This window comes from Temnothorax nylanderi, unplaced genomic scaffold, assembly GCF_030848795.1.
Source record: "Temnothorax nylanderi isolate EJ_2023f unplaced genomic scaffold, tnyl_v1.0 TNYL_tig0097_pilon, whole genome shotgun sequence".
NCBI lineage: Eukaryota > Metazoa > Arthropoda > Insecta > Hymenoptera > Formicidae > Temnothorax > Temnothorax nylanderi.
The window spans coordinates 2,456-146,634 of NW_027249159.1; the positions used below are offsets into that span (position 1 = coordinate 2,456).

Here is a 144,179-nt window from a genome sequence, read left to right on the forward strand (position 1 = left end):
CGGTTTCCGGTCACCGCAGAGGAGGTCAAGAGAGCCATCGTTGCCAAGCGGAACTCAGGTACGGCCCCTGGTCCTGATGGCTTTAAGGCCACCGCTCTGAAGTTGATGCCGCCATCGGCGATTGCGCGTCTCGCCCAATGTTACAATGTACTTTTGAAATGTGGCGTTTTCCCGGCCAGGTGGAAGGTGGCAGATTTGATCCTGATCCCAAAGGGTGACTTTGTACCGGGTGAGGCTCCCAAGGCACGCCCAATCTGCCTCTTGAACGAAGTGGGAAAAACTTTTGAGAGAATCATAGCGGACAGGCTGATTGACCATATGGAAGAGAACCCGAACTTTAATCTCTCGGAGAATCAGTTTGGTTTTCGGAGGGCTCGCTCCACCACCGATGCATTGTATCTGGTTAAAAGTATTGTCACTGAAGCGCGTAGAAACGGCAAGGTCGCGTTGGCGTTCTCGGTGGACATCGAGAATGCCTTCAACTCATTAAAATTACCAGGCATTAGAAGGGCCCTTAGAAATTTTCCGCGATATTTGCGGCGAATCGTCGAAAACTATCTGACAAATAGGAGAATTAGGTATCGAACGGCGGACGGGAAGCGTCACACAAGAAGAGTAAACAGGGGTGTCCCACAGGGCTCCGTATTGGGCCCACTGCTCTGGAATCTCGCGTTCGATTGTGTTCTTAGGACTTTGCTTCCGGAGAACTGTCATGTAGTTTGTTATGCGGACGATACGCTCCTGGTGGTCGTTGGTGACGACTATGTTTCTGTGTGCGACCTAGTGAAGCAATGTCTTGAACGCTTATTCATAAATATCCGAGGTCTGGGTCTACGGGTCTCCTGGTCGAAATCCGAGGTGGTGTTTTTCGGTCCATGTCCCAGGAACTCTTATATTGAAATCGAGGGACATAGAATCTACTTTGCAAAAGTTATGAAGTACCTGGGCATTTACATAGATCGTAGATGGTCTTTTGTCCACCACTTTTCGCAGGTGGCATCCAAGGTCACCAGAGTTAGCAGAGCTCTCTACGGGATACTGCCGAATTTGAGAGGTCCGATGGAGAGCAAGAGACGCCTCTACTTCACCGTCGTGACATCCGTGGTCTTGTATGCGGCTCCCATTTGGAGCGAGGAGCTTTACGTTTCAGGAAATCAGCAGCGCGTCTTGCGTAGGGCACTTCGCGTGATTGCGTCGCGCACGATCATGGCGTACCGGACGGTGTCCTATGAGGCGGCTACCCTTTTGGCTAGGATACCGCCCATACACCTATACGCGGACTATTGTTCTCGAGTCTATATGATCCTGCGAGGAATGAAGGAGCGGGGCACGTACACCCCCAACTCTTCAGCCGAGGTTCGAGGGGAGGAGTGGCTTGCTCTGAGAGGGCGTTGGGCCGCTCACATCGAGGCCGAAAACCTTCCAGGGAGGAGGACTCGGGATGCCATTGCGCCAAATTTCGACGCGTGGATGGACAGATCCGCCGGCTTTCTTTCTTTTCGGACGACGCAGTTGCTTACGGGGCACGGGTGTTTCAGCTCCTTCCTGTTTAGAATCGGGAAGAGGGAAGCGCCCGTGTGCAGATATTGCGGCCTCGCTGGCGACACGGCGGAGCACACTTTGGCGATCTGCCCTCATTGGGGGCTCGAGAGAGGCGAACTGACGGCAGCGATAGGCCAGGACCTTTCCCTGGCTGCCGTCGTCGAAGCCATTTGTGACTCTGGGCCTAATTGGACTGCCTTCTCTATGTTTGCGGAGAGGGTGCTCTTAAGGAAGGAAAACGACGAGAGGCGTAGACAGCAGGGCCTCGAGAACCAGGAGATCGTCGAGGGCATTGTCCCGGAGGAGGGTTAAGACGAGCTTAACATCGTAAACTGGATCCTGCGCCCGGTGCTTGCGGAATGATGTCTTAATTATTCCGGAGTCTGCCGCGGGTTTCCCTTGGGGGGTCGGTCGGTCGGGGCCGGCCGCTCGTTGCACGGCGGCGGTAGTTTGGGGCCTTTCTGCGGCTGTCGGCCGTGACGGGCCGTCCTTCCCTGGGGGATCCTCGCGGGGATTGATGACTCCGTTAAAAGTACTTTCGCGATTTCCCCCCCCCCTTTTTCTACCTATCTATTTTCTTGTATATATATGTATGCGCTTCGGTCGGGGACTCCGACCGATGTGGGTGCGATTAAGGTATACTGTTGCGTGCGTACGGCGTGGTTAAACCGTGGATCGGCGAATCGGGGGAGGGGTGGGGGGGCTTGAGGGGGGGTTTATTGCGAGACCTGGGTAAGCGTTGACCTGGTCAACTTTTTTGCGCGTGGCGATGGTATGGACTACACCTTTCCTATTATATCCTACGCGAGCGCGATATTCGTGCTCGTGTGTCTGTGTGTATATGTGGAACCCCCCTCCGGATAGGGGGAAAATCCTGTTTGTTCTGTTCGTAAACGTCCGTGATGGTCGTGTACGTATTGTCTGGGAGGGATGTCGCCTTCCCCGGGTGGGCCGCCCGCGGCCAGTGAAGAGTCTGACTCATTTGGACTGGGCGCGGGATTCTCCCGGGGATCTAGACATCCCTCTGAATTTGACCGCGTGTCTAGTGCATTGTTTTATACGTGTCTGGGCGTTTCCGGCGCACGGACTTGTCTCGTCACGTGACGTCATACCTCTGGTCTTCCGCGTGTCGTGACTGTGGTCCTTAGTGCTATGTTTAGGGGAGAGGTTTTTTAGTGGGTGCAAGCCCCACATACCCCGGGTGGCCGGCCCCCGGTTGAATGCGCGAGGCATTTTTCCTCTCCCCACGAGAAACAAAAAAAAAAAAAAAAAAAAATTCTCAATTCTCAATTCTCAATTCTCAATTCTCAATTCTCAATTCTCAATTCTCAATTCTCAATTCTCAATTCTCAATTCTCAATTCTCAATTCTCAATTCTCAATTCTCAATTCTCAATTCTCAATTCTCAATTCTCAATTCTCAATTCTCAATTCTCAATTCTCAATTCTCAATTCTCAATTCTCAATTCTCAATTCTCAATTCTCAATTCTCAATTCTCAATTCTCAATTCTCAATTCTCAATTCTCAATTCTCAATTCTCAATTCTCAATTCTCAATTCTCAATTCTCAATTCTCAATTCTCAATTCTCAATTCCCAATTCTCAATTCTCAATTCTAATTATAAATATTCATTATTTAATTTAGAAATATCAGTATCCGTTATTCAAACCCGATTTTCTATTCCCTCTGTCCTTTATATAAAAGAAATCTAGTTACGACAAATAGATATCACCTCTTCTTTCTAGTAAGAATTAAATCATGACGAATTATTATTTCACCATGAATTTTAAGAATCTAAAAAATTTTAAATAATTTAAAAACAAAACCAGAGCTTGAGTTGCCAGTGAATAATTAAGAATTAATAGAGAATCTCTATTAATTAAATAATTTAATCTGTACAGTATCATGATTCTTTAAATTAAACTAAGTAATTCTAAACTCTTTATTCTCAATTCTCAATTCTCAATTCTCAATTCTCAATTCTCAATTCTCAATTCTCAATTCTCAATTCTCAATTCTCAATTCTCAATTCTCAATTCTCAATTCTCAATTCTCAATTCTCAATTCTCAATTCTCAATTCTCAATTCTCAATTCTCAATTCTCAATTCTCAATTCTCAATTCTCAATTCTCAATTCTCAATTCTCAATTCTCAATTCTCAATTCTCAATTCTCAATTCTCAATTCTCAATTCTCAATTCTCAATTCTCAATTCTCAATTCTCAATTCTCAATTCTCAATTCTCAATTCTCAATTCTCAATTCTCAATTCTCAATTCTCAATTCTCAATTCTCAATTCTCAATTCTCAATTCTCAATTCTCAATTCTCAATTCTCAATTCTCAATTCTCAATTCTCAATTCTCAATTCTCAATTCTCAATTCTAATTCTCAATTCTCAATTCTCAATTCCCAATTCTCAATTCTCAATTCTAATTATAAATATTCATTATTTAATTTAGAAATATCAGTATCCGTTATTCAAACCCGATTTTCTATTCCCTCTGTCCTTTATATAAAAGAAATCTAGTTACGACAAATAGATATCACCTCTTCTTTCTAGTAAGAATTAAATCATGACGAATTATTATTTCACCATGAATTTTAAGAATCTAAAAAATTTTAAATAATTTAAAAACAAAACCAGAGCTTGAGTTGCCAGTGAATAATTAAGAATTAATAGAGAATCTCTATTAATTAAATAATTTAATCTGTACAGTATCATGATTCTTTAAATTAAACTAAGTAATTCTAAACTCTTTATTCTCAATTCTCAATTCTCAATTCTCAATTCTCAATTCTCAATTCTCAATTCTCAATTCTCAATTCTCAATTCTCAATTCTCAATTCTCAATTCTCAATTCTCAATTCTCAATTCTCAATTCTCAATTCTCAATTCTCAATTCTCAATTCTCAATTCTCAATTCTCAATTCTCAATTCTCAATTCTCAATTCTCAATTCTCAATTCTCAATTCTCAATTCTCAATTCTCAATTCTCAATTCTCAATTCTCAATTCTCAATTCTCAATTCTCAATTCTCAATTCTCAATTCTCAATTCTCAATTCTCAATTCTCAATTCTCAATTCTCACCCCCCCTCTTTCTACCTATCTATTTTCTTGTATATATATGTATGCGCTTCGGTCGGGGACTCCGACCGATGTGGGTGCGATTAAGGTATACTGTTGCGTGCGTACGGCGTGGTTAAACCGTGGATCGGCGAATCGGGGGAGGGGGGGGGGGCTTGAGGGGGGGTTTATTGCGAGACCTGGGTAAGCGTTGACCTGGTCAACTTTTTTGCGCGTGGCGATGGTATGGACTACACCTTTCCTATTATATCCTACGCGAGCGCGATATTCGTGCTCGTGTGTCTGTGTGTATATGTGGAACCCCCCTCCGGATAGGGGGAAAATCCTGTTTGTTCTGTTCGTAAACGTCCGTGATGGTCGTGTACGTATTGTCTGGGAGGGATGTCGCCTTCCCCGGGTGGGCCGCCCGCGGCCAGTGAAGAGTCTGACTCATTTGGACTGGGCGCGGGATTCTCCCGGGGATCTAGACATCCCTCTGAATTTGACCGCGTGTCTAGTGCATTGTTTTATACGTGTCTGGGCGTCTCCGGCGCACGGACTTGTCTCGTCACGTGACGTCATACCTCTGGTCTTCCGCGTGTCGTGACTGTGGTCCTTAGTGCTATGTTTAGGGGAGAGGTTTTTTAGTGGGTGCAAGCCCCACATACCCCGGGTGGCCGGCCCCCGGTTGAATGCGCGAGGCATTTTTCCTCTCCCCACGAGTAACAAAAAAAAAAAAAAAAAAAAAAAAAAAAACCTCTCAATTCTCAATTTTCAATTTTCAATTCTCAATTCTCAATTCTCAATTCTCAATTCTCAATTCTCAATTCTCAATTCTTAATTCTCAATTCTCAATTCTCAATTCCCAATTCTCAATTCTCAATTCTAATTATAAATATTCATTATTTAATTTAGAAATATCAGTATCCGTTATTCAAACCCGATTTTCTATTCCCTCTGTCCTTTATATAAAAGAAATCTAGTTACGACAAATAGATATCACCTCTTCTTTCTAGTAAGAATTAAATCATGACGAATTATTATTTCACCATGAATTTTAAGAATCTAAAAAATTTTAAATAATTTAAAAACAAAACCAGAGCTTGAGTTGCCAGTGAATAATTAAGAATTAATAGAGAATCTCTATTAATTAAATAATTTAATCTGTACAGTATCATGATTCTTTAAATTAAACTAAGTAATTCTAAACTCTTTATTCTCAATTCTCAATTCTCAATTCTCAATTCTCAATTCTCAATTCTCAATTCTCAATTCTCAATTCTCAATTCTCAATTCTCAATTCTCAATTCTCAATTCTCAATTCTCAATTCTCAATTCTCAATTCTCAATTCTCAATTCTCAATTCTCAATTCTCAATTCTCAATTCTCAATTCTCAATTCTCAATTCTCAATTCTCAATTCTCAATTCTCAATTCTCAATTCTCAATTCTCAATTCTCAATTCTCAATTCTCAATTCTCAATTCTCAATTCTCAATTCTCAATTCTCAATTCTCAATTCTCAATTCTCAATTCTCAATTCTCAATTCTCAATTCTCAATTCTCAATTCTCAATTCTCAATTCTCAATTCTCAATTCTCAATTCTCAATTCTCAATTCTCAATTCTCAATTCTCAATTCTCAATTCTCAATTCCCAATTCTCAATTCTCAATTCTAATTATAAATATTCATTATTTAATTTAGAAATATCAGTATCCGTTATTCAAACCCGATTTTCTATTCCCTCTATCCTTTATATAAAGAAATCTATTTACGACAAATAGATATCACCTCTTCTTTCTAGTAATAATTAAATCATGACGAATTATTATTTTACCATGAATATTATGAATCTAAAGAATTTTAAATAATTTAAAAACAAAACAGAGAGCTTGAGTTGCCAGTGAATAATTAAGAATTAATAGAGAATCTCTATTAATTAAATAATTTAATCTGTACAGTATCATGATTCCCTAAATTAAACTAAGTAATTCTATAAAATATACATAATAATACATAATACACCGTAACCGTGTATTTGACTAACAAATACTCGTGAAAATGTGAAATAAGGCGCTCGTATCGGTACCAGTGGCAGATCGAGCGCATGTTTACCGACGGTGTTAGTAGATCTGTCGTTCGTCACAACAGAGTCACAGTTTTGTTACGTCTTGACGTATAGTATAATCAGTATGGACTGCGCTCAGGTATAATATAGAAAAATATGACCGGTGGAAGAAAAGAGGTAGCGACTGATAGAGGGATTTGGAAGGTATTTGGAAGTTTTATTTGAGTGTACTATTCTGTCTAATGGAAAATTTTTACTTAATTTTATTTGATTTTAATAGTTTCAATAACTTTCCGTCGGACACCCTGTACATGCAGAATAACTAGAAAAATCATACCAGATAAAAAAATCATACAATTCTATTTTTAAAAAACGACGACTTTCTACCTGTGTGAAGTTAGCACCCCATTTTTGAAATTTTGAAATTCTAAAAGTTGTTCCGGGTTGTTCTAGACCTGTTCTAAATTGTTCCAGAAGATCAAATTTTTAAAACAAAAATGTTCGCGGAAAATTAATAAAAACGATTTTCTGACCTGGCACCCCATTTTTCGAAAATCGAACTTTTCAAGGTTGTTCTAGTTGTTCTAAACATTGTTCCAAAGTATTAGTTCGATTGGTTAAAAACTTTAAGAGATATTGAAAAAAGAAAAATTTTTTAAATAACAGTTTTTGGTCATTTATTCGTAAACAAAATGACTTACAAAACTGTCGATCTAGAACATATTTCTAACCGCGTAGAACAACTCAGAACAAAATTTTTAAGACCAGAACAAGAATCTAAAGGGTACTTTACTCTTCATCGGAAATATTATTTTTTGATTTTCTTCGTTAAAAATCTTGTTCCAGGTTTCCCGCGTTACAACTATCGTGTTCTCTACTGGAACAACTCAGAACAAAATTTTTAAGACCAGAACAAGAACCTAAAAGATACTTTACTCTTCATTGGAAATATTATTTTTCGATTTTCTTGGTTAAAAATCTTGTTCCAGGCTTCCCGCTTTAAAACTATCGTTCTCTGGAACAAGATTTTTAACGAAGAAAATCGAAAAATAATATTTCCGATGAAGAGTAAAGTACCCTTTAGGTTCTTGTTCTGGTCTCTAAAATTTTGTTCTGAGTTGTTCCAGTAGAGAACACGATAGTTTTAACGCGGGAAGCCTGAAACAAGATTTTTAACGAAGAAAATCGAAAAATAATATTTCCGTTGAAGAGTAAAGTACCCTTTAGGTTCTTGTTCTGGTCTTAAAAATTTTGTTCTGAGTTGTTCCAGTGGCGAACACGATAGTTTTAAAGCGGGAAGCCTGGAACAAGATTTTTAACGAAGAAAATCGAAAAATAATATTTCCGATGAAGAGTAAAGTACCCTTTAGGTTCTTGTTCTGGTCTCTAAAATTTTGTTCTGAGTTGTTCCAGTAGAGAACACGATAGTTTTAACGCGGGAAGCCTGAAACAAGATTTTTAAGGAAGAAAATCGAAAAATAATATTTCCGATGAAGAGTAAAGTACCTTTTAGGTTCTTGTTCTAGTCTTGAAAATTTTGTTCTGAGTTGTTCCAGTAGAGAACACGATAGTTTTAACGCAGGAAGCCTGGAACAAGATTTTTAACGAAGAAAATCGAAAAATAATATTTCCGATGATGAGTAAAGTACTCTTTAGGTTCTTGTTCTGGTCTTAAAATTTTTGTTCTGAGTTGTTCCAGCGGAGAACATGATAGTTTTAAAGCGGGAAGCCTGGAACAAGATTTTTAACGAAGAAAATCGAAAAATAATATTTCCAATGAAGAGTAAAGTACCTTTTAGGTTCTTGTTCTAGTCTTGAAAATTTTGTTCTGAGTTGTTCCAGTAGAGAACACGATAGTTTTAACGCAGGAAGCCTGGAACAAGATTTTTAACGAAGAAAATCGAAAAATAATATTTCCGATGATGAGTAAAGTACTCTTTAGGTTCTTGTTCTGGTCTTAAAATTTTTGTTCTGAGTTGTTCCAGCGGAGAACATGATAGTTTTAAAGCGGGGAGCCTGGAACAAGATTTTTAACGAAGAAAGTTGAAAAATAATATTTCCGATGAAGAGTAAAGTACCCTTTAGGTTCTTGTTCTGGTCTTAAAAATTTTGTTCTGAGTTGTTCCAGTAGAGAACACGATAGTTTTAACGCGGAAAGCCTGGAACAAGATTTTTAACCGAGAAAATCGAAAAATAATATTTCCGAAGAAGAGTAAAGTACCCTTTAGATTCTTGTTCTGGTCTTAAAAATTTTGTTCTGAGTTGTTCTACGCGGTTAGAAATATGTTCTAGATCGACAGTTTTGTAAGTCATTTTGTTTACGAATAAATGACCAAAAACTGTTATTTAAAAAATTTTTCTTTTTTCAATATCTCTTAAAGTTTTTAACCAATCAAACTAATACTTTGGAACAATGTTTAGAACAACTAGAACAACCTAGAACAACCTTGAAAAGTTCGATTTTCGAAAAATGGGGTGCCAGGTCAGAAAATCGTTTTTATTAATTTTCCGCGAACATTTTTATTTTAAAAATTTGATCTTTTGGAACAACTTAGAACAAGTCTAGAACAACCCGAAACAACTTTTAGAATTTCAAAATTTCAAAAATGGGGTGCTAACTTCACACAGGTCGACCTTCTTCTTGGAAAGATCTAATTTAATTGACTTTCGCATCTCTTCCACATCTCTACCTACAAAAAAACTATTGACATCAGAAAACAAAAAATTAACTTATTATAGAATTTTATTTTAGAATGGAATTTCTTGAGTTCTTATAACTAAATTCATTTTCAAACAGCGCAAATTTTTTGCAGGAATATTCTTCGTCTCATATCAATGATTACACTTAAGGGTCGACAGATGTAAGAGTGGAGACCTCTGTCGGGCTTAGCTGCGACTCGCTGCGAGACCGTATTTTATTTATTATAAATTTTTAAGAGCCAAAATGGAAAATCCGGCTATGTACCGGGTTGCGGCTGATCTTACTGATTAAAACGAGCATAAGTTTAATGAGATTCGTTAATTAATTTGGCTAAAGTTTGGGAAAAACCATTTGTAGTTCACGGCTACAAATAGTTTTTCCCAAATTTTAGCCAAATTAATTAACGAATCTCATTAAACTTATGCTCGTTTTAATCAGTAAGATCAGCCGCAACCCGGTACATAGCCGGTTTTCCATTTTGGCTCTTAAAAATTTATAATAAATAAAATACGGAGTTAAAGTGCAGTTTAAAGTGCACTTACAATTAGTACATAAAGTGTACCTGATTGTACCTGAGTTCGGCCGTGACTCCTGTCGACCCTTAATTGCCTAAATAACAAACTGACATATGTCTTCTTACATTCAGAGATCGAATTCTAAAAAAAATATTTATATTCGCGTAAATGTTTGAATACAAATTTGGCTAAACAATAATGTGTTATTTTATTTACTGTCAGAAAAGAGCTTTTATACATCAAAAATATTTTATTAAACGTTTTTAATATTTACCATGATCTTCATTTATTTTACAATTCAGTATAACAAAATTTATTAATAATTACAATATCAATGCAATTAATACAACATTTTCGATATTTATGTTATATTCACTTCTTTACATTAACATTATATACAGCACGCAAAGCCTGTTAATACATTTTAATACGACTTACGCTTGTTTACTCTTGCGTAAATTAGATGCAGTGTACATATAATTATAATAAAAATTAATCAATAGCTTTATTACAAAGAATATACTTAACAATATTATGAAGAAACTAAGAAACAAAAATGCGTAGACATCAATCAGATTTCGTTCCACCCAGCTCTGAGATCTCAGCGGTGTTACTAAAGTTCCATTTGGATGGCGGACGGTGTATTCAACACTCCAAACAGCTAAATCTAATGGCGGTATCGGCCGATCCCGGAATTCGCTGGATAACCGTTTCATGTTTCTTGTATAACTGTACAAAAAGTTTCACTATTAATAACGAAATAAATAATTACATTTTAACAAACGCATCTTAATTAAAGGAAAAGCCAAATATATGACAAGACACATAAACAGGAAAGCCAAATTTCATAATCTATAATTTTATAAACAATTGTTTTTATAGGAATTTGCAAATCGATTATACTAAATTAAATATTAGAGTTTAGTAATTATCTGAAATGTAGCTATATTGTTAATATTTACTGCTTACATAATAATTATTAAAACATGATCAAAATATAATACCTTTCATTGTAAAGTACTTCTTCAACTGCGTGTAATATGGACTGTGTGGACAAAGTTTTAATGTCCAAGTATATGCCAACACGTTTAGCTACTAATATTCTTGTATTAGATTTTTGGTCCATAAAAAAAGGCATTACGATCATTGGTATACCTTTCCAAATAGCTTCCTGCGTACTCAGAAGACCACCATGTGTCCAGATTGCTCTTACATTTTTATGAGCTAAACATAAAAGTATATTATAATAAATATTTACTCTCAACTATGGAAATCTCACATTGATACAAACATTTTATTAGCTGTATATGTCCCGATTAAACTAATGTAATAAACTTTTAATCAACAATTTTGTTGCTTATACATCATTTTTAAACAAAAAACGAGATGTTCTTATTGTAATAAAAATTACTCTCTTATTATAAACAGATTATAATATACATATAACTGTAATAACTAAAAACTGAAATTGTCTTATAAGTGCGAAAAAATTATGAAATAAAATAAAATTGTTTAGACATTACTGCGAGGTAACTATATAAACTTAATACAACAAAAATTGATTTTCTTATACTATAGTTATTTAATTTTGAAATGTATACTCCGTCCAACGAGAGATTGAGAGTAAGTCGGACGAAAACTCGTCCGTCTGCTCGCGCAGGTCTCCGCCCACAGAACATCTATTTACATATTTATATACGGTACGCCACGCTCTAGGGACTTTATTCTCAATCTCTCGTTGGACATTGGAGTATAGTTGTGCTGTAATTAGTCAATAACCAATCTATCCACAAAATATTTGTACATACATCTATGCGATGTTTTCGTGTATGTCTGATATTTTATTAAAACACTAGTTATTAAAGTAACAATTTGAACCAGTATTACGTAAAAGTAAGTAATTCTCATAATCATAAATCTCATTTTTCTCAAAGCAGTTTTTAGAAGAATGGTACCTATTGCATTAATATCGGTAAGAGTTCCGTATGCGAGCTCCTCCGATTATAATCTACTTTTGCAGACACGTAAGTACGTACTAAAAGAAGTCGAAAGCCTCTGTGCCAACTTGCGGAAATAACTATTTTCTTAAATATTCAAATTTTTATTATTTTGCTAGATTTTGGATTTTTGACTGCAATATTGACCCTCTTTTCGCGTGAAAAGTTGAAAGTCCATGTAAAATTACACAATAAAAGATCTCGTTTTGCCCTGTTAGCAAAGGAAGCGAGGTCCATTCCCTAATTGTTGTGTTTAGAAAGTAGGGGAGACCGGGGCCTAACCGTCAGTTTTTTTTCGGTGCCGATTTTTAACAAGAATATAAATAATTTTAGTTAAATATGGTAGGGGAGACCGGGGCTAAACAGTCCGTTTTTTTTCGGTGCCGATTTTTAACAACAAAATAAATAATTGTAGTTAAATGTGGTATACCACTGTAAAGAGTGAACCTTTAGCTACAAAATTTATATAGGAAATTTTTGTCTACGTCGCTTTGTTTAACCGGTATAGAGCAAAAACGACAACGGTGGAAAAATTGAAATTTCAAAAATGCCGGGGTATAACAGTCACACTGCCTTTTCAATACATATACGTACATCTAATCCTGAAAAATGATAGGATACATCTTAATAATTGTTTTTTAAGAGAAAAATATAAAAATTTATTTAAAATTTTTATGCGAAACATTATTAAAAAATAGTTACGAGGGTTCACTCCTTGTTTCACTCCTCGACGTCCGATGACTCTATTCGGTGTCTGAACGGTTGTAATTCCCGTCTCATCCATATTCCATATGCAGTGAGCCTGGAAATGCCCGAGAATGCCTTGAAAATGCACCCGGACTGCTTACTGACGGATTAACCCCAAACACAAGTTTCAGGTTTGATCGCCCACGAAATATTAGACATCAACGATAATGAAAAAACTACACTGGATTCGTGTTCAGCATGCGTTACTCGTTAACTATAATCACGTACCTTGAGATTTGGAGAGCAAATATTATTGCAGATATTACAAAATTTCCAAGCGCAGAAAATGTAACTTTCACCTTCCGAAAACACGTTTGCCCTCGTAAAAATCATAACACGGCAGGTAACCTGCAGCCGAAACTCCGTTGGTCACATGGGTACCATAAGCAGCGTTTACAATGTTAATAGCGAGTTTGCACAATATACAGGTTCCGAGATATTTGATTTGACGGTTCAACCCCGGCGACGGTTAGGCCCCGGTCTCCCCTACAATGCTGTCTAAAAACTATCCACGCAAAGTGTGAGATCCACCCTACCTCACTCCACCCCACCTCTGCTACAAAAATTTGAATATTTAAGAAAATAATTATTTCCGCAAGTTGGCACTGGGGCTTTCGACTTCTTTTAGTATGTACTACGTGGCTGCAAAAGTAGATTCAAATCGGAGGGGGGGTCGCATACGGAACTCTAGCCGAAACTTGTTTAAAAGAATTGTTTACGTTGATAAACGAATATACGCAAAGCAATAGCTAATTAAACAAATGTTATGTAGAAATATGTATCTCATGTTTCTTGTGCATTCATAGAAACTGTGAAACGTACATAAAACTTCGCTTTGAGGCATCCATTTCATAACCATTACATTTTCCGGTATCTCAAATGGCACTTCAATATCTAACTTCCACAGCACTCGCTGCTTCAGTTTCGACAGAGCCAGTATAACAGTTTTAACCGTGTCTAAATTGAGATGTTTCCATTTCACATTCGTTCCTAACGATATTACGATAGCTCCATTCTTTGCTCCGTCAAGAAATATGCGCACATCCTGCAAAATAATGGTGAACTGAATATTTCGATAATATACAAAGATATGAATCTTAATGAAGAAATATAATCGTAAGTAACTGATACATTTTTAATGGATTATATCTAAGCAGAATTATATTATCAAGCTTGTTTAAATAAGATTTATGCGGCATTCTTTTTAGAAGTCGTTGTTATAAATAGACTATTATTATAAAAAATATTTCTACGTTTCTAAATTTAGCAATATTCCGTGAAATATTTATCTTTTGCTTACAATTTATTGATTATTATATAAATTAATTAATAATTAATAATAGAAATTATCTTACAAAATGGGATTGCAATTCATTTATCTATAGATATTGAAAATATAGCATATATGTGTTTTTTACATAGGTTTTAATTTCTACACAGCACACATGCTTGTCTAAAAATCATCTTTACAACGTCTTAGGGCCAATTTCTTCACCGTTGGATACCTCTATCTTTCGGTTAACCTCACTCTTTATCTCTTTCTAACTGCCCCCTTAGAAAGAGATGAAGAGTGAGGTTAACCGAAGGATAGAGTTATCCGACGGTGAAGAAATTGGCCATTATACGTACATAACCAACCTAAACAGCGTACATGTCTGGGTTGGTTATATGTATATGTATATGTACATTATATTACATAAGAAATAAACGCTTGCAAAAACTGTTATAAATTTTAGTAAATGTCTATAAAAGGTCAAACTTCACCGATTTTATCACCACTTTAATATGTTGTAGAGGAGGTCTTTCTGAGTAATTCTATGCAAAAAAAAAGTAGGAGACGGCATTGGTTTAGAAGAAATAGTAAATTAAAATTTCTCAATTTTAAAACATTTTTTTTTAGGTATTATAAAATACATTAATTCTAAGAGAAGTAATTTGCCGTATGTGTTTATAGACACATAAATTATTGATATGTGTGTATAGACAGTACACATATAGGCAGAGAGGTTACCGCCCTTCTTCCGTAGGCAGGGGTGAGTGGGGATAGATCTCGGTTTGCGTGGAAAGTTGAAAGTCCGAACCTTGTTTCGCCCTATAACCAGAGATAGGATGGGGTAGATTGAAGCGAGATTTATCCCTTCTCCCCGCCTTGCTTATAAGGTAAAACAAGGTCTATCATTGTACGGTGCGGGTTTTCAACTTTCTACGCGAACCGAGGTCCACCTCCACCCATTCTTGTCTGCGGGAGAGGGGCGGTAGTCCCTCCGGCGCCTACATGTGTACTGTATATATACACACATATCAATAAATTACTTCCCTTAGCACTGAAAAATAATATTTTGTTATTATTATTTTGTTATTGTTATATTTTGTAATTTTATTTTGTTATTATTCTAAAGTGTTCTTCAAACTATTCAACTTTTGTTTAAAATTTTTTTCTACCTTTTATCTATTTTATCTTTTTCTATCTTTCGGAGATATTCGGCCTAAAAGAGAAAAGCCGATTGTTTTCAAAGGAGTGTTTTACACCCCTAAATATGCGTATGAACACGTATAAATAAGTATTTTTTATTTTTGTATAGAAAACAACATATTAAAAGCTCATCAAAATCGGAGGCGGACACTTCCATATTTTTCCTTGTGAGATATTTTAAATTTTGTCATGACATTTTTAATGTACTAAACATCGCTACGCACGCGCTACTTAGCTTTAATATTATACTGTTGCTATTATACTATTAACCCTTTAATACACACAATTGTCAAAATATACGACGACAGCTGCTCACGAATAAGTAAGCGCAACAAGAGAACCAATCAGCATCGTGGAAAAGCGACGATAATAAAATTCGAAGTATAGGCTCCAATGGAAATCCGCACAAATATAGAAAACGGGGTAACTAAGAACCAAGCGCAGTAAATGATGCGCGAAAGTTTTATTTATACTTATATTTTACATATTTTCCAACCTTTGACTGCGCGCCGACTAGATTTGTCAGACTTGAAACACAGCTCCGGTTGGAGTAGTAAAATCCCCCCCTACACTTAATTAAATTGATTCGATTTAATTTTTGATGCTATACACATTTAAATAACTGTAAAGAAATCATTGCGAAAAATATAAATAAAACTTTCGCGCATCATTTACCGCGCTTGGTTCTTAGCCCGTTTTCTATATTTGTGCGGATTTTCATTAAACCCTATACTTCGAATTTTAAATCACGCTGGCTGAAAGTACGCGTAATATTACAACTAATAACAGGTTATTGCGATAAATATTACCACATGCCTCAGTGGTCGAATTGGTACGACACCTTCACGGAATGAAGGAAGTTCCAAGTTCGAACCCTGGCTGAGGTAATATTTTTCGCAATGATTTCTTTACAGTTATTTAGATGCATATAGCATCAAAAATTAAATCGAATCGATTTAATTAGATGTAGGGGGGGATTTTACTACTCCAACCGGAGCTGTGTTTCAAGTCTGACAAATCTAGTCGGCGCGCAGTCAAAGGTTGGAAAATATGTAAAATATAAATATAAACAAAACTTACGCGCATTATTTACCGCGCTTGGTTCTTAGTTAGCCCGTTTTCTATATTCGCGCGGACAATAATAAACTTCGATATACAAATATCAAGTATCGACTTTACATGCCTTATTTTTGAAGTGGAAAATGCGAAATATTTTGTAAAGTCATTTTTCGATAACTTTACCTTTATACTTTCATAGATAGAATAATAAAAGAATTCGATTGTTGTAAAAAATTAGAAATAATTATTTTAAAAAAATTGATTGCATTTTGTAGACGCATTCAATTTTGCAGAATTGCAAATTTAAAATTAATAACATTATTCGATTCATTTTATTATGCTACGTATAAAAATATGAAGGTAAATTAAGTCATCGAAAAGTGAATACTTTACGAGATATTTCATATTTTATATTAAAAATGTCATGACAAAATTTAAAATGTCTCAGGAAATTAACGAAATTAACGAAAGAGAGTTTCATTATAGTGTTTTGAAAACGTCTCGACAAGGCGGCCTGACATGAAAAATAAGAGGTTTTATTTAAGGAGATTCGGTTGCTTCATCGGGGGGAGTAGTGGGACGCGGGGGTTCTGGCAACAGTGCACTAGCGTTTGAAGTAGTGGGAGTGAAGGGGATTGCTCTGATTGGTCGCCGCGTGTATAGTGCGTGAAGCTGCTCACGATCGTGGCAGTCTAGCAGACGAAAAATCAAGCAATTTATGCTAATTAATTTTTCTACCAAATGTGCGGTAACCTTCCCCTTTCTTTCACTCATTTATTTGTAAATTATTAAGTTACATGTGCATATTTTTTCCCCGTATTATTTGCATTTTTTCTTGCACTTATTTCATTCTGAAGGTGTGCAATATGTCATTTCCCATAAGAACCTATGCTAAAAAGTACAATTTTTGGAGTAGATTTTTTTCAAAACGGGACGGTAAAAAATTCCCCAAAAATTCACATTATTCTATTTTGCATTCCAGAACAACATATTAAAATTTCATGAAACTGGCTGCATTTTTTTGTAGCGACGGAACCTCCTTAAAAAATTTGAGGTAATCTTAATCTAACTTAACTTGACCTTGAAAAGGTCACTCAAGGTTAAGTTCATATTTTCATCATGTGGCTCCCTCCAAACCATGCAACTTTTGTCTATGACGAGTTACAGAAGAGATATTAAAATGCATTACTTAAATAGGACCTCTTGCCGAGCCCCTTGCATAATACAAAATGCATAATATAAAATATATTACAAACCAGGGTTCGTATAATTTCTCTTACCTCAGGATACGTCACGATTACCTCGCCGGCAATTGGTTGCACGGCCTGAGCATTCAATCCTGCAATCTCTAGGGTATTCGGTGGCAGTGGTATCGCAGATTCGAGCGCAGAATGACTATTAATTAGTACAATATTTATACTTTCTCTTTCTATTTTATGTAATGGTCTAATTGCATGGCCTACATATTCCTCGGTAAGTCGTTGAATAATAGGGAAGAAATAGTAATGTCGTATGAGATCATCCACAATGTAATATAAAGCATTCCACGTTCTCAGCCACAAACCTTCAGGTTTTGCAATGGCTGCATGTGTGTAAGATCGAACAGTCGGATAACTTGGACCACCGATATAATCCTTGAGATAAGGTGCACCAAAAGGAACATAGCCTATTATGGGTGGCTTGCCTTTAGCAATCTGAAAGAACAATACCTACAGACAATGGAAAAAGCTAAAACTAAATAGATATTATTTTTGTAATAAACAAAATAGAATAAATTAAATACTATTTTGCAGAAAAGGTTGTCACTTTTATTAGCAGATAATGCAAAAATAATAATGTAGTTGAAGTTTGAGCAGATCTTAAAACAAAAATTAAAATTTTCCCTAATAAAGAAATTATTTAAAAAAAATAGATTTATGTATAAAACAATAAAATTATAACGAAAAATTGGAAAAACTGTTGTCTAGGGGACCCACCTCCAATGACCTTCACTTTGACAGACATATAGTGTCAAGGTCACCCTCCTACGAAGTCTTCAAAAGGTTTTAGCCGTCGTTCATTGTTTATTATAAAGTTATTAACAACATAAGTTTAATAAATAGAACGTACTTTTCCGACCCCGTGTTCTGATACATTTAAGAAGTCAGCATAATATGGTATCGAACCCGGAGCATAGTTTGGCTTCCTCATAGAGGAAGCTTTATGAGCGAAATAAAATAGGAGCAATGGTAGCGATCTGTAATGATGAGGAAGCAATGTGCAAGTTTCTAATTTGCACATTTTCTTTCATTTTAAATTTAACCTTTTTATGAATTGAAAAAGGTTCAGCTTAGTAGCACAAGTGAGGTTTTACAATTGACGCAATGTCAAATTGATATTGACTTTGGGAGTTCAGGCTACATGGTCCATATATGGACTTTCGCATATGGACCTTTGATTGCGTATAAAGCTGGATCTAATCAACCAAATCTTAAAGAATTATATATGAAATAGGAGTAGAAGAGACTGAAGAATATAATAAAATTAGAAACAGCCCGATATCTTAAAATTTGCGGAAGTTAGAGCTATTACAGGCATTTCTAAAAAAATTATGGACCTTTGATCGCGTATAAAGCTGGGTCTAATCAACCAAATCTTAAAGAATTATATATGAAATAGGGGTAGAAAAAAGACTGAAGAATATAATCAAATTAGTAATAGACCCGCGATATCTCAAAATTTGCGGAAGTTAGAGCAACCACAAAATTCTAAATTTTATTAAAAAAGAACCGCTTTACCGATCATCGCCAAATTCAATCCCAACCTTCCTTACATGATACTCTATCAATTAGAAAAAAATGCATCCCGATATCTAAAAAATTACGGAAGTTAGAGCATAAACGGATAACAAAAGCGTTACATACACACACACACACACACACACACACACACACACACACACACACACACACACACACACACACACACGCGCACACACACACATACACACACACATACATGCACACATACACACCGACATTTTGTACAGAAGTGATTTTTCGACGTTTTAGAACATTCTAAACACTTTGCCAAAGATACCTGAAAAAAAATTTTTTAACGAAAACAAAGTTTCCTCTATGAGGAAGCAAAAGACAGGCTACCTCATAAGAGAAAGCTTTATGAGCGAAATAAAATGTTGATTAAGCAACATGCAAATTTATAATTTGCATACTTGAAAATTGTGAGGAAGTAATGTTCAAATTTATAATTTGCACGCTTAAAAACTATGAGGAAGCAATGTGCAAGTTTTTACTTGCCCACTTAAAAGCTATGAGGAAGCAATGTGCAAGTTTCTACTTGCACACTTTTTTTATTCTCTTTTATTAATTTTAAATTAATATTTTTATTAGAATTTTATTGTTTCATATATTAATAGATTTCTTTTTATAATTTTTCAAGTTAAAGAACATTTTTAATTTTTGCTCCCAAAACGCTCCAAACTTCAACTACAAAAATAAAATTATAACAAAAAATTGGAAAAACTGTTGTCTAGGGGACCCACCTCCAATGACCTTCACTTTGACAGACATAAAATGTCAAAAATATAATATACTTATATAAAAATCAAGAGACACGGTAGTGTCTCGCGCCAAGTACGCGCGGAGCGAGACGCACCGTGACTCTTTTACGCGAACGCACGAGTTGCGAGTACCCGAGATCTCAATAACGTAAACTATCACTTTGTGCAGAGGTATGTATGATTATTATTTCCGTGTATTGTTTCCTGTTTGTTAAGTTAGTGTTACTGCAATAACCTAGGGTTCTCAATTATTTATAAAAATGCGCAACAAGAAACTGCCGAGTTTGTAAGAGAGAATCTCCGCGAGCACAACATTATATTATTAAAATATTACATCTAAAATACGACAACAATTTTCTTGTATCCTTTTAATAATATTTATTTTAATAAATTTATATATGTTAATCTTTTTCGTACTATGTGCTAATAAAAATGATTGATTTTTTCTACAGCATAATGTTTTAGTCATTTCGGTCTGTCTACTTATATAGTTTTAGTAACTTCCCAACTATTATCCTATTTATCTGTACAGAGAACGCCACGAAATATTTCACGTATTTTTTCACATTTTCCACATCAGAGATATTCTGATGAAATTATAGTTCACTACCGTTTTGAACAAATAATAAGAAGCGATTGTGAAGATTACCGCTGATATGAGCAATAACTAGACACTTTCAATTTGTTACGCAACTCGATTTAAAAGGCAACTTCGCTAAGTCGCATGCAATTTCAAAAAATAGCCTAAACAATTAAAATTTACTAAAGTTGATTGCTTTACCTCCCATAATCCGTAGAAACATTGAGTTATAGTAATGTCTTGCACTATTACGTCAAACTCGACTGTTTTAGCCACTTTCAAAAGATCTTTCGCTGTTTTAGTTTTTATCATTGTGTCACATGCGTGAATACCCCACTGATATAAAAAATATGCCGTATAAAATACGCTATACTTCTCCCATTCAACTGGGTCATAATTATTAGATTCATCATAATTATCCATTAGACCATCGAAAACCTGAAAATAATAAGTACCCTTCGCTATACAGGAGAGAACATACGAAAATGTGACAAATTAACATTTCCAAAAGCATATTGACCTTACGTAAAATAGAAAAAAACATTTTAAAATAGAAAAGTTATGTTTTTTCTCATTTGTTTTATGATTTGCAAATAATCGATTTATATCTCTCAGAATGTCTTCGAGTCTTCTATAATATCTACTTACGGCGTATGTTAAATTCTGCGCGAGTTTACCCTTGACCTTAGTCTCTAATATGCTGACTGCGTGTACATGATGACCTTTGCGAAGTAGTCCTTTAACCAAATGCTCCGTCCAGACGTGGTGGCTAGGCGACGGAACAGTCTCTACCACTAAAATCGACAATGGTTTCGACGCTATCACGATATCACCCATTAAAATACAACAAATCAGGAAAATGACGCGACTCAACATTGTTGCGCAAAACTTCTCGCGTGGTCTCTCAATCAGATCCTGAGACCGAATGTATCTGCATGCTTAGTATAGCATTCCCCCTCTCCTCATTTCGAGAAAATAGCGTTATCATAATATTACTTTATGTAACTTTAGACTGGTAATATTGAGATTTTCTCAACAACTTAGCTGTACCGTCATAAAAATAACAGAAGAAAAGATGCATAAATAAGTAATTAATAACATGTACCTGATATAGATATTGTAGATAGTACGCAGTATCTATTCACTTCCTACTACTATTATTGTTGAAACTGAATGACGACATTTGCGTGCAGAATAATCATTCAATCAATTGGTTACGTAAATACGTGATTGATCATTACATAATACAGTATGGTAATAATTATTAATAGACATCCATAAAAACTATATTAGAAATGTATGCAGACCAACAAAAAAGAGTAAATTACATGTAATTATATAAATAGAAATTTTAATTATTTACCGCAATATCAAATACAAAATCTTTATATTCCTGCAGACTATACGGAGAGAATTTTTCGTTATATTTTACCGTTAAATTCATTACAAATGTGAGACAACTTGGCAACCAATCAAATATTATTGGTAACAATAGGAATTTTTGAAATATACAAAAGACATTTTACAAATAACGTGATAAAAATTATCAAACAGATTGGTAATTTTTGAAAAATTACTGAATGTAAATTATCTGTATGCCTAGTGTAGCATTCCTCCTCTGCTCATTTCAAGATAATGGCGTTTATCATAATCGGGTCACGTAAAAGAGTCACAGTGCGATCTCACTTCGCGTGTACTTGGCGCGAGACACTACCGTGTCTCTTGATATTACATCGGCTGCATTCCGATATTCACTGTATACTATTAACGTTAATTAACGCTAGTCTTATTTTTTTATACCGTTATTATTTTCTATTATTATATTTTTATTTATTTTTAAATATGGTTCATTGTCGAATCTAATTGAGATTATTTAAAGACTGATATTTATAAATTTTTACTACTATACAATAAAAATTTTAAATTTTAAGACGGTGACAGATCTAACTTTTAAAATAGAGAGAAGATTTTATTTTAATTATATTCAAATATATATTCAAATATATATAAAATATAATTTAACTTAATATTTTATTATTTTTTATTGTTAAAATTTAATTTTGGTTTAATTTAAAAAAGATGTAAATTTTGTTCTAAATTATAGATAAAATTATAGATTAAAATGAAATAAATAATAGATATATGTATACTTATACTATAAGATTTAAAATATAATATCCTTTCTTGAATTAATATTAAATTAGATGCTCCTAATCTCATGTAAAAATATCGCTAAATTTTATTCAATACCACTCACTTCAAAGTGTGATTTAAATTAATAAATTAGTAAAATACATAAAATTGTTTTTATATTCTATTATTCTTGATAAAATTTGTAAATACAAATGTTTTATGATTGTTAGAGAAATGAAAAAGGCGTGACTGTGTGAAAGGCAAATGAGGAGTTTTAGAATCAATTTAGATAGCATAAAGCTGGCAATGATATATTTAACTTACATTAAGTTACATTAAGCAATCTGTAGCTTATGTGTTTATGCGCGACTATAGCCATTCGCGATTGGCGTAATCAATGAAGAGTCCAACATCAAGCGTTCCGGACCGTACGGAACTACAGATGAAAAGTAAGTATTGCAAATCGTGCGACAACGACGATTTTAAGTACTACTAAATGAGTAAGAAATGCGAAAACTACGAGCGTAAATTATACGTGCAAAACTTTTCGGCGAAGTGATTGTGACGGTTTTACGTCGTAATAACAATGTATCGATAATAATAATAACTGAACACTTTCTAAAAGACCGGCGGCTATTTAACAATGTTTTGCAACGATTAGCGCGTGAGATGTCTTTAATCGCGATATTCCCAAACAATAATGCTTACCTGTTTTATTTAATGTATATAAAAAATTAGTATATATTTATAACAGACAAGACAATTAATCAATATTTTATAGATAATGCAATTAAAACAATTTAACTTAAATAATAACTCATACGAGTAGGGGGGACCGGGGCAAACTCGACACAATTTTTTTAAAGGCAATTTTCAACAATTAATTAAAATTTTTAAGCAAATTTAATGGTACACATTTAAAGTGTTCCTTCAGGTACAAAGTTGCTTAAAAAAATTTTGCTGTACGTCGCTTAGTTTTGCCCCCAGGAAAGGAAAAGTGATGCAAAGACAAATTTTCAAATTAAACAATGCCGGGGCAAACTCGACACTTTGCCTGATCGACACAATTTAATCTGGAATTTATTTTTTATTGTCTGAAACTAAAAATACATTGTTTATTGTGTATTTAGAAAATACAAAAATTCGGAATTAAGTAAAACAATCATTGGAAATAAGAAATAAGAACAAAAATTGTTGAACTTTCAATTATTTTCATCTAAACTCATGTCTGAAAAACAATTTATATACTTATTTATGCATCTTTTCTCCTCTTATTTTTATGACGGTACAGCTAAGTTGTTGAGAAAATCCCAATATTATCAGTCTAAAGTTACATAAAGTAATATTATGATAACGCTATTATCTCGAAATGAGGAGAGGGGGAATGCTACACTAGGCATGCAGATACATTTGGTCTCAAGATCTGATTGAGAGACCACGCGAGAAGTTTTGCGCAACAATGTTGAGTCGCGTTATTTTTCTGATTTGTTGTATTTTAATGGGTGATATCGTGATAGCGTCGAAACCATTGTCGATTTTAGTGGTAGAGACTGTTCCGTCGCCTAGCCACCACGTCTGGACGGAGCATTTAGTTAAAGGACTACTTCGCAAAGGTCATCATGTACACGCAGTCAGCATATTAGAGACTAAAGTCAAGGGTAAACTCGCGCAGAATTTAACATACGCCGTAAGTAGATATTATAGGAGACTCGAAGACATTCTGAGAGATATAAATCGATTATTTGCAAATCATAAAACAAATGAGAAAAAACATAACTTTTCGATTTTAAAATGTTCTTTTCTATTTTACGTAAAGTCAATATGCTTTTGGAAATGTCAATTTGTTACATTTTCGTATTTTCTCTCCTGTATGGTAAAGGGTACTTATTATTTTCAGGTTTTCGATGGTCTAATGGATACTTATGATGAATCTAATAATTATGACCCAGTTGAATGGGAGAAGTATAGCGCATTTTATACGGCATATTTTTTTTATCAGTGGGGTATTCACGCATGTGACACAATGATAAAAACTAAAACAGCGAAAGATCTTTTGAAAGTGGCTAAAACAGTCGAGTTTGACGTAATAGTGCAAGACATTACTATAACTCAATGTTTCTACGGATTATGGGAGGTAAAGCAATCAACTTTAGTAAATTTTAATTGTTTAGGCTATTTTGAAACTGCATGCGTCTTACCGAAGTTGCCTTTTAAATCGAGTGCGTTGCGTAACAAATTGAAAGTGTCTAGTTATTGCTCATATCAGCGGTAATCTTCACAATCGCTTCTTATTATCTCCAATCTTAAAAATGGCATGTTAACTGAGTGAATTTCATTTGTATCGAAGAATTGAGGCCTCTTTTCCGCGATGCTGATTTGTCGTCTCGAATTTTGCATCGCGGCGTGTTTCACTCGTGTCGCTTCTGTTTGTAATGAAAAAGCTAAATGGCGCGCGCGTAGCGCGCGCTTGTAGTGTTCTAGTCTAACTAGTCCCTCTCTAAATCCGTCTCTAAAAATGGCATGTTAACTGAGTGAATTTCATTTGTATCGAAGAATTGAGGCCTTTTTTCCGCGATGCTGATTGGTTGTCTCGAATTTTGCATCGCGGCGTGTTTCACTCGCGTCGCTTCTGTTTGTAATAAAAAAGCTAAATGGCGCGCGCGTGGCGCGCGCTTTTAGTGTTCTAGTTTGTTCAAAACGATAGTGAAATACGATTTCATCAGAACATCTCTGATGTGGAAAATGTGAAAAAATACGTGAAGTATTTCGTGGCGTTCTCTGTACAGATAAATAGGATAATAGTCGGGAAGTTACTAAAACTATATAAGTAGACAGACCGAAATGACTAAAACATTATGCTGTAGAAAAAATCAATCATTTTTATTAGCACATAGTACGAAAAAGATTTACATATATAAATTTATTAAAATAAATATTATTAAAAAGATACAAGAAAATTGTTGTCGTATTTTGGATGTAGTATTTTAATAATATAATGTTGCGCTCGCGGAGATTCTCTCTTACAAACTCGGTAGTTTTTTGTTGCGCATTTTTATAAATAATTGAGAACCCTGTTATTGCAGTAACACTAATTTAACGAACAGAAAATAATACACGGAAATAATAATCATATATACCTCTGCACAAAGCGATAGTTTATTTTTATATAAGTATATTATATTTTTGTAGTTGAAGTTTGGAGCATTCTGGGAGCAAAAATTAAAAATTTTTTTTAACTTGAAAAATTATAAAAAGAAATCTATTAATATATAAAACAATAAAATTCTAATAAAAATATTAATTTAAAATTACAATAATAAAAGAGAATAAAAAAACAAAATTTGAGAATTATATCGCCAGTAAGTGAAAAAATTCGCTTGGGTATACTTAATTCGACCCAACTGGCCAACTTTATTCAAAAGAACGCTACGTTTCGACCTCGGGTTTAGGTCCTTTTCAAGCGTCACATATACAGATTTGTTAATTAGTTAGGCATAATGCCTGCTACACCACATCTAAAAACTAATAAATAAAACATTACGACATGTAACATGTATAGTCAACAATTAATTAATATAAATTGAGCGCTTACACAATTTTTTCGTTGAGAGTTACAATGTATAAATGGATGTTGACGAGTTATATTTGGTCGTTCAATCGTCAAATAAACTTGTCAGGTCGGAGATGTTACCGATAATGTGCGGACACGGAGAATAACAAAACAGTATTGCTTACCGCGATTAGGAGGGGAGAACAGATCAAGAAGTGGGAAAATTATGTCTCTTCTATAATTCGTTCGTAGAGAGCGTTGAGCTTCTCTGTGTCTCTTTGTAGATTTATGTTATCGTTGAATTTCTTTATAAAAAACGTTTCCGCTGTTTCCCTCTTCTTGGTCTGTTTCGCCTTATGTAAAATTAATGGTTTTTTCCATTCGAAGTCATGTCCATATGATGTTCTGTGACAACTAACCACGGAATAATTGCTGACGTCCTTTTTTATGTCATTTTGGTGTTCTCTGAGACGCGTGCCTAAGTGCCGTTTCGTCTGCCCAATATAAGCGACATTACAGTCTTTGCAATTTATTTTATATACTAATTCAGTTTGATTGAGATCATCTATCCTGTCTTTCCCTCTTTTTATTATGCAGTCAAGTTTTTTAGGGACCGTATATAGGGTATTAATATTGACCTTCTTTAAATCTCGACTTATGGACTCACTCAGGTCTTTCACATATGGTAATGGTATACAATTCCTTGGATCAAAAATTATTTTACTATCATCAGTGGACGTGTTATTTCGTGTTTTGAGGTGATTTAATCTTTTGGCAATATATTTATTAATAATTGACTTTGGAAAACAGCTCTCTACGAACGAATTATAGAAGAGACATAATTTTCCCACTTCTTGATCTGTTCTCCCCTCCTAATCGCGGTAAGCAATACTGTTTTGTTATTCTCCGTGTCCGCACATTATCGGTAACATCTCCGACCTGACAAGTTTATTTGACGATTGAACGACCGAATATGGCTCGTCAACGTCCATTTATACATTGTAACTCTCAACGAAAAAATTGTGTAAGCGCTCAATTTATATTAATTAATTGTTGACTATTCATGTTACATGTCGTAATGTTTTATTTATTAGTTTTTAGATGTGGTGTAGCAGGCATTATGCCTAACTAATTAACAATTCTGTATATGTGACGCTTGAAAAGGACCTAAACCCGAGGTCGAAACGTAGCGTTCTTTTGAATAAAGTTGGCCAGTTGGGTCGAATTAAGTATACCCAAGAGAATAAAAAAAGTGTGCAAGAAACTTGCACATTGCTTCTTCATAGTTTTTAAGTGTGCAAGTAGAAACTTGCACATTGCTTCCTCATAGCTTTTAAGTGGGCAAGTAGAAACTTGCACATTGCTTCCTCATAGTTTTTAAGTGTGCAAATTATAAATTTGAACATTACTTCCTCACAATTTTTAAGTATGCAAATTATAAATTTGCACGTTGCTTAATCAACATTTTATTTCGCTCATAAAGCTTTCTCTTATGAGAAATCCTGTTTTTTAAATGCATAATTATTAGTAGATATTTATTAATTTGGCTTCCTCATAGAGAAAGCTTTATGAGCGAAATAAAATGTAAATTAAGTCATGTTTGGAAATTGTGAGGAAGTAATGTTCAAATTTATAATTTGCACACTTAAAAACTATGAAGAAGCAATGTGCAAGTTTCTACTTGCCCACTTAAAAGCTATGAGAAAGCAATGTGCAAGTTTCTACTTGTACACTTAAAAACTATGAAGAAGCAATGTGCAAGTTTCTACTTGCACACTTTTTTTTATGTGATAATCTTTATTGCGACTAATATCTGTTCCGCAATTTGTGTCAAAATATATACTATTCTTTCGCATTAAAACTTGTGTTTTTTTTGTAGTGAATATTTCAAAAAATATTTTGGTGCAAGACCAAGTTCATTAATATATATGTATGAAAATAATTTTTAAGATCCACTACCAACACCATTAAAAACGCCATTAGAAAAAATAATAGTTTGTTAACAGTCGAGGCTTGGACTGCTTTGTTTATTTATGCGTAGTATTTGCGCCTATACCCGGCCTATACTAGTATATGTAAAAAAAATTCTAACGATTGTTTCCACAATTTGTGCTAAAATATATACTATTCTTTCGCATTAAAACTTGTGTTTTTTTTATAGTAAATATTTCAAAAAATATTTTGGTGCAAGACTAAGTTCATTAATTTATTTATATTTAATATGTTTTACACTTGTTCAAACCTTAGCGTTTTTATTATCCGGGTTCTCCTACCATATTATGCTGACTTCTTAAATGTACCGGAACACGGTATCGGAAAAGTACGTTTTATTTATTAACTTATGTTGTTAATAACTTTATAATAAACAATGAACAATGGCTAAAACCTTTTAAAGATTTCTTAGGAGGGTGACCTTGACACTATATATGTCTGTCAAAGTGAAGGTCATTGGAGATGGGTCCCCTAGACAACAGTTTTTCCAATTTTTCGTTATAATTTTATTGTTTTATAAATCTATTTTTTTTTAATAATTTCTTTATTAGGGAAAATTTCAATTTTTGCTTTAAGATCTGTTCAAACTTCAACTACATTATTATTTTTGCATTATCTGCTAATAAAAGTGACAACCTTTTCTGCAAAATAGTATTTAATTTATTCTATTTTGTTTATTACAAAAATAATATCTATTTAGTTTTAGCTTTCTTCATTGTCTGTATAGGTATTGTTCTTTCAGATTGCTAAAGGCAAGCCACCCATAGTAGGCTATGTTCCTTTTGGTGCTACACCTTATCTCAAGGATTATGTCGGTGGTCCAAGTTATCCGACTGTTCGATCTTACACATATGCAGCCATTTCAAAACCTGAAAGTTTGTGGCTGAGAACGTGGAATGCTTTATATTACATTGTGGATGATCTCATACGACATTACTATTTCTTTCCTATTATTCAACGACTTACTGAGGAATATGTAGGCCATGCAATTAGACCATTACATAAAATAGAAAGAGAAAGTATAAATATTGTACTAATTAATAGTCATTCTGCGCTCGAATCTGCGATACCACTGCCACCGAATACCCTAGAGATTGCAGGATTGAATGCTCAGGCCGTGCAACCAATTGCCGGCGAGGTAATCGTGACATATCCTGAGGTAAGAGAAATTATACGAACCCTGGTTCGTTATATATTTTATATTATGCAGTTTGTATTATGCAAGGGGTCCTATTTAAGTAATGCATTTTAATATCTCTTCTGTAACTTGTCATAGACAAAAGTCGCATGGTTTAGAGGGGGCCACATAATGAAAATATGAACTTAACCTTGAGTGACCTTTTCAAGTTAAGTTAGATTAAGATCACCTCAAATTTTTTAAATGAAACCTCTTATTTTTCATGTCAGGCCGCCTTGTTGAGACGTTTTTAAAACACTATAATAAAACTCTCTTTCGTTAAGAATTTCCTGAGACATTTTAAATTTTGTCATGATTTTTTAAATATAAAATATGAAATATCTCGTAAAGTATTCACTTTTCGATGACTTTACCTTGATACTTTTATACGTAGCATAATAACAAAAATCGAATAATGTTATTAATTTTAAATTTGCAATTCTGCAAAATTGAATGCGTCTACAAAATGCAATCAATTTTTTTAAAATAATTATTTCTAATTTTTTACAACAATCGAATCCTTTCATTATTCTATCTATGAAAGTATAAAGGTAAAGTTATCGAAAAATGACTTATGTAAAGTCGATACTCGATATTCGCATATCGAAGTTTATTATTGTCCGCGCGAATATAGAAAACGAGCTAACTAAGAACCAAGCGCGGTAAATAATGCGCGAAAGTTTTATTTATATCTTTATTTTACATATTTTCCAACCTTTGGCTGCGCGCCGACTAGATTTGTCAGACTTGAAACACAGCTCCGGTTGGAGTAGTAAAATCCCCCCCTACACCTAATTAAATCGATTCGATTTAATTTTTAATGCTATGTGCATCTAAATAACTGTAAAGAAATCATTGCGAAAAATATATACGCCTCGCGCGTTTTCACCTTTCGCTGACCCGCCATTATTGACTCTCTTTCATTTTCTTTCATTTTATTTTCTTTCTGTTCCTTCTTTTTTCTATTTTGTTTAAAAATTCTACCGGGTTTAGTTTTACATTTGCTGCCTTTCTGTTCTAATATCAATTCATTTATTCTTTTTTTTCGCCCGCGCTTCGCTCGCTTTCATCCTCTAAAAAATTATCCATTAGTGAAAAATTAAACTTATCCTCCAAAAATTAAAAAAATTTTGTTTTCAAGAAAATCGGTCCATTAATACTTATTATTTCTCAAAAAATTTGAAAAATTTTGAAACCGGTTTCCAAAAAATCGGCAACGAAAAATTATCCATAAAAATTATCCATAAAAAAATCAGCTTGATATCTCAAAATTTGCGAAAATTGGAGCAATTACGTACATTTTTTTAAACAAAAATTGGAAACCCCTTTATTATTAGCAATTTTTCTAATTTTATTACATTCTTTAGTTCTTTCTATCCTTATTTCATATATAATTCTTTGATTCGGTCCACTATTTTCCAAAAAATTGGAAAAATTTCTGAACCAGTTTTCAAAAAGATCGGTAACGAAAAATTATACACATCATGGCAATCTCCGGAAAATTCTACCCCTACTTCATATAAGGTAAACGTCCCAGTGGCCGGACACATTGGAGAAAAATATTTACTATTTATTTAAACAATTAAAAATGAAAATAATAATTATTGTAAAAAAAACTTTAATATTTAACAATTAATCGGGAAAAAGAAGTAAACCTAATTAAACATTTTTGTATTTAAAAAAATTGATTAAATGAGCATGTGTCTGTTGTTTGAGTGTCCGGATACTGCTACATTAAGAATATCAGTAGTCCCAATCGCCGGACGCATGTGTGAACGCAATTTGTTAAAAAATGAGAGGTTAGTGTCATGCAGTGTCGCTTGTTGGAATCGATGGATTTTTGCTGTAAGTGTAATAATTACATGTTTTTAAAGGCATTGAAACTACTCACCGACAATTTATCTTCATTTACAAATGTTAAAATAAGTATAATTTTTTAATTGGTCGGACACTGGGACAAGTTATGCCCGGATACTAAGCCATAACCTATTTCAGCTATCCGGCCACTGGGACAAGTATGTCCGGACACTAAGCCACAACCTATTTTAGCTGTCCGGCCACTGGTACATTGACACGCTCCATTACTTATGTAAATATTAAATTATTAATTGATATATGTAAGTTAAAATAATTTTTCCCTGCTTAAGGGAATCTTAAGTTTTCGAATAAATACAAATATTTATATTAAACATCTTTCTAAATATTATAAATTGTATTATTTATGACAAATCATGCTTAACCGTCCGGCCACTGGGACGTTTACCTTACAATTCTTTGAAATTCGGCCAATTAACGAATGTCATATACAATTCTTTGAAATTCGGTCCATTAACGAATGAGTTAGTTCGCGGACAGACAGACAAACAGTCGGGTTTTATATTATAGTATGATATGATATCCACATATCCATATCTCTCAAATAGCCACCAGGGATATCCATTAAATACCCACGTGTCATCCACATATCCATATCCACCAAGTATCTACCACATGTCTACCATAGATATTTACTAGTTCGTAATGACGCCGCTAAGCGGCGCATAATGGTAAGACCAACTCGTAAGTAAATTTCTGTTGGAAGCGAATATAAGCAGGTCCCCGGCGAAGCAAAATCGCGACATCCACGAGTCTTCGGACCCGGCTCCTTTTTTAAATCTAGAGAAATAATATTTTTGATATGTTGATTCAACGTTTATGTGCTTTATGGGGTTCTATTTGTATATAATGGACATATATAAAAATAAAAAACATCGATTAAATATCTACGCAAATATCTAATCAATATCCACTAGACGTGCAATTATTTATATAAATATCCACTGGATATTTAATGGATATCTAGTGGATATTCTCATGGATATTTAATATCTATTAGATCTCGTGTGGCGGACATCTGGATATTTAATGGATATCTACTGGATATCTCGTGGATATCATGGATATACATTGGGGATATTTAATAGATATCTATTTAATATTAAATTTTGTGTGGGAATGCCACATAAATCTTATTTAAACAAGCTTGATAATATAATTCTGCTTAGATATAATCCGTTAAAAATGTATCAGTTACTTACGATTATATTTCGTCATTAAGATTCATATCTTTGTATATTATCGAAATATTCAGTTCACCATTATTTTGCAGGATGTGCGCATATTTCTTGACGGAGCAAAGAATGGAGCTATCGTAATATCGTTAGGAACGAATGTGAAATGGAAACATCTCAATTTAGACACGGTTAAAACTGTTATACTGGCTCTGTCGAAACTGAAGCAGCGAGTGCTGTGGAAGTTAGATATTGAAGTGCCATTTGAGATACCGGAAAATGTAATGGTTATGAAATGGATGCCTCAAAGCGAAGTTTTATGTACGTTTCACAGTTTCTATGAATGCACAAGAAACATGAGACACATATTTCTACATAACATTTGTTTAATTAGCTATTGCTTTGCGTATATTCGTTTATCAACGTAAACAATTCTTTTAAACAAGTTTCGGCTAGAGTTCCGTATCCGACCCCCTCTCCGATTTGAATCTACTTTTGCAGCCACGTAGTACATACTAAAAGAAGTCGAAAGCCCCAGTGCCAACTTGCGGAAATAATTATTTTCTTAAATATTCAAATTTTTGTAGCAGAGTTGGGGTGGAGTGAGGTAGGGTGGATCTCACACTTTGCGTGGATAGTTTTTAGATAGCATTGTACTTTCTAAACACAACAATTAGGGAGTGGACCTCGCTTTCTTTGCTAACTGGGCTAAACGAGATCTTTTATTGTGTAATTTTACATGGACTTTCAACTTTTCACGCGAAAAGAGGGTCAATATTGCAGTCAAAAATCCAAAATCTAGCAAAATAATAAAAATTTGAATATTTAAGAAAATAGTTATTTCCGCAAGTTGGCACAGAGGCTTTCAACTTCTTTTAGTACGTACTTACCTGTCTGCAAAAGTAGATTATAATCGGAGGAGCTCGCATACGGAACTCTTACCGATATTAATGCAATAGGTACCATTCTTCTAAAAACTGCTTTGAGAAAAATGAGATTTATGATTATGAGAATTACTTACTTTTACGTAATACTGGTTCAAATTGTTACTTTAATAACTAGTGTTTTAATAAAATATCAGACATACACGAAAACGTCGCATAGGTATATGTACAAATATTTTGTGGATAGATTGGTTATTGACTAATTACAGCACAACTATACTCCAATGTCCAACGAGAGATTGAGGATAAAGTCCCTAGAGCGTGGCGTACCGTATAAATATGTAAATAGATGTTCTGTGAGCGGAGACCTGCGCGAGCAGACGGACGAGTTTTCGTCCGACCTACTCTCAATCTCTCGTTGGACGGAGTATACATTTCAAAATTAAATAACTATAGTATGAGAAAATCAATTTTTGTTGTATTAAGTTCATATAGTTACCTCGCAGTAATGTCTAAACAATTTTATTTTATTTCATAATTTTTTCGCACATATTATAAGACAATTTCAGTTTTTAGTTATTACAGTTATATATATATAATCTCTTTATAATAAGAGAGTAATTTTTATTACAATAAGAACATCTCGTTTTTTGTTTAAAAATGATGTATAAGCAACAAAATTGTTAATTAAAAGTTTATTACATTAGTTTAATCGGGACATATACAGCTAATAAAATTTTTGTATCAATGTGAGATTTCCATAGTTGAGAGTAAGTATTTATTATAATATACTTTTATGTTTAGCTCATAAAAATGTTAGAGCAATCTGGACACATGGTGGTCTTCTGAGTGCACAGGAAGCTATTTGGAAAGGCATACCAATGATCGTAATGCCTTTCGGTGGAGATCAAAAATCCAACACAAGAATATTAGTAGCTAAAGGCGTTGGCATATACTTGGACATTAAAACTTTGTCCACGCAGTCGATATTACACGCAGTTGAAGAAGTACTTTATAATGAAAGGTATCATATTTTGATCATGTTTTAATAATTATTATGTAAGCAGTAAATATTAACAATATAGCTACATTTCAGATAATTACTAAACTCTAATATTTAATATAGTATAATCGATTTGCAAATTCCTATAAAAACAATTGTTTATAAAATTATAGATTAAGAAATTTGGCTTTCCTGTTTATGTGTCTTGTCATATATTTGGCTTTTCCTTTAATTAAGATGCGTTTGTTAAAATGTAATTATTTATTTCATTATTAATAGTGAAACTTTTTGTACAGTTATACAAGAAACATGAAACGGTTATCCAGCGAATTCCGGGATCGACCAATACCGCCATTAGATTTAGCTGTTTGGAGTGTTGAATACACCGTCCGCCATCCAAATGGAACTTTAGTAACACCGCTGAGATCTCAGAGCTGGGTGGAACGAAATCTGATTGATGTCTACGCATTTTTGTTTCTTAGTTTCTTCATAATATTGTTAAGTATATTCTTTGTAATAAAGCTATTGATTAATTTTTATTATAATTATATGTACACTGCATCTAATTTACGCAAGAGTAAACAAGCGTAAGTCGTATTAAAATGTATTAACAGGCTTTGCGTGCTATATATAATGTTAATGTAGAGAAGTGAATATAACATAAATATCGAAAATGTTGTATTAATTGCATTGATATTGTAATTATTAATAAATTTTGTTATACTGAATTGTAAAATAATTGAAGCACATGGTAAATATTAAAAACGTTTAATAAAATATTTTTGATATATAAAAGCTCTTCTCTGACAGTAAATAAAATAACACATTATTGTTTAGCCAAATTTTTATTCAAACATTTACGCGAATATAAATATTTTTTTAGAATTCGATTTCTGAATGTAAGAAGACATATGTCAGTTTGTTTAGGCAATTAAGTGTAATCATTGATATGAGACGAAGAATATTCCTGCAAAAAATTTGCGCTGTTTGAAAATGAATTTAGTTATAACCCATACAGCATGGAATATGCAAGAAATGTGCTATAAACAATCTATAAATATTTTAATATTTCACGGGTCATTCAGAATATTCTGTAGAAGTTCTATAAATATTCCATGAAATTTTGTCTATTTGGAATATGCATAGAATATTCTACAAATATTTTAATAAATGTAGTACATTTAAAAAATGCATAGAATGTTCTATAAATATTTTGACAAATATAGAATATTTGGAATATTTACAGAACATTTTGTTAATATTCTTAAACATTTATAGCATGTGCTATGAATATTCTAAGAAACTTTTCTAGAATTGCTATGAATATTTCGATAATAATCTGTAAACATTGCGATGAACATAAAATAATCAGAATATTAATAGAATATTTTTTACATATTAGTAGAATATTTTTAAAATAATCTATAAATATTTTAGGAAAAACATTCTAACTATTCTAGGAATATTTAAAAAATATTTTGAAACATTATATAAATATTCTGGAAAACATTAATAAAAACTTTTTAGAAATTTTTCTGCAATATTTATAGAATATTTCGTGATTTTCTTGAAGTATCTACAATGTCTGTATTCGGGGAGCGCGCTATTTGCTTATTCTATCCTTGTTTTACACCTGATGAGCGATAAAAATAGAATGATGCAATAGCGCTAATAGCGCGCTCCCCGAACGCAGCCAATATGTTATGCATATTTCAAGAATATTTTATGAATATTCTGCAAACGTTTTGCGCATATTCAACCATAGAACCTCCATAACGATCGAGATAATAAGAAAACAAATATGATAAGTATCTGTCAACCGTAGAAATCAACATTAATACAAATTTTTTGGAATAAATATAATTATTTCAATGGAGTATCTGCACAAGCAGGTATGTATCTATACAGGTAGAAAGTTGCCACTGGTCTCCCGTAAAATTTGATAAAAATTTAGTATCTACGTTAATCGTCGTGATTACTGTAAGCGATTTACCACAGTCTCCCCTCTAACTTCGGACCTACCCATACAGCACAAAATGTTTTTAAAAAATATTTCTGAATATTTCTATAAAAATATTACAAGAAATATTTTAAAATGGTTTTAGGAATATTTTAAAAAAGTTAAAAAACCTTTTGTGATAACATTTTTAAGAATATTTTAAGAATCTTTTAAAAATATTTATAAAAATGTTCTTTTTTATCACCTAGACAATATTTTCTTAAATATTTGAAATATATTTTTGAAATATTAATTTAAATCTACATATTTATTGTTTTATAATCTCGTTCCAAATTACTTAAAAATATTTTAAATTTATTATTGGTTCCATAATTTTTTTTAAATATTTTTAAAATATTATGAAATATTCTTAATTAAAAGATGCATAGTAGCGCATCTTTCCGTGCTAGTTTGGAACGACCCCGCTAGGCGGCGCATGATGGTAAGACTAACTCGTAAGTAAATTTCAGTTAAGGGCTAATATAAGCAGGTCTCTGGCGAAGCAAGAGTATGACATTCGCAAAATATGTATATTTTTCAAATATCAAGATGTAGGGTAGACCGGGGCACGTTGTCACGCATTTTTGTCAATATTTTTTGTATTTTTTACATTCAATATTTGAGAGTACTGTGATATGCCAAAATTTCGAGTGAACCCTCAGCTTCAATTGGACAGTATCGAATTTTGTGTGATTGTTACTCTACAGTTGTTACATAACAATAAATAACGACAGGTCGTTTGCCCCGTGACCGGGGCACGTTGTCACATCAAATGTAATTGCATGCAAAATGTTATCCAAACTGTATTCAACGTAAATATCAATATATTATAGTGCGCTGCAATGTAAAAAAGTAAAATCCTTCACAGAAACATTTATTTTATTTCAAAAAAGTACAAAAAGCACGAAGTTTTCGTCTTAATCTAAATACAAGAATTCCACTCGAATGCGCAACTTATTGATCGTTAACAGCAAGACGAATTACTTCTAGATCGACTACTGCGGCTCTCGCAGTTTTCCGTTTGTAGGAGCGCACCATATCCCAATTGCACCTATGACATTAAAATTCGTGACAACGTGCCCCGAGGGTATTTTTTTACTCCAAACAGCCTCATGGCCGACACGTTTGAGATATTCATAAGGTTAGGTATTGCACGCGGTAGGTAAAAGTACATACTTTAAGATAATATAAAGGTCTATTCTGAAAAAACATAAGCTTCATGTCCAGTACGTTGAATATTAGACAATAAAATTTTACTTACGGTCGCAAAAAACTTTCAAGTTGATTTTACGTCAACACGGCTGGAGCAATCTCAACACTGTAAACACACCAAAGATGGGCATACACTAACACGTTTTGGGAATGACGGGTGCTGCCCTCTGGTTATTAGTTTTTTAAATAAAGCCGATGTGACAACGTGCCCCGTGTGACAACGTGCCCCGGTCTACCCTACCTATATTATTTTACAGATATTAAAAAAATCTGTCAAACATGAAACACACAATTATTGCTGATTGGGTTAAACATATTTTATTTTTTGAAGTAATATTTCTAAAAATATTATCGAATAATCTACAAATGTTTGTAAATATTCCCAAATATATTAAGAAAAATGTCTGTATTCCAAGATTGTTTTAATAAATTCACAAATATTCACAAATATCCTATAATTGTTTTATAAATGTATACAGAATATGCGATACCCCATTTTTAATGTTCCTAAAATAATCTATAAATGTTCCATAAATATATTTTGCATATATAAAAAATTATGGATTATGCGGAAATATTTATAAAACATTTGTAGATTATTCGAGAATATTTACAGAAATTTCTAAGGACATTCAAAGCGGGACATTACACGTTCTTTGCACATTTATAGATCATTCATAGAAAATTCATGAATATTCTAAAGAATATTTATAGAACATTCATGGAATATTTCATGCTGTATGGGAAGAACTCAAGAAATTCCATTCTAAAATAAAATTCTATAATAAGTTAATTTTTTGTTTTCTGATGTCAATAGTTTTTTTGTAGGTGGAGATGTGGAAGAGATGCAAAAGTCAATTATATTAGATCTTTCCAAGAAGAAGGTCGTCGTTTTTTAAAAATAGAATTGTATGATTTTTTTATCTGGTATGATTCTTCTAGTTATTCTGCATGTACAGGGTGTCCGACGGAAAGTTATTGAAACTATTAAAATCAAATAAAATTAAGTAAAAATTTTCCGTTAGACAGAATAGTACACTCAAATAAAACTTCCAAATACCTTCTAAATCCCTCTATCAGTCGCTACCTCTTTTCTTCCACCGGTGTGAGTCACCGGTCATATTTTTCTATACCTGAGCGCAGTCCATACTGACCATACTATGGCTGCATTCCGATATTCACTGTCAGCAACTTTCAGTACTGAAAATCTATAGTATACGTGACGTAAAATATAGATTTGCAGTACTGACAGTGAATATCGGAATGCAGCCTATATGTCGAGACGTAACAAAACTGTGACTCTGTTGTGACGAACGACAGATCTACTAACACCGTCGGTAAACATATGCGCTCGATCTGCCACTGGTACCACCAGCGCCTTATTTCACATTTTCACGAGTATTTGTTAGTCAAATACACGGTTACGGTGTATTATGTATTATTATGTATATTTTATATCACAAAATTACGTTACCTAGTTCAACCTAAGTGATATATGTATAAATCCAAAAATCCAACCTAACCTGCAAGACTTCAAAATTTAAACATTAAAATTTAAACATTACTACTAAAATTTTTGATTAAATAAAAAAACAATAAACATAATTTAGAGAAGAATGCGGGAATAAAAAAGCAGCGCCAAGTTTTTTTACAAGAAAAATTTATTTATTTTATTTTAATTAAATATTTTTATTTTGTACTGTTATCTCTTTAATTTTTTGTTATTAAAATGATTATTTGTAATATTATAATTTTGTTAAGGAGAATTAAGAAGCTATTACCACTTGGGTTGGGATAGGAAGACCCTTGAATGGGAACATAATTGTCTTTAAGTCATATCTTTAAAAATATGTACCACTTGGGTTTTATTTTTTCAAATTAATTGCACAACAATTATTTTTCAAAGCAATATCTCTTTGCAATTGGCGCAATTTAAAGATTTTACATTTTTCTTTGAAATACATATAATTAAAATTTTATAAAAATTATGAAAGACGTTGTAAATATTACAGATATTCCCTGGGTTCCGTAAAGCGCATATGCACGCATTTTATATAGTAAACGTTACGTATGCTATAGATAAATGCGCCCATATGCGCTTTTACGGAATCCAGGGTTTGACATTTACGTTAATGGAATGAGTATTATGTAATCTAGGCGTAATAAAATTTGTATAAATTCCGTCATATTCTGAATTACATATATTAAAAAAATTATTATTAAACATGATCTAATTAATCTCGTTGTACTCCACTTGATGCTCTAAAATTGAATTCTACCTTAATTAAATTATCTAATATTACTATGCTTCCGTATTATAGTTACCGTACGTTTAACTAAACTACAATAATGTTTCCATTAAAAAAAAAATTACTTTACTACACTGAGCGTCACGTCTACTTCGAAAATCATTTATAATAAATTATTATATTCCTATTTCTTTTCTCTTCTGGCAATAAGTATTGATTAAATTTTTATAAATGTCGTTAATATTGTTATATTATATAGGTAATATAGGTATATATGATAAAACATTTTAATTCTCACTTTTACCTTTTCTTACTTTTTTCCCTAAAATATATATTTGCATAAACATCTGCTGTACGATTTGGATGACATATTTCTGGAACATTCTATAAACATTATTCAGATAGTTTTAAAAAGCTTCTTTTCATATTCCTTGAATATAATACAGAATATTCTTTCAATCTATTTTTCATTATTAAAACACGCTGTACAATTTAGATTGTATATAAATATGGATTATATGATGGAAAATTATACAAATAACATTATATATAATTGTAAATTCTGTACGTTTATTATAACACATATTTTTATTATGTTATAGTAATACATGAACGTAAATATATATAAACTTTATCTAAACAAAAAATTTATAACCTCTGTAAATGATTGTGTAGTCGCAGACGCCTAATTGCACACTTTTATCACTCGATCTGAATTTGAATAAAAATATAAAATTATTATAATATAAAAAGTATATTATTTTCTCAGAGATAGCGTTTTCGACCGAGGTGGGTTTCAATCCGGGTTTCAACCAGTTACAAGCGAAATCGAGCATCTACTGGTCAATTCGCCCGCGTTGACGAATAAATGCTCGATTTCGTTGAAACCCGGATTGAAACCCACCTCGGTCGAAAACGCCAAGAGACAAGAAAAATGCATAAGATGCAAATTATACCTACTTTACGTTACAACAGGCCTGTTCACGCCACGCCGCCCAACGACCAGCGTTCCACAGCGCGCGCGCGTTCTTTATTATTGTTTCTAGTACGTGGTACGTGCTCGCGGAGTGGCGCGGCGCTGCAGTAGTTCGACTTCGCCGCTTAATTTGATTAGTTTTGCTACACTCTATAATATTTATAGAATATACTAACAGAATATTTCTACTGACAATTTTATAATATTTCCAGTACATTTATAGAACATTCTTTAAAACGAAAATATTCTATTAACATTTATAGATGATTTCGTTGAGAATATTCTCTTAACAGAATATTTGAAGCAGCATAACATATTTATACAATATTGTGTGTTATCTGGGTATTGTGATTGACTAAATATTTATTACTTACTCTAAATATTTTTTAACTCACAAGCCCGTGACTTGTTACGGGATTTTTCGTGCCGATCACATTTCGCCGAAATCAGATAAAAGGCGCGCGAGTTGTTTTTGGTGATTGGGCTAAGTACCGTATGAGTCGATATAAGGTCTAAATTTTTTTTAAGAAAAACCCTTTTTATGCATATATTCTAAACACTTGTATAATTACTAGTTTTATAATGTAAATTTTCATTCGATCATGTATCAATTCATCTACTGATAAATGTAAACAGTTCAAGATTTGACTTCAGTTGACATTCGTACAAGAGAAATGTCGGCAATGTCGCGACATTGCATCTCTTCGCTGTAGGCAGCTATCATGCCAGTGCCATGTGTTTGAGTGAGGTTATGTATTGTGTTTATGTTGAAAAATAATGGAAGGTAACAAGCAATTTCGAAAACGGGAGATTTGCTTGCAAAAGAATAGTGCTGGAAAGAAAACACTACACGGCGCAGCGTTGCCACATGTTCACGTCGCGTACAGCTGATCGAAAAGGCCGTCACACACAAAATGCATAACGTCGCATAAGCATAGCATAAGACCGTTGGACCAATGAGCATCTTACGTAAATTAATATGGCGACATTATGCTGGATGCTCATTGGTCCAGCGGTCTTGTGCTATGCTTATGCTACGCTATGCATTTTGTGTATTATAGCCTAAAGGCCGACAAGAAACGCGACGATTCATCAACTTTTGATTGAATTTTTGGCCTTATTACACGTCAATTGCTTAAAGAAATGTTGCTGTACGTCGCTTAGTTTTGCCCCCAGGAAAGGAAAAGTGATGCGAAGACAAATTTTCAAATTAAAAAATGCCGGGGCAAACTCGACACTTTGCCTGATCGACACAATTTGATCTGGAATTTATTTTTTTATTGTCTGAAACTAAAAATATATTGTTTATTGTGTATTTAGAAAGTACAAAAATTCGGAATTAAGTAAAACAATCATTGGAAATAAGAAATAATGAGAACAAAAATTGTTGAACTTTCAATTATTTTCATCTAAACTCATGTCTGAAAAACAATTTATATACTTATTTATGCATCTTTTCTCCTCTTATTTTTATGACGGTACAGCTAAGTTGTTGAGAAAATCTCAATATTATCAGTCTAAAGTTACATAAAGTAATATTACGATAACGCTATTATCTCGAAATGAGGAGAGGGGGAATGCTACTGTTGTGTATGTTCGAAGGAGGAGTGGAGGTGTGAATTGGTCACTCACTAGACGTAGCACACAAATATACTTTATTAGGGCTTCGAGTCGGTCACACGTCTGTCGTCGTGGCTCGCTTATTTCGTTCTGGCGTTTCGTATTGACTGCCGTACCTTCGCGCGCCTTCGGTTCTACACGTGATCCGCTATCCGCGTTGAGTACATTTGATAATGCGCGCATGCCGTCGCGGCGTGTTCAACCTTGTACATATATATTAGGAACATATATAATATTTCTTCCCCCCTTTTAAAAAAAAAGTACATTTTGGGGGAAGTCTCTCCTCTATCCTTGCATATACTGTCTTGTATGTAGTATGTAAATGAATCGAATTTTTATATGTGTTACCTCTGTCTAATGCTTAATGTACTCTAAATCTAATATGTAATTCTAACTTAATATGTAACAGATACGCCGAAACGTTGCGGAGGTTTGCGTTTACGTGTTGATTGTCGTAAAGTACTCGCGTTTTCCTCGCGTTCCGCATTTTGGTTTCTCTCCGGTGTAGCTGTATCCAAAAAGGTATCTGTCGAATTCGTGCCATTTGGTCTCGAGCTCGGGCTGTCCGTTTCCATGCACTGGCCCGTAGTCGTCTGTTTCTATTTCGGTGGGTGGTGTAGATATTTCTCCCGTCTTTAATACCTGGTCGATATGTCTCGTCCAGATTTTTCCATTGTCTAATCGAATTATGTAGTGTAGGCGTCCTACTTTTCGCTCAACTATACCCGAACGCCATTTACCCTGACCAGAGTAATTTCGACATTGTACTCTATCTCCCTCTTGTACTTCTCGTACCTGTTTTGTCGCCTTTACATCTGTAGTTGGGAACTTACTGTTTCCTTTTTTTGGTAGTAATAAGTCTAATCTAGTACGTAATTTTCGCATGTACATCTTTTCACCCGGTGACACTCCCGTCGTTTGGTGGGCGGTAATTCTGTAGTGTAATAAGAATCGCTGTAAAGGTGCCGAAGTCTTATGTATAATACCGTTTCTTTTTAAGAATTGTGCAAAATTCGTATGATTTGAAGTGTCGTCCATTATCGGAGACTATTATCTCAGGTATTCCAAAGGTTGCAAAGATTTGCTTACACTTTTGGATTACTGATTGCGTGGTCATATCTTTAGTTACATGTACTTCTGGCCACTTAGAAAACGCGTCGACAAGAACGAAGAAGTACTGGCCTTTGAAAAGTCCCGCGAAATCTATGTGTACACGCTGGAACGGCCGTTCGGCTTCCTCCCAGCTTTGTCCTTCAACTTTCGTTGGTTCCTTACGTACCGCGTTGCAACTTGCACAATTCCTCACAAACGTTTCTAAATCGTGATCCGTACCGGGCCACCAGCAATATTTTCGGGCAATCGACTTGATTTTTACTATTTCAGGGTGATCGCTATGTAATTCTCGTAATATAGCACTTCGTAATTTCTTAGGTATAACTACGCGATTGTCTCGCACAAGATAACTCCTTGTTGACAACTAAATTCTGTTTGTGGTATATTGAACCTATCCCCTGTCTTTAATGTAGTGCCGTGTTGTAAACCTTGTAATAGGTTTTGTAATTCAATATCCCTCGCGGTTTCTAACATTAAATCTTTAAATGTAATTGGTAACAACTCGATCGTAGTTATTTCGTAATCGTCCACCACGTCGCGAGTGTACGTATCTTCCGGTTTTATCGGAAGCCGCGACAGAGCATCCGCGTTCGCATGCGATTTCGTATCTTTGTACTTGATATCGTATTTGAACTCTTGTAAAAATATCGCGTAATGTTGCATGCGCATTGCGCTGTGTGCCGGTAATCCCTCCTCGGGGGCGAAAATCTGTGTCAGAGGTCGGTGATCTGTATATAGGGTGAACTTACTCCCGTAAAGGTATTGATGGAACTTTTTTATTACAAATATAATCGCGTATGCTTCTTTGTCTATTTGTGCGTATTTCCTTTGTGTATGTGATAGAGACTGCGAGGCGTATTGAATTACTCTTTCGTTCCCTTCCGGATATTTTTGCGAAAGCACTGCTCCTACGCCGTACGAACTAGCGTCACAAGCTACTATTAGGGGTAGTTTTGGATCGTAATGCGCTAAGATCTCGTTGTTAGTAAATGCTTTCTTTGCTGCTATAAACGCTGTTTCGCAAGCTGGAGACCATACAAAAGGTACCTCTTTCCCGGCTTTCTTTTCCAACAGTTTATGTAATGGAGTTAAAATCGAACTTAAATTGCGTATAAATCGTCCGTAATAATTGATCATTCCAAGGAATGCGCGTAACTCTGTAATGTTTGTGGGCCAAGGCATTCTTTCGATGGCTTCCATCTTTTTCTTTTCTTTATGTATACCGTTTTTGTCAATGTAATATCCACAATAATGTATGCCCTCTTTCATGAATTCGCTCTTTTCGCTATTTATTTTAATATTGTATTTGCCTAACCGTGTCAGAACTTCCTCAAGTCGTTGGAGATGTACCCTATCGTTAGGCCCTGTAATTCTTATGTCATCCAAAAGAATTGAGATTCCCTGTATTCCTTGTAGAATATTCTCAATTTCTCGCTGCCAGATTGCTGGAGCGGATGCGGTACCGAATATTAAGCGCGTACTTTTGTATAATCCCCTATGGGTGTTTAAAGTCATCATTTCCCTATCTAATGGATGTATTTCCATCTGTAAGTATGCTTGCTTCAAATCAATTTTTGAAAATTTTTCACCTCCCGCTAACGTACTAAATAGTTCATCGATAGTGGGCAAGGGATGCTCGTCAACAACTAAATATTGGTTCAACGTGACACTAAAATCACCGCATAACCGTACTGTGTTATTCTTTTTTTAGTACTGGCACCACTGGGGTTGCCCAAGTTGATGTATTAACTTTTTCTAATATGCCCGCTGTAACCAATTTATCGATTTCCTTATCAACTAAAGGCATCAAATTAAATGGCATTTTTCGTGCTTTTAGAAAAACAGGAGATGTATTCTCCTTTAATGTGAGTCTAGCCTGTATCTCCCGTATCTCGGTAGACGTAGGGTCTAAAGCTGCTTCGTATTTTTGTAGAATTGTTTGTAATTCTCTTTCCGTACTTAGTGACAATGCAAGCAGAGAATCTGACAATTGAAAATCGAGTTGCCGTATCCATTCCCGGCCCATTAACGGTTCTCTACGTGTTTTTGAAACGTACATGTTCAACGTCTTTGTAACTTGTCCGTATCGAACATTAACTCGCGCGTAACCGATAACTGTAATTACTGTTTTGCAAAATGTGACTAATTGTAAATCTGATTTCGTAAGTTGTATGTTTGGCAACAACGATTGGAGGAAGTCCTGACTTACAATTGTAATCGCGGCTCCGCTATCTACTTCGAAGCTTACCTTTCTATTATTTATCCATAGCGTAGTGTAAAACTTTTCTCTGTACTTGGTTTGTTCACCCTGGATTTGTAAAATTTCGTCTAATTGATTCGTTTGCTCCTTTTTCTTTTTCATGCAAACTTTTTGCAGGTGGCCCTTTATGCCGCAATGTCTACAGTCTACATTCTTACTTAATGTACACTTAGGTGCTAAGTGATTGCCGCCGCATCTGAAACAAACAGTATTAGTATTGCTAGTTTTGGAATTCGAATTCTCGGACGTTTGTATTTCGCATTCGATGGTTTCCTATTCCCCGTTGTTTTTCCTTTCTTCGGAGTGGTTGCTTCTTTTGAGTTTACGTAGTCCACCGCTGCAGTCCCCGATTGAAGTTGGGTCACATCCTTATCCGTGAGCTCCATGGCTGTAGCTACCTCCAGCACTTTTTTGAATGTCAAATCTTTAGTTTCCAATAGACGTGCCTGTATGCGTCTACTTTGGAGGCCGAAGACCATTTGATTCCTTAACGCCTTGGATAGGTATTCCCCGAAGTTACAATTTATGCTGAGTTTTTGTAGCGCAGCTACAAATTGTTGTACACTCTCGCCTTCAGCTTGTTTCCTTAGATGAAAACAAAAATTTTCAGCGATTTCTAAGGGTGCTAGCGCGTAATAATCGCCCAGAGCGGTCGTGAGAATATCGTACGATTGTTCGTATGGATCCTTCGGAGCAAGTTTATCGCAGAGAATTTCGAACGACCTTGCTCCGATGTAGTGTAGTAAATATGGAACCTTTTGTTCCTGAGTGACCTTGAAAACCTTGATGGCCCCCTCGAACCGCTGTAGCCACCGTTTCCAATTTGTAACGGTATTCTCGAATGGCTCGATCGTAAATGTTCCGTGGACCACTGTTTCTACTTTCGGTATCTGCGGCGTCGCCATTGTAATAGCGGAATCTTCTTCTTTTTTTGTACATGTAACGTAGTATGGAATTTAGCAGAAATCTTCGTCGCGAGGCTGCGTAGCTCCTTCTCGAATAATGTAACACGTGTTCAATTCGTGCTCCATGTAATATGCCCACACGTGCACTTTTCGCTATCCCATCCTCGTCGCCAATTTGTTGTGTATGTTCGAAGGAGGAGTGGAGGTGTGAATTGGTCACTCACTAGACGTAGCACACAAATATACTTTATTAGGGCTTCGAGTCGGTCACACGTCTGTCGTCGTGGCTCGCTTATGGGCCTGAGCAGAATAGCTGACTTATAATTTTAAGACAGTGTTTTATGCTTTAAATCTTTGTTTTTAGCAACGCACAATACTGTCTTGTGTCTCAAGTCTTACAATGTTGACACTTTGTACACTCGTTTAAGACTTGAGACACAAGACAGTATTGTGCGTTGCTAAAAACAAAGATTTAAAGCATAAAACACTGTCTTGAAATTATAAGTCAGCTATTCTGCTCAGACACTATTTCGTTCTGGCGTTTCGTATTGACTGCCGTACCTTCGCGCGCCTTCGGTTCTACACGTGATCCGCTATCCGCGTTGAGTACATTTGATAATGCGCGCATGCCGTCGCGGCGTGTTCAACCTTGTACATATATACTAGGAACATATATAATAGCTACATTAGGCATGCAGATACATTCGGTCTCAGGATCTGATTGAAAGACCACGCGAGAAATTTTGCGCAACAATGTTGAGTCGAGACATTTTTCTGATTTGTTGTATTTTAATGGGTGATATCGTGATAGCGTCGAAACCATTGTCGATTTTAGTGGTAGAGACTGTTCCGTCGCCTAGCCACCACGTCTGGACGGAGCATTTGGTTAAGGGGCTACTTCGCAAAGGTCATCATGTACACGCAGTCAGCATATTAGAGACTAAGGTCAAGGGTAAACTCGCGCAGAATTTAACATACGCCGTAAGTAGATATTATAGGAGACTCGAAGACATTCTGAGAGATACAAATCGATTATTTGCAAATCATAAAACAAATGAGAAAAAACATAACTTTTCTATTTTAAGGATGTATGGGTCGTACAGTCCTTGCTAAAAGTTAAACTTTCAATAAAAGAAGACTTTGCATGTATGTCAAACAACTCAAAATTTTTTATATGTTAGAAGGGATTACCGTTAACAGTTTGAGTATGATTTTTTGTTATTTAAATAATTAGTATTGTTTAAACAATTAAAAACATTTTTTTGTGGCAAAAAATTTTGAAACTTAAAATACAATATCAATGATGTATGTTTTACACATAAAAAAAGTTTAAGAAATATCTTAATGGTTTGTTTATATTTTATTTATATTTACAGCAAAGTGTCGATTCTCTATAAGGGATAATGTTAATTTTATCAACTTTAAACTTAAATAACTCTTAAATAACTTCAAAATTTTACAGAGTATTTTAAATTTAATTTAGAAACAATTTACAGCACTTTCTGAATATATTTGAAATACCTCCAATACATCCTTAATTACAATAACTTTTAAACCAGTAAGAGAATTGTGCTGAAATTTTACACAGATACTTAGACGTAATAATAGAACAATCTATGAAATTTTTAGATTTTTAATAATGCTTTGAGATGTCACCCATACATCCTTAAAATGTTCTTTTCTATTTTACGTAAGGTCAATATGCTTTTGGAAATGTCAATTTGTCACATTTTCGTATGTTCTCTCCTGTATAGCGAAGGGTACTTATTATTTTCAGGTTTTCGATGGTCTAATGGATAATTATGATGAATCTAATAATTATGACCCAGTTGAATGGGAGAAGTATAGCGTATTTTATACGGCATATTTTGTATATCAGTGGGGTATTCACGCATGTGACACAATGATAAAAACTAAAACAGCGAAAGATCTTTTGAAAGTGGCTAAAACAGTCGAGTTTGACGTAATAGTGCAAGACATTACTTTAACTCAATGTTTCTACGGATTATGGGAGGTAAAGAGCAATCAACTTTAGTAAATTTTAATTGTTTAGGCTATTTTGAAACTGCATGCGATTTAGCGAAGTTGCCTTTTAAATCGAGTGCGTTGCGTAACAAATTGAAAGTGTCTAGTTATTGCTCATATCAGCGGTAATCTTCACAATCGCTTCTTATTATCTAATCTTAAAAATGGCATGTTAAGGACCCGGGAAAAAAAACCCTTATAATGTCTTATATGTTCATATAAGAAGCGGTCTTATATGCTCATATATAAATTTTGGCCGCATAAACTCTTATATGGTCATATATAATTATATAAGATTATATAAGGACATATAAAAAATATCTCTTATAGTGTGTTATATGCTCATATAAGAAGCTATCTTATCATATATGAATTTTGGCCTGATAAGAGTTTATATGGTCATATATGATTATATAAGATTATATATAAGGACATATATATTTAAATAACCCGGAAAAAAATGGAAGAGATCTGAACAAACTTGATCAAATCTCATCAGATCCGATCCACTCAGATCTGGTTTGATCAAAATATTGGCCCTATCTGATCAGATCCAATCAGACATGAGTAGATCTGATCCGATCCTAGCGGATAGAGTCAGATATGTAACGAGAATAATCTATTATATCTGCTCAGATCCAATCAGACATGAGTAGATCTGATCCGATCCGGTGTCCATCTACTGCAGAAAATTGTTGTTTTCAAATGTTATTTTTTAAATGTGCCACTTTATTATAAAAGTGGACTCCACGATACAAAAGTTGTGCTGTTCCACGATTTACATAACTTGGCGCAACTTAGCACGACACTGCCGTGTCTGATACCGTTCTTATACCACTGTCCATCAAATTTTAAATACGAGAATCAGGTTCCGTCGGATGCCATCTATCGGATACTTTGAGATGCAACATTATGATCTGATCATATATAATCTTATATGACTATATAAGTTTATATGTGATTATATTATTTTATCAGTTTAAATTATAAGGTATGTTTGCAAAATAATTTAAAAAATTTATGTTTTATATATACATATACACATTAATCTTTTATATTTACCTATTATTAATTAATTTTGCATGGTACTTTTTTAATGGAATATTTATAATAAATTCTAAATATGGTGTCGAAATTAACAATTATTATCAAATTGGCAGAGACTATATTTATTATATATGTTAATGTTTCAAAATTGAGAAAACTGTTTTTAATATAAAAATTAATTGATTTTTTGACCAAAAATCATTTAAGCTTCCCCTTTACAGAGTTAATATTATATTTGATATAATGTCCAACATTGGATGTAAAAATTAATAATGGACGATTTGAGAACGAAATTTTTATAAGTTCTATACTGACGAGATCTGCTCAGATCCGGCAAGATCGGAAGAGATCTGATTGGATCAGCAACACAACTTTGTAAGCCAAGATTGGTCTTATCTGGTGAGATCAAGATATGTCTGACTAGGTCTGCTCAGATCCAGCAAGATCGGAAGAGATCTGATTGGATCGCAGCAACACAACTTTGTAAGCCAAGATTGGTGTTATCTGGTGAGATCAAGATATGTCTGGCTAGGTCTGCTCAGATCCGACAAGATTTGAGGCGTAATGTCTGCTCGTACTTCAGGAGATCTGAAGCAATCAGATAATGTCCGATTAGATCGGAAGAGATCCGATTGGATCTGCGATTCAATATCGAACGGCAGCAATGGTCAGATCTGGTGAGATCGGATTATAGTTCAGCATATCTGGCTGCATGTGATCAGATATGGCCATGCAGATCTGGCGAGATAAAATTGTATTCAATCAGATCTGACTTTACTTGAATTTCAGATCTCGTTGTATCTCATTTTATCAAATCAGACATGGTCAGATCTCCTCCATTTTTTCCCGGGAAGTTTTAGAAAATTGTTATATATTTTCAAATGTTATTTTTTAAGCGTGACTTATAATTTAAGGTACCTTATAATTTAAACTGAAAATAATATAATCGTATATGAAATGATATAGTCATATAAGATTATATATGATCAGATCAGAATATTGCATCTCAAAGTATCCGATAGATGGCATTCGATGTGATCTGTTTCTCGTATTTAAAATTTGACAAACAGTGTTATAAGAACGGCATGAAAAAGACACGACACTGTCTCGCGACTAGGACTGTGCTGACCTTGATTTGAGGGGGAAGGGTGGAGGGGGAAGATTAGGTACAATATTGAGTATAAGTGGGTTTACGATTGTTGCAAATATGCTTCTCCATTACATTTGTCTTTCAAAAACTTTAAATAAAGTTTTTTAATTGCAATATGATGTATTTTGCACTTTATTAGCAATTTCCCGGGGTCTCTCATATTAGGGGCACACTTTTTCGATTTTTTTGAAAGCTTATTTTTTACATTTTTCTAATTTTCAGAAAAATCAATATTTAAATTAAATTTTACATTTCAGCATTTTAAAGCTTATTAAATTCCCTTCATAATGACCTACTTTTTTTTTCAATTCTGCCCATAGACTTCCGGCAATCACACAAAATAGATGTGATATCTCATAATCGGGGTTTTTCCTCTACTATTCTTTCGCATTAAACCTTGTGTTTTTTTATAGTAAATATTTCAAAAAATATTTTGGTGCAAGACCAAGTTCATTAATTTATTTATATTTAATATGTTTTACACTTGTTCAAACCTTAGCGTTCTTATTATATAGGCTCCGGGTTCTCCTACCATATTATGCTGACTCCTTAAATGTACCGGAACACGGTGTCGGAAAAGTACGTTCTATTTATTAAACTTATGTTGTTAATAACTTTATAATAAACAATGAACAACGGCTAAAACCTTTTGAAGATTTCTTAAGAGGGTGACCTTGACACTATATGTCTGTCAAAGTGAAGGTCATTGGAGATGGGTCCCCTAGACAACAGTTTTTCCAACTTTTCGTTATAATTTTATTGTTTTATAAATCTATTTTTTTTAAATAATTTTTTTATAAGGGAAAATTTTAATTTTTGCTTTAAGATCTGCTCAAACTTCAACTACATTATTATTCTTGCATTATCTGCTAAAAGTGACAACCTTTTCTGCAAAATAGTATTTAATTTATTCTATTTTGTTTATTACAAAAATAATATCTATTTAGTTTTAGCTTTTTCCATTGTCTGTAAGTATTGTTCTTTCAGATTGCTAAAGGCAAGCCACCCATAGTAGGCTATGTTCCTTTTGGTACTACACCTTATCTCAAGGATTATATCGGTGGTCCAAGTTATCCGACTGTTCGATCTTACCCATATGCAGCCATTGCAAAACCTGAAGGTTTGTGGCTGAGAACGTGGAATGCTTTATATTACACTGTGGATGATCTCATACGACATTACTATTTCTTCCCTATTATTCAACGACTTACTGAGGAATATGTAGGCCATGCAATTAGACCATTACATAAAATAGAAAGAGAAAGTATAAATATTGTACTAATTAATAGTCATTCTGCGCTCGAATCTGCGATACCACTGCCACCGAATACCCTAGAGATTGCAGGATTGAATGCTCAGGCCGTGCAACCAATTGCCGGCGAGGTAATCGTAACGTATCCTGAGGTAAGAGAAATTATACGAACCCTGCTTTGTTATATATTTTATATTATGCATTTTGTATTATGCAAGGAGTCCTATTTAAGTAATGCATTTTAATATCTCTTCTGTAACTCGTCATAGACAAAAGTTGCATGGTTTGGAGAGGGCCACATGATGAAAATATGGACTTAACCTTGAGTGACCTTTTCAAGGTCAAGTTAAGTTAGATTAAGATCACCTCAAATTTTTTAAATAAAACCTCTTATTTTTCATGTCAGGCCGCCTTGTCAAGGGGGCAAAACAAAAATTAAATTAAATCGATTTAATTAGGTGTAGGGGGGGGGGGAATTTTACTACTCCAACCGGAGCTATGTTTCAAGTCTGACAAATCTAGTCAGCGCGCAGTCAAAGGGGTTGGAAAATATGTAAAATAAAAATATAAATGAAACTTTCGCGCATCATTTACCGCGCTTGGTACTTAGTTAGCCCGTTTTCTATATTCGTGCGGATTTCCATTGGAGCCTATACTTCAAATTTTATTATTGTCGCTTTTCCGCGATGCTGATTGGTTCTCTTGTTGCGCTTACTTATTTGTGAGCGGCTGTCATCGTATATTTTGACAATTGTGTGTATTAAAGGGCTAATAGTATAATAGCAACAGTATATAATATTAAAGCTAAGTAGCGCGTGCGTAGCAATGTCTAGTACATTAAAAATGTCATGACAAAATTTAAAATATCTCACAAGGAAAAATATGGAAGTGTCCGCCTTCGATTTTAATGAGCTTTTAATATGTTGTTTTCTATACAAAATAAAGGAGTACTTATTTATACGCATATTTAGGGGTGTAAAACACTCCTTTGAAAACAATCGGTTTTTCTCTTTTGGGCCGAATATTTCCGAAAGATAGAAAAAGATAAAATAGATAAAAGATAGAAAAAAATTTTAAACAAAAGTTGAATAGTTTGAAGAACACTTTAGAATAATAACAAAATATAATTACAAAATATAACAATAACAAAATAACAATAACAAAAAATTATTTTTCAGTGCTAAGGGAAGTAATTTATTGATATGTGTGTATATATATACAGTACACATGTAGGCGGCGGAGGGACTACCCCCCGACCCTCTCCCGCAGACAAGAATGGGTAGAGGTGGATTTCGGTTCGCGTAGAAAGTTAAAAACCTGAATCGTACAATGATAGACCTTGCTTTACCTTATAAGCAAGGCGGGGAGGGGGGATAAATCTCGCTTCATTCTACCCCATCTTATCTCTGGTTAAAGGGCAAAACAAGGTCTATTAAGGTTCAGGCTTTCAACTTTCCACGCGAACCGAGGTCCATCCCCACTCACCCCTGCCTACGGAAGAAGGGCGGTAACCTCTCCGCTTATATGTGTACTGTCTATACACACATATCAATAATTTATGTGTCTATAAACACATACGGCAAATTACTTCTCTTAGAATTAATGTACTTTATAATACCGAAAAAAAAAGTTTTAAAATTGAGAAACTTTAATTTACTATTTCTTTTAAACCAATGCCGTCTTTTACTTTTTTCTTGCATAGAATTACTCAGAAAGACCTATTCTACAACATATTAAAATGGTGATAAAATCGGTGAAGTTTGACCTTTTATAGACATTTACTCAAATTTATAACAGTTTTTGCAAGTGTTTATTTCTTATGTAATATAATGTACATATACATATACATATAACCAACCCAGACATGTACGCTGTTTAGGTTGGTTATGTACGTATAAAGGCCAATTTCTTCACCGTCGGATAACTCTATCCTTCGGTTAACCTCACTCTTCATCTCTTTCTAAGGGGGCAGTTAGAAAGAGATAAAGAGTGAGGTTAACCGAAGGATAGAGTTATCCAACGGTAAAGAAATTGGCCCTAAGACGTTGTAAAGATAGTTTTTAGACATGCATGTGTGCTGTGTAGAAATTAAAACCTACGTAAAAAACACATATATGCTATATTTTCAATATCTAATGAATTGCAATCCCATTTTGTAAGATAATTTCTATTATTAATTATTAATTAATTTATATAATAATCAATAAATTGTAAGCAAAAGATAAATATTTCACGAAATATTAAATTTAGAAACGTAGAAATATTTTTTATAATAATATTCTATTTATAACAACGACTTCTAAAAAGAATGCCGCATAAATCTTATTTAAAGAAGTTTGATAATATAATTCTGCTTACAATTAGATATAATCCATTAAAATCGTATCAGTTACTTACGATTATATTTCGTCATTAAGATTCATATCTTTGTATATTATCGAAATATTCATGTTCACCATTATTTTGCAGGATTTGCGCATATTTCTTGACGGAGCAAAGAATGGAGCTATCGTAATATCGTTAGGAACAAATGTGAAATGGAAACATCTGAATTTAGACACGGTTAAAACTGTTATACTGGCTCTGTCGAAACTGAAGCAGCGAGTGCTGTGGAAGTTAGATATTGAAGTGCCGTTTGAGATTCCGGAAAATGTAATGGTTATGAAATGGATGCCTCAAAGCGAAGTTTTATGTACGTTTCACAGTTTCTATGAATGGACAAGAAACATGAGACACATATTTCTACATAACATTTGTTTAATTAGCTATTGCTTTGCGTATATTCATTTATCAACGTAAACAATTCTTTTAAAGAAGTTTCGGCTAGAGTTCCGTATGCGACCCCCCGCTGATTTTTGCAGCCACGTAGTACGTATACTAAAAGAAGTCGAAAGCTCCAGTGCCAAAATGCGGAATCCAGTTGCGGAAAAAATTATTTTCTTAAATATTCAAATTTATGTAGCAGAGGTGGGGTGGAATGAGGTAGGGTGGATCTCGCTTTGCGTGGATGGTTTTTAGATAGCATTGTATTTTCTGAACACAACAATTAGGGGGTGGACCTCGCTTCCTTTGCTAACAGGGCAAAACGAGATCTTTTATTGTGTAATTTTACATGGACTTTCAACTTTTCACGCGAAAAGAGGATCAATATTGTGCACATGCAGTCAAAAATCCAAAATCTAGCAAAATAATAAAAATTTGAATATTTAAGAAAATAGTTATTTCCGCAAGTTGGCACAGAGGCTTTCGACTTCTTTTAGTACGTGCCTGCAAAAGTAGATTATAAGCGGAGGAGCTCGCATACACGGAACTCTTACCGATATTAATGCAATAGGTACCATTCTTCTAAAAACTGCTTTGAGAAAAATGAGATTTATGATTATGAGAATTACTTACTTTTACGTAATACTGGTTCAAATTGTTACTTTAATAACTAGTGTTTTAATAAAATATCAGACATACACGAAAACGTCGCATAGGTGTATGTACAAATATTTTGTGGATAGATTGGTTATTGACTAATTACAGCACAACTATACTCCAATGTCCAACGAGAGATTGAGGATAAAGTCCCTAGAGCGTGGTGTACCGTATAAATATGTAAATAGATGTTCTGTGGGCGAAGACCTGCGCGAGCAGACGGACGAGTTTTCGTCCGACCTACTCTCAATCTCTCGTTGGACGGAGTATACATTTCAAAATTAAATAACTATAGTATAAGAAAATCAATTTTTGTTGTATTAAGTTCATATAGTTACATCGCAGTAATGTCTAAACAATTTTATTTTATTTCATAATTTTTTCGCACTTATTATAACAGACAATTTTAGTTTTTAGTTATTACAGTATTATATGTATATTATAATCTCTTTATAATAAGAGAGTAATTTTTATTACAATAAGAACATCTCGTTTTTTGTTTAAAAATGATGTATAAGCAACAAAATTGTTGATTAAAAGTTTATTACATTAGTTTAATCGGGACATATACAGCTAATAAAATGTTTGTATTAATGTGAGATTTCCATAGTTGAGAGTAAATATTTATTATAATATACTTTTATGTTTAGCTCATAAAAATGTAAGAGCAATTTGGACACATGGTGGTCTTCTGAGTGCACAGGAAGCTATTTGGAAAGGCATACCAATGATCGTAATGCCTTTCTTTGGAAATCAAAAATCCTACACAAGAATATTAGTAGCTAAAGGCGTTGGCATATACTTGGACATTAAAACTTTGTCCACGCAGTCGATATTACACGCAGTTGAAGAAGTACTTTATAATGAAAGGTATCATATTTTGATCATGTTTTAATAATTATTATTTAAGCAGTAAATATTAACAATATAGCTACATTTCAGATAATTACTAAACTCTAGTATTTAATATAGTATAATCGATTTACAAATTCCTATAAAAACAATTGTTTATAAAATTATAGATTATGAAATTTGGCTTTCCTGTTTATGTGTCTTGTCATATATTTGGCTTTTCCTTTAATTAAGATGCGTTTGTTAAAATGTAATTATTTATTTCATTATTAATAGTGAAACTTTTTGTACAGTTATACGAGAAACATGAAACGGTTATCCAGCGAATTCCGGGATCGGCCAATACCGCCATTAGATTTAGCTGTTTGGAGTGTTGAATACACCGTCCGCCATCCAAATGGAACTTTAGTAACACCGCTGAGATCTCAGAGCTGGGTGGAACGAAATCTGATTGATGTTTACGCATTTTTGTTTCTTAGTTTCTTCATAATATTGTTAAGTATATTCTTTGTAATAAAGCTATTGATTAATTTTCATTATAATTATATGTACACTGCATCTAATTTACGCAAGAGTAAACAAGCGTAAGTCGTATTAAAATGTATTAACAGGCTTTGCGTGCTGTATATAATGTTAATGTAAAGAAGTGAATATAACATAAATATCGAAAATGTTGTATTAATTGCATTGATATTGTAATTATTAATAAATTTTGTTATACTGAATTGTAAAATAAATGAAGATCATGGTAAATATTAAAAACGTTTAATAAAATATTTTTGATGTATAAAAGCTCTTTTCTGACAGTAAATAAAAAAACACATTATTGTTTAGCCAAATTTTTATTCAAACATTTACACAAATATAAATATTTTTTTAGAATTTGATCTCTGAATGTAAGAAGACATATGTCAGTTTGTTTAGGAAATTAAGTGTAATCATTGATATGAGACGAAAAATATTCCTGCAAAAAATTTGCGCTGTTTGAAAATGAATTTAGTTATAAGAACTCAAGAAATTCCATTCTAAAATAAAATTCTATAATAAGTTAATTTTTTGTTTTCTGATGTCAATAGTTTTTTTGTAGGTGAAGATGTGGAATGCGAAAGTCAATTAAATTAGATCTTTCCAAGAAAAAGATCGTCGTTTTTTTAAAATAGAATTGTATGATTTTTTTATCTGGTATGATTCTTCTAGTTATTCTGCATGTACAGGGTGTCCGACGGAAAGTTATTAAAACTATTAAAATCAAATAAAATTAAGTAAAAATTTTCCATTAGACAGAATAGTACACTCAAATAAAACTTCCAAATACCTTCCAAATCCCTCTATCAGTCGCTACCTCTTTTCTTCAACCGGAAAATTTTGACTTTTTGGATTAGTCTTAGTTTTTCGCTGTTTTCAGGCCTTAGAATTCATTTGAAACGAATTTTATTATATGCATCTTGTTGTAGACAAAATTTGCAACAAAAAAGGACCCTTGTATTTTTTTCGTAAGCGTTATCCGACCTGTGCGCAGTATTGGATAACTTTGCGCGTTAATAAAAAAATCAGCGTTTGTCATACGAAAAAAATATAAGGGTCCTTTTTTGTTGCAAATTTCGTCCACAACAAGATGCATACGATAAAATTCGTCTCAAATAAATTCTAAGGCCTGAAAACAGCGAAGAACTAAGACTATTCAAAAAAAAAAAAAAAAAATCGGACTTGGTTAGATGGCGCGTGTGTGAATGGTAGCGGTAAAAGTGCGTTGTGCGATTTTAGCTTTGTTTCTGGGTTTAAAGATCAGTATGTGGCAAGTAGGGATAATGGAAAGATAGGGTGTAAGTAGGGGATGCGATGAGAATGAAGGGAGATAGTAGGATGCAAGTAGAGAAAAGTAGTATAGAAGTGTTTAGAGAACGTGGTAGGATGAGGTTATGGTGACGAGTCAGTTAGGCGGGAAAGGCGGTAATGGTAATGTAGGTAAAGTAAGAAAGGTTTCTATCGATGATTGTAAAGAAGATTGTATGATATGTGATTAGCTAAGGAACCTTCGGTCGTAAATTAAGCATAGGTTAAGAAGATAGTTAAAGGGATGACAGGTTGAACTCAGAACACAGGTAAATTTTAGATTGGAAATATAGGATCAAGAATAAGAAGAGGAAGAAGAGAAAAAGGGAAGAAAACAGAGGAGAGGACAAGAGGTAGGTGAAAGAAGCCCTGTTATAGAAGAGGTTATACGAAACAAGGGAGGATTAAATGTGAAGAGGATTATCGAAGAAGAAAGAAGAAAAAGTAAATGTAAAAGCTCTAGAGTTCCGGGTTCATGGAAATGAAAAGAAGGAAGGTAAAATAAAGCTAGGACACAAGGATTGGCGGGTCCAGAGGTGTTCCGGGAAAGGGTAGTAAAAGAAGATAAGTAACTGAGGAACGAGGACACAAGGCGTAGTGAGAAGAGGAGAGGAAGATGAGGAAGGAAATGTGGAAGGAGGAAAATAAGAGGTATGAACGTTACAGTTTAAGAAAGGACGCAGCAGTTTTCTGGAAATATTAGAATCTTTGGATGGCACGGAGGCGAATCCAGGTATATTAGTTATGCAACGGCAGATAGGAGGTACGGGAAGATAACCAGAGAACGCGCGCGCGCGCGGAGGAAATAAATGTTGCTTCGGAGGGAACGAGAGAAGAAGAGCTGGGAGACAATTTAGTAAGAGTGGAGAGGAGCAGTGCCGAGGAATTGGGCAAATAAGGAAGAGGAATGGAGCGATCCGAGGGTACAGAAGTTATATTGGAAGAGAAAAGAAAAGAAGAGAAGGGAGGGGCATACAGGGAGGTGTGATGAGTTCGGTAGGGCTGGGGACATTGGAAAGTTTTAGTTAGGAAGCAGGAGTTTTGTTATTAGTCGAGTTTATTATATGTAATTAAGGTAGAAGTAAGGATAAAGAAAAAGAGAGAAAATTATGTTTTGTAGTTTTAAGATTAGGCTTTGAGTTTCGCACGCAGAAGTTATGGAAGATATGAGTTTAAGGTATACGATAGGTTCTGAAGTATAAGGTTTATAGAGAGAATGCATTGATTTAGAATTCGAGTTTTATAAGCTTTAGGATGCAAGGAATATTTTGTTGCGCGTTGTTGTATGAAGGTATGTGTGTGTGTGTGTGTGTGTGTGTGTGTGTGTGTGTGTATAGGTGAATAATGTTCGTTTCTTGGCCTACTGCTGAAGCGGACTAGGTTCAATTATGAGTTTTGTGAGTTTAACGTGCAAATAATGGGTTTAGTCGTTTAGGGTTTAAGGAATGGTTTTTTAAGAAAGTATGGAATAATGAATTAACAGTTGCACGCGTTAAGATAAAAAAAAGTTGGTATGAGTGTGTTTAAGGTATATTGTAAACCAAGTCCATTTCTTGGCTTTCTGTAGCTAAAATTAAATAAATCTATCTATTCCAAAAAGTCAAAATTGTTTGCTTACATAGCTACAAACTAAAGAAAAAGGGTCTAAAAAATCGGTTGCATCATGAAAAGTATTCTTTGTAGTTTTCAGATGATGTGTGATTTTTTTGGGATTTTTAATTCCATTTTAAATGACGGAAAAAAATCACCGGGGCAACATAAAAAAAATGATGAAATCGAGGGTTTTCGGGATCCGAGTTTCGGACTTTGACGGCGCGTGCAAGCTAAACGACTGACTTGACGATAAATGTTGTTCAGATCATTATTGTAAAAAATTTTACCCTCTACAAAAAAGGTACGTATAGTTAGTTACCCTATCTTGCTTAGTTTTCGGAATATTTGAGAAAAATTTAAAAAAATCGTGTTTTTTGTTTATAATATTGTTAATAACTTTTTATTCCGCGTTAATTTTGCCAAGCAAAATAAATCCCACTTATAGCACCTCAAATCAAAGCGATTCATGGTGGTTGCAACCTGGGAAGATTAATTGGACGATTCGATGTCTAATATGACTGGCCTATTGGGAACGGGCACACGGCCAATATGGCGGCCATAAGCCGCCTCATATACACGTAAAACATATGTGTGCTCACAAACATACATATTGTTTTGCGTGTATATGAGCCGACTTATGGCCGCCATATTGGCCGTGTGCCCGTTCCCAATTACCTTTCTTGAAAAAGGTTACTATAACGTGAGCTTTATTTTTTCGATACTGGGATGTAAAATTTACTCCAGGCGCCCGTTCTCGGATTAATATCGTTAAAATGATTATGGATTATGAAAGAAGTCGGAATTATACTTCATTTCGAATCGTTCCACATTGGATTAAAATAGAAAAAATTTTGAAACATAGGTTTTATCGTTTCTTTTAACGCACACAATCGTTTCTTTTAAAAATATAATTTCCTACCACCTCTTCTTTTCTCGAGCACATTAGAATATACGGCGAAACGTTTCAAATTAATCCTTCGTCGTTGCTAAATATTACATTGTGGTTGTATTTGTAAAATAAAAAATAAACAGCATTTCCCTCTCCAATTACGTATGAGATTACAGATGTAAAAGTTCGAAATATCTTGTAGATGCAAAAACGCGACAAAAAATATTATTGCGCTATAACTTTAGTTGACAATTAAAAGAAAAGAATCAAACGAAATAAAAACTATTTGATTCTACGTTGTTTTACAATTTACATCTTACAATTGACATGCTCTCAAATATGAATTTACATTCGTTCAGGTTATAAATCGCGTATGCTTTAAACATTCTCCTTTCTCGATCGTATGTACAAACGAAAGCCGACGCATGGCGTTTGACAGAACGACAAGATTCGCGGAAGTAGCCACGTCGACTCCCGCTCAAGTGGGCCCGGGGACTTACGACGTATCGGAACCATCAAAGCCAGCACGAGATCCGGGTAACTCGCGATACGCAACGTCCGCAAATTCTTCTTTCCGTGCAGAAACTTGCATTCGCACGCGTCGCGTATGCCATTACGTTACACAGAGTACGTTCCACAGACAACGCTTATCCATTTTTGAGCGGAGCCGGCAGGCAGACACTCGGCATACCAAAAGACGCGCATAAGTTCCCGGGTCCTGGCTCTTACAATATAGAGGCGCCGCGGAAACGTATACCAGAACGTGCATTTTCCCCTATTCATGCCTCATTTATTTGCAATTCTTCCGCATCGTCGTACACGCCGGATATTCGATATCCTTTCTGAGATTCTTAATAATTTACAGGGCGGCGTTAGTCTCGATTACACCGATGTTAGATTTAAAGAAAAGGTGTGTGAGAAACCGGGTCCAACGGAGTATATCTTGCCGAGCGATTTGTTTAAGGAAACCCCTCGAAAAATAAGATCCCATCCGGGCATTTGGCACGGTTCCGCAGGCAAAGTAAAGTATTTTCTTGATTTGTGTACTTCCATACTAATTTCCTGCAAATATTTGTGCTAACGTTTTTCAAATCTATTTTAACGTGTTTGTGTAACTTGTTTGTGTAGTTGCATCAAGTTACGTAAAATAAAAATAAAAATTTAAATTAAATTAAAAATAAAATAAAAATTATTGCAAAGGGAAATATTTCGCTCTCGTGTAAAATTTTAAATCAAGTTACTAATTTCAATGTGCAATAAAATATTTCTGCTTTCAATCATAATGACATATTTAACATAGCTATCTGTTAGCTATGGCTGATTCGTCCTCCGCGACCGCTTACGACAGGCCTTTCCGTTCCTTCGAAACGTGACGTCGGCGGATACGAGTACGATGAACGAGGTGTACTTGTAAAAAATTTGGTCATCGAGCATAAGCCAACCGACTTCTACAATGTTCCCCGAGGGGTATGTACAAGATCCCGGCGTAGTTCTCATTTGTAAAATATCTCACGAACGATTATTTATACCGTAGGAGACAAACTTTACCGCTCTGAGGTACAAAGGAAACTTTTGGAGCAGAATGAAGGGTAGAGATGACGAACGGACTTCCGTGACCCCGGGTCCCGGAGACTACGAGCACGAAACAAAGAAAAGTCCCGCCCAAATCCGCAACGAGAGAACTAGGGAAGCGAAAAGAGCCTCCGCTAAGCAGCCGCGTTTCTTGGAAGCTTTGTACCAGCAAAAATTACGCCAAGTAATTTTAAGAACATACTTTGTAACTTTCGCAGTCGCCGGGTCTTTCGCCGAGAAACTCCGAGAGAGCCGGAAAACTGCCTTTGTATCTGTAAATCGCCTTATGGAAATTTGCTTTTCCCACAAAGAACTTTCCAGCTCCCAATCATTACGACCTGCCTAAAGGCGTGTTCGATAGGCGCTCGGATAAGCGCAAACGTGTTCCGTGTAAATGTGACCCTCTTACGGTAGAACTGCCGCCGTTCAATCATACCGCGAAGGTATGTCTCTACATATTTGTGTCGATTGTTATATACGCACAATTATGATTTATTCTTCTTCTTTTAAGAGATTCGAAGAGAATTTTCAATTAGATACACCCGGGCCTGGAACGTATGAAATCACGGTCCCGCAAATTTGTTACGGTTCTATTCTTCGTGCACCTTTTGGCGCTTTCGACGATCGTTTCAAAAGAACTATTGATGTGATACCAGGTACCTATATGTTGCGTAACTAAGTTTTTTACATGATGTGCACATTACGTACAAATTTGTATTAAAACTGCATAAGTTTACATTGCAGGTCCTGCAGATTACTATACGGAGGTCGGAACTTTGGCTTTTGAATCCGCAAAACGTTTTAAAAATAAATGTCAAAAAATGTTTGATTACCTAAAACTTTGCAAAACATTAACATCGATAGGCGACGATGATGAATTCATGGTAATCGATGAATATAAAGTAGTAAAGGAAGTAGACGAAGAAAAATGTCCGGCATATCATGCAGTCTTCAAATCAAGAGTGGATAGATTTCCAAAAATTCGCAAACATGTGAGTATTACAAGAATTTTGTATGCATGCATATAATGTAGCATATTATTTATTTCAATTCGATTAATGCAATTGGAGTAATTCTTAATTAATACTTAGTACGCTTAGTACGCTTAATTAATACTTTGACGAACAGAAACTTGTTTCACTCTTATATGCAATGCTAATTTTATACTCACTTTATCGGTATTCTGGAATGAAAATACCTGCGATCAACTCAATACGCTAAGAGATGTCAGCACCGCTACAAAAACATGATATAATAATAATACATTTTATACATTTATTTATAAATCAATATTTCATTCATCGTAATAATTTTCCATAAGGATATATTCCAATCGATATAAATTATTTTTAATAAGACAATCTCTCTTATATATAGAAATAATTCTAAAGATTATAAAAAGCGTACGAAATAATACATTAACAGTAATTTGCATTATTAAGCTTTGTTTAAGTAACAGTAAAATTAATTATAATACATGCAATAAATAAATTATATTTTTTTAAATTGACTTCAAGACTTCGAATCTTGTGTTTTGAAAAACTGTGAAAGTTATATTTAGAATATTACATAATAAATATATTTTTATATATTTTTTATATTTATCGAATTAACCAATTTGTAATCGCTGCTGTAAATAAGGCAATCCAAGTTGCTCCAGCAACGTTACGAGCGTAAAGATTAAGACGCGCGAGAAACTCGAGCCAGTAGTCACAATAAGTCTGTGGTCAGACCGAACGTCCGAAGATTCTTTCGGCTTGCTCGGGATCTGTGGGCTCGATGGAGCCGAGTAATCCGGGAAGCGCAAGGTAATCAGGAGAGCTGGAGACGAAATTAATGGCAGCGGATCGAACCGATGCATCTGTACCCGGGGCGATTCGGGGCTAGGATCCAATCTGGCCGTTAATCGAGAGCGTCGGAACGAGATTCGATGCCGCAGCCCGTAGATAGGCCAGGATAGAGTCGTCAGTGCCAAGCGACTTGCTGCTGATTCCGCCGTATTCGACGAGTTCGTGTAGTTTAGATTAGCTGGCGCACTTAAACAATCGAAACACCTCGCAAAATTGTCAGTGAAATTTGTAGGTGATGCCGGTGCACGACGTTGATTGATAAATTAACGTTATTTATTAACTGTCACAGTTTCTTTTTGCTGAACTATCAAATTACTTCGTGATGGCTGACAGTCAATATCCTTCTTTTCGTTGAATATTTTCTCGTTGACGACAAATCATTGGGTATAACGTCCCGATTCGAGGAAGCCGTATTTACATAACGTAGGGAAGAATGGTGACCGTGTACGCCGGAAATGACATTTTGCTGCGCTCTGCAGGTCATTTCCACGTAGAGGCGCGTGACCGATGTTGCCCGGAGAAATCACTTCCGGCTCGTTGAGCCGGAAATTCGAGCCAATCCCTGCTTGGTGTCTCTGTCTCTGTAGTGCGAATTGTGGATGGCCGGAAACATCGGCGCTTAGGTTTGTGCCCGAATCGGCATCCATCCTAAATGATTAAATTATAAAGAAGAGAAAGGCGAAATCTCTCCCTCTTACTCTCTTCGAATCACTTAATTTTATCAGCAATATGTCTCAGAATATAAAAATACGAATATTTGAATTTTATCTCGCAATCATAATATTTAAAATAAGATAAAGTGGTATGTCAGTATTCATTCCGATCATTTATCGTTCAATTTTCATAGGATGATGTACCGGATTCAGGTGCTTACGAAGTTTTATCAGCCTTCAAAGCTAATCGTGATAGATGTGATTTCCTTTGTCGACGATTAACTCCACCCTTCGGTTCACGCGCCAGCCGGTTTCCGATGATACCAGAAGACGATTTCCGTGTACCAGGTATAAAGTGAAGTAAATGTTAAAAGAAATCGTCTAGGAAGACTTTTTCATTATTGCTATGCGTGCACAGGTCCGGCACACTACGATCTCAGAAGAGATATATCAAAGAACGTGAAGAATGGCGTGATATATTCCGCTCCTCGTGAAAAAAAGAAAGACGTCAAAGGACCAGGGCCACTGCATTATCACGTAAGATTCTTTCAATTTATGAGGAATCGATGATATATTTTATAAACTATAATTCATAAAATTTTATTTTATTCAATTACACGTATGTGCAGTAAAAATTTTGTAACAAATAAAAATTGTATTAAGTTACTTAGAATATTAGATAATTAAAACATTACTTAATAAATAATAGCAAAAATTATGCAATACGCTTTTAAATGGGCGTCATCAATACAATATACGCACAATTATATAATTTCCTGCACATATATATTTTCCTGATGGATCTTATGTCATGGTTCAATTTTGTATCGAAAAATTTTTTAATTACAAGCGAGTGATCGCTTTCGATCGGTTACATTTTTTTTCAATCTTCGAACTCGTAAAAGCATTCGATAGTATTTACTTAGTTGTAACATGGCAGGATATTGCGTGCTCACAGCATATGAGAGTAATACCGGATGCTTCAGATGGTGATGTATGAGGCACAGTTATATACTACGAGATGGCGAGAGAGAGAGAGAGAGAGAGAGAGAGAGAGAGAGAGAGAGAGAGAGAGAGAGAGAGGTGGGGAGGGAAGAGAGAGAGCATCCTGCATTATTCTATCTTCTGTAATAATTTCACCATATCGATGCGTAAAGTGACTTCGTAAATCGCAGATAAAATATGAATTTGTTATTATAAATATTATAGTGTACCTACCGCTTAAAAAAATTGTTTATGATTAAATATATCAATTAAATAAAGTCAGTTAAATATATATATATAACTAATGTTGATATATTTAATGCTATGGTTTTTATAGATACATCCATACATCGCATCATCCGTTTTGAAGAAGTCATTTAACGTCACTCTCGGTAAACCGAAAACCATTGAAAGAATAAATAAAATTCAAACTCCTCGGCACTGTCGACGATCGAAGAAAGCTCTTCGTTGGTTCGCTGTACCTCGTGAAAGATATCAACATTGTGTCCCTCTCTGATATTTATTGCTTGATAAATTAATAAAATAAATTTTGTGAATCTCTGGGTAAAAAATATTAAATATAATTATTAAAAATGTGTTTTATTAATCTTTTATAAAAGCTTTTTTATACATCTTTTAAGGACAATTGTATTCTTAATATAGATAATAATAAATTATACGTTCTTATTAGAAGTAAATTACTTCATTTTTATGACTGTCTTAAGTTTCTATAAATCATTTATCTCTATCGTAAATGTATGGAAGAGATGTAAAAATTTCATAAATATTCAAACAAAGAAAAGAGCATGCAATAAAATAAATTTTTTTTATACCTTCACAGAAAATCACAACCAGGATCAATACAGAGAAATGCTCGGTAAAAGACGTTCACTGAACTGTGATAGGCGAGTGTAATGACGCGTAAAGAAAGACAAATGTTTCCCAAATATGAGATTAAGCGGTTGAAATTCAACTGTACTTATTGCCTACAATATATATATATATATATCAAAGTTAAATTGAAATTTAACGTCCTTCGATAAACTTCGATAAGTCCTAATATTCGGTACATTAAATCCTAACATTCGCTGCACACAAATAATATTAAATTAAAAATTAATATTAAAAATATATAAAAAAATTTTTGTAAAGTTCAAAATTTTACACTAAAATTTAAAATTTATAAATTCTGTATTAAAATTTATAATCTAAAATTGTTAAAATTTAATATAGGTACACATAAATAACTAAAATTTAAAATTATACTTTTGACTGTAATCTATTAAAAATATATAACATCGGGAAGTAATATGTTTAGTATAATTAAATTACACATGTATAAAATATGTATGCTACTGAGAAGGAAATGCACAAACCGCTGTTACTGTTTGAAATTGTAATCAGTAATTTATAGGCAATCCATTTGGGATTACGTGACGTACATGAATCCGGTTATCAAGCAACACAATGCTGTAGCGACATTAGTGACTGACCTGTATCACAAATATAAGAAGGATATTCAATTTTGGCAAGAAATCTGAGAGCAAAAATAATTGATGTCTAATAAAAAATAAATACTACGTTTATGTGACTAAAACAAATATTTTATTTTTATTCCATTTAATAAACTATATTTATATATAAAAGCTATTTGATATATCTTTATTCATAGTACTTAAAGAAAGTCACAAAAATATTCGGCACACATTTCGTCTGCAATGAAATATATGTATCCCATTGTTTTAGTCAAAAATTTTACCTCTCTTATTTATTTCAAATAAGTAAGAGAAGATATTTATTATTCGTTACTATTGTATAATAATATAATTAATAAGAATAAAATACAGCTCACACTTATAATATTGTGTGATCTTTCATATATTTTGCAATAATTGAACGATTGAATTAATCTGGTAATATCAAACTTTTTTGACGATTATGTTAGAATCGTTTTAACTGTTCTCCGAAATAAAATGTGATTTCTATATTTTTTATACTGAATAAAAGATATAATTGGATAATGCGAGTATCATACTTGAATTAGAAATAAAAATTCATATATAATTTTAAAAAATGGTAATTTTGCAACGTTTATTAAAATTCTTTTCTTATTGTTTTTGCGCGTGTTTTGATATTCTCTTCGAAAGATATATTAATATTTAATTCTTAATTTCCATCAAGTCAAATATTGGATAATCTCAAACAAGTCGATCAATATCTATATCTTTGATTATGCAACAAATTATGCGTCCGCATTGAATCAATCAAGCATTGCGGATTATCTCTGTGGTCATAATCTGCTTTTGGCACATGTCCAGGTTTATAATATGTATGATCGTGAGTTTCAACATCAGAAAGTTGAGATCTAACATGCAATATTTTACAATTTAAAATTTATCACAGAAAAGACATTCTAGAATGTCTATGACGAGTCAATTATCTAAATTGACTCGTCTATCTAATGAGATATTTTTCTTTGGTAAAGAAATTACTTATACTTTAAATATATATAAAATAAGATATATATATTGCGCTGTTTTTTTATATCTTTAAACCACAAAATGAAATATCAACGGAAGATATTGCTGTGATCAAAAGATTACATAAATGGTTTAAGGTGATGCTGGACCCGTCTGTTTTACCGGCATTTTTTGTCGAAACGTAGCGTCGTATTAATTTGACAGAATTAAAAATCCTTCTCCAGAATTGCAGTACATACATTAATGATTCAGGGGAACTCCGATTTTATATAGAAAACGAGAAAAAATTACGAAAGTACAGATTTCCTTATCCTACTCTTATCCCAATATGGCGTCTCGAGTTGCGGCGAGCTGTCAGCTCGTCACAAGATGTATTTCATATAAGAGATATACCATTAGTACGAACGCGAAAACAAGTTCCCCTGAATTGCACAACAATAAAAACATCGATAAACCCCCCAAATCAAGATTTGGAAGCGTAATATAAAAGTATGATGTCGATGTGTATCGTGCGTATGTGTGCGTGCAATGTAGCGTGCTATCCTTGTCTATATCTTTGTCTATACAAGGACAGATATAGTCGATAACATAGAAAATGGTAATTTTGTCGGTTATACAGACGGCTCCAGCATCCCCTTAATGAGTTCTTTTATCCTTTTACTCAACGAAACCAGCGATTATCCCGAAATAAATCAAGTTTGTCAACAAAATGCAGACAATATATTTTTATTAGTTATTATATTTTACATTTTTTTTAATACACCATGGAAATTAGAAAAATGTTGGGATCAATCAAAAAAGAATTATTTCTTACCCGACATTATAATTACAGAAAACAACTATGCTAATATGAGAAGCATAATTGACATAGATAAGGGCCATTTTCCATCAACATATACGTGAAGTACTAAGTGCCACAGGCAAAGAGCTATCAATATCACGCTATATATGATTCGGTCTCTATAATCGATAATGTCGAATCGAGGTCAGATTATTTATAGATCGATATCATTTTAATATCTCATTTTTAAAGATTCTATTTTTATTTAATCATAAGCATTAATTATAAAATATCAATTTTTCATAGTTACAGATTTAAATTCTATCACATGAATTTTGCATATAAAGATTAGCAAATTCAACTAAAAATATTTTTTATAATTATACTAAAGATGTATAAAACATAAATTATTCAGGATATTTTCAAAATCCTAAATATATCAGATAGTTAAACAATATTTCTAAAATATCTCATTATATCTTAATAATATTTCAATTAGATTAATAATATACATACAGGTTATATATATTCTTTATTTTATTTATATTATATTTATTTCAATAATTAATGTAATATAAAATAATAAATAATATAAATTTGATGAATACATCATCTTTATTTCTTACAAAAAACAAATTTTTATTTACGTATTATTATTTATATTTTAGTATTATTTTTATACTTTATCTCATTGTTACCAAAAAATCAGGTTATATCTGTTCCTTATTATATGTATATTATCTGAAAAACAATCTATAGATAGAGGACAGTCCATATAGGATTATATGACTCATGCGAATCCGAGACTAATACGGGACTGGAATAACGCGGATGTTGCGAATGATTTTTATCATAAATACAAAGAGGATCTACGTCGGACAAGCAGCATCTAGATCCTCTTTGCATCTGTATGTTTTGAATATCTCTTAATACCTTCCTGCTACCATTTTTCTTTTTTTCCTTTTTCAAGTAAGCAGGAAAGATTCGGTTCGCATATATAAAAGAAGAATTCTATCTGTTTGAATTATAAAAATAATTTATTGATTATAATGTTTTTAACAAGGTAATATAAAAATATTATTTTGTATTAAACAATTTATATAACCAAAAAGTGTTAATTTTATAAATATATGTATAAATTAATTATTATCTTTGAATGGGATATTGATTTTTATAAACTTAATGCTATTAAGTAGAAATTTATGTATATCACATATCTTTTAAAATGTTTAGTTAAACAATAATGTATTATCCTTTGTATATAATATACAATAGCAGATATATCAGAGATCAACATTGGAATAAATAAAAATTTAGTATTTTTAGGTAAAATTCAAAAATATTCAATTATCTACAAAACTACAATCCATATTTTTAAATTGCACATTCCACAAAACAAATTTTAAAAAAACTTTTATATATTATAAACATCTTTGTTATTTTTTTTATTATAAAACAAGTTAATATACTGGAAAAAATGAAATAAATATGCTTTTCTTATAAAAGTGTCGCATTGTATGATACATGAAAACTAGAATGTATATTTTGCATAATAATTTATACACGGAAAAAAGAGATGTTGTATCAACAGCATCATTTTTTGTATCAATAGCATCAGTGTTATCGAGATAAAATTTATTGATGCAACATCAATATCAATAAACAAAAAACATCAGATAATTGTTTTAATAATTTAAATATTTGGTCCAATAATATCCAATTGAATTAACTATTTAGCCTTGTGGCAGCCCGTGACGTTGACGTTTAATTGAAGCAACTTCATTCTTTTTACTGTGTAGAATATACAAATGTTGATTCTATTATTATAAGAAGGATATCCTACTCGCAAAAAGCATTGGTGCGAGTGTGCTAGCTGTTGCGGGAATATTGTAATATAATGATGCTCTTCTTGTGGTGTCGTCTAAGAAGTTTGCTCATTTGTAGACTAAAATGTTTAAGATGTCCTCATCACGGGTAAGAATTTTGCAGCACAGCTTCAGAAACTTCGTTAACGAAGATGCTATACGACACTATAACGACGTTATTAATGAAATTATAACGAATGATTTGACGCCCACCGTTACTCTGTTTGACTGGAATTTACCGCTCAATTTATAACTTTTGGATGAATGTACAAATTCCATGATAGTGGAACGATTTCAGAATTACATTAGAATAATATTTTTGAATCCTTTGAAGACAAGATGTAGACAGAAAAAAAACTTGATTATACATTTCTCAAAAATTTATATTTTCAAGTGCGCAATTTCGTACAATACAAGCTAGAAAGAAAGAACAAAAGAGACAGAGGAAAGAAAAAAAAGATTTATATTTTCTAAAATTTTATAGTTAAAAATTTTTAAAATTTTTAGAGATCTATCTATGCTCTCATTTTGATTCTGCTTTTGAGTGAAATTTCGAGTTACCATAAACGAGGCGAATTTGATGGCATATTCTAACCACAATATGCGCACAGCGGCAATTAATCAATTTGGCATTACAGATTATCATTGCGGTCATCATATGCTATTAGCGTACGCGAAAGTGTATAACATGTATAATGAAAATTTTCACCAGTTACAAAATGGTATGTATCAGTAATGTGTAACGGCAAAACCGTACTGTTTGTTTAAATTGCAAGCATTCAAGCTGCCTTTTTCTAAATTTGAAAGGTTCCTTCGTATATCAAAACTGCATTTTTATTAAAAAGTGTATTTTATCGCAGTTCGGCAATAGGAAAAATTGGAATTATTATATTTTGTATGTAAAATTGTAAAAAATATATGAAATTGTAAACCAATGATTCAACATTTGTGGTCTAATTTATTTAACTTATTTTATTTAACTAATTTATTTATTTATTTATTAAGAAAACTCTCGAATAGAACAATGGCTAGTTTATTCATCCAATTTTCAGTAAAAGCAGCGATTATTTGAAACTTGAGAAATTGAACAGAAATATCTTGAAAAACCTTTTTCAAGGATTCTTTTATTCGCGACTGTTTTACTTACAAATAAAAAGGTGCGACTTATCAAGAATTCTACTGAAAAACTTCTTTGAAATTAATTGTGAAATATAGATAAAAGGAATATAAAACTCTGATATTGAGACTGCATTCAGCAGAGGAAAGCTGCTTTGCAACTGTTGTAAAATTTGATTGGTGTATACTTTTAAGAGCTTCGGTTAAAATTAAAAGAATTCACCAATCAGATTCACAAATTGTACAAAGCAGCTTTCTCTGCTGAACGCAGCCAATGCTTTCGTTTTAGGAAACAAGAATACACATACATGCACAAATGCAAATTCAAAAAATTTGTGGATTATCACAGAATATAAAACTATATGTCACGTATTATGCATGAAGATATATATGTCTCACAATTATATGATTTTAATCGCAGATTACAGCGTCGGCACTCAGCAAATTATTGGAGTGGTTGAATAACCATTACATATTATCCGAAGTTTACATAACTGAAAACGGTTACGCCGATATTGGGAAAATTGCGAATAACGGAGAAATAGTAGATGTAAACGGAATAATTTACCTTCGACAGTCACATATCGCAAGTTGTGAAAAGCTATGCAAAAAGGCATCAATATTTGCGGTTATTTGATTTGATCGTTAATCGGCAATTTTTCACAGTATGTGAAATCCTTTGTGATTAATTGAAATTACAATATGTCAAAAAGTTATATTGAAATCAAAATGGTAAAAGTATACTGTATGTCTAGATATTATACGATTTTATATTACACAATATTATGTACACTTAACAATCAATCCAATGTAACGTATTAATGTAATTTGAGAGAAATAATTTCGTTAATTTGTTTATATATATATAAAGAAAACGTTCAGCCTCTCTTATATGGATTTCAGTGACAAATAACTTTATTAGAATACTAAAAGCTTTAAAATAACACTAATATTTTTAAAACCAGATTATATGTATATTCAATATAATAGAACTTACAAAAATAACTAGAAAATTAGATTTGATATTGTGACAAGTAACATGTATTATGTCATTTACATTTAAAAAATAAGATATATATGTGTACGGAGGGGTATCAATTCCTCCGAAGGCGGAAAGACGAATAAATACGAGAGACTAAATGTATGTATAAAGGCGACGCACACCAAACAAATATGTATATGAATAACTTAAATAAAATTCGCTCATCACGTCGATAAAAATCTAGTGTTACATAAAACATTACGTAAATTTTTAGATTCACGATTGCGCGTAACAGAGCTGCCTGTGTGTTTACTCGCTTCGTGCCAGCAGCGTGTGCATAGATCGATAAGTCTTTCCGCGGTGTAATTCGCGTTATAAACGGTGCTTTGTGCACGATTAAAACGGCACTCACGCGAATTCAGGCAATGCCCGCGGCACGACATCGACGCGACGCGACGCCGATGACAAGGAGCCACATAGGCAACGACCCGCTAATTTCCACGCCGAATCGTCACGCACGGCTTGCCGGCTTGCGTCCGGAAAGCAATTCCGCAGATTCTTGCCTGCGAGGAATGTCGCCTTTGATCGTCTCTCGCGAATGTCACTTTAACAAGAAGCGACGGATGCGACGGATAACTCCGCAACGGCGTATCCGTGCGGGTCCGCCCTTTTGCCGCCATCCGGGGAAAGCCCTTTGAAACGTCGCGTCGCCACTCGCGTCGGCTCCGATCCGAAGGGAATGACATTTATCACAAGTTCGAACCGGAAGCGCGGCAATACCGATCGTCGCCCGACGGAAATAGTGCTGCCAAGTGCCACGCTTCAACGTGTCCTTTGGCCAAGTTGATGTGCCGTTACATGCATAAAATAAAGACACACCGTGCCGTATCGTGCGAGCGCTCCATCGTGTAAAGTTTTATCCGAAAAAGTGGCTTTTCAAGATTCCATATTTTCAGAAAAATATTGTTATATTAAAAGAGCGTGTCGAGATAAAGGACACTATAAAGATCTGTATGCGAATACATTTTTTCTAAAAATGCGATTATATTAAAATATATTTATTAATCCTCGGTTGTCACACCTCTTTTTTGAACATTTTTTAAATAATTTTTTTGAACATGATACCACTCAAAAAGTTAATTTTTTATCATGAAAATATATTCTATAATATTTAAACGTTTGAAAATTGGTTGGGGTTACTTTAACCCTGTGTGACAACCGAGGGTTAAAAGTTCTTATAAAGAATGATTTTTTTTCGTGTAATAATAAAGTAGAATATGCCTCGCTACGTGCACTGATTCAATAATATACACGACACGATAAAAATTCACGTAACATGATAATAGCGTATATCTTTGTGCGAGCGTCTACTTCGTCAGAGACGTGGAAACGGCGCGACGGGCGCGCGATTCGACATTTTCGGCAATGTCGAGCATCGAGCGTTTGGTTAATCGGCACATCTCGAGCCTGGCGTTGATAATGTGACCGTACGCGAGACTGGCAACGAGGGCGACATTACCGTCGCATCCCCACGTCGGACAGGACCGAGGGTATCAATCAGCGGTACATGAAAGGGGCGCGGTTCGGCCACGTCTGTCCTCGGATCTCGTATTGTCTGCCGAGGACAGATAGACAGCCGCGCCAGCACGCCGACATTCCGACGTATCTCTGTCCGATGACGCTTCTGTTACTGGAAGTGTCACGCTACTTTGTTCTAGTCTGCCTCATAGTAAGTACCTCGGTGTGAGAACGGCGCTATTGTGTCGCTCGCAGCTTTGTTGGTTTACAACTAGGTGAATGGAACGGCGAAAGACCTACGCGCGTTTGACGCGTGTCGTTGCACGGCGCCACATCTTATTGTTAGCTCCCGCTTGGGAGTTCTTGCTTTGAAATAACTGGAAAATGCAATTTCACGTAACGGAGTGATTTAAAATTATACTCCACGAAAGTTACATATAGAAAAAACTGTTTGCACACATAGCAATATTCCTTGTTCTAATATTTGAAAGCCTTATTGTTTTTAACGAGGGTAAAAAAAAGACCCCGTCAAATGACTGATCATAATTTCTATAGTTAAAGTTTCTCTCCAAGTAATATTTTTCCCTTGAACGTAAAACAAAAGGCCCGCGTTCGTTCTTGGTAAGTGAAAGAAGAATGGCTGGCGAAGCGTGGATCTTTCTCCTTCGGACTAGTCCCCTCGAAAGTATCCCGAATGTACCCCCCCAAAGACAAAGGGTCCTTCCGCACGGCTGTCTCACTTTTTCGCGACTCACGCAGTTGCTCGCGAAAAGCCATTGTTTGCGCGTATGATGACGAGGTCTGCATAAGTCACCGTAGGGGAAGACAGAGAGGAATACCCCACCATAAAGGATGTGACGTTGTCTCTTTGACTTTACTGGCACTTTTCTCGAGAGTGGCAGCCAACGGCATCATCTTTCGTTTCTCCTCTCCATCGCATTTGTACTCTTCGCATTTATATGAACGATTTGTAATATGTGTATGTTTATACATCTTTCTTCCCAGCGTCCTTTTGTCTGAAGATGCATTACAAAGTTGGAAAAAGAGCATACTTACCTCTTCAAAGAATCTTTCGACCAACAGTTATTTCGTTTTACTCTATAAAAACAAACTTACGAAGTATCTAGTAAAAAAATCAATAAAAATAATTATATATTATATATATATATATATATAATATATAATTATTTTATATATTATATATATATTATTTATATATATTAATATATATTATTAATATATATATTAATTAATATATATATATTATTTATATATAATTAATATATATATATATTAATTATTTATATATATATATATATATATATATATATATATTTCACAAAAGGGAAAATTATCTTTACACTTCAGGAAACTTTCACCGAAATTGTAACCAAAATAGCAATGCTTTTCGTCGTTCTTCTTTCCGCATTTACGAAATTGACACGGATGGAAACGAATGCATATAATCGAGGGGAAGGAAAAACAGTAAGAGCTTTTACTTCGAGTGATCATATTCGGTCATTTGGCCAAAACGGGCCAGTCGCCCCTGATTCATTCCCTCTTGCCTCGCTAGTCGCTACGATATCGCTCCCCTCTCACGATGCATTTGGTACGTCGTAACTCTTGTTCCATTGAATTCGACGGAGCCGTAAAATCGAGCATTTCTTCGGCTCGAGCCACTGACGGTGGGATTTATGTCGTCGGCGAAATCGCGACGCCTCATTTCCACTGATCTCCACAGAGAGACGGTACAGATGCCGGGTGATCTTTCGAGCGTCTATACTTAACACGGGGCGTCGCGCGCAGAAGGGAGATATTTTTACGGAGGGCAAGACAGAAGCTGTTGAAAACTGCTCCTAGAGATACGCATCATAAAGTCCAAGAAATTTTGCGGATGTACATAAGTAAAAAATATTCCTAGATCTTAAAACGTTTTATCTTTTAAATATTTTTTTTTACATATTTTTGACGTATTTTTTGTATTCCATTAAGTGCCATTCATAATTACCTTCTTCAGCTTTTCTCGCCCTGCTGATAGTTGATTCTCACGCAGTGAAAAAAAAAACAAAGACATATTAAAATAAATATTAAAGCTCTCAGTCGCGTCATAAAGGAAAGCCCCGAACGATCCATAAACCAGCTTTCAAGACGAAGAGCGCCGCTGCACAGCTCGTTATCCTTGAAACAAAAAGAATTCGCCGGCGAGCGTAGACCCGGGCCCGATATCCCCCGCGTAGAAAGGCGGAACTACGAAAAGAGTATGGTGAACAATGAAGTCGTCTGGCGAATGCTCGCGGACAGGCTCTCAGCATAGCTGGCGGTACACGGATGGGATCTCCGTAGCTCATCCTGGCAGGTACTTTTATCTCCGCGGCGGGCGCGAGAATGTACTCGCGAGGTATCCGGTGGCGGCACATCCGGCGAATCCGAGGACGAAGGGGCTGCTGACGAGAGAGGCAGAGAAGGGAAAAGAGAGAGAGAGAGAGAGAGAGAGAGAGAGAGAGAGAGAGAAAGAGAAGTAACTCGTCCGGCGGGGGGAGTGGCAAGGACGACGGCGGCAGCGGCGGCAGTGGCGGCGGGTTTCAGTCCCGGGCGTTATCTATACGCCACGTAGGGGCGTCGACATTTAAAATGCAGATTAGAGAACGGAGGAGCGGGCGCAAACGCAGACGTAAACGTAAGAGCGCCGGGTGGCAAGTGTTTTATTGGGGCCAGCTTCCGCTTCTGCCTCCCCGGTCGAGTCGGGTCGGGTCGAGCCGCATCGCGCGGCGATGCAGCGCGCCGCGATTCCACCGCGCAGATAAAGTCACAGCCCCTCCGAGCTTTAACCGCCCGCTAATTTATTGATCCTTGATTTATTTGACGCGGCTGGCCGCTACAGCTTTAATTGCCCGCAAAGCGTTTGACGGATTTTAATAGGGCACGAGAGAGCGGCTGCCAGTGACTTCTGTGCCGCGGGGTACGGTGCGTTCTTCACGTGACATGGATGCTTTTTGGTAGAAGTTTTGTAAATGCGCGCGTCAGAAGAACTTCTGCAACATTCCGTCGTAACGGACAGTGGAATGGAAACGATTTATCGATCTAATTTAATTAAAGATTAGCTGTCCGATAAATCGTTGTTTACATAGAAAGGTCTTGTAATAGTTAATAGTAGGTAGCTTTTTTAAATCTTTTGTAACAAGTTGTACTATCTTCTAACTTTTTGTGAACTACGCTATTTTGTATCATAATACATCTAATTAATTATAATTTATTAGAATATTTGACTCACTTTAGATTACCCTGCACAAGATGCGATTTTATTTGATTCGTTTATACATGTAGTAAGTAGTATAAGTTTTTAATGAGCCCATTAATTTAGTATTTCTTAATGTAATCTCTAATCACGTATACAAGGTAGCTCTCAAGGTAAATGTATAATTTCTGACGTAAGATTGGTAGAAAATAAACTGGTCACGATGATTCCAGTTGTAGACATACCTATTTCTTTTATCTATAAAATTATTCGATCAATTAAAAGATAATTCTCGCTCGGTTGACTGGTCTTTCGTGGAGCAATTACGAATAGCTCGGGATCGGCAAGGAAATTAAAATACATCAAATTAATCGACCAGCCGGGCAAGACTTCGAGAGCGTAACGCGATTTACATATCTGTACAAGCTTGTTTGACTTTAAGTACCGCGGCAAGATCGATTCGCCGTCCGAGCAGCACGCGACTGCGGGCAATCGCGTCAGGAACTCGATGAAAGTTTACACAAGCAATTGGCACAGGAACGGGTTCCTTTTGCGATTTATCGAAGCCAAAGATCAAAGTACCGCCGGGTAACTCAAGGCAAACCGTCGCACGAATCGAGGTAAACCAAAATCTTCGGAGGTCCCGCCGCCGCTGCTGAGAGTCTAATCCGACAAGATTTGGCGAGAGGAGTATGTAAACGCGAGCTCGCGCAAGGTGGCAATCGGTGGTGCCAAGGTACTCGCCGAACTTGCGGAGTTTTGACGTAACGAGTTTGAGACGCGAGACCACCTTGCAGCACGATTACCGGTGCTTACTCCTCAAGATATTGTTCGGCGCTCTGGAGATTACGTACGACGTTCAAAATCTTTCCAGACCCCGAAGTGGCTAGCGGATAATATCGAGAGTGCACCAGACGCGTAAACTAGCTGTCATTTCTTGCTCCTCCCTTCTTGCCGTCATTATGCGCGCTCGTTCTTTGTCTCTGTCTTTATTTGTCTGTCTCTCCATCGGCACATCCTCCGCTTCTCTTTCGGGTCGGAAACCACGAGTGTTTGGCAGTTACATGAAATACGAGAGCGAATCTCGCTGGATGCGCATTGTCCGGTCCGTGCCGTTGGAACCAAAGCCAGCAACAATGGGGAGTGACCTCGGCTCGATTGTCCTTTAATTTACGGGAATTGCAAGCCCCCTACTCTCTGCCCCGTAGAGAGGCTACGCTACCTCCGCGAAAAGCACTCACGACCCCTGTCCTACGGCCGCATATAGCCTCCCCCCCCCCCGTTGCCCCCTTCGTCCGCAGCCAACCCTCTCTTCACGCGTCAGCCCCGTTTGAGTGCGCGGGCGCGCGCCACGAGCTTAATTCGATCTCCATAATCGCTCGAGCTTTACATAATCGGGGAGTGCTAATACCAATTCCCGCGCTACAATCGATTTCTGACATACTCCAGGCGTGCGATTAAGCGGCACGGATTACACCTACATCGGCACGGCAACCGCGGCGACTGCGGCGACTGTGCACCTGGCGAATATACACGGAAACACTGTAATTCGCGCCGTTATTGGTACCATGAATATTTCATGGTACTATTACTTTCAGCTCGCACGCCAAGAGCATGTACGCACCGCGGGAACATCGTCGCGAGAAGATAATTGATCGTCGATTAACGCAGCAACGTTGTTACCCTTATCGTGTTACGCGTATATCAGATAAGTCATACAAATTAACAATATGTTATAAATTTTCTCTGATACAAAAATGTATGCGTCTGTATATGCAAATGTCACTGTACACCTTCATTAACATCTCTTGAAATAAATTTTATCCGCTAGAAACTTATAAGCATACGTCATGCTGCAAAGTATCGTATCGCTGGAATCCGCGCCGTCTTTGCGAAGCGGTTACCTCGAAAGCTCGCGCAGCGAAAGAAGCAGAAAAAGTAGGGTGCCGTAATGCGCGTAAGTGTAGCTGAGAGATGCTCTTACACGCGCGGCTCTAGCAAGCGTCGAACAATCGTCGCTTTGCACCCTCGGCGCGAAACGGAAAATGTATCTCGGTTGACAGAGCTCAAACAAAGGGTCGGACATTCGCGCGAGGGTTGTCCCTGTCACGTTTCCTCCCCTTCCGCGCTGTTCTTCCATCCGGCGTCCTCCTTCCACTTTGCCGCTCGCCCGGTCCTTCTCTCTCTCTCTCTCTTCCTCTTTCGCGTGACATTAGCTCGGCAAATACCCGTTCTCGAACTGTCAAAGGATTAACGTCGCAGCACGATCCTTTCCGTGCGTCCGCTCCGGCGCTTGTAACGAGCAAAGTTCATGACGTGATTCCGTGGAAGCGGTCGACCAGCAAAATCGTAGCCTGGAAATGGCCGAATGTCTTCATTCCGTATCTGGTTTCTATCCAGCTAAAACTGTCCTAAGTATTGCGTACTGTGGTTGGATTGGATTTTATGATTGGATTTAACAACGCAAACAGAGGGACAGTTATAGGTACTCTTAATTACTCTAAAAGTTACTACGGCTACTTCGAATACCGAGGAAGATTATTATCTTCTACGTCGTTCGAACTAGGACAGATGGCACTAAATCATCATTAAGAAGAAACGGAATTAACATTTTAAGCTTTTACATATAAAATTTTCTAAAAATCTGATTTAATGTATACGAATTAGTATATTATTTTGAACTTGTGAGAATACTACTTAAGTAAGAGCATTCGGAGTATATTGAACAATTAACGTTTTTTCCAATATAGGAAATATCTAGTTGGGAATACTCGTAAAGTTAAGTGGAGACGTTACATTAGTTATGAAATCTTGGGAAGAGCGATGGAACGGGAAATATCGAGAAATCGTTTGTTTGTCATGGAAAGGAACGATCGAGTAGGTATCTGAATTCGAAATAAACAAGGCGTCTCGTTACTTCGCAGCGCATCAATCTCGATCGCCGACAGATCGTTCCTTTTAATTGATATTAATTCTTGATAAGACCCGATCGCGAGCAATTTAATTAACATTGCCCCCGAGGCACGCAAGACAAACGATCGAGTAGCCACTCGCCGCCGCTTGCACATTTCATTTCGAAGAGGTACATTTTTCGCCGGTAGACCGCCGCGGCGACGGGACGAAGACAAATAACAAACGATGGTGCACCGCGGCTTCCATCTACGGGTACCAGCGTCGCCAAGTCTTGCTTTACCAGAGTAAACACCGGTCCCGGGGAAAAGACGAGTGAAGAAGCTCGTTAAAAACTTTCCAAAGCCAGATACTTCCGCGGCACTACGCCGGGAAACGTCGGGTTCGTTTGGGAATCCGCTGAGTTGGTATCTTCGATTATAAAGTCGTTCAAGGCGGCCACATTTTCTGCAACGAAGACTTTCTTATCGTGAAACTTTCGCACGTCTGTAATTGCAATTTTCCACCGAAGTACCGTTACAGTCGAGTTAATTACTAATCTTTCGTGATGTCGTGTAATAAAGAAAACATCATGCAAAATATTGACGAATTGCGTACACCACAATGTTACGGGACAGTCAATATGAACGCAACATTTAATCATGTTTCTCCAGTCAGGAAGCGTCATAAGATGCGTCAGCGATACGTCACGGGTTCTTTTCCTCATAGAATTTCGAAGTGTTCTCCGCCAGAGCTGCCCGCGTCCTGAATCCTGATCGTTCAATGAATCGACGGAACCAGTTGACAATTCAACCGCGAGCATCGAACCGCAGTCGAGCAATCTTATCGATCTTGTCGATCTTTCGGCTTGCCCGCCCACACTCAAAGACCGTGTTCAACTCACTCCGTTCATTTTCTTCTATCTCTCTCTCTCTCTCTCTCTCTCTCTCTCTCTCTCTCTCTCTCTCTCTCTCTCTCTCTCTCTCTCTCTCTCTCTCTCTCTCTCTCTCTCTCTCTCTCTCTCTCTCTCTCTCTCTCTCTCTCTCTCTCTCTCTCTCTCTCTCTTGCTTTCGCACGAATCATCCCCTTTCTTCTTTATCACCGCCTCGCGCTTCTTATCTGCCCATCTCCCTTTCTACGTGGTTTCAAGACGAGACGATGCCGCACCACGAAACGCGTCGGAACGAATAGTATCTCGAGACAGAAACATCGGACCGGCATTGCCAATGACACAGCCAACGGAGTATCGAATATTGCAAAGATAATGGGAGGTACAATTGAATAAAGCAGATATATATATACCTTTGAGAAAATTGACGTATGTACATATATATAGTCACATAAGAACATTATTTTATTATAATTTAAAAAAGAATAGTTAAGGCTACTGACGTATACAAATCCATATGCCGTATTCTCTAACGTACCATGCCAAAATCGTATCTGTCATCTATAGTAAAATAATCCACAATTCTTTATCTGAAACAACTGACAGGGATATTTTAAAGTCCCATATATTAAGCCTCGGGGATATCGGATATCCAGCAATTTCGCATTTTAACTGTTGGATGCGAGATTTATTGTTTCCCCGCAGAGTGGTACGCGCCAGTCGCGGCGTGGTTATCAATCAACCTAGTGGATTGCATTTAATAAGAGTAAGGTGATCCACGCCCTCAAATCTTCTTGTATATTTCACGCAAAGCGTCTTGAAAAGCTTCTCAGACGGGAAGCGTTACATTGACGCGGTTCTCGTTGCCGAAGCAACCGCCACTACAAACCGGAAAGATATACGAGATGGCATAGGAATTTCATTTAATCCGAGCTTCCGCGCGGTCGGCCGAGATTCGATTTATGGTGTAATCAGGGTGTGCACGACTCCGCTCTCTCTTCCCATGCAGTCGCTTTTGCGCAAACACACCAGTGAATCCAAACATAACCCGAGCCCTTTTATATCCCTCCGCGCGATTCGTTCTAGTGCAGATCTAAATTCTTGCACCGTGGGAGGGTGAGGCGGGAGGGAATTCTTCGTATTGTACGCAATTGCAATTACAAGCGTAATTCTCCCGAAGATTCCCGATGTCTTCTTTTGCGTCCTAAAAATCAGACGATATGATAGTGGAATCTTGCGGATTTCGTCATAAATCACAGCACAAGTACAATGGAATTGCCGGGAAGTCATGAGGCATCGTATAACCGAGACGAGTGACAAATATTCAATTGTTACGGCAATGTTCACCAACTTTTCCGTCGGGAAATGACATGATTGCGCGTGATGTCGCGTATGCATTCGCACGTTGACGTCAGTCGCGCGACCGCATGTAGGAGCTTGACGTCGCGCCACGTAGAGGAAACTTTCCCAACCCTCGAAGAAGACAAGATGCACAATTTTTCACCGTCGACCTGTCACCCCGGTACAAAGAAGTGTCCCAGAGTTTGCGCGTGTGCGCGTCCGCATATTCCGGCCGTGAAAACGATTCTCTCTGACGCTGTCTCCTCTCCGCTGTCTTCTTCTCCGAAAGAGGACCGTCGACGATCAATCTCACGCATGACACGCGTCGCGCGGAGTTAATTTAACGACGCTTACGTATCCGTGTCTAATTGGGGACGCGGCCAAAGCAAGTCCCCTTTCCTCGCTCGATCTTCCTTTTCATGGTTTAAACGGAGGACGACGCGCGGCTCGTCGCGGCCGGGCGAAATTAATTAGTTCGGCGACCCGAATGAAAACTAACGAGTCTCTAGCGCGGCTTCCATTCCCCCCTCCCCCCTCCTGCTCTCTTTCGCCACCTTTTCTTTTTCGGTACCACGCCGAGCGAAGTAATTAAGGATAAAAACAGCGTCCAAGAGATTCACCAGAGTACGTAAGCGGATCGAATGGGCGTCAATTACAGGAAGAAATCGCGCCAAATACGTTCCGGCGTAAAGATTTAACGGTGGCGCGAGGAGAAAGAGGGTAAAAGAGTGAATTAAAGGACGACGGGAGAAGGGAGGCAAGAGAGAGAAAGAGTGGATACGAACGCTCACGTACGGATAATGCAGGCTGAATGAGGCACTGATCGATAGGGCGCATTGGGCGATCCACTATTCCATGAGTCTCTAAGTTCTTTCTCGTCGGTTCTTACAGAGATCTCGCGGAAGAATGCATGCGGGGCGATGAAAAATATCGAGATCAATATGGCAAATTCGGAATTGATTGTCTCCTTGCGACTGAGCATCGAGGAAACGTTTGTACATTAGACTTTAATTTCTTTCCGATAATTCAGCAGTAATTTTTCTCTCCTTGCCCATTTTTTCTTAATCTCTTACTGCTCTTTCTTCCTTCTTTTAATTTCTAATTATGTCATCACTCAGCTGTTGGACATACGCGATGATACTTCTCCAGAAATACGTTTACGTTATGTAATTCCGCAAACATCTACAGACATAACAACTTCGCAATGCACGATGTTGCTGCAGCAATCACGCTAATAGTCCGATATATTATTAGTGAATGGTAACCGATCCATTACGTGACTATTGGGCGCATCGACGTTGCGTTATGCAATTGGTATGCCAACAAGCGACTGGAAATTACGCAATCTATCCGTATTTGTGTGCAATAATGAACGCGAACATTTAACGCTTAATCCGGACGGCAGAGCCTAAGCGCAGATGATATATTACACTGCCTCAATGAAGCTGAGAAAGAGAGAGAAAGAGAGAGAGAGAGAGAGAGAGAGAGAGAGAGAGAGAGAGAGAGAGAGAGAGAGAGAGAGAGAGAGAGAGAGAGAGAGAGAGAGAGAATCGACATGCCTTTAAAGATTATTTTCTAACGTTCCCAGCAGGTTTTTTTGCCAGTTGCGAATAAATCGTATCAGACATAAACGTTAATTAACATAAACACTACGGAGCCACGTTACCGAGACGGCGAGATATCTTCATTCGTTCCCCGTAGGAAGATTCTCATCTGCAGCGGACGAAGCTTCATTTACGATCTCTAGTCGGCCGTACCACCAGATCGTTCCGACGTTAAAGCTCGTTCGCATGGCGTGGAGATTCGTATCGGCGTGCAGGAAACCGGATCGAAACTGCCTCCGTGGAGGATATCGTGGCGACGTATCAGAATAAAAGCACGACGACGGCAATTTTCGCCCTGACGCAGAGCGGTCCAATAATTTTCTTTTACCGAAGTGGATTTCGTTCTTCGTAACGCGTGCACGGGAGCCACTTAATTTTATGGCTCTGCTTGTACGTGCAACACCACAGTCGTACTTTACATTTACAATGTACCTAAGTGCCTTTTAATTCCCAAGCCTCGTGCGTGTCCTATATGCCAATTAAGAAGGAAAGCAAAATAATTTCATAGACAAGATAAGCTGATTACGGGCTTTAATACAGATAAATCATTTCGCATGCGCTTAAAGTAATCCATGCATTGTATATTGCACTCTATAGAAAGTATGCTCCAATATATATTTCTTATATAAAGCTTATTGTTTATTCTTTCTCATTAAATATATTTTTTTAATTGACATTTTCATCATGGGGCGACTGTATAATTTGAGAACAGTCGACATCTGAGGTTGATAATAATTAAACCGGGAAAATCTCTACGACGTCCGTTCATTCGGATCAATGAGGAAGTTTAATCGCGTCGATTTCTCGCGAATCGTTGATTAGGTCGTTGACCTGAGGAAGACGGCGAGGACGGTGATTAACGAGCTGGAATTAGGCAAAGACCCCGATGAATAATTATGCACTCTCTCTCCGCCCTTTAGCTGAGGAAGAGACTGCAGTACACGCGCGCCGAAAAAAAAGAGGATTCGCGAGAGGGACGGAGGGAGGGGAGATGAGCCCAAATCGAGATTAATCGACATTGATTGAAAGAAGCTACCCGCGGTTCTTCGAAGAGGACGAAGGAAGAGAAGAGAAGAAGGGGAGGAAGGATAAGGAGGGAAGGTAGAGGAAAGGAGAAGACACCGATGGACACCGGTCGGATTTCGCGAATTAACGGGCCACGTCGATCCACGAAGGAAACTCAATACCGGACACTCTCGATCACCATGCGCTCGCTGACTCGCCGATCATTAATCAGCGTACCGGCAGGACCCAGTCGAACGGTCGAACTCTAAGAAGCGTGATGGATGGAGACACTATGAACGCTTACGGATCGTAACCGTGCTTTGCTCTTCAAAGTGCATTCTCATGCTAGGCAAGATTTCGTCAATCTTGTTGTCGTTTGTCAACTCGTTACTCTCGTTCGTTGTTTCCTACAATGGACGACGCGAAACGGATCGGAAACTCCCTTCGTCCGAAGACAATGCGCGTCGTTGGGATTTCGTCAACTGTCGACGGGAAATTACATCGCGAATAACACATTGCAGTTACTGCTTACTTAATATGTATCTCTTTAGAGCAAATGCACGAAAAAAAATTGCATGAAAACATTCCGTCCAGGCTTGACTAAAGCGTTTTGTAATTATTACTTGTAGGCATCGAAAAATAAGCTGTTATTATTTGCGAAGAAGATATCAAATAGTATAAAAATAAAAATAAAATAAAAAACAGGATTACATCAGTTCAAAGATAACTGGCATATGTAGTGTGAGAACACGCGCTAAAATACTAGCTGCTTGTATTTGCGATTACCTGTCGCATTGAATCGCAATCGAATAATCCACAATTCGCTAAATTGTTTTTTCTCACAGTGTCATTGCAGTCGCGATGCGTGCAACTGAATAATGTACAGCTATTAAGCTACAACGTGCACAATGGTGCGAGAGTTACGCACGAAAACAATTTCGCGGGTGCGAAAAATGCCGTGAGGCACACGTGGCGTACTCGTGTTCGAGGTAAAGTTGCGGGTGGTACGAGAGATGATCAATCGGCGCGCGGGTAAAATCAGAGGCAGCGGGAGAGAGGAAGAGGAAGAGTGAGAGGCGGAAAGCGGGAGAAGGAGGCGGAAGGAAAAAGAATAACGGGAGCGAGGGTAGTAAACGTATCTCTCGGGAAGACACCTTGAACGGGGAGAGATATACGAGCGCATTTTCGTCGAGTTGCACGCAAACACGAATTGCTTCCAGTTCGAGGAACGTTTAGTACTGGTGCGCCAGCAATTCCTATAAAATGGAGGACATGATTGAAATAAAATCATAACACCGGCTATATTCCGAATCGCGCGTCAATCCGGCTGCTTCGAGATCTCGAGAGACACCCTGCAATGCGACTTCCAATTTAATTTTAATGTAAGAGAAATAGATACGCGGATATATAAGCTGCATTATTACTCCTTTGATATTTGTAGAAATTATTGGATTATTAATTAATTCAATTAACTGATTTCCACTCCGCGTGACCATCGCGACGGTCGTTAAGGAAATCGAACTGAAACTCGAGAAGAAGCGTCGCCAGATATGAAATGTCGTTGAAATACGTTTGCGAGTAAGCGCGAAATGATCAATTGACATTGGCGCGAGTAAGAGGCGGAAAGCAGGGGGATAAGTGAACGGGCAGAGTAAACATGTTTCTCATATTCTCAAGAAAGCACCTGAGAGAAGAGATATACGAGTATACTTTCGCGGTGCAATGTGAAGCTATGGCGCACGTATCGGGCGGCTGTTAGGTTGCGTTCAGCCCTTGCATCATTCCGCGATTCCGCAGAATTTATTTGCCTGTCAGGCGCAAGAGAGTTAAGTTACCGGGGAAGGATTTTACGGTGGTAGTTGAAGTTATGCTACTTGAAACTTATTTTCATCCAAGCGCTCGGCTGGCATCGCCGCGGCGCGGCGTGCCAAGCCTGCCGCGGCCGTATTGCGACGTCAGAAAATTCGATTGCGCTCGATACGTGTGCACGGGTCTTAAAAGTACGCGAAGGTACGGCACGCGTATTTATCTTGCTTTATGGGGCAAACCAACCCCATACGAGCGCGAGCATAAATTACGCTAAATTCTCTCGCGGCGCGGCGGTGTCTCGCCGGCCAGCTAGGACGGCACAACTCGCGTGCACCGTACTCGGATTTTATAAATTTACATTTTTAAAGCACACAGTGTGTCACGACGAGCGTGCGCCCCGACGGGTTTGCACGTGCTTTAATCGTCCCTTCATAAAAGAGATCTCATAATGTTTTAATTCCAGGAGCAAAGTGCGGTTGCACGAGTGGCGAGCGTAACGTGTCAACTGACAGAAGTTCTCCGTTTACATAAAAAGCTTCGTACGTTCCAGACGGAAAACTTTAGAAGAAAATTCGATTATTACCAAATCACTGTTGCACGCGGCGTCAAAATAATCTTCTCTCACAAACAATATGTTAATTAAAAGAATTAAAAGACGAAAGCTTCTCCAAGAAAGCTCCAAATAACTCATTAAGCGACTTTCGCTTTCTCCATTGAGGTAGCTTCCTGCCGCAAGCTTGTAATCGTTTAAGAGAGTAGGACAAAATAAAGTGCCCTAATAAATAAGGATTAGCGCGTCTTTGCGACAATTTATGCGCAACAATGTGCATACTCGCGCTATGCGTCGCGCATGTAAAAGATCGTTCGCCTAATTATTTTTTTCGCGTGTACACGAGCGCCGCGCGTCGAGAGCGCCGTAATCTTCGATCTAAGATTTTATGAAGACACGGTTCTGGCGCGGGCTCGCACGCTGTGAATTTATGGCCGTGGCCTTGCCTGTACGTACGGTGGACAGAGAGAGAGCGAGCACTCCTCTGGAAGTTCGTGTATCCACCTACGTCCTCTCGCGCGTCCGCTGCCGCGACGAAGGCAGGCAGAAAACGAATCGTCCGAAATGACAGCGGCCTGAATCGTGTTCCGGCAGTAATGCCGCTCGCCGGAAACCGGCCCACGCGTCCTTAGTCGTAGTCTGATTTTAAATCGATCTCGGAGAGAGGCGTGAAGCGAATTATTCTTTCTATTTATAAGCTCCGAGCTACGTACGCGCTGCAAACGCAGGAGAGTCTCCGTAATTCAATAAATTAATGTGCGTGCATAATGTAATATCGACAGTAAATAAAATACTCCAATACGCAAAGGTAGAAAAATTCATTTCTCACTATCTTCTTAGGTTTGTGTGATGGCCGACGTAATATATTTATATCTTTTGTATTTAGAAAAATATATATATGTTTTTGTATAAGTATCCTGAAAAACCACTTGGGTAAATGCCTCAGGACGAACTGCCCTCGCATAAAAATTAGATATACGAGAAAGTTAAAATTTATAAAACACGTGTAAACGGAGTGCACAGTCAGCTGTTACTCCTTGTTAGTCTGACGCTCACCTGCGTTTTCTACTAATCTTTCCATGTCTGATCTCTTATGCGCGCAGCGGAATTCGCTCGGCTAGAAGAATAAAAGAATCGCCGTCCGAAGAAAGAGCCGGGGATCCCAAGAGAAATCATTCCGAACACCTGCTCTTAGAGTGCCAATAACTGTAGAGTTTACTGCGTCCTCTTTATTTGCGCAACTTCCAAGCGACAATGGAGAGCGGAAGGAAAGCTTTCCTGCATTATTAAGCCGCGTTTCTCCGACGATGCTCTTTATTAAAAGCCACATGCACTTTGATGTAACGTATGCTCTTAAGATTACCTCGTCCGGGTAGCGGTTCAACTTTATTTTAAAGCGACGTGATTCACCCGCGGACACGCGTTGTGACAAGTTTATTATCACTCTCTCTCTCTCTCTCTTCTCTAACCGTAAAACGGAGGCAATTTTGCACCATTATTTCTCCCCTGTTTCTACAATGAAAATGAAAACGCTGATAAAAATGTTTCTCTTTTAGCTAATATATTTAATATTCAAACGCTAAAATATTAACTCATTTTATGGATTTTAAACGACAGAAATTCAAGAGAGATATAACGATTCTAAGAGGCAAGAACATGCAAAAACATGCATTGCATAAAACAGTATTTGATTGGAAGAAGATTACGCACGAGCAGGAGTTATCCATATTCTAAGTAAGCACGGTCTGTGTAATTGTTCTTTACGAGATGACCAACTCTTCCGGAACACTTAAGGCATTCTTATGCAGGCGTTAACGGGTTTAAAACAGTGTAATCTTTCGCGTGTCTCAAGACTTCCGTTTCAATTTCAGCTTCTCCCGAGGTCTGAGCGGCAAGAAGAAAACGCGCGCGTGTAAACCGAGGATTTCTATTATCCGCGGCGCGAAACGGGTAGTTGTAGTTGGGGCTTTAAAGTTATGTCTGTGATTCCTCCTTTCATACGCCAGACGCGCGCACCTCCGAATACGGTGCATGATCCGAATGATCCTGTCCATGAAGGGTTACGAACGACTATCATTCCCAACGAGCGGGGGGTCGCTCACGTGCGCTCTTTCCCTAAAAGGGAGAGGAGGGACGAGGGACGGCGGCGGGAGACGACGACCGAGAGAAAGAGAAAACGAGATCGCGGCATGCATACGAAATAGATGGTAGGAGCGATATTAAAGTAGTTCCTTCTGTGTAAGGCGAGGTGCTACCGCGGACAAATGGCCCGAAATGTTCGCGAAAGTTGCCGGCTCCGCGTGGCAAATTATTTTTCACCCCTGCCGCACGAGCGAGCGAACGAAGGAGGGAAAAAAGGAGAGAGAGGTTTATCGATGTGGAGAACCGTGTCTCGTTGCCAAGGGCAAGTCGGTGAAAAATCGCTCCTTGCAGCGTCGGGGATCGGAGAGTACGCGCCCACGAAAATTCCACCACGTCGGGGAGTTCATTCGGCGAGTATAACGATCCCACGCGAGTTAATCGGTGTGGATCAATTCATTAGCTCGTAAAGCAAACCTTTCCCTTATTGCTAATCGATGTACCCGCGGCGATTTACCTACCATAGCTAACTGACGAACTTCCCGAGAAGGGTCGCTCGAAAATTAAGCACTCCGGCACGGAGTTTCTCTCTCCCCCTTTCTTTGCATGCTCTTTCCGTAGGTGGACGTCCGAGTGGGAAAAATCCAATTTAATCTCAGAATGTTATAAAGTTTCTTTTCCAATTCTTCGAGGACACCGGTGATTTAAGGTCCGTCAAAAGAGCGTGTTAACGAGCTCCAACGGCTCTCTTTACCCCGGCTCGCGTTTGCAGTTGCCGATCCCCTTGCACCCCGATTTACTCGGCGCGCGCGATCCTATGAACTTCTACGGACTGCCGTGCACAGCCCCGAGCCCGGGGGACTGAATTTAACATCCAGGCACCTGAGCCTCGGAAATCGACTACCGATGAAATGAAATCCTTTGTGACGGTTCGATGCACTTCGCTATTCCGATCTGTTTTTTTCGAATCGTCTCTCGCCGTTGCTTGTTTCTCAATGTAAATATTTTACGTCTCATAAATACCGAAAGTACCTTGTATATCCTTAACATTGTAATGAATAAATTATAATTATTAAATCTGAAAGAAATGTGGAAAAATATTGAAAGAAGTTGTTAATTATTTTTATTTAAATAAATACTGTCGATAAAAAATTAATAAAAAATAGCAATAGAATTGAACTCCCTTGCGTTATTATACTGAAAAAGAAGGAAGATTTTTCGCGCTCATAATGGAAATATTAACGCATTAGCCTAAGATGTGAGTGGTGAATTACACGTTGAGAGTTCCCGTCGAGGGAACTTTAAATTCGCCGTCAGTAACTCCGCGGGGAGGTTATTAGCGACTCGTCAACTCCTCTCATATTTCACCCGAGTGACGAAGAATTTTTACATTAGGGCCCGCTGTGCTTTGAGGCGACAATTAAAATATCTCGGAGGCATAGTCGCGCGTCTGTGCGGCATGAGCTGGCACATGAGCGAACGAACGAGAGAGGGCGAGGGGGCCGCGAATAAAACGAGTAGAATTCTGCGTCTGGCCTTCAAAGAATACTTAAACGGCGGCTGATGGAGAGGAAAAAACACAGAGCAATTAAGTGAGAAACGCTATCCGGGACAGATTGAAGTTTGACATGCGCGGCAAATGATCCGCACGACCAAGTGTTTCCAATTATATCTTTCGCGTTACGGCCAAATGTAATAATTAGAAGTATATTATTATAAGTTCAACAACACGAATTTATAGATATTCTACAGGTATATAAAGTTGCTCTATTTTTAATAAACAAGAGTACGGAGTCGTTTATGTATCATTACCATACAAAAGTTGGCGAATAAGAAATGAGATGAGCTCCTATGCTCTCCATCGTGGCGTATTATTTTCTCGGAAACACAACGTGGCGAAAGTTAACGGAAATAGCTTGGGGATGCGTATTCTACGTTTACAGTGCAAATTATTGTACCTGCGCGCCCGGGGATTTCACGGTCGGAACCGAGGAAAGTTTCGATTTTCACCGTTGCGGATAGAAACGGCGGAGGGGACGCTCCGATCCCCCCGGGAGGGCCTCGAGGAAGAGGGAATGTTTCGTTCGATCAATCGAAACCCTGGCGCCGTTCGTGCCGATTTGTCGGAAATAAGTCGATCCGTATCCCAGGTGTACGAGGGTTATCGGTGTTCGGCTATTCGCACTCGATTCGCCTCAAACGAAGATAAATGCGTCTTACCCACATTTCACCTATGACCCTTTCTCTTATGGGATACAGTTCCGTTCGATATCCTTTGTAATCGAAATATACTACATATATGTGTGACTGCCTATCTATATAAATTGCGTTATTAAGTTTTGCAATATAACGGAATATTGTACGCACATTTATATTATCGCCATGTAAAATGCGAGAAATTAATTTGTATGACAAAAAGATTCCTCCACGTAAGGCTGATGTAATTGCGCCGACGAATACCAGCATTTCTCGTCGCGCCTCGCGAATACAATTTTGATCGAATGTGTCCCGTTGATTTTTTGGTACCTATCGCGGAATACCGCAGAAATATCAGAAAACGCACGCTGCCTATGGTTCAACACACACCGGTGCGTGAGCGGGACGTGACAATTTATGCCACGAATATTCGATGTGACATCCGAGCGGTCGACTTCTCCTGCTCCTTCTCCCCTTTCTCTCGTCGCGCAATTTGTGTGCTTTACCGGCGGTGTTTTGTGCCGGTGGAAAAAGCCGACGGGACATTATATTCCGGACGCTTCGCTTCTTCGCATCTCTCTCTCTCTCTCTCTCTCTTTACGTCGCACAAAATATCGTATAATTTATGCACCCCGCGAGCTCGTTCATAAAACCCAAATATTTTAAAACAAGGGTAAAAGAGCGGAAAGCGCGCGCGCGGCAGCATCGCTCTTTGCGAGAAATGACGGTTGTTGCTGGTTACGCGAAGAGGTTGCCTTGCTATGAAAATCGGGAACCTTTTATACGACAAAGGAATAAGACACCTCTTATCTCCGTTTTCTCCTTGCAACAATATAGACTTTATATCTGAAAGAAACTATGTGCAGGTATTGCGCTCCTTGATTTAGGCAAAGTCGCGATTTAATCCACGATGTTTAAAGAAATACATTTCCGTTACATTTATTAGGCAGCATCACCGCGCAAATCGTCGCTCAGAAGACCATGCAGAGCCCCGAGCTTCAAGTTCCAACATAAATACTTTATAACTTTAACTCTCATGTCATATACGTATTAATGTCATCGCAAAATGATGGTGTGCTTCTAACCATGTTCTCACGCATTTTCGCGGATATTACGACACTGGAAGGCTTGATTTTCCTCGGAGATAAAATGGGCGAAAGAAGTCCCCCTATAAATCAGAATAGGCCGCGTTATTCGTGTGTGGCTAGTCAGTTTGAGGAAAATCCGCCATTGTTTTCGCATTCAACCGGCCCGCTTTAACATGGCCCGCGTAATAAATATTCGTACTAGGATTACGCCCGGCAGGAATAATATTCCTCTTTGTGGATCTCGGCTCCTTTGTTGCGGCCTTTCGCCAACGTCGGTGGTGACGTCAACCACCGTCGACGTAACGAAGCGCCTTTAGAAATTGCCGTCTTTGTTTCGGACAACCCCTGTCAAAATTTCCAACAAAAGTTACTGATAAGGGTTCGAATTGTTATGATAACAAATATTCTTGCATACATTAAATGATCTTTATCGGTGGTCGACATTTATACTCTGGATCTTAACATTTCTCCACTTTCATCTAAATTACCTGTCAAGAAATGACATTAAAATACGAAATTGTAGTAACGAAGCATATTCTACGCATACATTTACAATTCAACATGAATATCTTTTTAATTAGTATATGATGATATTGAATATTAATTAGAATCGATTGTTCTAGTGCTACTTTATTCGAAATCAAAAGTTATTTATGTACATCATTCACCACGATTTCCATCTTTTTATTTACCTATTACAGAAACTCCTCCTTTTCATTCCGCGCGTTTTTTCACCGAATAAAGCGATTCATTGCCTTTCTTGCACTGCTTTTATGCGTTTGCACAAATGACTGGGCGTGCCTCGTTTATTCGCGGGAGGCAAACCCTAGGCGAAAAAGTTTATTCATCAAGAAGGACTAGCCCGCCAAGTGGTCGGCTTTGTGACCATAAAGACCGGAAAACTTGTATACAGGCTATACGGCCTGCACCCAAGGCACTTCATTCGGATTCATTCTTTCGGCCACGTGCGATTATCTCTCTTTCAGATTACACGCGATTGTTACAATTCTGCGTTACAAAAACTGCGTTCACAGCATCTTTATTTCTAAAAATCTGATGTCGTATAACACGTATAATTCCTTAGTATTAACATTTATAATAATTATATTACATTATCAGCTATAATATATTATTATATTATTTTAATACTTATTATATAGATACTATTATCGAAATATATATATTAATACAAATTCCTGAAAATCATTATTTTAATAAATGTATTTTAGCAAAGATATAGATAATCTAAACAAATTTAATTAATTAAATATACATAATTGTTTTTACATATTGCGTAAAATGAAAAGAAAGTTGTAATATAATCACAACAACAAATGCAGCCTTTCGGATGGAGGGAGGGAGGGAAGGGGTGGAGAGGGAGGGAGAGTAAGTGAGAGAGAGAGTAAGAGTGAGAAGTTAACAATTTTGTAAACGGAAACGGAAGTCCATAGGCTAGGGAATTTGCGAGCGTGTGTGTGCGTGTAGATAGGTAGGGTAATTAGATAGTAAGGATTAGTAGTTAAGGTAGAGTAAGATTTTTGTAAGAGGCCTTGTAACCCTGAGGGGAAACAATAAAAAAAAAATATATATATATATTAGGGTAGTCCTTATATTTTTCGACTTTTAAATTTATTCTGCGGCACCCCCCAGAATGTTTCCAATTCGCAAAAAAGGTAAGACTTCCGAATAGCCCCTACCTCCAAATTTAATGAAACTTGCAGCAATTGTAGAGCATTAAAGGACACGCCCACACCATAAAGGATTTTGTACGGAAACAAATAGGAACGGAGAAATTAAAAAAATACAAATGGTAAATTGTATGATTACCTATTGGGTAATTGTTTACATGGAGGGGGCCACCTTGGATGACCTTGATATTTTAGTATGTTGTCACCCTTCTGAGTGACCTTCAGAAGGGTCTTTCAGCCCGCGCTCGTTATTTATTCAGAAGTTATTAAGAAAAAAAATTTGAGAAATGTAGCAGTTATTTTGAGTATTAAAAGGCATAAATGACTAATATATATGTCGAAATAGTACATGTATGAACAAAGAAAATACGATGCAATACAATACAAATAAATAATTTGTATATCGCCACAAATATTCACACAGATGATCGACTAACTTATCTTGTTTAATACCACCTCTACTTAAACGAGCTCGTAAAGCACGCCCCGAATCCATGTGACAACTCGTCTCGCGTGAAAAGTGTACGCGTGGAGGCAGTAGGTTCCGCCCCCCTGCGAGGGGCTCCACTATTGTTAAACTAGACACATAGTGTGCCTTCAAAGTACATGCGTGGGCTTTTCACTGCTTTAAAATTTCCATTCGCTGCTTTAAAAGACTTTCCTTTCTTCATACATGTACTATTTCCACAAGTTTCATCAAAATTTAACCACTAGATTGTCAATAAATTAGAATAAAAATTTTGAATTTTTGACGCCAATTTCTCCGTTCCTATTTGTTTCCGTACAAAATCCTTTATGGTACGAACATGTCCTCTAATGGTCAACATTTGCTGCAAGTTTCATCAAATTCGGAGGTAGGGGCTATTCGGAAGTTGAGCCGAGTTCTCTTGTATTAAACTGTTTATTCCATCAACATTGGTTTTTAAAGCGTATTTTCCACAAAAATCGGCCTAAAGCACTTTTGTTTTTTTAACATGCGTGTCTTGCCTTTCTGCATCGTTTGAGACCTTATACGTCTCATTTAAACAATTAGGTAAATTGTTAATAACTAAAAAATAAAAATAAATAGTTATTGCATTTATTGCTTGATCAGCTGGAAAAAATTATGTATAGACTACAAAAGTTATAGTAGTATGTTTAGAGCCAAAAGAAGAACAAAAATTAAAAGATTTCATGTTTTTATTAAAAACAATCATTTTTTTGTGGCTAACGTTACCTAATAATATTTATTGCAATAATAAGGTTTCCTTTGTCGAATCAGGGAAGCGGCGGCGGTAATCTTTTACAACTCGTAATAAATACTGTTTTTGATCTTCGTTTCTAGTAATTAATTTACTGTAATCCTCCATTAACTTAACGCCTCTTTCCGCTGTATCGTTAACAACTTTTAATTTGGATAAAATTTGAAAACCTTTTTTAAAAGTGTCGTTTTCTGACCAGGTTGACGGGTCAGTCTGCATAAAATCCCGACTAATATTAAATCTGTCGAAAAAATCAGCTGTTTTCGCAGTTACGAAATGTTCAATATCTTTTTCTAGCACTTCAGGAATATTGTGTGCTATAACTACGCGCTTAACACTTTCATTTGTCGATATTTTTTCTGGATTGATAGCTTCAATCATCTACTTTTTTGTATCTGCGGATACTTTCTGATCAAAGAACGCAAGCGCAACAGCTTCAGGACTTAAGTATAAATATTATTAGGTAACGTTAGCCACAAAAAATTGATTGTTTTTAATAAAAACATGAAATCTTTTAATTTTTGTTCTTCTTTTGGCTCTAAACATACTACTATAACTTTTGTAGCCCATACATAATTTTTTCCAGCTGATCAAGCAATAAATGCAATAACTATTTATTTTTATTTTTTAGTTATTAACAATTTACCTAACTGTTTAAATAAAACGTATAAGGTCTCAAACGATGCAGAAAAGCAAGATACACATGTTAAAAAAAGAAAAGTGCTTAGGCCGGATTTTTGTGGAAAATACGCTGTAAAAACCAATGTTAATAGAATAAACAGTTTAATACAAGAGAACTCAAATGTTTAAAAATCCGGGGGCACGGGTTTCCGTTATCCGATCGAGCTGAGTTCTTTGGCAGGGATTATTTTTATGCGAATAGGAAACATTCTGGGGGGTGCCATAAAAAAATTAAAAAAAAATTTTTTTGTCGAGTAAATAAGGACCACCCTAATATATATATAAATGCAGCCTTTCTTGGCAGGTAATATTGTGTTGAAAATAGATGAATACAGTTTTGAGAAACAATTATTATCGATCGGATATACGACGACGTCTCGCGACACTGTGGCTACGAGAAACTGAAAACAATTTCTCTCATCTAGTTAACTTCATGGTTACGGTGAAATTTTTTCCATTGTTTCAGACGCAGTCCGCGCATATTCAACGTAGAGACTGGGAACTCGCCGTCGTCGTAATACTGTGCCTGCGTGCTCAACTATTCTAACAGCCGACGGTCACGAATACCCCACCGTTTTAAAAGGCCTTCATCCGTGTAAAAGCCTCGGTGATTCGGCGCTAATTATGAGTAACGACAGCTTTTAACGCGTCGCGGCACGCCAACTTGCTCGGCCGTTCTTACTCGCCAGTCCTTCTCTTCTTGAAGCATTTCTCAGACTTGAGAAACAATGCCGCGGGTTATGCACGAAGATATCACGGTAATTAACGGCGATGCCACGATGTACAGCTGGCGCACGTGAGAATTGAAATAAATTTATAACAATGACAATTTCCTGCCTGATACAAGTAGCGCCGATGTGTCGTAAAACAGCCAATTAATCTCTGTTGTATGTTGATACTGTTGCGCTACGTGAACTATTACGTTTTCCGATAAGCTGTGTATGATAGCCAACATGAAATCATTAACTCGGGGAAAGACTTATTTTTTATTGTGTTTTGTATTGTATTAAAATATTTATTAAAATTCCTTTCGAGTAAATTATTATTTTTCATCATATGGCAATTTTGATATAACAATACATATCGCACCCCAAGAAGAATACTGTCATAACTCGAAAAATTTCGATTTTAAGTTAAAAGCCTATAAAAAGTATATACCTAAAATGTTACTTACGTGCTATAATAGTCTCAAAAGTCATATGATGCGAAATCCGCACAGGGCAGAAGTGTCGTTATTTTTTTAAACATAGTGTCATAAGTGAATTGACAAGTGAATCACAGCAGATGACTTCTTTCAGAAACAGTATAAGTTTTATTAAAATAAAATATTGTAATTATAATTGCGTTAGTTATCTCACGATTAAAAAAAATTGAATTAAATTTGTTTTCCTCTCTCCTAAAAATTATGAATTTTTAAGTTGTATTCTTCTCGAAGTGCGATATGTACACACCATTGATATTCAAGTAGCAAATATACGATGGGTATATCGCATGCCCGATATTCTATAGCGCTCCAGAGAATAGAACTATTTGCCATCCACGCTTATAACGCAACTCTAAATGCAAAAGGCGATCATCTTCGAAGCTCATGGGATCCCACAACTCAGGCTATCGTACGATTGATGTACATTTTGGCAAGGATCCCACCCTAATCTCGGATTGGATCGTGATCCAAGTTAATGCCAACCCCCCAGAACGACAGTTTATGATTCGTAAATCCGTGTAAATGTAGAATTATCGATCCTTTGATCATCATCTTGATATTAAGTAGTATATATTACGTGCATTTTGAACTTGGTGATTTATTAAAAACGCAAATAAGACATTTTTCGGGCAGTCATCATTGAAATAAAGTTATCGAGAAGTACATTGGCGCTAAAGGAAAAGTAGTTAACATTCGCGAGCCATACTTGTGGCATACTTAAAGTCATCTTCATCAGTCTGCTTATTTCTCCTCGGATGCCTATTCAGCTTGCTAAAAGCCGTTCCATTACGCTGAGGCAAAATCGCCAAAGTAAAATGAAGAGAGTATTGAAAGAAAGATTTTGTATACGCGCCACTTGAGAGTTCGCCTTGTACGGTCAAACGGCTCGCAGTCCAAAGAACAAACTTGAGAAGGGTCAATCGAAGGTCTAATCCGCCCCTGGGCTTTGAAATGAGGTACACCAACCCGATAGAATGGGGGTTTCGCGGCTCTCTCTCTCTCTCTCTCTCTCTCTCTCTCTCTCTCTCTCTTTCTCTGGCCCGATCACCTTCCCCCGGATCCATTCATACACGGGGCCAGTCAGCAAGTTTGAAATTACATCGGCTAACGAACCACCGTCCCCGTCCTCCTCTCGACAATGTTTCCCCGCCCCCGCCCACCCGAATCCATTTCTCTCAGCTTGTACCTGTTTCGGCGGCGGAGGGAAAAATAAAATTCTCGTCGGTCGCGGTCGGTCCACCGAGGATCCTCCACTGCGGGATTCTTCCTCCTCTCGGCCCGTTCGCATCGCTGCGGACGAAAACTCCTTAATAACGTTCGCTCCTGTAAATCGCGGTAAGATTTCCGAGAAACGCTGACCACGATTTACCAACGGAAAAGTAACGTGCTGGTGGAGGCGCTTTCTTGCGTCGGCTAAGATTCATCCTTCGTCTTCATCTTGCTATCCCACCAACTCCCAGCAAAGAGAAGAGCTTCAGCTGCGTTTTTCCGTTTAAATCGCAGTGAAATCTCCAATAAAAGTGGATTTCCGAGTGTTTTCTCGGCGAAATCGACGTACCGTAATTTTCCAAACGAAAAATGCGAGATTTACCAAGTTTTAGATATCTTTAAATGTCAGATATTTTTAAATAAAGATTTAAATGAAACAAGCCCGCGCTGATTGTGATACATATAACATAATCCTTTCTTTTTAACACGTTACATAAATATAGCCATTTTTGTACTATCTCCAGCAGATATTCGGAAAGTATTACCGTGCTTTTTCTTTCGGCGACATGTCACAACAGCACGTCTGAAACACTCGAAGATTACGGAGGATCGTTGCGCGGTTTCTGTAGGGAGAAAAGAAACGTCGCCGAGGTACTTTCTTGCGATTTCAACGATCGAACTTCCTGCTACTCCAGGGAGACAAGAGAAGAGCAGGGAAGGAGACATGGCAGTTGTTGCGTCGATAGTAGCGAGCGAACGCGTGTAGGAACGTTCGCTACCATATAATGTATACAACGTACGCCGGAGTATATGGGACTATATGGGCGATGCAATGCGCGCGAACTTATGTATATGTGCGCGTATAAAACGGCCCGTTCTCGTCGCTCCTCACCGCTTGCGAATCGCCCGCGAGATCGGCGAGTGTCCTCGAAACAATTTATGCTGTTGGGCGCGCGCCACGTCCGACGTGCCTTATCTGGACGCGCGCGCCGCGCTGATAAGACGGCGAACGGTTTCGCACCGGATGGCGCGGGAGTACAAAGGGGAAGGACGTGACGTAAGTGCGTGTAGGAGCGCCTCTTTATCCTGTCGTCGCCAGACACGTCCGCTATGATTCGTACATATGGCGCGCGGGGTGAGTTCCTCCTTCCGAGTGAAAAGGGAAGCACCTCCGCGCGCGATAGAGGGAAGGAAAAGCGGCAAGTATTTCTTCTACGCGAGCCCGTCACAAATTTTTCAAAACTGTTCAACGATGAAAATAATTTACACACCTAATGCTCCATAAATTTATATATTTGTCAAAGTTACAACGTGTGTTTCAGTATTTTGCTGATTGACTCTCGAGATTAACTTTTTTGTAAAAGAATTTAATATTGTATGCGATTTAAAAAATTTTGCAGAATAAAAGATCGCGTGATATATTCGTTTACCGGATGAAGAAGAATGCGTTAATAAATTCATTGTAAAAGCGGGACGAATTAGAGTCACGTAAATCTCACGCGGCATCAAACGACGCGACGCGCGATAAATACCTAGACAGTATATCTGGAATCCAAATATAGAATGGACTACGGTGGCCAGTATACGGACTGTCGTCTGCCGTCTGCCGTCTGCCGTCTGCCGTCTCGCGACAACGTCATGCGCGCACGTCGCATTAAAATACCTAATTAAGGCGACAAAGTACATGTCTGAAATTAGTTACGCTCCGCAACCCCCGTCGCTCTCTCGGCCCGTGGATCTTCGAGGCGTGCTTTCGGGCCAAAGAAAAGTTAACCGCGCGTACACGGGACCCGTCGAGGATAATGAAGAAGAAGGGGCTGCGTCTACGCGGCTGCGTCTACGCGGCGGCGTCGGACTCGGCGGCTCGCGTGGACCACGCGGAGAGTATTAAGTCTGTCGAGGGGAGGGCTAGCTGGCACAACCTGTGTGTACGTGTAGCCACGCTCGCACATTCGAGCGCGGTTAGTCACGGCGCGGATTAACGGTTACGGCCGCGGATAGGCAGGGCTCGGCTTCGTTGGAGCGAGAGGAGAGGACGCGAGTAGTAGAGAAGCGAGTAGAGGACCGGAGGGAGAGAGAGAGAGAGATCGCGGCCAGTTTAAATGCATTTGTATTTGCATTTACATCGGCTCGGCTAGCGGGTAACACGGCCGTGCGACCAAATTGCCACCGCCGAGCGGACAGGCCGGGCGTACCGCCGAGCGCGGCGGCATGGCGAATTCTTCGGAAATAATGTCGTAAATAAAGTGCGCGCGTCGCGTCGCGGCTCTCTGCTCTGCCTCGTGGCTACGTAACCACTCGTTTCGACTTTTTCGGTTTTGCCCCCTTCGATTTTCCCGCACGCGGAGGTACGTGGAGGAAGGCGCATCGCGCGATGCGCGGCTGCGTAATCTACGGGAAGTCTCGCAAGCCGCACGGCGCACCACGCCTACGGCTGAACGTATGCACGCACGCATGAACGCGTGCACGTACTCACGCACGCACTTGCGCACGCACGCATGCGAGGCGCGTGCAAATCCAACGGAGGAACGAAAGAATACGATAGCGCCAGACTACTTCGGAGTGCCCGGAGCGCATCCGGCGTACTAAGCGATAATGCGGTCCTGCACAACGGAGCGAGGTCTCTCACTGAAGAAGTGCATATGGTCACGGAGTGATACGATACGATCGGCGGGTTCCACCTGGTTGTTTACGCGTTTCGATTACGGTCTTCGAAAAAGAGGAAAGGAACGAGGATTGGCAAACAATTGAGCGATTGAATTATTCTGCTAATATCAAATTTTCTTTGACAATTATGCTAGAATCGTTTTGGTTGTCTTCAGAAATAGAATGTGACTTTTATAAAAAAATATAATTGCATGTATAAAGCGAGTGCCATACTCATACTTGAATTAAAAATCCAAATACACAATACGATAATCGGCGTAGAGATTCCGCCTGGTTGTTTGCGCATTTCGATTATGAATATTCTTTGAAAGAAAAGCGGGATGGGGGAATTGACGAGACTTTCGACAGATTATCACATTTTTGTAGATGATAATCGAAAAATCCACCAGACTTTTGCGATGAAACTTTCGTTATGTTTTTTTTTCTCAGAGTCTAATACCGAACTTAATGTTAGATATAAAAGTAGATACTTTAACTCACGCGAAAATCTAGAAGTAGATACTTTAACTCGCTCTCGCGATGAAGCTGTCTGGAGAGCCTGATGTAGAAACAATGAGAGGAAATGAAATTTCCACGGCAGATAAAGTCTACTGGTATCTATCGGGTCTTCGATCGGACAGAAAGAGAGCAACGAGAAGCAACTAAAATACGGGACGGCCCGAAAGAAGCAAGGAGGAGAGACGACGACGCACTCCGAGTGCCTGAAATTAAAACACGAGTCCAGGGTATCTGGGGAACCGTGAAGAGTTTTATTGAAGAAACGCAAGTCGGGGCCACGGGGAATGCAACAAACAAAACGCACAAAGTATTGCCCGAAGGCGGACGGGAAGAAATTGTTGACTCCCAATCCATTAGTTAGACGATCTGTTAAGTTTCGCGACAAATAAATACGAAAGGGCTTCTACGGCGAAGCGAGGGATTAAGGTACCTTTCAAATTTATGTATCTCGTTTTGTTAAACTCAAGATAATTGACACTCGTTGCTCTTCTTTATGTATATCTTTTACACGGCAACTTTCCTTCACGACTCGAAAAAAAAAAAGTACTAGTTTCTTCCAAAGAATAAATCTTCTCTCTTCTACTAATAAACTTCCTTTTAATCCTGAAAAGAAACTTGAAAAGCTAAATTGGCGCTTATTCGTTCCTTCGACCGCCATGTAAAACGCGAAGTTGCGCCCCTCTGCACCCTTGACATTTTTCCCTCGACGACGCGACACCTCTCGTTTGGGTGGATCCTTCGACGAGATGACCCGCCGTCGGATGGACGAACTCTTCAGCGGCAAAAGCCAAGATGTCTGGAGGCCATCCTATCTACCCAGAAGATCAAGCGGCTCGATCTGGCTCCTCTCGAAGACTTCGATACATGGGGCGCGACGTGTCCGCGTCCGAAGTAACAAGAGCGTTATCGAGAGCATCCTCTCCCCTTCCTTCGTCCTCTTATGGAAACGCGTCCGTGCCTCGTCCTACACGTACCGGAGGGTGTACGCGCCTTCTCGGTTTCTTCCTCCTCGATCCCGCCGCCCCTCCTCGTTGTCATCCTCGTCGTCTCGACCGAGATCTAACCTGAATCCGATAGCGGGGTCGACAACAATATCGATACCGCTGGTAACAAAGCCAGCGATTTATGGCGGCGATTTATTACCGTATTTATAGCGACTCCCTCCCTCCGTCCTGGTCTGGCCGTGTACGACGTCACTTGAGTTTGCACGTAGCGCGGTCGGATTCCGTATGCCGTACTCGCGATAAAGGAAACGATTTTTGAAATTGTCGGGTATGACTCAGAGACCTTATTCCTCAGAGTCCTTGAAAACGAACGAGTAGAAGAGACTGAGAGAAACTTGGGACGTGGAAATACTTAACGAGAACATCTCTGCAATTCGACGTCTTTTTACGCGCGTCAAAAGTCATTGAGCCGCTATTAATACATAATACGAACATTCCGCCGGTGATCGACGAACGATATGTACATCGACGAATTATGCGAAACCACGATGAATTATCGGCATCATTGCGGTTTGCAGCGTTGTAAATGGAGTATGCGCTTGTAGAGATAGATACGCGCGGCCATTCATTAAATTTAATGCGCGTATGGTCGGCACATATCAATTCTCTACTTGCATTTAATATGTGAATTTCAATTTATGTATGACACATCACGGGGCGCTCCGCGAGCGCGCCTCGACAAAATTCGAAGGCGTGGCCATTACCGCGGCGTTTCGACAATTGTCAACTGCTCGTAACATTCATCATCCCCCTTTTTTTTACGCCTCGAGGTCCTATAATAACAGGAGGTTTTAAACGATTTTGCTTTTGACAAATATCGCGATGTCACTGTTACATCGTCAACGATTTGTTCTATTTCGATATATATATATATATATGATTTCGATCGGACTTTTTCATGTCGGCCCGTCGCGTACATTCTCACCGGGGATGTTTGGCGGTCGTGTAGGTGGACGATGGCCGATCTTTCAAAAACCGGAACTAATCTCCGCGGCACGACGGTCAGTTCTTCACTGTCAGCGTCCGGGGAATGCGACACTGAAGCACAGGACCCGCCAGTGCGTTTCTTTCGATGTTGGCTCCTCTCTCTTCATCTATCAATATCAGATCATAAAACTTCTTCGTTCTTCTGATAGCTATCGCCTCCAAGACCAAACCCCGAAATAGAATTGCGACAGGAATGAATTCGAGGAATTGCATTATCTATTACGCCTCTGAGACAAAATAATTTGCTGAAATTTTTCAGTAACTTTTTATCGCCATTTTATGTCATATTTTATAAATTACGATTATTATAACAAAATTCTATCGCAACCGTATAACTCCGAATTATTCAGAAGTATTTATTAGTTCCAGAGTTATTAGATTATCATATATCGTCCGCGTCGTTATAAAATTTTGCAACCTCGTTGCAACACACACGAAGAGTTGAAGATATAATTAACAAATGTAATTTGAATTCTCATCGTGCTTTTTACTTCCAAAATTGGCTCGAAAGAGTATAAAACGTCACTGATAAAGCAGTGAATAAAAAACCAGGCTGGTTGGAATTAGTATGCACACGCACGGAACTTTAAAGTTGAAACCGGTACGAAATTGCATTTGTGGAACGACGGGAGGCGTGCTGGCAATTTGTTAATTCGAAACATCGCCCGGGTAAAGGGGACGGGCGGCATGATTGCGTCATTAACAACGAAAAAGCCCACGACGGATGGTACAATGTAGCGATATTACATTTTTAAAATTACATGACCAATTGGGGATCGTAGATCGGCAGGACATGTTTATGCATGAATCCACCTGTTAAAATGCGACGCATACTGACACAATTTATGCTTGATAATTAATGCTATTTCGAGATAGAGGCGCGTGGAAATGAAAGCGAAATTAATTGCATTATTAGCGCGGCGCATCCGTGACGGAGAGCGATCGGAGATTCGAACAACCGTATTTCTCGCGCTGGAAAAAGAATTATCGGACCATTATATATTCAAATTTCGTAATTGTCAGATAACGATAGCTTTCAGTGATACCATTTTCACTCTGCGGATTGCCGGGATCGAGGGACCGGGAATTTTGTCCGAAAAGTCGCGCTGACAGAAACCAGAATGCAAAATCGCGCGCGGAGAGAAAGTTGAAGAAGGAATGCTGACGATTTCGCGTGCCGAGAATTTAAACCAGGGAGAGACGTGCATACATTAAGAAGCGGGAGAGTGATTTGTTAATACGATGAATTGCATTACCATGCAGCATCGGACGCAAAGGAAGGCTATCGTTGCGGCTGAAGGAGAAAAGGAAGGAGGATTCGGCATATGCTGGCCGGATACAAGCCACGTAATCGCCTTTTGATTCAGCTTCGCGTGATGCATCAAGTCGACTATGCCTCGTTGCACTCAACGATCTAGTAGCAGAGGTTTTACTGTTAATCCGCGCGGTTAGCGTGATTGGCGATTGTGCGAATGAAGAACGCAACGAAGAAGAAAGGGAACATGTCGGCTACCGCGACATAATGACTTCAGGGCCTTAAGAGCAAAACCAATTGAAGCTATTCGTTCCGATGTGCACGCGTTTCTAAAGGAGAGCAGTCTGAGCAGTAGTTAGCGTGAATTTTTCCTCTTCCTCTGTTCGAACAGCGAAGTTCAGAGGTTAACTAACAGCTTCCTTGGCTTAAACGCTACTTTGAAACTTCGATATTCTCAGCTGTTATCTGACAATAGCCTAAGAACGCGTAATTACACGATACACCTTCCTTCGACGTAGCTATTGTTAGGAACTTATATTGATTTGATGAAGCCTGAGAAGATACTGATTTAAATTAAATAGAATTAATGAAATATGATCAATATTGAAAAAAAAAACAGTTAAAAAGTTATAAAACTTTAAAATTTTATTATATTAAGAAGACTAATACAACTATCTGTAATATTTTATTAATTCTGCGTTGTAAAACAACATATACGTTATAAAATTGAATAAAATATTTTATAACTGTAATATTTAATTGGATACTAAAAAGTTAATGTCGTAAGACACGTGAATATAAGCACTGAACGGAAAGTTCTTACGATTTTACGTGACAGCGACGCGCTCGCTTAAGCGTGGCCGCAACGGACGAGATTGCGGCGACTCTCGCGTCCGTGCTGTAAACTTCGGTTAATTAAGCGGCGGATTTAATTCGGGGTGCGGGGCGCGGGGTGCGTGCCGCGGCCGGGGGCCAATTTTCCGCGAATCGTCATTTATCGGGGCCGGCCTGTAAGGGTTATGCAAATTACGCCGCTGGCATAATTCAGCACCGCCGGCAGCTCGCCGCTGCCGCGAATTAAAGCCGGGCGTTCCCATGCAAATGCCTCGCGTAGATGGCAGAGACTGCGCGGTATAGTGTGTCGTTACTGCTCGAAGGAAGACACGCGGTGACACGAGCAAATCAAGACATTGATACTAGCTTACCGCCGCGAAGGGGATAGAGTTACGCGCTCAACAAATTCGCGGGACTCGACATATTTCACTGCCTTGGGTACGCCCTGCAATACAATACATTCGTTTCTACGACGACGAGAATAGAATAGGAGCAACTAGAAGAACAGGTAGAATAGGATTGAATTCTAATTACATTACAATAGAAACAACGGTTTTCATCACGCAATATATTTCCACTTATAAATTATTCTGCAGACTAGAAAATGCCCGAGATTTTATTAATGCCAATTATAAACATGAAATTCTCATACAATTGTATACAGTTTCACGTTAGATTTTGATGTCACGTAACATTAAAAAATTTAAAAAGAGATTATTAAAAATATATAAAATAACAAGTGTGCAAGATATTTTTATTCCAGAAATATTTTAAGATCGATTTTGCGATGATGTGTTATTTGCTTAAAAATAGTCATTTTATAATCATTTAAATCGTGTCCTTTTCGATAACAATTTTAATCCAAGCTGTACATATCGTCGTCCACGTATACGGAATGCGCGCAAAATTTCCTGCTACTTTTTAGCCGCGAATGTCGTCGAATTCCACGACGAAATTGTTTCGGAACTATGTAGCTGGCTTTTTGTTTCGGTAACGCTGCAAAAATCCTAGCGAACGACAGTGAAAAAATGCTCTTCTTTCTTTCGTTGCCATTTCGGGCGGTGGTTTCCGCTCCGGAAATTTTCACCCGTCGCAAAACTTTCTCGTACGCGCTTGAGCGGTTTTTCGAACATTTTTAATGCCAGCCGCTGCTAACGAGTTAAGTTGATGAATGGCAATATTCCCCTCCTATTATTACATCGCTATTTTATCGCGACGCGCGTTATGCCGGTATCTCTAAATTTTCAACACCGTCATGCGTTTAATTATTCGATATTCATATTTATCATATATTTGCATAACAGTAAACAGAAATTCCGTATTTTTACATATTTTAGAACGAAAAAATGCCTGAAATGTGATACAAAACAGAAAAATACGTGTCGGAAAAAAAATAGAAAAAAACGACAAACATATCAGTCACAATAAAAGAGCGACATTTACCGATGTTGGACGGCGTTTAATTTAGCCCGCAAAATATTTCCGCTTCTTTCGAACGAAAGTAATTTTAAGGCTATGGTTAATTTATTCAACGCGCATAAGTCTTCGCCGCATCGGTGGCAATTCGTAATTTCAATTTTCATCATTTACGATTGGATTCCCCGGGCTCGGGAGAGTCATGGCGCAATCCTCGATAAGATCTCTGCAGCTGCCTCCGCACGCATCCCGCGCACGATCTTCCTTTCGTTAAGCGCAACGCGGTAACCTTTCCGAAACGGTCGTATACTTCTTCTCGTCCTCGGCATCCTCCTTCATTTCCTTTCGACGAAAAGTAATTATTTGAAAGACGATATACTGTCGGGTTTCGCGTTACACGCCGCGCGGCTCGGCGACCTGTAACGCCGCGATGCGCACCAGCCGCGATGTGCGCATCGTTATCCGGAAAACTTGTGCGAGTCTTTTTACAGCCATGTTTTATTACGGGTAGATCCACTCGGCAGACAGTGCCGCGTGTGCATCTCATGTTTTTAATGGGGCCCCGTTGCGATAAATTCACCGACCGTTCCTTTAACAGTTACCGTCATTCAAATCTTAAAGCAGTCATTACCGTTCACCTTCGCGGAGGAGAAGATACCTTCGCTCTGGATTTAATACTAAGATTCACGCTTTGATACGCGCGCGTGACGCGTTGATATCTCTCGCGCGAGGTAAAAATCTTAAACCGAGCGTAGGTGCGCGGCTAAAAACCCTCAGGCGGTTTGTGTTTGGTCACCCCACACGCGTCGGCCTATACCGCTCGAATTAATGACTTTACCGGCCACACGTATACGAGAGACCGATTCCACGTCATTCGATCGCGATACGTCTGGACGATTCATAAACCACCCTCGAGCGGCACCCTCGCGCGCGCGCGGCGTGGGCGTTTTGTGCCGCACGGTAGCGCGGGGTCACAAGCGTGCGGTGCGTTACCCGTGTGTGTGCGTGACTCTGCGGCGCGTTAACGGAAGTGAGTAAAGCGCCGCGCGCTACAATCTGATTCACCGATCCTCCTCGTAATTGCCTGTAGATCCCAATCGCGATTAGCTGGGAAATTAATACGATCCTGTATCTGCGATTTATGTGTGATCCACCCGTGGATTATGCACGCCCCGTGTCGGTAACTCGTGCGTAACCGCGACGTCGTTTTAAACGTTTGAGGATCCGTCCGAGAGCATCCGCTCGCTACGGACGCTAGGCTCTTTCGCTTATCGCGAACGATCATGCGTCTTGAAACGTGATATGCCGTTTCCGAGATGGTAGCTGTTTAGCCAATAAACACATATTAAAAGCAGCCAACAACATCGGTTAATATTTTTTTCAATGGTCGGAGAAACGGTCAATGTTAGCGCTCTATAGCTAAATCTCTCTTTATTTCTTGTTACACGCGGAGAGATGCGCTTTATCATATATTCATTAAAAGCTTAATCCATATACATTGCCAGCATTTTTTCCCCTTTTCTTTCTCGTTTGTTTCGATCAATTCTAACGTATCTAGGTCAGGTTACGAAAAGAACGAGACATGACATTTTCGTGTTATCGGGCATCGAACGGTCGATTCTACATTCCGCTATCGTGATCGCGGCGCAGCGAGAGTTTTCGATAAAAAAGAAACAAAAAGAGATAAACGGAGGGTATCGCGCGAGAGAATGGAAAAAACGAGAATTTACTAGAGAAAGAGGAAAAGAGAAAGGTATTCGAGCTCGTGGTTGGCGAATCGCATTGCGTTAAAGGGTGGCCCGGTACACCATTCCCGGCGACTCGGGTCAACAGGCATTGTCCGGCGGAATTACCACCAACGGGCACCTGTGATTAAATGCTCCGCCTCTCATGCTTCCAAGAGGATCTGGAGAGCAGACGGAGAACGAGGGAGAGGGAGAGAGAGAGTAACTAACGGAAATGGAAGGTGAAAGGGGGACAGGAGAGAGGAAGCAGAGGGATACGTACATACCTATATGGGGGCTGTTGGTTCTGCCATCCGTACTTGCATACCTATACCTTCCCAAACCCCTCGACCTTTACCCCTATACGGTGACGGGATAATGCCCATTGTTTCGAGCATCCTACGCATCCTTGGTCCAGGACGTGATACCTAGGAGCCTTCCTCGAATGCTTGCGTCGCGATACGATACATCCAAATGGTACCTAAATACCCGCCTAAATGCGGCCGCAACTGGATCCTCCAACAGGCTTCCGCTTCGTCCGATCCCGCTCAAGGACTGCCGGATACCTGGCCCGACGACGATCGGCATTCAGGTGCAAATTGGGCACATGCGGCCATGAATGTCATCTGTGATTTCCGACCTTCCCGAGCGCTTGGTCATGTTGCTCGTTAAAGCGCGTCTCATTAGGTGGAATTTGCACCAATTATCGGATGCAATTGGTTGCAGGGAATAATGAGCAGAAATAAATTATTATTGATATTGATTTAATAATGATGAAAAATATAAATTGCAGTTTAATAAAAGAAATTGATATAAAAGATAACATGATTGCTGCATTAATAATTTAATGAGATATATACTTGTTGATCTTAATATATCTATCAATATAATAAAATTATTATAGGTAATACATTTTATTAATATAATTTTTTTTTAGTGTATGCGTTTTTTTAATAAATATAAAACATTATTAATTAAATATAATTTATTTTTAAATCAATTAGAATTTTAAAAAATATGTTATCTTAATTAATTAAAACAAAAACACATATACAGAAAATCGATATAAAATAATTATTTATTATTATGGTTTACGTAAGAATAAAAATATAAAGGGAATATGAGAAAATAATGCAATACACAGGTATTTGTTGTAAACTTTTATGTACAAATATGACCAATATTTATACAACATATGTTTCTACATCCATTTTGCTAATACCGTATAATAGCTACTCTATTTACAAAACTTTTGTCTCTCAAAACTTTGTCTGCGTTATAAATTTGCATTTCGTTTTGCTTATGACAGTGTAGGTTTTTCATGATTTTTTTAAATCCATGGCCCCAAACGACTCTCGAGTACGTTGGCTGCGTCAACGCGTCCCATCAGTCTTAAATGATTCAGTAAATCTGCCAGAGCCGTGGCCTCGCGATGCCTGGCTTCCCATAAGTCCAAAATATGTTCCGTTGGACTCGCTTTCGTCGCAAAGTAGTCGACGTATCTTAAAATATTGCCTCGGTTTAAATCCTTTTCGCAAATCCGTAAAAAAGAAGATGTACTGCAAAGGATTAAAACTCACCGGTCTACTTGCAATCTCTGAGCGAGCATCCGCCAATCATTGCCGCGCGCACTTGGCGGATCTAGACATTGGCATAACTGCTTTCTAAGCGTCTTAGAAAATCTGCAACAATCGAAATAACATATCACATATACATATCAGCTTCATTATATTTTTTTGATTGATGAGAGTTTTTTTTATTATGAAATATATTTTATCTTATTTTTAACGTTAATGTAAAAAGTACCTGAAGGGTCTCGGTATGACGGATTCCGTGGACCTCGCTGAATTTTTGCCCCGTAGAACAACAGAGGACTCCGTCTTGTTACCATTTCTCTTTCCGCTCATGTTACTCCTTTTTACAAGATCGAGATCGATCCTGAGAAGCAAGCCTTGATCCTCGAAACCACGTTGACAAACACGAAGCTCAAAGCCGAGCCTGAGGTCGCCGACGACTTTTTCTATCCTAAAGGAACGCCGGATGCTAATCCTCGAGGATGCCCAGACGCGCCGGTAAGGTACTTCCTGCCGCTCGGCAAAACCGCTCTCTCTATCTTCGAGATCGACGCGAAGTGCTGTGCCGCTAGCGCGAAATCCGAGAGTACTGTGATCGATGTAAATGCTACCCAAGCGGCGTTCCTGCGAAAGGATTACACACAACTCGCGGAAATAAGACAACCACGGGCAATTTGTTATTACGAATTATAATAATACTCTAATGTCCATTTCTATCAATGCAGGTTAATTTTATCTTGGTTTAATTTACTTTTTATCTTTTTCTAATTCTTAGAACTAGAAGAGGATAAAAAGTAAGTTAAACCGAGATTAAAGTTAATCTACATTGGTATAGAAATAAACACAAGTACAGCATATATTTATTAAAATTTAAAATACATATATATATTTTGTACTCACTCGTTCGCTTACGAGCTTAAACGACGCTTTGGTGTCCTCGAGTACGTGGCATCTGATGTGGTCGCGTTCGCGAGACGCGAAAACCGCGACGCAGAGCCGTTTCACGGCCAGTCCAGGCGCGACCACCGAATTTTCTCCCGCCACCGCGTAAACGCTGGGTGTCTCCGTGACGAGAAACACCCCAGCGTGATCGAGCTGCGCGAACGGTTGACCGGGTAGATTCGTCGGGTCGCCGCCGAGCATCAACACCTTGCGCCACGTCGTCGCGGACGGCGAGGCGTTCGAGCTCGCCGACGAACTCGTGGAGTTGTTCGAACGTGTCTCCAGGTCGATCTCCGTCGACCACAGACTCAGCTCCCAGTTTCCGGTTCTCAGCTCGGCGCAGTGCTCGAACTGAAGGATCACCGGCTTCACGAGATCGACGCTCGCCGGACCGCAGGCCACCACGGCGGACAGCAGCGTGAATCCGGGCGGGAGATTCGGTCTGAAGGAATTTTCGCCGAGCACGGCGAGATGCAGACTGTGCCGGCGACCGCGCGGGATCGCGCCTTCCGGCACCGACATCGAAACGCCCACCTCGGGTACGACCAGAAGGGCGCCTTGCTCGTCAATTATGGCTCTCACGATGAAGCCACTACCGTCATCCGTCGTGGATCGTTCGTTCTCGTCCGGTCTTTCATCATCGTCCTGTTCATCGTCGTCCTCGTTGGTGCTCTCTGGATTCGCTTGATAGGTCGAGCCTGAGAATATACGTATAAAGATTCCCGATAGACGAAGAACCTTCATCTCCGTACGCAAAAAAATGTATCTAAATTTATTACTTTTGCGATATTATTTCACAATTTAGAGTTTACTTTTCAAAATAAGAGATTCAAGGTACTTGTTCTCGGATTATTTGGCAGAGAAGTGGATTTATATGTATATATATATATATATATTCGAAACGAAACTGATTGTCTAAAGAGCTCTCGTGATCTCGAATTTATGGGAATTTCTTACGAGAAGACCGTCCCTCCTCATTATCCGACATGCCGCGTCCTCGTTGCGAGTTCTTGCAAGAAGACCTAGTTACGGAGGAGCTCGGCGATGGTCTCGTTGTCGACGGTAATGACAATTGCGGAACGTCATAATGATGCTCGGAACAGGATCTGCACATTGCGCCAGCGCGTCGTAAGATTATGTAAATGTAACTGGATGCTGATTCATATTATGTACCGTGTTCTCTCATTATTTTGATTGGTACATAAGATATATATATACCTGGGTAGTCTGGCGGCGTTCGATTCGTCTATCACATGCTCGAGACGCCTGTCGTTAGCTAAAACCGAGCGCTCGTTCTTAGAAACGACCGATTTTGCGAGATCACCCGGACGACGAAAGTCCAATCTCGCCACGCCGTACAACGCTTCCATTCTCTCTTTCCGGCGCATCAAGCGAACGAAGAAAATCGTCGTTACGGCCAGAATTATCGCGGCTAAACTCAAAGTGATCCACAATGCGAGGATATTTCTGTAATCGACCGCTCGAGTCGCTACAAAGAAAAATATCTCTTTTTCTTTTTCCATTTCAGACGGAAGCTTTTTTAAAAATAATTCAACCGGTTTCTTTACCTTCCTTGAGTACTCTTGGCCCATCTTGCCCGAGCGCTGCATGCGATAAGAAGGGAGAAATGTTTCAAATAACAAAAATATAACGTATATAATTTTACATCGACAATTTACATCGCGGGACTATGGAGTCTAAAGTAATTAATCATTTTGGAAGGTCCTCGCGCGCAGATTTCAATTTTATCCACCGGCCATTTTTATCGATGAGTCACCGCGTATGCAGAGTCATCGAATTTTACGAATAGCAATCGAATGCGGAGAGCTAAAAAGGACCGCGCTCGTTCCAAATAAATCGTTAGGCACTCGAGTGCGAGTCACGAAGAACAATAAGAAGCAGAAACACGGGCTGGGGCCTCACCATTACATCGATCCGCGGAGCAGGACTCGACGATGACGTCCTTGCCTTGACAGGGACGACCGCCGTTGCTCGGCGGGGGGTCATTGCAGGATCGCCTCCTTACTCTCGAACAATCGGGACCGCATGCGGACCACGAGGACCAAGTTGACCATCTGCCGTCGACCGCTGCGTGCAACGGGGCGAAGTTGAAAATCTCGATTAAATTGCGATTATCTGATTTGCGAGACGGCGAAAAGAATGGATACATCTGTACCGTGTATCTCGATCGGGACGCATTTTTGTAGCGCGCTTAAAAACGTTTAGTACATGTCAATACGGGGCCTGTGCACTCGTATTAACTCTTGTATTCTATTACGATTTGCGACACAATATTACTCTATGTTATTTTGCTCTATATTATTTTGAGTGGCGCATGAGTGGAGTCTTTGTAGGTCCACCTACCGGGGCAGGAAGGATTGCATTCTACCCTTTGTGTGGCTGGCCCTGGGCACGTTTGACCGCCGTTGATTGGAACAGGATTCGTACATGTTCTTGTCCTCTTTTGTACGCCTCTACCACAGCGAGCGCTACACTCCGACCATCCGGACCAGGACGACCACCCGCCGTTCACTGAGAATGGATCGGAAAGAGAGAAAAAAAAGGATACACCGGCGAAATTAAAACGAGAACAAATAACACCTTGTTACACCCCGCGGCTCGAACAGGCCACAAGACATGAGTGAGTTGCTTATCCAACGCGACGTCAATTAAAAATAAGAGAATCAAATTTTAATCATCGTGAAATCTGCAAGCGCATCCACTATAAATTTAGTTATTGGAGGAGCTGAACATGTGATGAATAACGCGCAGAATAATACAATAACATCTCTACAACGTCTCTACAATTATTTTTTGGAATACAAATGTAAGATAGATTTATATTATTAATAATATTTTAGATATATAGAACATAAAAGAAGAATCTTTTTTTTAACTTTATAGGATAAATTGTTACAAAGCTATAAGCTTTTTTATCATCTTCATCCATCCACTTCCTCAATCATCGCGCACGAGCGTGTTCTTCAACCGCATCCGTTCGGCGATTTGTACAGTAAAAAGAAAATTGCTCACCGTAGACGGTGAGCACCGCCGGTTCGCTGACTCTCCTCGCGGCGATGTTCTCAGCGACGCAGGAATAGTTCCCTTGATGCCTCAATTCGGCCTCCCCGAGGAGCAGATGCCCGTCGGCGGATTGTACAAAGCCGGTCGCGGAGGACATCTCGTTGGGGTTCGCGTCAGCGGAGGCGGAAGCTGCGCCAGCGGCGGCCGTCTCGAGAGGAGAGCCATTCCTAAGCCAATAAACCTTTGGTGATGGTACACCCAAAGGCGGCGAGCATCGCAGTTCCGCATTGCGGCCGGCTTCCACCGACAGGGAATACGGCGGTGACAGGAAGTGCTTCTTCAGATCTACATCGGCACGATCGGGCCGCCGGTATCGGGCGGGTTTTTTAATATTCGCTCGGAAACACGTTCGAGAGGAGCGGGAAATGAGAACGGGAAGAGGGAGAGTGGCACTCAGCGATATTAGGGCGCGCGTACAGACGCGCGAAAGGGCTTTCACGGGGTTTCTCTGTCCGGTTTCTCCCCTCCCCCCCCTACCCCCGACCATCAGAAAGACGGAAAAAGATTTGCGGCGCGTGAACCACAGAATGCATAACTGCGGTCATTCGTTCGGTGTGGCTATCCGTCGCGGTATTATTTGCCGCACCACGTCCGCGTTCAAAAAGCGAGGCTTTCATATCGCTCGTGAAGAGCGTAAGCACCGACCGCGCGGCCATAGTACCTCGACGTGGCGGTTACGCGCTTTAGAAGCTGGCGGAATTCTATGCCACGGTATGCAGACCCGCGACTGATGGATGATACGTCCGGCATCACAAAGTATACCGCGTTATGGACCATCTAGACCGATTCAAATGCATTCCGGCTTACGGTGCCTTCGCTGGCTTCGAGATACTTTCATGTGATACGTCATGTGCCAAATACAATTTTAACGTGTCATTGAATTTACGTTTTTTAAAAAAATTTAATATTTTTTTCCATAGACATTGGGTACAATAATTCGTAGAAGTCGTAGAAGTCACTCATCGCAAAAAATCACTTCTACTTCCTAAACGTTCGGATAATAGGTTCCCACTTCGAATTCCCATTACGCGATTCGATCGTTCAATTTGCAGATATCTCATTTTCCTCGTCGTCGCCGTTGCGCGTGCGTTCGAATGTATTTTATATGATCATAAAATATTAAAGCTTGAGACATGAATAACTCAATGCGCGCCGCTATTATCCAGCTAAATTAATTGCCGGCAGTTGGTTCTATTCGGAAATAGAATAAGACGGTTGTGCAGAAAATCGTTCTCCGCGAATCGTATACATCGATTCGATCGACATCCTGCATTCAATTTCGAAAGCGCGTCCGCTTTCTGTTTGCACGCAAATACCGATTTAATTTTGCATCCTGTTTGCCACGCTTGTTTGCGCGGCGTGGCGCGACTCGAAATGTCTAAATGAAAATTGCTCTTGCGTTGCACTTTTTACGAAGCGCCCAATCCCGAAGCAATCCCGCATCGTTATTGGAATCACATACACCGAAATACCAAAATACACTTTTCATATGGCTTATCTCGCAATGTATAGGCGACTTTATTTTAGCTTTGATAACCTACGAGTGTTCTGCAATGAATAACAGAGGTTCTCCCTCGTTTTCCACTGGTGAAAAAAAAAAACGCAGCCGCTATTCCGGGGCTTACGCGTCTGTCGTTTAATTTGCGATAGAATATCGATTAGATTTTGTACTCGATTTGCGCGTCACAGGACACTTGATGAAAACCGAATCGTGTCCGCTTTGTCCCTTTAATTTGTCCCATCTTCCAGGATCTTTTTTTGCTACAAGGTGCGGGGGAGATTAAGCTTTTACGTCGAGTTTCTTCAAAAGCTTTAAATGAAAATCGTGTTACCGAAATTACATTAATAAAGTTACTAAATAATGGAATGGCGATGTAACTAAAGACCATGCTCATCGTACATTTGATAAAATATAATTTGCACAAAAATGTTTCTGAAATAACTTTTTATACGTGCGATTGCAAAAGGAACGCAGACATTTCCATGTTATCAACAATCGTAATATAATTTTATAATCCAAATTAGAACATAAATTACAAGAACGCTCGAAATAATTGTTACAGCCTGTTCAAGGGCCTCGTTCTTCCCCCTTGTGTTAGCATGAGTGAAAGTGACGTAATCTCCTGAGTTAGAGCACCTCACGTACCGCGGAAACGAGCGGCATGGTCATTACCGCAATGAGAGAAAGAAAATCCTTTCGTCGCGTCGGTAAACTGAACATTCAAAGGGAATCGAGGGAAGACAGGGGACATACAGGATAGCGGGGAAAGAGCGAGCGGGGGAGAGAGAAAGAGAGAGGATGGGGAGAGCTCTCTACTTACAGGCGACCTCAACCGTAGCGGGCTGGCCCCGAATTTGACCTGGTCCCGACCATGCCACGCACTCGCACTTGAATCTCTCCCTCCCGAAGTACTCCTCGACCTCGTTCCTCGTCACGTTCAACTCGACCTCGACGACCCTCGTTCCGGTACGGGGGTCGACGAAATCCTGCTGCTGCGAATGCTCGGCCCGGTCACCGTTGCAGCGAAAATACACCTGCGGAAAAGAGCGGCGGAGAGCCGGCGGTAGGGAGGGAATGTGTATAGTTTCGCGTGCCATGAAAGAAACAGCTTGTCTTCGTTAAATTGCGGCTAAGTAGGTAATAAGAACGAGGAGAGAGGAGAGAGCCACCGCACGAAACTCGAGCCAAGAAGGAGATAAAGACAAAGGCATTTTGTAGAAAGCTCCAACGGGGGTTGTATATGAGAGCATCAAGGGAAATGATACTTCCATGTATTCATATAATACCATGGAGTAACTTGTAGTGTAGTGGTAATAAGAAAATATATAGCGCGGAATAAATCTTCGCGCAAAGCGTCATATAGAGACGCGAATCATATATAAAGATTATTACAGTAAATACGTACCTGAAGTGCGTGCGCGGCGCGACAGTGCAACGTCGCCGGTTTCCCTTTAACGACAAACGTGTCGACGGGCTCCGCCAAGAAAATCGGCAGGGAACCGCCAGCGATGAGATCGGTATCGCTGGTTATAGTCGCGGTCTCGTAGTCACCGTAGTCGTAATCTTCGACAGGATAATTCTCCTCGTCATCCTCCTCGGCGTCATCCTCCTCCTTCGTACCTGGCGAGCAACGCAGCACACGCTTATCCCTCTTGCGAGCGAAAAAATCGATAATTCCAGCGCGGTTTATTCCGCAAATCCGATAAAGCCGTCAGTCTAATCCCTCGGCGGCATTATCCATACGTCCCCGAAATTTTTCATATTGGACCGATTGAATTAAATCGTCGCCGCCGCCGCGGGCTCTCGCTCTTGGTCCATCGGAGGGATTAAGCCGCGTCACCACGATAAAGAGAAACGCCGATGGAGACGCGTTATCGGATTACTAATGGCGCATTATCGGATCCAATGACGTCCAACAACGATCCCCTATATATCCGATCGTCTTTTCTACGAAAGTGTATCGTTATCCGAAGACACACGCGCGCGCGTTTGAAACGTCGCGCGCGGTATATTTAGACGTCGAGTCGGATACGATGGAACAGTAAAGTCGGGCTTAACGATGCGTGGCGGATTTTACGCCGTGTATCAGCCGTGGCGAGACACGTTCGCGCTTAGATCTCCCGGACTTTACACTTCGTGTTCGCCGTCCCGCACCTAAGTCCCGCGGGAACTTTATTACATCCCGAGTAACTGCGCCTCTCTCTTGTTTGAGTGGTCGCGGTAAACCGAGCACCGGCGGACCGATGATTACCCCCGCTGTCACGCTCATGAGAAAACATGTCACGATTCGCAGTGAGGGGCTTTCGCGAGGAACGCGAGGCGTAAATTTACGCTGCGATTCGTACGACTCGGGCACGCTTTCGGCCGGAAGCGAGCGAAATGAATTTTTGGTCGCTCTGGAAAGTGCCGGCAAACTTCCGCGCTGCAATAGTTTTGGCTGGTAGTTAAACCGATATTTTGGTAAACCGATTTTTTGAGTGCACTTAATGAAATAGAATGTTTTTATCACGTTGACTGCCAAGCCATATCTGGGAAAAGAATCCCCGATGTCAATTTGAGTTATGTTAAATTATTCAAAACCCAAAATATAATGTATAAAAATAATAAATATTTGTGTTAATATACGTGTTAATAAATATATAATAAGATAATGGCTAAATCACCAAATACGAGTTAACTCATATTTGGCAGTCAACATATTAATAATAAATTCATTTAGTTTCAAGTAACAAACATGCGAGACGTGCATTTCGTGCAAATTATCTGTTCAAATGCTTGTCACAAATTGAATGGATTTATTAACGTATCGGAGATAGTCGACAGGTGTCATCAAACTTAAATCTACTGCTTCATGCTCCGTTACTTACTTTCGAGCGTGCTGGCAAGACGAAGAAGCGTTAAAAGAAGAATACTGATCCTCAGCTCCATCGTTACCTCACATTTCACTTAAACCGGTCTTTTTATTTCATGCCACTCGAAGAAATTAGGCACAACGAACTTCGTATTCTACGCTGACACGTTTCATTAGTGTCGCGTTTGTTAACCACGAATGATCTTAGCTTCATAGCCGGTGATCATTGTCAAGTGTCATTGGATATTTTCTATAATTTTAACAAACATCCGCGATGCATCGTCGTATGTTACGTCAATGAATCATGCATCGAGAGAGATCGACCTGGCCTTCGATCGAACGGAGATAGAAGAGATCCCGATCGTCTGTGCGTACGCAAGAATCATACGACAGATCCAACGTTCGAGGGTCATATTCACCTCACATTCGAATTTTTTTAATTTGCAGAAGAAGACCCGTCTCCTTGAAAAAAAATGCCATAAATAATTAGTCGCGGCTCGTCCCGAGGACTACATGACGAATTTGAACGAGGGTGCTCGCACTTGCATGGTTGCACTCGCGTTCGAGCGTGCGAAAGGGTGGGGGACACGTGACCGGCTTCGAGCCCCTCGCGCACGGCGGTGAACGAAACGAGGGAAACGAGGAGTTCGCTAAGGGAGGGTGGTTGCACCGATGCTCGCGGGTCGGCACGCGGTAGACGACTGAACTTGCCGACGTGCGCGCACCTCTATATATACATATATATACGTCTCACTTCGATACCGGCGCTCTTCTTCATCCCCTTGTCGTCGGGGGTGCTGCTGCTCGCTGCTGCTGCTGCTGCTGCCAGTGGTGGCGGTATCCGCGGCGGCGGCGGCGACGGCGGCAGTGGTGGTGGTGACGTTGATGGTGGTGGTAGTTGTGGCGGTGACGCCGGAGGCTGCGCTTTCTTCCGCGAATGTTCTCCTTCCGCCTTTGAGCGATGATCGACATATCACTCTCGCACCAAATACGCATCCCTCTAACTCTTATATCCGTCACAGAAGTCGTTTAACTTTTTACTGGCGTATTAAGTATGAAACAATCTGTATTCCTTTTCAAAATACATTTCCGTATTTTTTTAAGAAAAAAAAAAATATATATATATATATTACACACAAGAAGAACATGTAGAGTTTTTCACGGGGTTAGTGACTGTAAAGCGCTTATTCACTTGAAGGGTAGTACTTCAACCCTTCATCGCACGGGACATCGTTGACATAATCGACGACGACCCAAGTCAGAAAAGAATGATCGAGAGCCATTTGTTTTTTAACGAAGCTCCCATTTGTGGCTGGGACACGTCTCTTCGGATAAAGCCGAGTACTTGTTGGCGCGTTCGAGGAGTGCATTGTCGTGTATGAAACGTCGATACATCAGTTCCTTGACGATTCAATATTCATCTATCCCCTCCTCATTCATAGCGCGTCATAAAGCCAGCGCCGCGCCGTTAGCCTCGAGGTCATTGTTATCGCGCCTCGTCTACCACCGTGGTGCCTTTGGTAAGGGACTGAATGAATATCACTCGAGCATCCGCTCGATCGAGGAGGGGGATTCCTTAGAAGAGGATCCTTACGGGAACGTATGGGATTTCCTATACGTTCGATCACTGCCGATCCGCTCGAACGTGAAATCGGATCCAACCGCGAGAACGAGTTTAGCGTCGCGACGACGCGGTCCTCTAACCTCGCAATTTCGTGTATACGAGGGTGGGATGTTACGGTAAACGAGCTTCCGAATCGCTTGGTTACACATCCAGAAAACCGATACCTTGTTGCTACTTGGCGCTAAAAATCGAAGAGTACGGAACGTGCCCGTGTCACGTCAGGTTGCTCCACGAGAGAGAAAAATCCTGGATGAAAACTGTATTTTACGATCCACACGGATTTTTATAGATGTTAGGTAACACACAGGCATATTTTTGGAGAACAGAGCCCGCGTTCTTCCTACGTCCTAACATCGTGAATTAAGTTTTTGTATTTTTAGGCATTTATTATCGGGGCGCCAAATTGAGAGATGCCAAAACTGCAAATATTTTCCTAGTGACCTATCGCATTCCTGCAATGGGAATCCGACCGACGCGTCTTGGCAAACATTATAAAGCGCATTCAAGCGTCTCTGTCCACGAGAAGTTCCGTTTCGCTCTGTTTACTCTAAGTATCTCACGCTCAACTAGACAAGAAAATCCCCACGGCATGGCACTTGCCCGCCGTAATTAATGATACCCTACGGGAAAGGATTAACGTGTACACAAAGTATATACATTAGTGCCCGATCGGAGTTCGGCATGCATCGCGATAACGTTTAAGGCGCTCGATGCCGGGCATTAAGGTGGCTGCAGCATCGTATGGCCTTAATCCGGATCTATACGCCGATGTGTGCCGCCATTATGTATTATACTCACATGTATATCGGTTCGGCGAGACGTCGAAGCTTGACTTATGCCGATGGCCCTCACTCGCAGATGGTTATCTCGCGCCTTTACGAGAGAGTCGATCCGTTCGAGCCTGTGTGCGAGCGCAATGTGCTTAAGCGATTTAACGTAAACACACGTAGCAATTTGTCCCGGGCTTTATGTCGCCCTCGGGAAAAAGGAGCCCACGCGCTCGTTCCGTACCGTTCGGGACAGAATAAAGAGAGGAAGAGAGAGAAGTATTCGTGGCACGAGAGAAAGCGTACGAGAGGAGAAAAAAGGAGAGCAACGTAAAGAGCGCGAGAACAATACGCGGCTCGTTTTCTTATTTTGTCGATACGTTATAGGTAAAAATAACAGAAGAAAATATGCGCGTTTTATTAACAAGTTGATGTCTTGTTGAGCGAACCTCTTTCAGCTAATTGCAATCGCCCCCATTTTGGATTAGCGACGATGTGAAAAAGAAAATCAAAAATCTCCGCTCGAGTGAAAGCGAATGAAGAAATAAAATAGGTGAGTTTATCATCGAGCTTTGAGGCAGAGACACTACGTCGTATCGACTCCAAGGTGTACGCTGCGAGTATAAATTACCACATGCTTGTTCTCCGCGTGTAGCACGTCGTACATCATGCTATATCTAGATAAGCCGCCGTTAGAATTATTAACACGCGTGGCCACCGCTGACTGGAATGCTCGTTTATTCGCGCTTACGTGAAAAATTAGAAGGCGGAGCCTTATCGCATCACCTATAACCATCTAAATCATTATCGGACAAGCTGAATGAAAATCACAATTTCAATATTAAGACTTAAATCTTTGCACATATGTGAGAAAATTTAAGTCTTAATATTGAAATCGTGATTCCCATTCAGCTTGTCCGATAATTATTTAGACGGTTATAGGTGATACGATCAGCTCCGCCTTCTCGCTAATATTAGTAATATTCAAATGCTTCAAAAAGAAACGAGGGACTTAATGAAATAAGTTTCTTTCTTTCTGTCTCTTCGATATGTTATCAATCGTGAAATATTAATTGGTCATTTTGCAGCGCAAATACACAGGATCGATCCACGTATCGCACACTGTTATCCATCTTTATCTACATCATAATATAATATAACGTGTATAACGGGCTATATATACGGCGCGTTAGCCGTCGAGTGACGTTTAGTGAAAATCACAATTCGCATAACGAGATAATCAGGGGGCGTAATTAAAAACAATGTCGCGTCACGTATGATTATGCGCGGCTTGCAAACCGGTGACAATGAATATTGCCCGATTGCAAACAGACACCGCGCGTAATTGGCTTCCGCGCTGCGGCCGTTAAACGCCGGACGATAAACACGCTTAACGCGTATCGTCAAATATGTCGCGCGATGATCAATGCGATTGACAGAATGCGCGCGGATAACGCGACGACGAGGCCGACGATTTAATCATTAAACCGGCCGGCGGCAGCGGGTGGCATAATCCGCGACATTTGCTCGGCAAATGAACTTCGTGCGCCGGCAAGGCGTGAAACACTCGCCAAGTCACGCGCGTTGGATAAATTGAAGGTGCCGCGCGGATGCCATTTTAGGCGGAGCGGCTAAAATGCGGATTGTATCCGCATGACCACATTCGCAGACCCATCGTTTTCGACCGCGCCATTGCGCCGGCTGCGAAGACCGGCAGTGCTGCATCATGTGTCAATTGTTATATAATTCCTTCAGTGTGAATTTAATCGTCACTCTCTTCTATTTCTCTATCTTTATCGTAAAAAAAACCCTCTTAAAAAATTGACGCATCCGTTCCATCTACCATCTACGTTTTGCTTCGAGGATAAAAATAAAAACAAAACGTGTAAATTACTTTGTCGATGATAATTTTGCAAATTGTATTTAATCAATCTATTTCTAACTATTTCATAAATTTATTTTTACCTATTTCTATATTGCTTTCAATTGCACAAAACATTTCAAATTTATGTAAAGAAATAAAAATATAGTCCTTCCGGGTAGAGTACTTTTCGAGGTACGAAATACGTACCTCGAGTTATTTATGTCTATATATTTTTATAAAATGGCTTTCAATTGTGCAAGAAGTTTTAAATTTATTTGAAGTAGAAAAATACAGCTCTTCCGGATATAGTATAATACTTTTCGAAGTACAAAGATATGTACTTCGAGTCATTCCTTCGCACAACTGATATGACACATATATATAGGTACAACGTTGTGTAGTCCGCAACGTATTATTTCAAGCCGATGACCGCTCTCGCGTCTATACGTTTTAACAAAACGTCGTCGGTACAAGACACATACGTATCGCGGGGTTGAGGAACCGTACTATTTCTTTCATCGATTGGATCTCTCCCAAAGGGTTGTCCATAGGATCTACCTCACCTTAATATTTCAGCGTACGTGCAGCTGTTGTCTTCGCAAACTCGAGAAAACCCGCGCGACTCTGCCTTACGTGCTCTCTTACATATCTTTGACGAAAATAGTCGTGCGGTTGTAACGAGAAATAAAGAATTCGGACCTGTATACGGTTTCCATTCGCGGCGATATCATTCGTTTTGGAAACACGCACAACCTGCATCTGTTATTAATTTAACGAATACTAAAAAGACCCACCGATCAACCGCGGAGAAAGCCGGAATGCCTATTAGCCATCGGTTATTCATGTCGAAAGTTTGTCACAGCAAAACAGCGCGCCGCAGCTACCTCGATGAAACGACGCTGGCCTTTGCAATGTAAAAATGCACGATCGTGCAACCAGTAAGAAAAAATATTGATGAATATCACGAGGAGACTAATTCTAGGTAAAACATTCAGTTAAGCAGTGATTATCGCATTATTGTTACATTTAACAGTGTTAAACGTTTAAGGAATTGGATATATTAATTGCTCAATTTCATTCTTCGCTTTTTTGCTTTTTAATTTCATTTTTAATTTTATTTAAAATAGTATCATTTTTTAATTATTTTTTGTAGGAAACATAATTATTGTCTAAGATCAAATCATAGAGAAATATTTCGACTATCCGCCTTTTTTGTTTCCCATGTCTGATGCTCATCAATATATTTCGAAGAAAAAAAAGTAGAAACAAATGTTATTCGTCTTTCAGCACTCGCGCGCGGTTGTACGCGCATGGTGAATTTTCCCGAGACAAGAGCGAACAAAGAAGGGTCCCGATCTAGGGATACGTGCACGGTGACGTTAGTTATAATGCATGAGCGTCGAGGTAATAGAATACTCAAATATGCAAAGCGGCGACCAATGCTCCGGGAAAAGTAAGTCGCTTTTAACCCTTCGAGAGAATTTTACTTCCGTCTTTACATGTAGGCATCTGTATCCAAGTTTAGAGTTGAATATTTTCATCAAACTTTCACGACAAGAAGAAAGTCGGGAAGCAGAACGAGTGTAATATTATTTAAGAAGATGTTTAGCACATCTTACTTAAATAATATAACTCAATGTGTTTCGATATATTTTTAAATTTCAACGTCTTCTTAATTAATCTTTTTTATTGAATATATATTTCTTAAATAATACCGCGCGCTCTCTTTTAATTTTCTTAATTGCGTAATAACATTTTCGACGTTACTATGACAATACGACGTTCGCATCGTCGTAAAAATGAAAGTCCCCTTTTCACTCGGCGCACAATAGCCTTATTCGCGGAACGCCCACCACCAGAAGAAACAAAGGACTTGCTTTGAGACCAAACTTTCATCATCCTCAAGGGCACGCTTTGCAATTTGCAGCGACTTGTCGCGCGCGCGCGCGCGCGGTAGAAAACTCCCTTAAGCTAAACTTTTCTCTATAAGACTTAGCGAAAAAGAGCAACTATCCTCGGTGCGGTCTTCTGTTTCTCGACATTACGGGAGCGGGACAAAGCTCCCAATTCCCGAAAGCACTCCGCGAGCGCGATACGCTCCCAGATACCGACACACTAGATCGGAATCGGCACTCGATCTTACGATACGCGCGGATTCGTTCGCGCTCGCAAAAAAGAGAGACGGGATGTCTTTCGGCGAAGGGAGGGGTTGCGGCGGATCGGGCGGATGGCGACGGAAGCAAAGGAGCGCGACTCTCGAGAGGATACTCTCGGAGGATTTTCCGGCGTCGGAGGTAGGAAGTCCCGGCGGGCTTTTCACAACGAGAGGCCCTCACAATACGTCGTTACGGGGCGGCTAACCCTCCCCCCGGCCGAGGGCTCGTCGAGTGGATAATCGTTTTAGGGAGGGCACCGCAGCTACGGTCCCAGTATTACCGCCTTTGTGGACGATGTTTGAACGCCGCCGGCACTCGGGCAATCAGGTCGATTCACAATCAGCGCACTTTCCGCACCGCGACCGATCGCCACCGACGTCCCCGCATAAGGGAAATCGCCTCTTCCACGCAGTCGAGCACTCACGCTCGCAACGAGATACGAAGTGCGAATATTGCAGGTGTCGGCTCTTTTCTCTTTAGTAAGACTTGGGAAACTTTTGCGATTCCGAAAACCTGGAATCGCGTTCAATTCACGAGTAGTACTTCCCATCTCCCTTTCATATCGATGAAAGAAATATAATACGAGATTTAATGAACATATATTTAAGAAATTTTGATTGTATACAATTGTTTGCAAACGCTATTGATATCGTGGGATAACTGAAGGTATGACGAACTAGGCAAGAACAGCTTAAAGCCCTATTCGAGATTCCAGACGGTGCGCATTTGCAAGTGATGATTAATTCATCGGTTCATGAATTAAAATGTTCACGATCTCCATTGTAACGGTGAATGTATCTTCATCTATTGACGAAGCAACATTCGACGCGTGAATCCGATGTCGTTACATACACGAGAGGAAGCCGTTATGTGCCGAATAGAGAGTTAATTTCGCGAGCTGCCAAAAAAATACAATAGCTGTAGCCGTCGTCGCTGAGTGAATTCCGAATGAGGCAGTATAAATCATTCATTTCCATAAAATTTTTATTTTGCACTCACTGTAACATTACACTCTGTAACATTTGTTTCATTAAAATAAATTAAAATTCGTGTTGTGTCATGTCAGAAAGATATGCAAATATTTCGTAATTTAATCATAAGTTTTATTGTCTCGAAAAATTATTATCTTTATTCCTACAAATATAAAATTAAATTAAAATTATGCAAATTAGTACTGTAAAAAAAATGAAACCTTTTCTTTAGATTCAGAAACATCGTCTCCAGGTCACACTCTATTCTTGTATAATACAATTTAATTAAAAAAAAATAATTCATTTATACAATGATAGATCAACGTATTTACATAATATGAACGAAACTTTGCGCAACTTGTATGCGTTACACGATGCGAGCGATGGTGATTTACTGTAACGGGTATTGAGATCTATACATGCAATCTCTGGGATAAGGGACCGTGGTTGCTTATACTATGAAGCGCATACGTGTCAGAACAGAAGTACGAGACTTTGGTCGGAATACGGATTTGTGTCCGCACGGTCCAACGAGAAAACCGGAAGCCATGAGAAATTCGGCTTTTCAGGGCTCGCACGATCGTCCAATTACCTCGTATATAGCATTTACATAACGTATACGAACGCCTATCCGTGCCCCCGACGCCCGAAACCGCCCGCGCCGCAACGCCGCCGCTCAATGTCGCCACCCTCACACCGACGGCCTCACGGCAACCGAAGTAATTACAGACGCGTTTCAGGGAGCACCGACTGAATACAGAAATTATGCAGATGGCGTAATAATATTCGCCACACGTTTGCTCGGGTCAATATTGAACTAAGCTTCCTCGTAATTCCTCACGAAAGACGCCACCGCCGCGCGTTTCACCGCCGGTAAAAACTCGTTCCGCGATGCGCGACCCTTAAATTTTTGCCCGCTGTACCAATGAAGCTGCTTAAAATATCCGCTCGGATGTATGTATGTATATCTGCTAACCGATGCCCGATGGATTCGCGAAAACCGTTTGGTTTCTCCACGCTTTTCAATCAAAATACAGCGCATCTGTGTTACGGCCCCTTTTTCGTTCCCCGTGAATAAATCAAATCAATTGTTATTGTTGATCATATCGAAGTCAGATACCGCAATCTTATTACTCTTATTAGAACAATTAGTTTGCGATCCTAATTCAACAAGTGCCAGATATTTGATATTTAATCTCGAAAAAATGTTAAATATCTATGATAGAAAAGTGTTCAATCCATATCTTAAACATTACTTAAATACCTAATATTCCTAGAATTTTGTATTAAATATTAGTGTATATTTTTCATGACGTGGAAGACCCAGTTAAGAGGCTAAGAGGTCGAAAAGAAGTAATTAATATAAATTAAACATCATAATCGCACAAACGCTTAAGCATTTGTACAGAAAGAAAAGAAGTGTCAAATGAAAACTTATATACTCGTACCTATACATATGTGCAACAATCTATAATCTTCTTATAATAATTTCAACTTTTCATTTCAACTTCTTTTTTCTTGATGGTTGAACTTTATAAAATACTTCATTCAAGCAAGTTTTCTTCGTTTAACGCAATATATCTCATTTCAAGATTTCCACGTTAAAACTAAAGATACTTTCAAATCAAGAATATTATTTTTTAGTCTGTATATGTTCAAGTTTGCGCACGTACACGCTTTGTGCACATCGCGTTTTGCCCGGTTTCTCGATGCATTTGCGGCCTCGCCGAGCCGCGGGTTGCGCCGAGTCTGCGAGGTGGAGATACATTATCCGTTCCAGCTCGCGTGAGAGGAAGCGACCGGAGATGGAGGATCCCGCACCTTCTCGCGACGCTCTCGAGCGTCGGTGGAGTGGCGCTTTGCGGATCGGCCGTGGTGAATCGTGCCATAAATCAGCTGTTACCGAGTCAATTGAGACGTCGCGAGCACTCTTTGCGTTCCGAGTCCGCGCCATTGGTGGGCTTTTTGTCAAGCGCGACGAACTCGTCGGGGACGAATGAGAAAGAGTGGGAAAGGGTCGCGGCGCGGGTGTCCCGCGCGGTCGTTAAACGCAGCCGTACTCGAGTACCGAAGTAACGATATGCTAAAAGGGGGCGAGGGCGAAGAGGGACGGAGGCGAGATGGTCTCTCGCCGTTCTTCCCCGATCGCGCGGCGCGATGATATACGGCTCGATACGTCCTCTCGCCGCCGCGCTCTTTTGTTACTCCCTCCTTCCGCAGGCTCTCTCTTTTGAAGCTGCCTTTTCGACGTCCGCCCCGTTTCTTCCGTGCCTTCCGTTCGTAACTCGTAACGGCGCACTGGCCATGCCGTCGGGAAAAGTGGTTCTCCGCGGTGAATTACGCCGAAACTTCCGTTCCGCCGAGATACATGGTTTCCGCGACGTAGTCACCTGATCGCGAAGCGCACTGAGGCAGAGGTAATTGAAAGAGCATGTACATTCGCGAGAAAATTATAATCGCCGCGTATCAAGCATGTGGCGCGAGCGCCTGTCCGCAACTTCCGCTACTCCACGTGATAGTGACCATATGCCGCCAAATCCAGATGCACTCGCAACGCTGTTCGCGAAGATCTAATTATATGCGCGCGTTATTCTCTTCCTTCAAATCTCAATTATAGTTACTACTAACATTAACATTGAAATATTGTTATAGTTTATTATTACTATTATACAATTGGTACAGTTATTAAATACTTTCATTGCTAATTAGAAGCTGCATCATGTGACTGTACTTATCTCGGTGAATTTTTACAAATAGTCGCGTGAATATATAATTCAGTATTCAGCAAGGTTGAAACATTCTGATTTTGAAAAATCCGTTTTAAATTACATTGTTTAACAAAAAATGCACGAGAACGAGAGTAATAATTTCTTATAGTTTTTCGGACGTTGAATACGATCCCGTTTGTCAAATTGCTTTATCGTGTCACAATTTTAAGAAATTTGCAGTTAAAGTTATTTTAGTGTATTTTGGCATATTATAACTACGATATGTGACGTGTTGGAGAAGTTTTATTGTATTCAAAATTAAGTATTTTGAATACAATATTTCGATTTAGAAGAAAAACAAGTTCGCAGTGTGTTACGTGAATAATTTTACAAATCCCGTTTGCGAAGTTTAACGAAGCATTAATCCGTCGCATAATTATTGAAAGTAAATTAATAACGCGTCCTACTTGGTCGAAATTCATAATCAGACCGGGGGAATACAATTGTAACTTTAGCGATGGCGCGCCCGTTGTTTCAACGTCGATGCTAGGTTCGCGCGCGCGCGCGCGCGCGAGGGACTATCAGTGTTACGCTATTAAAAGTTGCAGCATTAGTGGGCGCTAGTCCCTCTAACTCGTTGAGCATTATGATTATACCGCGAAAGTTCCAAACATTATATCACTGCACAAATACGATATTTATCAAAGTAGTTTGCGCGGGAAAGTGACTTTCTTCTCGCTTGAGTTATATCCGGTAAAACTTCTTCCATCGAAAGTAGCGACCGTGTTAAGCGCCCGGCGATCGTGCTCGGGGCTTGTTCAACTAAGTTTTATTGACGCCTGGAATTCGTTCGGTTGTCGCCGCGACATTGGGTCTTGGGCGACGATCGGTGACGAATGAAACGTCCGAAGCGGCGCGTCAATTGCCGCGAGCGTTCGTTCCTTTTTTCCGCGTCCGACGAATAAACTCGTTCGGCTTGAGAATATTTGAAAAATGACGTAGCGGACGTGTAAACGTGAACAGTCCGTGAACGAGATATACTCTTCCGACATTGCTACATATTTATTAGATTGTCGCCTCCGATGCCGCGTATGGAAGCGAGTCACGTCGAGACGTTAAAGAAATCAGCTCTACCTCCCGGATTTCTTTCTCGCGCAGGTTGTCTGTAAAGTTCGAATCGAACGGGAGAGTATCAGGCGGAATTTAATCATATAAATGGACGAGCGTCCGATCCAAACTCGGCCCGATACGAAAAAATAAAAGTTTTAACGCGCGCGGCACCTCGTCCCGTCCCGAGAAGAGGAAAGGAAATCCCTTCGGAATTTTTTCCGATCGAATTAGCCCCAGTGAAACTTTATTTCGCGAGTCTGCTCTCCCCTTCTTCGTTTTCCATTTTTTTTAATTTGCTGACAAAACGTGCATCCGAACCAGCGGAGCTATCCCATGTTTATTCAGAACGGTTTTCACGCGGTTTAAAGACAAACGCTTGAGAGAATCGTCATTACAGAGTGAGAAGAAAAGGAAGGTACTAACTAAAAGTTGTTTTCTTTTATTCGTGCTTATATTTCACAACTTTCAAATGCACTAAATAAATATTGTGTTTTTTTCGCGCATAATTACGTAAGGTGTAAGATATACATATACATGTTCATAAAACGGAATATTTCTTTGTCCACGTGCTGTAAAATATTAAAAGATAAAGTTTAAACCAATACCTTAAGTTAAATACCATTTTGTTATTTTTAACTGCCATGTGCGTCAAAATTTATTATTTTAATTTCATTGGTTTAGTTAAATTAATGACATATGTCGAGTAGGAGCAGTGGCGACCTATAGGAATGATTAAAAATGAAGGAATGGTCCAACTGACACTACGAATTTGACAATGTGGAATTTTCAGAAGGTCAAAATTTTTCATAATGCCGTGACTTTTCATGTCGCTTTGCGACCCTATTGTTGAAACGTCCATCTCAATTCCGCTGTGGCTGAAAGTATCCAAAAGCACTGCGAATCGTGTGAACGTGGCGAGAAAACAACAAGTCGTGTGACTTTTGTCTCGTTTTTCTGTCACGTTCGTGGACTTCGCGTGCCATCGCGTCGCGGATACTAATCGAACGTAAAAGAGAGGAACTAAAGTCGCCCGCAGGATCGACGTCGCCGAGTTTTTCTTCGAGTTTTCCGCTCGGGGGGGTAGCTCCCCAGCGCTCTTCGAAAGAACAATTCGTATTGTCGAACGAACCTGAATTCTCGTGCGATGTGCTGCTTCGAACATAGTTACTCTGGAATTTTCCAGGATAGAGCCAATCGTAGAGCCTGCTTCATCGGTGCCGGTGCCTTCGAAATTCTCGACAAGTTTTTCTATGCTGGAATAGCTGCCGTCGAATTTTCGTAGATACAGTGATAAATTGATTTGACTCGTTAACCCCGGGAACGCCTTATTTTCTTTCTTTTGCATAAACAGTCACCTGGGGCGATTTTTACACCCCAATTAAAAGTCATTGTTATTAATTACATATTGCATATTTTTTATTGTTCTATAATTTATTAGTATTTGAGGACAATATGCATAGAGATTTACTAAACATTTTGTGAAAAAAGTAAAGAAAAAAAAAATTTTTTTAAACAAAAGAAGCATACATTAAGCGGTTTTAGGGCCAGTTTCACCAATATCGATTAACTGTACCTTCGATTAAACCCGAGAACTGTTCCTCTAGAAAGAGACGAAGAGTGAGTTTAATCGAAGGTTACAATTAACCGATGGTGGTGAAACTGGCCCTTCTTATGACAGTATTTCTAAAAAATAAAGATATCAATTAATAAAACGCTTTTATATTCTGAGTTTTTGACGGGATATTACATATTTTTAAAGGTTCGTAAAAAGAATAATTAGATAAATTTATAACCATTGTTTTTTTCTAAGCATTTACACATGTGTTTTTATTGAATTATTTTTTTTCTATTTTATATTAACTGTTAACTGTATAATTATACACATTATTATTCATTTATTATAAATATATTATATAAAATAATATTCATAATCTCATTCAAACTCATATTATTATTTATTTAGAATTTATAATATAAACTCTGACTATACTTTATTAATTTTTTTGTAACGTAAACGGTCAGCTGAGGCGATTTTTACAGCCCAGTAAGTTTTAATAGGTCTGTATTTTAAAGGTACAGTTACTAAATTTTTTCTATTATGCAGCGGATTAGGTTTCGGAACTTTCGAATGAAAGGTAGATATGGATTCTCGATCGATAAAAAAAATTACTGTGACATGAGCTTCACTTTTTCGACACTGGGGTGTTTAAATAGCCCCAGGTGCCCGTTCTCGGGTTAAGTACATTTTCTTTGTACTTACAATTAGACTTATTAATGACTTCTCATATTATAATACCATCACACTTTTGGATTTTCATTTTTGGATATACATATATCTCGTTATATATCCGATATACTTTAACATGAATTTTATATGCTTCTTGTAGACCAATCATCAAGGTATATTTGTCTCCACGAATTGTAACAATCATTATTCTAACGTAAGTACAGAGAGTTTTAACAATACTTATATTGGCTTCAATAACTTCATAAATACATTGATTCATAATCACGTTACAGAATCCTTTATTTACTGTTGGCCGTTCTTCATATCGTATTATTTAAAAATTCGAAATTGCTATGCGTGCAATTAATATTAACTACGATTGTGGTAAATGATATATCATAAACGTTAATGTCAAAACAAAATTTTTTTCTGTGATTTGTGATGACAATAGCTAAAACTAACAGTCCTATTACTTATAGAAAGTGGTACTTGTGCTATTACTTCTAACACTACTGTCCATGACGAAAGTGGAGGATTGGAATACTACTGGTTTAGTGTCATTAACGTTAATTACCGTCATTATTATAAAGCTCTTCGGTATCGTCATTGCGTATTCTGATCTGGTAAAACGCCCCTCTCCCTCATTACACAATGTGTTGAATCAAAGAAATATTTAGTGAGAATGAAATAAATTGCGTTAGAGTATGTTTGCCATTGCGTCGAAAGCTCGTTGACCCGTTCGCAAGCATTATCATACGTGTTAAGCTCGACAAATCAATTGGCCGACAGGTGGACATGAGCGGTGACTGGTCGTATTTAATAGAATTTGGTTTCGGCGTTATATTAATCGCCATTGTAGTCGCAATAGAATTGCTCGTAATTATGCGCACGCTGACAGCAGTGGCCATTGTCGCTGCTGTATTCGGTACATTCCTCAGCTCGGTAAACATAAAACAGACGTTGCTTATACAACGAAAATTTAGAGCATCGAGCAAATGCAAAATTATTTCCCTGATAACTATTCGGCTTCAGATATCATTGATGGATCTTCATCAGAACATGAGCGTCAATTCCTGGTGGTGGGAGAAAAGGCTGATCAACGGATGCATGTATCATGTGCTCAGGCAGTACACGCTGTTATGGTGTCTACGAATCGAGGAGAAGCCACGGGTGATAAGAATCTTCGATAGCGCGCCTCAAGAGCAGGAGCTCGACGTGACTGCGTTAAATAGCCAATGAAGTCCTGATCGTACGCCGCGTTAACTCTTTCTATAAATGTAACACGCGCAGCAGCGGAATTTCGCGGAATTACGATTTTTACGTTTTTCTGATTTAGAAGATATCGCCGGCGGAATACGACGTTTCTTAAATTGCCTTCCCGCGCAGATGCTGCGTGACATGTATGTATAGAAACTCGTAAAGTATCATTAAAGAATTATATATCGTGCGGTGTATCGTCGATTCGATATCCTTATGATTCATTCGATCGTAACAACTAACTAGAGGGACAGCTGGTATTCCAAAGGAAACACTGCGTATGCGTAATGTCAACGTAGAAACTGAGCTGGTCTTAAATTAAGAGACTCGGTTTTACAGCTATTATCGTTCCTTTGCTTTTTTAAGTGATGCCCCATCGAATATCTTGAAATCTATTTTACGAGCAGAGCTCGTCTACGTGCCGGCTACGCTGCTTCTTCTCAGACCATATATCTCTGTGAAGAACGTGCTTGTTTTAAGAGAAGATGTCTTAATGTCTGAGCTGTTTAATGTTTTCACAAATTTTACTCCTGTATATTTATACAATTGCATTTATATATTCTTTATTATAAAAAAATAAAAGATCATATATATGTGTCATAGTTTTGTCTTTCTTTTAAAAGTTCTATTCAATGTTATATGTTCGTTGTATAACATAAAGAAATAGGAATAGTCCCTCCGTGCCAGATGCGTGTATCTGACAAGCATTCTGCAATCCTTTCTTATATAATTTTTCACCGACGCGTTAGCAAGGCTAGCAAAGAGGGTAGCATCTCTCTCGCGTTCGACAATCGCGCGCAAAGAAAGCAAAATAAAGATGCAAAGAGTACCCCAGAAGGGCACGGTAAATATTTCGCCATCTTCAGATAGGACTTATCGGTTATAAAATGGCACTTCGGGCACTTGAGAGAACGTCGTGTCGACCGTGTCGCGATGCAACGGACACTCGTGGCCGCGAGGAACAAATCTTATCGACCTGTGGCACGGGGCAGAAGGTACGCGCACTATCGGACCACTTTCGGAAAAGCAAACAGCAGTGCTGGGCAGCCGAGCGAGGAGAGAACGTGCCTCTTCTTGAATGAAAGAGAGAAAAAGAGAAAGAGAGAGAGGGAGAAATAAAATACGTAGCGGTCTGCAGCAAAGAGAAAGGAGTAAGACGGCCATGGGCTGGACGAGCGACGAAGAAGTAAGGCAGCACCTTTCGGTTCCCACGAGATTTTGTGGCTCGTGGTCGAGCCCGAGGGAGCCGATAGAAGCAGAATCAATTTTACGGACGGCTGGCTATCGATACTACGCCGATTGGCATCGATCCCATAGAAAGAGAAAGAGAGAGAAACGGGGACAAAGAGAGAGAGAGAGAAAGAGAGAGAGAGAGAGAGAGAGAGAGAGAGGGACGCTTCTTCTATCCTCGCAGACACAACGTGACGTAAAATTATCCGCCCTTCCAATCCGGACGTCCTCCAGCGCTTCCGCTCTCGTCAAACGAGAAGCGGCTTAGAAGTCCTTGCCTCTTTCAATTTGCAGAGACCGGCTAGCGACCGTCTACGATCGACGATGAAACAAGGCGGCCATCCGCGTTACTTCCATCGAGCTACTGCCGCAGTTCCCTCTCGACCCCGAATGATGACTACCTGCCGAGCTCATGCCTTATGAAAGCTCGCGCTGTTCCATCATACGTTCAGAGACTGCACGTATGACAGAGTCAATTTTCCCCAGAATAGAGAAAACACGCTAAGCTTTCGTCGAAGCAATCAGTGCTACTAAACGGATACGGCTGTCGCGTTGTCGTTCGTTGAGATATACTGTCACGTTTTTATTTCAAGAAATAGTTGTTTTGCGTCGCAAGCTCGATGGAAGATAGCGATCCTCGCGTAAAAATTCGACAGAAATATGTACACAGATAACGTGTATATTGGAAGAGGCAGAATAAATTTACCGGTTTCAATTTTTTCAGAACTGACTCGGATGAATAGCCTCTCTCGCCTAACGATTTCAATCCGAGAGACTTCGTGATTTAATCGCCTGCGACGCGAGAGTTGCGAGGTGTAACGGTATTGTCGAAAATCTCTCGCGATAATAATAGGCTGAATGTGATTTATTAACCGTAACCGTTCGGTTAAGTTATAAACGATTACAAGCGCAATTAACTCGGGAAGCAAAAACGTCGAAGACCAGGCGGAATCGTGCGATACGCGCGATAGCACGAGGTGATAAAAACAAGCGATAAAAGATGACGGTCGTGGAACTATCGCTACATGCATTTATTATTTTCATTGGTAGGGCCGAGGATGGTATTTGCATGTCGTACGTGCGATTAAACATTTTTTTTATTCGGAGCCAATATTCGTAAATCACGGAACGAAATAAAAATCTATACCTTGGAAATAGCATTCCCGTGCCCACGACGCAGCTTCAAATTATTAAGGAATATTAAATCACAATTATTATAAATCAAACAACAGGATTGCATCCACGCACGGGGTGGAACGTGCAATTGAGAAACTGTGCAAATACAAAACGGGGATATCGTTTACCAAACGGTTCGTAACAAATGATTTCGATGATTTACGGCGACGTTAAAGTCGAGGCGCAACGTGGCGAGGCGTGTGTTGCGCGGTGGTCGCGTGATTCGCTTTTGCCACGGCAATAGGCGTCCAAGAGAAGATAATTATCTCGGATCCTTCGTGCCGCCGTGAAACATTATTAAATCAGGTAATCAGTTTTTCAGAGACCCAGAGCAACGAGGGAACGAACGCGCGGAGAAATAAGCATTGCGAGCCAGTTTTCCGATTTGCCAGCCAGCCAGTAAGGCGCCGCCCGCGCCGCGCCGGTTTCAACGAGCGACTAACGACAGCCACTTTACGACACCCACGCTCGGTGCCTCGCCGCTCGAACGGTTATTAATTACGCGGCACCGGGTTTTCGTGTTCGCCTCCACTCCTCCCGCCTTCCTCGCCGTGTTTTCCTCACGCGCGCTCGACGACGACTCTTTGAGGCCGGTGCGCTTCGATCGGTCTCGCAACGATACTTCGCACGATCCGCACATTCTTCTTTGCCTTTATTGTTTGTATCCCATGGCCTTTCAACGTCGCCTATTAACGTTCTTTATCATTCATTCATATCATTTATCAGTCTATCCGAAACTCTATACAGAACTGTTTTGTTCGGAACGTCGAATTGGAATCTTTCGACACGTTCGGTGAAACTAAAAATCTGATTTATATGCCTATCAATTGGCATCGGTAAACAGCGTCAGAATTTTTAGAAGTGCGCGGCTCCATTAAGTAGACTTCTTAAAGAAAAACTAGCATCCAGATTATATAATCATGTGATGCGTTTAAGCGGCGCTCGGCGTCGCGGGCTGGAATCTCCGAGGAAATCTTCAAGGCATTCCTTGGAGATACCGTTATTTGTCAAACGTGGATACAGGTTTTTCTTGTTTCCAGATTTCTTTTGAGCACAGCGATACACTGACACAACGGTTTCTCCGCCATTCCGTCCGGCACGAACGGCATTGCGTATTCTTCTTTTTACATATCGTAACGACTCTTCTCTCGCCGCCTTTGACGTTCTCTTTGTCGCGTGCCACCGGGGGGACTTACCGAGACAACGGCGAGGCCTCCTTGAAACTTTCTCATTCGTCAAATTAGAATTCGCCTTTTTGCCGATATACGACGGCGACGGACTCCCCGGGGGCTCCCCGACGACGACGACGCCTCGTCGAGACAATGGATCAAAGGATCACACAACCATCCGCTGTACTGTATTTCCCGTGGACCCTGTGGATGCCGCGCGCTTGCCAGGCGCGAGACAATCCGATGAAAATGGATCGAGTGACGGCGATGTTGGCATCGAGGATGGGTGGGAGGGAGGGCGCGAACGAGAGAAACTGTATTTCTCTCTGACGTTTCTCGATTCATCTGTACACTTCTTTCGTTTCTCTTTATTTCTGCACGAGAAAATTAGAATGTCGCGTCTACCTGTTGCAGAGAACGAGATGGAAAAGGAGCATCGAAGAGAAAAAAAAAAGAACTCGAAGCGCCAACTCTATTCGCTCTCATGTTGCGCGTGGAAAGGGAACGGCAACTGCACGGCTAACGCGAGCCAATATCCCGAATAAATCCATCTTAAATCAATCTTAATAAAAATAAAATGAGAAAGAGGAGAGGAGCGAGGCGAGACCAATGAGTTCTCCTTCCTGGCGCTTCATCGACAGCCAATAAAGCCCGCCTGGAAAAACAGAGGCTGATCGAAGTTTAATCAAAGTCTTCCACTTCGTCATTCAGCGTTATATAACCAACCCCCCCCCCCTCTCCCCCGGAACGGCCTAGAATAAGCAAACGGTATATCGCGACCATTCGATTGGCTCGTTTTCGCGACTTTAAGTTACGACACCGCCGCGCGGCTGGGAAACGTTCACTTCTCGAGGCACGTGGATGCAGTCGAGAGATCAATTTCGGAATCCATCATAGAAGTTACTCCGGCGCGCCGGCGGAAAACGCTTCTTTGCTGCTCGTTCGAAACGTCGAGACGGCGTTACGAGGGGAAAAAGGGGGAAGGGGGGAATGGATAGGAAAGGAAGAAAGGGACGATCGGAAGCCCGGGGAACGAAGTGACTGGTCGGACTCTTTTATATAAGGCGACTCAATTAGGATTAGCCCGCCGCCGAGTCGGAGCCTTTCGGTCTTTGCGCGCTGATCTTCGACTCGTCTCATCGGCTTAAAGATTTACCTAAGGATCTTATTGGCATCGAGACCGAACGATCGATACGCCCATCGTTCACGGAGCCGCGCGCGCGCGCGCGCGCGCTCTCACGAAGTCACGAAATCGTGATCCGCCCGTCGAGAATAGGACGTATACGACCACCTAGCGTATGGACCTAGGGAACGGGCAAGGAAACTCCAGAAAATCACTTTTCCACCCGGTGACGTAATAGAGGCAGCCCTTTCAATGGTTATCGAGCAACGCGCCTCGTAGACGTCGACGCAGCGGAAAATCGCCGGTTAATTGAACGAATTTCAATGCTCCTCCAATGCCGGAGGTGCGTTTACTTTTCTAATTGAAGATCATGATTGGCGCGCTGCTAAGAGTACGTCGATCGTTACAGGGAACGTCCATCACCGCGGGATATCGCAAAAATTCATTTCTGCATAATCAGGTTTCACGGCTGAGCACTTCGGTCGTGTCGCGCGTATATACGGAATCGAATCGGAAGTGCGCGCGAGTCGATACGCGAATCAAATCAAAACCAGACCAAAGTTCTTTATCGTGTCACATTGCCGTGGTTTTATCTGCGAAGCGTACAGTCGCAGTTTACAATGTATCGGACCCTCTCTCGCTCTTTGTCTCTCGAATCCACGCATCGGCAGGTGAAATCTCTCACCTCTCTCTCCCGCGTTATTCCGCTCGTTCCCTCTCTCTCTCTCTTTTCCCTCTCTACCCTTGTTCCTAGCTTCTGTCGGAGAATAATAAGTTTCCGGCGATGTGACCCGTGAAAATCGAATACGCTTGCACCGGTTGCAGCGACAGCTCGGTCGACAAGGCAGCTCCGCGTCCGGTCGACTCGGTTATGGAAATCCCTTCGGCGCTGGCTCATCACTACCGCCGTTTCTCCATGATGTTTCCAGCGAGTTCACTTCTCGCCCCGATCTCTGTTCAAAGCCGATAGCGAAATCTCGTTATTTCATACCTTGCCCGCGATAACGAGAAAAATTGCGTCTGGTTATACGCCGCGCGCCGCGCGACGCGACGCGACGCGACTCGGCATAGGAATTCGCCGGGCAATATTTTAAGCGCTTTATTGCCACAGCTAGTCCGCGTGACGTTATTAAACCAATGATATATCCGTGGAAGTATTTTAAGCATCACTTACGCGGTGAGGTTTTAAACGGCGCGGTATATCGAAATACCGAAAGACGTGTTTTCCCGCCTGTACACGCTATAAGCAATTATATATATTTGCATAGAGAAATTTAAATATCCTGTGATATAAAATATTCCGCGTCCTGTTATAATTAAACATCGCCCTGACACGTGCATGTAATCCACTTAGGGACATATATTAAATTGCGATGGGAAGAAGCAGAGCTGGAGATCCGGACTGCGCTATTATGCGATACAGGTAATTACATTAAAATATCGCTTTACGTTATCCGGCCGGCATTAATCTTTACTTCTCAGTTTTTAAGTTGTTTCTCCCTCGAGGGGGTTATGCCTACGTCATTCCGCATAAAGTTCGCAAGGACTGCAAAACTTTTCCCATAAATTTGCGTGTTTCCTTCCATTTCCGGGCTCGGTACATCGATCATCATAGTAATTTCTCCATTGCTTCTGTATCTTTTACGCTGACGATCGCCAAATTCCTTCCAACTGGCGCAAGTTCTAACGAACCTACCTAATTAATAGACAAATTCCGAACAATCTGCCTAATTAAGGATCAAATAGTCGTCTTTCGAATGTTGCCAAAACTAAATATATATCGTTTAACTTCGGGTAGCATTTCTAATTATATAAAATCTTTAAAGTATTTTCCGTCATATATTTTTATCACATATTTATTCATATATTTTTATCATATAGTATATTAAAATGTGTACACTGTAAACATCATGATTAAAAAGGAACCAATTTCATTCTATTTTCATTTCAAATTTGAAGACTTTATTTTGTTTGTCTCCGATCCGCGATCAGAGTCGCATAAATATTTAAAAATCCCATTAAGTCAGTCAGAAAGGAACGGAGAAACTCGGCTTTTCCGATCAGACACAAGAAGTTTACATAACATTACGTAGAACGGCGGAAACTTCTTGCGAGGGGTGACGAAGTTCGGCGGCCGGAGAGAAGGACGGACCGGAGGTGCCGAAGGGCATGATCGCGAGGGCACCGACTTGAATAAACCGCCTCATTGTTTGCCTGGGGCTCGATTACGGGTTAATAACGTTACCGTGACCCTCCGTCTCGCACGGTGTATACACCCCGGCGGTTTTGAGGAAGACCGCATTGCTCGCTCGGTGGTAGCAACAGCCGGCGCATAAAGGAGTCGATCGGCCGATCCAATTACTGACTAGCTGTTTCTTGGTTCGTGGCTCGTTAACGGGAAGAAGATGCCCGGTGGAGCTTAAGGAGTTCGTAAGACTTCCCTCGTATCTCCCGGGGAACGTCTCGGGGAACGCGACCGCGATCGTCCGCGCGGCTTGGGTTACTCCCGCAAAATTGCACGCAAAAACCGAGGCGCGATGCGGTCGCTCGCGTGGGTCTTCTTGGTGGGCTCATGGAGGAATTGCGAGCTGTCGGCTAAGATTTCTCTAAGCCGGCAAACCGCGATCCGCCTTCGCCGAGACCCTTTTCGAGGGCGCAACGACGTGGCAGCACGTCGTACGAAATGGGATTATCCGATATTACTATCCTTTATCTCGTTAATAATATGTAGATATTATTGAAATGGAAAATCCGAAAGCAAAGTCGCTGGTAATACTGCTAGGAGCTGAGAAGAAGCGATTGTCGGAAAATTGAAAGAAGTTCAAGATTAGATATTTAGAATCTATAACTTTAAGAAAACGTGTAATTTGTAACGCTCTAGAATTACAGACAATAAATAATTTTTTATAAATTTATTAGAAATAAATAAGAAACAAGGGCCAACAATCGAGCAAAAACAATGATGTCAATATAAAGTTAATTTAATAAACAATTTTTGCTCGATTGTTGGCCCTTGTTTCTTATTTATTTGACATACAAGCGTTACTTTATTTATCTATTTATTAGAAATAGTTCATTAATTTTACAGGAACTAAAGTAAAAGCTTCTTATCGAGAAAGGTTATCAATTAAATTAATTCTGTCACTAAATTTTATTGAATTATTTAAAGATGTTACGCTTTCATATCTTAAAAGATGCGTTATTCCGGTTAAAATTAACGACGATGGGTATAGGAACAAATTAATAGCCGATTGGATAAGAGCAGTCGTATATAATGCTGCTTCGGATCTAATTATGCCGCGCAGAAGGACATATCGAGTATCGCGCGCGCAATTTACCGGCTTCGTGCATCGGACGGCAATTAACGGTCGTAAGGAGAAACCGGTGCACATAAAATCTGAGAAAATGACCGAAGCAGGGACGCGCGGGGAGAGGGTTTATTCTAGCTCGGCGCGACGCGGCGACGTCGTCGCCAAGGAGATCCGCATAGCCGGAGCAGCCCGCGACCTTGGTCGAGAGATCCGCGAGAAAAATTACGGCGGATTGTAAAGAGAATTTAACGATTCCCGTCTGGCCGGCACGCCCTCGCATCGCCGAAAACAACGAAAGCTCGCACTCGATAATTTGTGGCTCGCGAGCCACCGGCGTGGAACCAGCCTCGCTGTAATTACCAAGGTAAATAATGCTCTCCCCGGCTGTCCAATGGCGTAACTCCGTTCGCGAATAAATCCGACTCTATATACGTGCCCGGGATGTGGAATACGCCGCGCCCGCCGCACCGGCGCGGCGGCGTGCGTCCACCGAATGAGGAAACGAAGAGATCGTTACGATAATCACGGATTCGTTTTTTGCTAACGGAGATTTGTTCCGCCGTGCGCCGCGCCGGGGAGAGATTACATTTCTGGTCGCGTTTCCTAATAAGCTGCGGTAAAGTATCGGCTAATATATTTTATACCAACGTCGCGTGAAAGCGATTTTCTGAACCATATCCCGGCATCATCGCGATATCTTCGATAATGGACCTCGACTTGATCTGCTTCAATCTGCTACAAATTCTTAAAGTCAGTCACGTAAACTAACGAGCATAATCCGTTCTGCTCCGCTTTAGTAAGTAGAATTTCCATTTGCCTTTCACCGTCATTTTTTGTGCAATATATCTTATAATTTCTCCTATCAACTACTTATTTTTATCACATTTTATAAATATAATAGTTTTCTTACAAAAAATGTTTAGTTATATTTATAAAAAAATCTTTTATGAGCAACTTTTAATAAGATGCACTGACTTAAGTCAACCAAATCTAGTCTCAATTTATTTATCTTCGCAAAATCGTATCGCAGCAATATTTTTTACAATTCTTCTCAAATTAGATTATCACGTAAAAAATTTAAAGAACATTTTTACGCGCATGATAAGATGTAGTGACAAGTGAACCAAATCTGGTCTTAATTTGTTTATCTTCACAAAATTGTATTGCAGCAATATTCTTTGCAATTCTTCTCAAATTAGATTATAAAAAATTTTATTTAAAAAATTTTTACGCGCATAATAAGATGTAGTGACAAGTGAACCAAATCTATTCTCAATTTGTTTATCTTCACAAAATCGTACTGTAGCAATATTCTTTACAATTCTTCTTAAATTAGATTACTATATTTAGAAAGGGAGCAAAAAAGAAGAGATTACTTTATAATTCTGCCAAGGAGATAAAAGCGCAGAGCCTTCAGAAGAGACATATGTTCGCATACACTACCGATTCAGTCCAACTCGTATATCAAACTTCCTTCGTAAATCCTCAATTAAAAAATCGAGCATTGAAGATAGGAGGGTTTAAGATTGCATTTATTGTCATGACGCAGTTCTTCTCGCGTCGGAATTATCTTGGCAGCTATCCAACGCGGCGCGAGGTGCTCAAAACGTTTGGCGAAATGAGAAAATAATCGAGTCCACTTGAAATAAAGAAGAAGTTGAATAAACTGCGGTGGAAAATGCTGAAGGTGCTGCGGGCGACGACAGATCGCCGTCTACTTTGCCGACGTCAATGATTCTCGAAGCAGCTAGGAAGAAACGCGAATTTCCTCATTCCCCATTCTTCCGCGTTTGTCCCCTCGCGCTTATTTTTCTTCTCTCCTTACGGGTCTCCTTCTCTCTCCGGTTCTCATTTACTGTAAACGGCTTTCTGCGGAACGTTAGCGGGGCGCAACCGTGAACCCGATCGCCCGAAACCATACGAAGGGAACGACGTCGGGCGATGGACGTGTTTTTCGTTCTTTGATCATCTACGGCTCAACTGAATTAGAGATGAAGTTCTGTGCGATGGCTGTTCCGTGTACACGGTTCGTTCGAATTGTTAGTCTTTCGTTATATCTCGCGAGCGCCCGCTCGATTTACAATCGCCTCCTTTTCCGCGCGCCGAAGACCGATCGCGCTTCCACTCGAGCTTCTGATCGAGCATTGTCTA

General features: G+C 38.8%; 5 protein-coding genes, 3 long non-coding RNA genes and 1 pseudogene across 11 annotated transcripts; 5 read left to right on the top strand and 4 right to left on the bottom strand.

The window, feature by feature from the left end:
* Nucleotides 1–10,187: 10,187 nt before the first annotated feature.
* Nucleotides 10,188–21,238, bottom strand: LOC139775332 (UDP-glycosyltransferase UGT5-like). 3 transcript variants are annotated; one of them, XM_071711261.1, is made up of 7 exons: nucleotides 20,954–21,238; nucleotides 20,507–20,743; nucleotides 17,447–17,860; nucleotides 13,457–13,679; nucleotides 11,046–11,114; nucleotides 10,895–10,982; nucleotides 10,188–10,619 (listed from the first exon to the last, which is right to left on the bottom strand). In XM_071711261.1, exons 1-7 carry the CDS (start codon nucleotides 21,179–21,181, stop codon nucleotides 10,325–10,327), a joined length of 1,554 nt encoding a protein of 517 aa, XP_071567362.1. In that variant the 5' UTR covers nucleotides 21,182–21,238; the 3' UTR covers nucleotides 10,188–10,324. The 3 variants fall into 3 exon arrangements, with proteins under 3 accessions (XP_071567362.1, XP_071567361.1, XP_071567360.1); XM_071711260.1 differs by having other exon boundaries at nucleotides 10,895–10,985; XM_071711259.1 differs by having other exon boundaries at nucleotides 10,895–11,114.
* LOC139775334 (uncharacterized) lies at nucleotides 12,519–13,450 on the bottom strand. Its single transcript, XR_011718805.1, has 2 exons — nucleotides 12,863–13,450; nucleotides 12,519–12,734 (listed from the first exon to the last, which is right to left on the bottom strand). It is a non-coding gene; the product is annotated as an uncharacterized lncRNA (long non-coding RNA).
* A 2,596-nt stretch (nucleotides 21,239–23,834) lies between the features above and the next one.
* Nucleotides 23,835–34,833, top strand: LOC139775358 (UDP-glycosyltransferase UGT5-like). The gene is made up of 6 exons (XM_071711287.1): nucleotides 23,835–24,125; nucleotides 24,336–24,572; nucleotides 28,723–29,139; nucleotides 32,306–32,528; nucleotides 33,896–34,115; nucleotides 34,391–34,833. Exons 1-6 carry the CDS (start codon nucleotides 23,898–23,900, stop codon nucleotides 34,683–34,685), a joined length of 1,620 nt encoding a protein of 539 aa, XP_071567388.1. The 5' UTR covers nucleotides 23,835–23,897; the 3' UTR covers nucleotides 34,686–34,833.
* LOC139775387 (uncharacterized) lies at nucleotides 25,774–27,222 on the top strand. Its single transcript, XR_011718819.1, has 2 exons — nucleotides 25,774–27,012; nucleotides 27,083–27,222. It is a non-coding gene; the product is annotated as an uncharacterized lncRNA (long non-coding RNA).
* Nucleotides 34,834–36,954: 2,121 nt separating the features above from the next.
* Nucleotides 36,955–37,536, bottom strand: LOC139775359 (uncharacterized). The gene is made up of 2 exons (XR_011718811.1): nucleotides 37,355–37,536; nucleotides 36,955–37,144 (listed from the first exon to the last, which is right to left on the bottom strand). It is a non-coding gene; the product is annotated as an uncharacterized lncRNA (long non-coding RNA).
* Nucleotides 37,537–41,040: 3,504 nt separating this feature from the next.
* On the top strand, nucleotides 41,041–56,899 carry LOC139775360 (UDP-glycosyltransferase UGT5-like). Of its 2 annotated transcripts, XM_071711290.1 has the most exons (7): nucleotides 41,041–41,314; nucleotides 47,264–47,409; nucleotides 48,206–48,442; nucleotides 51,638–52,054; nucleotides 54,372–54,594; nucleotides 55,973–56,192; nucleotides 56,468–56,899. In XM_071711290.1, exons 1-7 carry the CDS (start codon nucleotides 41,308–41,310, stop codon nucleotides 56,760–56,762), a joined length of 1,545 nt encoding a protein of 514 aa, XP_071567391.1. In that variant the 5' UTR covers nucleotides 41,041–41,307; the 3' UTR covers nucleotides 56,763–56,899. The 2 variants fall into 2 exon arrangements, with proteins under 2 accessions (XP_071567391.1, XP_071567390.1); XM_071711289.1 differs by lacking the exon at nucleotides 41,041–41,314 and having other exon boundaries at nucleotides 47,063–47,409.
* Nucleotides 56,900–62,548: 5,649 nt separating this feature from the next.
* Nucleotides 62,549–65,134, top strand: LOC139775361 (uncharacterized). Its single transcript, XM_071711291.1, has 4 exons — nucleotides 62,549–62,717; nucleotides 62,806–63,053; nucleotides 64,759–64,912; nucleotides 64,983–65,134. The coding sequence occupies exons 1-4, from the start codon at nucleotides 62,549–62,551 to the stop codon at nucleotides 65,132–65,134; spliced, it is 723 nt and encodes a 240-aa protein (XP_071567392.1).
* A 5,499-nt stretch (nucleotides 65,135–70,633) lies between these two features.
* Nucleotides 70,634–71,870, top strand: LOC139775377 (myrosinase 1-like; annotated as a pseudogene).
* A 38,658-nt stretch (nucleotides 71,871–110,528) lies between these two features.
* Nucleotides 110,529–120,038, bottom strand: LOC139775357 (netrin receptor UNC5B). Its single transcript, XM_071711286.1, has 14 exons — nucleotides 119,878–120,038; nucleotides 119,352–119,797; nucleotides 117,890–118,104; nucleotides 117,305–117,518; nucleotides 114,933–115,268; nucleotides 114,264–114,431; nucleotides 113,823–113,987; nucleotides 113,468–113,503; nucleotides 113,118–113,388; nucleotides 112,857–113,005; nucleotides 111,858–112,597; nucleotides 111,190–111,581; nucleotides 110,964–111,065; nucleotides 110,529–110,885 (listed from the first exon to the last, which is right to left on the bottom strand). Exons 2-14 carry the CDS (start codon nucleotides 119,410–119,412, stop codon nucleotides 110,714–110,716), a joined length of 3,021 nt encoding a protein of 1,006 aa, XP_071567387.1. The 5' UTR covers nucleotides 119,413–119,797; nucleotides 119,878–120,038; the 3' UTR covers nucleotides 110,529–110,713.
* Nucleotides 120,039–144,179: the final 24,141 nt, after the last annotated feature.

Excerpts from the sequence above, each read along its gene's own strand:
- LOC139775357 (XM_071711286.1), bottom strand. The coding sequence starts at position 119,412 with ATGGAGCTGAGGATCAGTATTCTTCTTTTAACGCTTCTTCGTCTTGCC. Across the intron at positions 113,504-113,822 it reads CTCCGCGGATCGATGTAATG|CGCTCGGGCAAGATGGGCCA; the intron begins GTGAGGCCCCAG and ends TATCGCATGCAG. Across the intron at positions 113,006-113,117 it reads AACGCCGCCAGACTACCCAG|ATCCTGTTCCGAGCATCATT; the intron begins GTATATATATAT and ends CGCAATGTGCAG.
- LOC139775361 (XM_071711291.1), top strand. The coding sequence starts at position 62,549 with ATGATTTATTCTTCTTCTTTTAAGAGATTCGAAGAGAATTTTCAATTA. Across the intron at positions 62,718-62,805 it reads AACTATTGATGTGATACCAG|GTCCTGCAGATTACTATACG; the intron begins GTACCTATATGT and ends TTTACATTGCAG. Across the intron at positions 63,054-64,758 it reads TTCCAAAAATTCGCAAACAT|GATGATGTACCGGATTCAGG; the intron begins GTGAGTATTACA and ends CAATTTTCATAG.
- LOC139775358 (XM_071711287.1), top strand. The coding sequence starts at position 23,898 with ATGTTGAGTCGCGTTATTTTTCTGATTTGTTGTATTTTAATGGGTGAT. Across the intron at positions 24,573-28,722 it reads GTTTCTACGGATTATGGGAG|ATTGCTAAAGGCAAGCCACC; the intron begins GTAAAGCAATCA and ends TTGTTCTTTCAG. Across the intron at positions 32,529-33,895 it reads GCCTCAAAGCGAAGTTTTAT|CTCATAAAAATGTTAGAGCA; the intron begins GTACGTTTCACA and ends TTTTATGTTTAG.
- LOC139775332 (XM_071711259.1), bottom strand. The coding sequence starts at position 21,181 with ATGTTGAGTCGCGTCATTTTCCTGATTTGTTGTATTTTAATGGGTGAT. Across the intron at positions 13,680-17,446 it reads TAATCGTGACGTATCCTGAG|GATGTGCGCATATTTCTTGA; the intron begins GTAAGAGAAATT and ends ATTATTTTGCAG. Across the intron at positions 11,115-13,456 it reads GCCTCAAAGCGAAGTTTTAT|CTCATAAAAATGTAAGAGCA; the intron begins GTACGTTTCACA and ends TTTTATGTTTAG.
- LOC139775360 (XM_071711289.1), top strand. The coding sequence starts at position 47,182 with ATGTTGAGTCGAGACATTTTTCTGATTTGTTGTATTTTAATGGGTGAT. Across the intron at positions 52,055-54,371 it reads TAATCGTAACGTATCCTGAG|GATTTGCGCATATTTCTTGA; the intron begins GTAAGAGAAATT and ends ATTATTTTGCAG. Across the intron at positions 54,595-55,972 it reads GCCTCAAAGCGAAGTTTTAT|CTCATAAAAATGTAAGAGCA; the intron begins GTACGTTTCACA and ends TTTTATGTTTAG.